This window comes from Diceros bicornis, chromosome 35, assembly GCF_020826845.1.
Source record: "Diceros bicornis minor isolate mBicDic1 chromosome 35, mDicBic1.mat.cur, whole genome shotgun sequence".
Lineage (NCBI taxonomy): Eukaryota > Metazoa > Chordata > Mammalia > Perissodactyla > Rhinocerotidae > Diceros > Diceros bicornis.
In genome coordinates this window covers 14,396,823-14,536,612 of record NC_080774.1, presented here as the reverse complement: position 1 = coordinate 14,536,612, position 139,790 = coordinate 14,396,823, and the positions used below count along the sequence as shown (strand labels likewise).

Genomic DNA, 139,790 nt, shown 5'->3' with positions numbered 1-139,790 from the left:
AGGTAAGGGAATGATCCTGGAAGGGCGAGACCGGAAGTGACTAAGTGTGTCAGCCACGGGGGGGAGGGCCCCGCAGGGGGTCTACGAGAACGATTCTAAAGAGTCGGTGCAAACGGGAGGCCTCAGAAAATTCAGCCAGACCACGAGTCTCAAATCTGCCCACTTCCTGTGATGTCCAGCTCCCCATGCTGATCCGGGTCCCTGTCCTCTCTCCCCTGAGCCCTGAAATGACCACCTAGCTGGTGTCCATTCTTCCTCTCTCGCCATCTCCCCCAATCCATTCATCTCATGAGCCAGAGGAATCTGTCTCAAGAGTCCAGATCCTTCTGTAGCTTCTCAGAGCACGTCAGATAAAATCTCAATGCCTCACCTTGATCTCCAAGTTCTAGTCTAAGTGGTGAGCTAATGTCCACTTGTCCAGCCTCAGCTCAAGCCACGTGGGCCCTTACTCTGTACACCTCAGGATTCTGGCATCCTCAAGCATACCAAGCTTGCTCCAACCTCAGGGCCTTTTTCACGTGCTCTTTCCTCTGCCTGGAATACCCTGTCTTCACATGAGGGGCAGGGGGACTTATTCTTGGCCTTCAGGTTTAAGCTTCAAGTCAGAGTACCTAGCTGAAGTAAGTCCAGAAGTACCTTCAAGTCCAGAACACCTAGCTGAAGTAAGTCTTCCAGATCATTCTCTCTCACTGCACTCTATGGCATTTCTTTACAGCCTTTATCATGGCTTGTAACTATAGCTTTTGTTCATTTGCTTGCCTTTATACTGTCTAGTTCCTCCTCTGGACTATGAAGTCAGGGACCATGGATGTTTTATTTACCAGCATATTACCTAGCACCTAATGCAATGAATTACACATAGTAAAGTGAATGAGAAACCAGCCATCTAACGCAGTGGTTGCAGTTCTGGCTTCAGGCACAGCTGGATCCAGGTGATCAGTGTCATCAGGAATCTTTCTCTGTTCACTTCTCAGATCTGCTTTCCTCTGTGCTGTCTTCATTCTCAGGCAGGCTCTCCTCAAGGCAGACTCGTGTCCCACCAGTTTAGCATCTCCAGTGGAAACAGAGGCTTTCCTTTCTAATCACTTCAGCCAGAGTAAGTCAGCATGTATCCATTGGACAAGTCTTTATGGAGCACTTACTAATTCCAGGCACTGTTCTGAGAATTGAGGAGACATCAGTGAACAAAATGCACAGAGTCCTTGCCCTCTTGGAGCTTACATTCTAGGAGAGGAGACAGACAATAACAAGTGAGGATAACACACTCTCTGAAAGCAAACAGTTACAGCTGGGGGTGGGGGGTGGAGTGTGATGGGCGGGGAGAACTCGGTTGATGTGTGTTGCCTCTGATCGCCCAGACTGGAAGCACTTGCTCCTCAACCAGTCTCACGGCAATGCGAGAAGGAGAGAATTGTTCCCCAGAGGAAAATGGGGTGCTGTTCCCAGGAAAAGGGGAGATGGAGACAGTTGGGCAAACCCAGGAGACATGCTCCGCTGACTGTGGAGGGACAGGCTCAGGGACCGGGGACTCAGGACTGTGCTCCTTCAGCAAGTACTCACGACGCGCACTCCTCTGGGCCAGGCTCGAGGAGGAGACTTTGGGCGCTGGAGGAGAGAGGGGTCATTTCTGGCCTCGTGGCTCAGGTCGGTGGTGCTCGCCTCCAGGGTGGGACCGTGGGGTGTCGGGATGAACCAAGAGACACTAGAGCAGCGAGCGTGTAAATACCCGACTCTAGACAAATCAGAGCGGATTCTAGGAGGTCCCTGTAAAAATGTCGCTTTCAGTCCCTGAGAAACTTTTGCGAGCAGGAGAGAAGGGCCTGGAGCCCCCACAGATGCATGAGGGTCTGCACCCGCCGTCCACACCATGCCTGGCGCCATGGAGCCCTGACTGGCAGGGTTGGCAGTCCTGGGGGTCACCAGCTCTTGCCCTGCTTTACTTCTCTGCAAAGTTTTTCTGGCCTTAAAATCAGGTGCGCCCGTGAGAATGCATGGCCTCGTCTTTTCTGTGGGTCTCAGAAGAGTGAGTGTTGAGAATCGCATTTTATGGTACTCACGTAATGCTTGCTCCAGAAAGGGCAACCTCCAGAAGGTCGTGTTTGGGGAGGAGGCCAAGCTTTGCTTTGGGTTTGATTTCAGCAATCTTAGAAGAGTTTTTGGGTTCCCTCATGTCATTAGAAGATCATCTGAGGCCCTGAGATTAATGACCAAGGGATCAGGAATGTCGCCTTGTCCTCAAGCTGACCATCTGGGACAGGAGTGACACCTGGTTTTCGTCTGAAATGCCATCTCTGAGGGTTTGCTATTGACTGCCTGGACCACCATGTGGAGCACAGATATGGCTCAGCAGAAAAGTGTGCTGTGATCCACTAGTAATGTCTGCCAGGGACACGGGAAGAGTGGGTTGTGCACACATGCCAGACATTTACCACACCTGATCAAATGGATAACCTTGTGCATCCTAGCAAAAAATGCCCAGCTAAAAATAGATGCAGAGCAATAACAGAAGGATCGTCTTGAGGCCACATGTCACAATGAAGAGCAGACTCTGAGGTCAGGCCACTCCTGGCTCCACCACTTGTATGCTGTGTGACCTTGGGCAAGTCACCTACCTCTCTGAGCCTCAGTTTTCTCATCTCATTGTTATAGCAGCAACATCACTCCTAGCACATAGGATTTTTAAAGGATTAAATGACATCATCTATGCAAAATGATTCACATGTGGTGGGCACTCAGTATGCCCTACTTCCCTTCTTTCTACCCTCTCCCCCTATAGCCATCCATCCTGAAGAAATGAGAGGTCAGGAATGGGAGGGAGAAGAGCCATAACTGGATAAGCAATGTGCAGAGGGGCTGACCTGGAAATGAAGTGACATAGGAACAATTGGAAAGCAACGGGAAGTTTAAAAAAACCAACCCCAAAGCTTCCACTAGAGATACAAGCTTGTCTGGCTGACGCACAAGAGAGGCTGTTGGGAGTGGTGGCAACGAGCATGAGTTTTGGAGCCAGACTACGTGGGGTTAAAGCCCAGCTCTACCTCCTACTGGCTGTGTGACGTCACAGCCCCCCCGCACCTCCACCCCCCAACCTCCGTGTCTCAGTTTTCTTATCTGCAGAATGGGGGTACTAAGAGTGCCTTCCCCCGAGCGTTGATGGATTAATTATACAAGATTTATAGAAAGCACTGGTGTAGTCCCTGGCACATGGTGAATACTATTGTAATAGCAGTAATAATAATTATTATCATGGTCTGGCAAGCATTTGCTTCCTTCGGGGCCTGCAAGTTCACCATTAGGCTCCTTTCTTTCTGTCACACCATCACCACAGGAAAATGGGGCACGTTGAGGAAATCGCCCCAGACGTGAATTCTTCCTCTTGCGTCCGGATGCGCCCTTCCTGGAGTTTGCGGTGGGAGGAGGTCCGAGGCCGCTGGGTGACCGTGCCATGCCGAGGCTTCTGAAGCCCATCCGGGCGGATGGCGCCCCCAGGACCGTCATTAATTATCATACAGCAGAACCTCGCCACTCTCCACCCTAATGCCCCGTAATCGGCCAAGAAACCTCGCAATCCGCTATTCGGAAACAATTAGCCCAGTTCACGGCCTCTGCAGCATCAGTTAATGTGGAAGCGCACATAAATTATGGGGAAGCAGGGACACACACAGGGGATGAGGTCACAGCAACCGTAAACCTCTGGCTCAGATGAGATTCCCCAGGAAGGGGGCTGACAGCGGGGGTCTTTCACCTCTGATAGCACAGGTGGGAGCCACTCTCCACCCGGGGCCTCCAGGGACCCACAGCCAGAAGCCTGAGGCCAGGGCCTCGGAGCTCCGGTCCAAGAGGGTGTGGGAGGAACCCGGGTCGTCCAGAGCCCAGACAGGCCACCGCGGCCATCCCCCGGCCTCCATGCAGGCGGCCCCAGCTCTGCCCTTGACCTAAGAGGAAGATGCCACAAACCCCAACTTATCTCTGGGTCTCTCAGGACGAGTCTCAGCTTTGGGCGACCTGTGGGGCAGGACCACACTGATGCCCTTCACTGACCCTGGTGCAGGCCCAGGTTGCTTCCTGGACTGAGTAGAGGGCTCCTCGGGGCCCAGTGCTCAGAAGGCCCAACCTAACCCTGTCGGGAAGCCAATGCTCAGAGGCCAGGCCGACTCGGGTTGAGTCCCAGCTTGGCCACGTACTAGCTGTGTGACTGCGCACAAGTCTCTTAACCTCTCAAGCCTCAGTTTTCACATATGTAAAATGGGTACTTAAAAAAAAAAAGTGACAAATGGGCTTAACACAGTGCCTGGCACATAGCGGGTGTCAGGTCTGTGGGGTTGCTGTTGACAGCGACCAGAGTGACAGTTGACAGAAAATGAGCAGATATCTTAGAGGACGTCAGAGCTTACAGAACTCTCACAGCACAATCCCCGTGGATCCTCCTAAAGGCCAGGAAAGGAAGCAGGCCAGCAGGCATCTGAAGGCTCTACGGGAGAGGACCCACCTCCCAGCTCACTCACGGTGGCTTTCGGCGGCCTCGAGGCCTCACTAGCTGTTGTGCAGAGACTCAGCTCCTCACCACGTGGCCTGTCCACAGGGCAACTCCCAGGTTTCTCCCCAGCATTCCCTGGGGCAAGGGCTCCAAGAGACTGCCAGGCACAGGGTTCAATGCTTGGCAGCCATCATCTTATTTAATACTCACTAAGACAGGGGCAAAGAAGGCAGGAAGACAGAAGCCTCTCTTGGAACCTAATCTTGGAAGTGACAGCCATCACTTTAGCTGTGTTCTCTCCCTTAGAAGCAAGTCACTAGGTCCTAGCCACACTCAAAGGGGAGGGGTCACAGGGATGCAGGTGGGACCACCAGGAGGCAGGGGTCATCAGGGGCACCCTCAGGGCTGCTTCCCCTCAAGGGACAGTTAGCATCCTTACTGAGGGCCGGGAAGCGGGCTGAATGCTTTGGCAGCATCTTCCTATTTAATCCCCTCTACAGCCCTGTGGGCTAACTATTACCCACCTTGGCTAGGGACGGGCAGAACAAACGATTATCCAGCAGAGAAAGTGGCAAACTCCCTCCTTAAAAATGGGGCTGCTGGTAGGAAGGGAAAATGGACACTAAGAGGCAAAAAAAAAAAAAACAAGTCTGTCAAATACTGTTGTTATCCCTATTTCGTAGATGAGGAAGTTGAGGCTCAGAGAAGTTAGGTAACCTGCCCAGAAAACACGAGGAGCTGCCGGAATCCGAGCCATGTTTTCATCATTGGCATCTCGCTCCACAAAGGTCAGGCCACTTTGGGATCCAGCCACAGACCTTCTGGGCTGCCCTGAACTTGGAAAGTTGCATATCTGATTAATGGGGTCAGGAAGCCAGCCTCTTGGCTGGTCAGGGGAACCTTGCAAACGAACCATAATTCAGTAATGCAATTTTCTTGCCTGGGGCAGACTGAGGGTTCTGGGCCAGTGGGAGTGAACTCCTTAGCCTGTCTGGCTTGGTCTCATTGGAGATTGAAAGTTACTGGAGAATTGTAGCCAGCACTGTCTGCTCAGGCTAAAATCAGGAAAGCGGAGCTGATCCCACTCGGGGGAAACTGCCTTGAACCCCTAAAGGTAGCAAAGCACACAGCGGCATAACCCAGGAGGGAAAGGGAATAGGCCTGTCCCTTCCTGACCCTAACAGGGCAGGGCAGCCTTCCAGATGTGGGCAGAACTGATCCCCAGAAGGCATAGGGGCTTACGTCCCAGCCAGGACTGGTTCCTCATCCCACTTCTGCCACCTCTGACTGTAGGACCCTGAGCAAGCCACATTCCCCTCTAAGGCCCATCTCCTGACCTGCAAAGTGGAAGTCATGGGAACCCAACCTCGCAGGACCACCGTGAGGATGAGGAACACAGGGTCTGCAAAGCCCTCACTCAGAGTAGGTGCCGAGCAGATAGTGGCTTGTCTCGCATCTAGCACATGCCAGGCAGAGATGTGCCACCATCATGCTGTCTTCCTGGTGCCGCCGGGCACAGACTGGACCCTTAGTCACATCTGGCTAATCAATCAGAGAATCAAGGAAGAACGCAACTTCTGAGCAGGGTGAAGGCTCAGAAGATGCAAATTCAGGACTTTGAACCATTCTCAGATGTGGAGTTGACATGAAGTGGGTCATGGCCTTATTTTTAAAGAAAGCTTTGGCCAAATGAGTCAATGATGTTAACTCCCTGCCTGGTGATCGAGGTGTGTTGCACCCACCTCAAAAGTTCAGAGCTCCCCCAACCTGAGAGGCAGCTGAGAGCAGTTCTTTTCTCTCATTGAAGAGGGCTCCCAAAGACTCCCACAGGGACATGGATTAATCTGGGGTGCCCACCACATGCCAGCTCTACCTGGACCCTTCTGCATGATCTGTGGCAATTTTTGACTTACTAGACAACCCTGAAATAATGTACTTGCTCTGTGACTTTCGGAGAAAGACTTAACCTCTCTGAGCTTCAGAAAATGCAGTTCATACCAGAGCTGTCATAAGGACTTGAAGGTGACACGTGAATCTCAGCGCCTGGCGCCTAATATAAATCCTCAATTACTGGTAGGTCCCATTGTTATTAAGAAACGTGTTTCTTCAGAATAATTCTGCAACTCGTAAGGGCCCCCTTGGGTCCTAAGGAGGGCAGCTTGTTGTAATTCCTGAGAAGCAGATCAAAGAGGAGCAGAGCATTGGCTGGCAGCACACACGAGGGAGAGGGGATGGGTCTTTCTGAAGGCTTAGGGTGGGCTGGGGACACGTGAGGGAGACCCTCCCCCTTGCCACCACTGAGTGTTCTCCTGGATGCATCGTGCCTCTGCTCGCAGCAAGCTTGGTGTGTTTCCTTCTGCTTGGCATAGGGGACAAAGAGACCCTCCATTGTAGCTCAATATCCACCAGCTTCCTAAGGAAAGGAGCTTCGAGAGGAGCAGACATGCGACAGAGAGATGGATGGTTCCAGTGCCCACCACCTGGCACCCGGGGACAGAGGCCACGTGTAAGTGTGTGTGTGTGTGTGTGTGTGTGTGTGTATACACGTGTGTCTATGGCGTGTGACACCCTATCTTCAGCAGTCAGGACCAGCAGCGAATCAAGCACACAGGTTTCCGGAAGAGACTTCTCATCCGCTGCTGCCGGCTTAGTTTGGGGGCTGCTGGTTACAGATGGTCGTATATTAATTTCTGCTCAGCCTCCCATCTGGTGGCTGCTCTGGCTGGCGGAGAGAATTCCCCATGGGCCAGCTCTGGCCTCTGGACAAGCCGTTCTGCCCAGACCCGACCCGCCGGTGACCCTCAAACAGGGCTGTGCTCAGCTAATCAGGAGGGTCCTCCATCTCCAGCTGAGCATCCTCCATCCCCCATCAAGGCAGCCTCCTCTCCCCTCCCCTCCGAGTCTGCTCCCCCAGAACGGGGCTCAAAGAGTACAGGATTTGGCATCAGATCAACCAGGGGTCACATCCTGGCTCACTGGGCATTTGTCTGAGCCTCTCTGAGCCTCCGTTTCCTCTTCTGTGATCTCTACATCACAGGGCCACTGGGCGGATGAAATAGGAGAGACAGGCAGAGCAGCGTCTCTCAGCCTGGGCACTGTTGATATATTGGTCTGGAGAATTCTTTGTGGTGAGGGGCTGCCCTATAGGGTGTTTAGCATCATCCTTGACCTTGACCCTCTAGATGCCATTAGCACCCTCCGCCATTGTGACAACCAGAAACGTCTCCAGACATTGTCCAATGTTCCCTGGGGGTCAATATCACCCACACGGTGTGGAGTGTTTCATGCTGAGCCTGGCATGTGGTGAACACTTGATAGACAAAGTCTACATCAGCCCAGCCTCCGTTTTCTGCATTTGAAGGGGTAGCGCTACTGTGGGGCCCTGAGAACATTCCCGGGCATGTGGTAATGCTCGACAAATGTGAGCTCTTCTTGTCGTTATCTTGCCAAAGGACCTTTCAAAGGAGGTTTTGAAGTCTGTGGTCCAGCATTCACACATCAAACACGTATGGAGAGCTATAGGCCAGCCTGGGGTGGATACATATGTGGGCCCAGTTCTTAAGCAGGAAAGACAAGGGGACCAGCAGGGAGAGGTGAACAGCAGAAAGATGCACTGATAATCATTATTGTCACCATCGCTTATTATTTTTCTATCGCTGCTTTATCCTCATTCTGATCACTAACATTTATTGACCACTGACTCTGTTCTAGACAATGTTCTAAGAACTTGAAACGTATTACTTCATGTCATCATCCTGATAACCCTAAGAGGTCGCTTCTGATTGTTTCCGATGTGCAGGCAAGGAGACGGAGGTAGCTCAGTAACTTGCCGTGGGCACCAGCCACGTGATGGAGGGCTGTCCGCAGGGTTCCTGGAGCACTGTGCGGGGAACGGTCAGCAGGTCAGGAACGAGAGGCTGACATTTGAGCCGGATCTCGAGCCATTAGCTGGATTTCTTTTTAGGAAAGGAGGGAGGAAGGGAGGTCCAGGCAGAGGGTACAGCCTGTGGCTGGAGGTCTCAGCTTTTGTTTCTCGGGGCAGCTGACATTTTGGGGAAGATGTGCAGAAGGAGAAACAGCAGCAGCCCTCCCTCTGGCTCCCCCTGGGCCTTGCTGAGAGCCCATTCCTCTGCCCCGGGGCCAGCAGTGCCAGGAGGGTGGGGCAGCCCCTCCCGGGCCTCCCACGGCCGCATCTGTTCCCTTCTTAACCCTGTTGTTCCCAGCAGTATTATGACCCTGCTCAGGGGACGGCTGCTGTGCTAGGTTGACCAGTGGGCCCGGGTTGCCCAGGACGTGGAGCTTCCAATGCAAAAACCAGGACAGCCCCAGGCAAACCAGCATGGTTGGTCACCCTACCCGGGGCCCCTCGGTTTGCTGGCCCTTTACCCACGCCATTCAGGGCTTCTGCAGGCGAATCAGCCCCGGGGCTATGCATGCCCACTTCCCACCCGCCCAGCCTTCTAATCCCCGCTGGACAGGGCAAGTGCGGGCCAGGCAGTCCAACAGCTGTTTCCCAGCTACTTGGCAAAGCCCACCTACCCGGGGCGGGAGAGTCTGAGAACAGCTGGGGAGACCCAGCGAGGGGAAGGGACTTGCTCAGGGCCCCCCAGAGTCAGCAGCAGAGCTGGGACTGGAGAACAGGTCTTCTGGATAAGCAGAATAATTTCATTTTCAATTTAAAACAGAATAATGATAAGAACTGAAGCTTCCCCAGCTCTGGCTACCCCCCAGCCCTGCCCTGAACATATCCTGGCATCATATCACCAAATGCCCATCCTGACCCCAAAGGCTAGTACTTTTCTTATCAAGATCATTGTACAGAGGGGGAAACTGAGGCACAGATAAGTTAAATGGCTTGGCCAAAGGCACCCAGCTGGGAAACAGTAGAGGCAGGATTCAAACCCAGGATGTCAGACACCACGGGCAGAGGAGGTAACCACTGAGCAACATGGCCTCGTAAGCAGCTTCTTGCCCTACCCATGGTGGCATTGCTGTTGGCAAGTTTGAGTTTGGGACCCTTGCAAGTACTGCGGTACAGAACACACACACACGCACACTTTTCTGGGTCCTTTGTCCCCTGGGACACTTCCTTGACACCACAAGGCTCACATACTTATTGTGGGGTCTCTATCTGAGGAGGCCCCAGAAGGGGGCAATGCTTACCTTAGATAACGACTTGCTAATGGTGGCATTTCCGGAACTGTGGTAGGTTACAGCTATGACGACAGGTGCCCCTCCCAGAGCCTCTCACTCCCTACCTGGTGGAGACTCATTAACCCTCTTTATAATTCACAGGGCCCCAGGGATCTAGGCAGGGGACCGGAGGCAGAGGTGAAAGGAAAGTTGTAGTTCACTCAAAACTCCTTATTACCACTCTGTTAGGCATTGCAGAGCCAGCCGGTCGTGAACAGGACACAGAGACAGAGACAGAGAAGCAGCCAGGGAGCCAAGGGCGGTGTGATCTATGCAGGGTTGGAGGTGAGGCCAGGGGACTCAGGAAACGTGGAGGGGGAACTTGACCCAGTCTCAGGAGGTAGAAGAGGCCTCCTGGAGGAAATGAGGTCTCAGCTGGGATTTGAAGGATAAGTAGGGGTTAGCCAGGTAAAGAGAGATGGGAAGGTATTCCAGGCATAAAGAAGAGCTTGTGCAAAGGCCCAGGAGTAGAAGACAAGGGCCCATGCTAGCCACTGTGAGTCACTCTATTCTCCATTTGGCTAGAGTCCAGGTCAGGGGTGGAGGGGAGAGGCTGGAGAGCTGGGCAGAAGCCAGATCAGATAGGGGCCTGTGGCTCACTCTATCTTGAGGGCAATGGAAGGCCATTGATGGACTTGAAGTAAGGGAGTGACAAGATTATATTTGTGTTTTAGAATATCATTCAGTGCTATGAGGAGAACGGATTGGATGGGTGGGGTGAAGCGGCTGTGGACATGGGACTGTATTTTCTTGATTTCCCAATTATCAGCAAGACTTATTACAGTAGATGGAAGGGAGCAGGGGAGTGAGGTAGGAGGAAGGGAGGAGGGAAGGAGGGAGGGAGGAAGGAGGGAGGAAAGAGAGAAGAAAGAGAGGAAGGAGGGAAGGAAGGAAGGAAGGAAGATGGGAGGGAAGGAAGGAAATGGATGAATGGATAGAACCCATGGAACCAATGAACACACATTCAAGCAGGAAAATTTCAACTTAGAACGTGAAAGAATTTTATAACAATCAGAATGGCCCAAAGATGGAAAGAATTGCCTTGAGAGGCTGCAAGTGCTCTATTTTGGGGGGTATTGAAGCCCAGACTGAGATAGGATTAAGTATCATAGTGGTAAACAACAGTATTGGTACCTTATTTTTGAATAATACTTCACATTGCTAAAAGTTTCAAATAATTTATCTCCTTAAATTGTCATAACAACCCTGTATCTTGAGTACTATCTCCTTGTCATAGATGAGGAAATTCACATTTACAGAGGTTAAGTGACTTTTCCAGCTAGTGAGAAACGAAACTCACCCTGGAAGCCTTCTGACTCCAACCCCCTGCTCTTTCCAGAGAGCCCCAGCCAATCTCTGAAGGTCCTTCCAACCCTGAAATGATGGAGTTCTCAGTAGAAGACATTTCTGCCCTACAGGACCTTGCACTGACAGCACAAAATATTGTGTAAGCTCTGACCCAGAAAGCTGCTTCCTCAGGATAGGCAGAGTAACTTAATAGATATAGGGCAGGTCTGGAGTCATCAAAAGTGCCTCCTACTGGCTGTGTGGCTTTGGGCAAGTCACTTTACCTCTCTGAGCCTCAATTTCCTCACCTATAAAATGGGGGTTATTAGTATCATCTTCACAGAGTTGTTGAGACAGTAAGTGAGACAAAGTATGCTCTATTGGTCAGGATTCTTTTGGTTGTAAGTGACAGAAACCCAACTCCAGACCGACTGAAAAAGGAATGTATTGCATCCCTAGTTCCCTCTGTTTTCTGCTGTCTCCTTCTTTGGCGTTGGAAACCTGTCTCTCCTCCTACCGATGAGCCTTTTCCAAATGGCATAAACAATACTGCCCACAGCCTCAGTTTAACATCCTCAGCAGAGAGAGAGCTTCCTTCACCCAGTAACAGTATATCAGTTCCAGGGAAGGACCCTGATTGGTCCTGCCTGAGTCACATGCTCACTCTTCAGACCAATCACTTTGGGGAAAAGGTATGAGGTACTATGATTGGCCAGACCTTAATCTTATACTCACCACTATGGCCAAGGACTAGGATGTATTATGAGAGGAAAGATGAGTAAAAAGTTATAAAAACCCATGACAAACACCTAGGACATAGCTGCATTAAATGGGGATGTCATTGGTGTTATTGTCTGGGGCTCAGTGACAACTTTGTAGAGAAGTCTGGAGCTGCGGCTTACAGGCTCGAGAGGATTCTAGTAGGGAGAGAAGAAAAGAGAATTCCAGGTCAGCTATACGGACCTCGTTAATGCTAAGGTCATACTCGTCAGTGGGGACCATCATGCATTGCCCCAGCATCCTACAGGTGTCCTCTTTAGAGAATAATTTAAATGTAGCAAAACTAAAATATGGAGCTTGAGGAACAGCAGGGCCACACCCTGAAACATGCGAACTTGGTTCTATGGTTTCTTCTCTTATTTCCCCATTCCTTTCATTTATTACTTTATTCAACAATATTTTTGTGCACCTATTCAGGCCTGAGGATACAGCAGTGAACAGACACACAGCCCTCGCTCTAAAAGCTAGTTCACACTTAGTCACGATTTATCTTTACCTTTTTTCTCACCTGTAGAAAAACTTAAAATGTTTACCTCACCAAAGGAGGGATAAAAAGAACCATGAATTATGGTTCACGATTTATGTAGCTGAGTCAACGAACTTGTGTTGATTCAATAACAATTCCAAAATGATTATGTATTTCCCCTTGGGCAATTTCTTAGGAAGGAAGCCCCTGTCCATTCCATAACTCACTGACGGTTTCAAGCTGGTTTCAGGCGCAGGCATTATACGCACTGTGCACATGCTCTTTATTTGGCCCACAGAGCACTGTTTAAATGTAATTAGTTGCCAGCATTTAAAACTCAGATGATTTCATATAAAATCTGAATTTGCAGCTTCTTGTGAGAAGCCAGAAGACCTAGTGATACTGGGCTTGCATTCCATATGGCAACAATTGGCTGGAGCCGCTGTTGCATCCACCCCTTTAGACAAGACCTGTGCTCTCCAATTCTCCAAGGTCCCCATGTGACCCATTTCTCTGAGTCATTAACTGGCTGGCTCCTGCAGGCATTCGAGTTTGCTACCCTGGGATCAGAGGCCATTGCGTGAAAATGTCAGCTTTGCCAAGGGTCTCTTCCTAGCCACGCTGCCTCGCCGGCCTGCCCAGAAGCCCTTCCCTCTGCAGCAGCCCCTCCACAACCCCTGTGGAGTAAAAGACCTGTAGCCCAGGGAGAGAGACAGCAGCCTCATCCAGAGGCAGGTGAAGTTCAGCCTGGCCTTTTTCACACTCTGTTTTCAAACCCCGGCCCATTAGGTGAAGGTGCTTGAGGGAATAAAAAACAGAGATTCAAGTGGTTTTCATTGCATCAAAGATGAGTGTTTTACCCAACGCGGCAGGGAGGCGGTTTTAAGCATCGTCAGAATTACCTTTATTCAGCCCTTGAATAGCTTGATTCTTAGGTTTCTCTGAGCTCAGAGAGCCTCTTCAACGGGCATACAAGAGCAGAGCAAGGAATGAATGGTTCTTCCACTTGCTGTCGGGTCTGGGGGTGGGGGGACTCTTTAATCACTTCTGGATGATTTGTGCCCACCGACTTCCAAACACTAGATAGAAGTGAAGAAGAAATGATTCTCATTCTGATTCAGAGAACATTTATTGAGTGCCTACTGTGACACTTCAAGTGCCATCTACAAGACAACAAATCCCGAAACTATGTCACCAGCTTGGACCTCTTTTGAATCCTTACATCTAACTTTCTACTTGACATCTCCATTCAAATGTCTCCCAGACATTGCAAACATCCGTGTTCTAAACTCAACTCTTTACTCTCACAACAAAGAAAAAACAACTCTCTCACATCTTCCCCGGCTCAGTAAACATCAACTTCATCTCCATAGTTGCTCAAGCTAAAACTTAGAAGTTATTCTTGACATCTTTCTTGCTCATCCATGACAGCAAATCCATCATCAAGTCCTGCTGGTTCTTTCTCCTAACAGATCTGCCCATAGGTTAGTTAGGGTAGTGCTAGCTGCTGTAACAGATAGACCCCACAGTCTCTCTGGCTCAATAGAATAGAAGTCTATTCTTAGGTCAAATAAAGCCTAATTAAGGATGCAGATGGGGATTCAGGGACCCAGGGAGCTCCCATCTACGACTTCACCATCCCCTGGGGCCTTTGCTTCCAACCAATGCATAGGAAAAGAGAAGGGAGGGAAGACACCTGTTCTTAACCGCTTCAGCCCAGAAGTGACACCATCACTTCTGCTTCCATTTCATTGGTGAGAACCAGTCACATGACCTCATCCAGATGCAAAGGGCACTGGGAAATGTAGTCTCTGGCTGGGCATCTGCTTTCTGGCCACAACTATACACTATGGAAGTGGAGCTCTGGTGGATAGCCGGCCGTCTCTGCCTCAGTTCATTTCCTCTCCCTTCACTGCCACTTCCCCAGTCTAACCCACCATCATGTCTCACTCAGGTGACTGCAACAGTCCCCTTCTGATCTCCCTGACTGCATTCCTGTCCCTTCTCTGTTCTGTTCCTCACAGCAGCCAGCATGGTCCTTCAAACCATAGATGTCCTTCAAACCATCCATGTCACTCCTAACACTCAGAATAAAATACAAACCCCTCGCTGAGGCATCCAGGGCTTTGATTAGCCCTGCCACCTCTCCCACCTCATCTTCTACTTCCCCCATCACTCGCGGTTCCTTTAACAACCACCTCCCTCCTTGACGTGTTCTACCCTCGGATCACCTTTCCTGCCTGGCTGACCTGCCTCATCTTCCAAGACTCAGCTCAAACGTTAGCCATTTCCTCAGAGCAAAATGGTTTTTCACAGTGAAGAATTGGATATTTGTTTGTGTGGCTGCTTGTTTATGTCCCTTCCCCACATAGGCTGGAAGCTCCCTGACGGTAAGAGTAATATCTGTTCTCTCTACTTGCTGTGTCCCAGCACCTAGCACATTGCCAGACACTAGTAGAGGCTCAATACTTATTTGTTGAGTGAATGAATGAATGACATGGTGTCATTGACTCCCTGGCACAACCTGATGCAGTAGGTTCTCCTATCATTCCCATTTTACAGATGAGAAGATGAGGCTCAGAGACAGGAAGTGTTTTTTCCCAAGGTCACACAGCAAGAAAGTGGTGGATCTACAGCTCAGGGCTCTTTCTAGCTGGGTCTCTTCTTGGTGCTCCCATTTTGGGGGGACTTTAGGAGATTCCTCTTTGTCTTCGCCCAGACCTTCATCCCCATCCCACCTCCCAGGAGCATGGGAGACTCACCACTCTTCCCAGCTCCTCTGGATCCTAAGCAGGCACAGATCATGGCAGACACCTCCTCTGTATCAGTCAGGGCCCTGGCAAGATGGGATGCACACTCAAACTCGAGGAGAGATTAATGAAGGGTCTATTTACAAATGTGTGGCCAAGGTCAAGGAAAACCAACAAGGGATGGTACGGGACCCAGGACCATGGGTAGCCTCAAAGAGCAAGAGGAGAGAGCAGCTGGCAGATCCTGGGGACTGGGCTGTGTAGAAAGGACTGCCTTTAACAGAGGGACATAGTCACTGCTCCCCCAGCCCACAGGGAGGAACCCAGGAGGGAACATAGCCAACCTCACTGTCCTCCCACCCCCTGTTGTCCTGCTGATGCTTTCCATCAGCTGAATCCAGCTGGGAGCCAGAGGCAAGGGACTCTGCTGATTGGGTCAGCCTCTGAGGGCACCAAGCAGGATACAGAAGGGGGCGTGGTTAGAGGATCTGGAGAGGGAAACAGATAATAGCCAGCCCACATCCCTTCAAGCTGAAAGATGAGAGGCGGCCCCATCCATTAAGGTTTCTTTGGTTTCAGCAGCCAAAAGCTGGCTCTGGCAAAACTCCAGCAAGGCGAGGAATGTATTGGAGGGATTCAGGGTAGCTCTAAGATTTCGAGGAAAAGCTGAACAACTGAGCCTCAGAGGCTGGAACCAGAGCCCCGGGACTGCATCTGAAGGGGAAGGGGAGCTCCCCAAAGAATTTGAGGGGCAGTCTCCGGGGAAGTGATGAGAACACTGGGCCCACAAAAACAAGAGATGTCTTCACAAGACTCCTACCAAAAGAATAAATAAAACCAAGTCAGTTGAGAAGCTAATGCTTCATCAGACCTTGGAAGGATCATCTGTTGGCGCTCAATCGACATTTGTGGGTTGGAAGAATAAATGAACCAAGGAGAGCTAAAGAATTTGGACTTTATCCAGAAGGCATTGGAGACTTTGCAGTGCTTCAAGCTCAGGTGGTGACATGGTCAGATTCGCATTTTGGAAAGGTGTCTCTGACTTGGGTGGGGAGATTGGATTGCAGGAGCAGGGAAGACTGCTGGGGCTGGTGAAGTGTCCCAGGTGAGAAAGATGGCAGCTCAGACTGCAGAGTGGTTGCAGAGAGGGAAAGATAGGGTTATGTCAAGCAACTTGGGGGTTGGGACACAGCCAGAACCTTTGAGACTGTACACATATGACAGTTAATCAAGCTGATAAATGCAGCACCGAGGCCCATCGGGGGGCCTGAGTGGGGGGCTGCAGCCCTGGGTGAAGGGATGAGCAGCATAAGCATATGCTGGCAAACTTGTCAGATGCCGTGGCCACCCCCACCCAGCCCAGCTGTTGACTCTCTAAGCCCACTCCATGACCTGCCATGAATACCTCTCTGCCTGCCGGGATGATGGAGCCCGGTCACTGACCCCAGGGAACTTCTGTTCTGTTGGCACGGAGAGATGGCCACAGGGATGACCTCGCCACCTGAAGGAGGAATAGGGAATCACCCAGAACCACCCAGAAGAGGCCCACACCCTCCACACAGCATTTCTGGGGAGTGCAGGGCAGCCCAGAATTGAACCATGGTTCCAGAAATGTGACTTTCATCCAGCTAAGCCCTACATCATATAAAAATAGGCAAGAGGTTAATTCTACCTTCGACAAAATACAATCTCTCAGGGGTGCCTGAATGCACCATCACTACCAGGTCTTTGCATATTTCTGTAAGGAGCTCCTCTCTCCTCCGTGCCCACCTGCCCAGGGCCAACTGCAATCTCTCCAGACCTCAGCTTGGAAGTTACCCCCCGGGGGGTAGAGTTCCTTTCCCCCAGGCTGGGTAGCCATGCCTCCTCTATGCCCCCAGCACCACCTCCCATCATCCCTAACCCACTGCACTGTCATTGCATGACCTTGAGCAAGTTACTTAACCTTCTCGGAGCCTCTGTTTCCTCCTCCGGAAAATGGGGTTATGACAGTAGCCACCTAACAGGGTCTTTATAAGCCTTAGACGGTGTGGCCCTCGTAATGCACCTCCCGTGGTGCCTAGAACACAGTATTAGCTGCTGCTGGCCTCAGCCACTTCTCTGTCATGAGACTTCCTGCAGAATCGCCTACAGACCTTGTGTTTCTAGCTCCATGCGGTTTCCCAAGACCTCAGGTGGCCCCTCATTGATTCTGGCATCTCTCCTACGAGTATTGATCAAATATCAAGGCTGCTTTCCTCTCGGGGGTGTTAAGTGGCCCAAGAACTGTGTGCGTTGGGGACCTAACAGACTTCCGAATGAAGTCATTGGTACCTTTTCTGTGGCACCAACTCGGAGAGGGGCCAGGAGTCCTTGAAGCACTTGGAGAAGTCGTCTTTTTCATACTGAAGGTGCTATTCTCGTCTGTGGTGTTATTCATTGGCTGGAGACCTAAAGATTTTACTTCCTGTATGCAACAACCTTTTGTTGAGCACCAACTGTATGCACATCCTTGCCACAACGTCTAAAATTACCCCCAGCCCAGTCCCCTCTCTGCCCCCTTGTCTTGCTGTTTCCATCATAGTATTTATCACAGTTTGACATTATATTATTTGTTTGTTTACTTGTGGGTTTTTATATGATTTATGTCTTTACTTGTTTGACAGTCGGCTTCCCCAAACAGAATGTCACCTCCACGAGGGCCAGGCCTGGGTCTGTTCTGCTCACTGCTGTGTCTCCACAGCCTAGAACATACAGTGGGTGCTCACTGAATATTTATCAGATGAATGAATGCAGAACGCTGGGCCAGGCATTTTGCAGGAAAAAAAAAATGTGAAGAACAAGATGTGGATACTGGCCTCAAAATGCTTACTTGTTGGGTAGTCAAGGAAAAATAATTATAATTCTGGGAAGAATTGGGTGCGGTCTAAGAGAGGAGCCCTAACCTTCTCTGAGAGGCAGGGGAAGGGAGAGGAGAAGGGGCCTCGTGCTGACCGCAGGTAATTCTTGAAGGGCTTCCTGTCTCCCGCCTGTTTCCTCCGGTGGCCTGACTATAGACGGCAGGCTGACAGCAGGGACGTGTCTGTCCATTTAACTGTTAATCGAGGCACAGGATGGAGGCCCGTGTGTGGCACGTAGTGGGAATTCAGTCAATATCTCAGTTTAGTTTTAGTTTGGGGGTTGAGACAAGAGTGGAATTTCTTTGGCAGGGGTTCCCAGGACATAGGAGGAGAGCGAGGAGGTGAGACAGGGAGGGGAAGGAGCCAGAAAAGGGTGTGTTACCACTATGGGTAATCAGAGCTGAATCCGCGGGGGAGCCCCAGGGGCCAGTGGAGACCACACATCTCAGAGTTACCCCACTCAAGGTTACTTACACCCCTACTCCTGCCGGCCATTGGTTGAAGGCACTCCAAAGAGGGGATGTTAATTCCCCCAAATTTCTTCTGCAAAAGAGTTGCAGGTGCTCCAGCCGGATGTGGGATCAGCACGCACGGCAATGGTAGGTGCCAGTGGGATATGGGTGGGGCACCGCCAGGAGGTGCGACAGTAAATATTTATTGAATGAATCAACAAATGAATGAATGGACATGGGTTGAGTGCCAATTACATACCAGGTAGCTGTTTGATAATGTGATTTTAAAGCTTTTGAAAGGCGGATAGAGACTGGGGCTCAGAGAGGTTAGGTAACTGGCTTATGGTCACACAGCTAGCAAGAAGCAGAGCCTAGATTTGGCCCAGTCTTGTCTGGCTTCAGTGCCCACTCTCTCTCTCTTTTCATAATGTCAGCTGATGGGAGACGACAGTGATGTGGAGACTCTGGGCTGGAAAGTTCAGGAAGGGCCCCTGCTTTTCTCATTCATCCTCTTTATTTCTCTCTCTTCTCTTTGGCTCCAGATCTGGGTCAGCCCTACCTTGTCCCAAAGTCCAGTCCATGGACCCACTTGCCCTGAGGTCACCCTAACCCTCCAGGGCTTCACCTCAGCCAGAATCCCACCTTAAAATTGGTGGGCTTTGGAGTCCAATAGACCTGAGTTCAAATTCTGAAGCTGCCACTGCTTAGCTGTGTGTCCTTGCACAAGTAATTCTACCTCTCTGTGCCTCAGTTTCCCCCAAAAGTGGGCCAAGAATACCCAACTTGAAGGGTGGCTGTGAAGATTAAGGAGGATTAGCATGGCCTGTAGTTAGTGCTCAAGAAGTGGTAACCATGGTGACCTGGAAGAAGTGATGCTTAGCTTATTTGTCACTTGCTACCCCAACTCCGTTGCTGTCAGCAACTGTCATGTAATGTGTAATTGCATAGACCCTGGAGCCAGTCTTCCTGGTTCAAATCCTGGCTCTGCCACTTCCCAAGTGGTCGAGAGCTAATATATATAAGAGGGGGTGTAGAAAGTGCTAGCACGCCACTGAGTGTTATTAGCATCATTCTTCTTGTCATCATTATTAATATTACCTGAAGTCCTCCTGTGGATCAGCAAACCTTTATGAAACACCTACTGTGTGGCAAACACAGTAGAGGGCTGGGGCCCAAGGGATGAAGCAAACAGTGTCCCTGACCGAAGGAACACTGGTCAGATGGAGAAACAGAGCCGGAGGAGAGTGGACACAGAGCAAACCCGTCAGTGGGGACAGCGTTCCTCTGTTCTAGGACCCCCTTGGGCTCTGGGGCAGTGTCTTGGGGGCTGCGGTTGCGCCGGTGCACTGGAAAGGGTGGAGAAGAGTGCTGTGGACCCCTCGTCTCCCTCTCCAGAGCTGGTCTGTGTTCATCTGTCTACGTATCTGGCTTTCTCCAGCTTTCGCTTGCAACACAGACTTGAGAGCTACTGGTGCTAGCAAACTTGAGAGCCTAGAACAGGCTCTGGAATACTGAGCTGGAATTTTCCCTGCTCCTCTCTCTTCCACCTTCCCATATCCTCCCCCAGGGATTGGTCTCGGAATTTTCCTAATTCTTAGAAAGAAGCCCAGGTGTGTCATCTTTTCTGCGCGTGTCGGTGGTATGATGGGGAGCAGGATTGTAAGAGATCTTAAGGTGGACGGAGGAGGGGGATGTCATTGTTGCTGAGAAGCTGTGTCACCCGGGAGGGACAGAAGAATGTTGCTATCACACCCAGAGAGGGGGGCAGAGTGTCCAGTCCCTTCCCGGGGGGCCCCTCACAGACATGGCCTCCTCTGAACACCTGCTGTCCCCCTGTCCAGACTTCTCGCTCTGCTCCCACCTCCTGCATAGCCAGGGTGCTCGGCGGGTCTCTCTCCTTCACCCTGACCACTCAGCTGTGAGTTCTCTGTGGCCTGGAGGCCACACTTTGAGAACCACTGATGTAGAGAAGCTGTCCTGATCCCTCTGTTCAACTGAACTCAGTCATTGAGTGCCTGGGATGAGCTAGCAAACTGCTAGATTCAGACGTGGCTCACACCCCTCAAAGAGCTTCCAATCTCAAAACAGAGACAAGAATCCCATACAAATTAATAATAATAATAGAAGGAGGAGGCGCTCGCATTGACTATGTGCCAAAGACTGCTACAGGCTTCACATGCATTATCTCATTTAATGAGCACAAGCCTCTGAGGTGGGGGCTGTCGTCATTCCCAATTTTGACGGATGAGAAAGCTGAGGCTCAGAAAGGGTAATTAACTTGCCGAGGGTCACACAGCTACAAAGCAGCAAAACCCAGGACTGACTCCAGAGCTTTTAGATCACACCACGTGCCTGCACACTCCCCCCTTTCCCGCAACGAGAGAAGACTATAAGACATTTTGCTCGAGTGTCAGTTTGAATAAATCAGATGCCAAAACATATGAAGCTAATGGAGCTCTGGGCTGTCAGGCTGGGGAGAAGAAGTCGGTTCTCTCATTAAGGCTCTCAAAGTCAGGGCGAGGCCAGCTGGACTGCTTTCCGGGGTTCGGGGCGGTGTAGACTGTGAAGTATCAGCACGCTAGCGAGCTGGGGTGTCGCTGCTTATGAGCTGTGAGCTTGGCTAACTTCTCCACTGGCCCGAGTGCTCCAGGAGCCAGGAATCCTGCTCCTGGGGTCTCAGTGGCCCCAGCCCCTGCCACAGTGTCTGGCAAATGGCCCACCAAGAAAGAGGGGGCGCTGAAGGATTAAATGGACAATAGAAGATGCTCCCAGACCTGCAGCTCTCAAGTTTGTTTTTCAAATGAAAGCTAAGTGAGGAAGGCAGATACCCAGACAGATCAAAAACAGATCAGCTCTGGAGAGGGAGATGACGGGTCCACAGCTCCCTTCTCCAGCCTCCCCCTTCCACCTGCACAACCAGCAGCCCCCAAGACACTGCCACAGAGCCCGAGGGGTCCTAGAACAGAGGAGGAAGCTACGCTCCAGTCCAATCCACTTAATATAGTACACAGGAAACAGAGACACAGAGAGGGCAGGGGCCTTGCCCAAGGTCACATAGCAGGAAGACAGAGTCAGCTGAGAAGTCAAGTACCTCAACTCAGGTTTGGGTAGCTTTCTGGAACACCAAGCTGGAATTTTCCCTGCTCCTCTCTCTACCACCTTGCCATTATCCTCTCCCAGGGCTTGGTCTCAGAATTTTCCTAATTCTTAGAAATAAGCCTGGGCATGTCATCTTTTCTGTGCATGTCTGTGGTATGATGGGGAGCAGAACTGTAAGAGATCTCTACTTTGATGGGGGTAGAGAGATGCCACTGTTGCTGAGAAGCTGTGTCATTGAACTGCAACTGTCTGCAGGCTGAGGATGAGGACCCAGCCCGGCTCACTGGGGTGGCCTCACCAACACAGAGCAGCTAACTTGGGTTCAGAAGACCACCTGCCTCAGTTTCCCCTGAGGAGCTTGCTGAAAATACAGCCTCTTGGGTCCCACCTGACCTCAAAATCTTTGGAAGCAGGGTCCGGGAACGGGTATTCCCCTTCTCAGGCAATTCTTATGCACCCGACAGTTTAAGGACCACTGTTTCATGTTCTGCTTAGGGCTTTCTTTGCCACTCAAACATCTCCACTCACAGGTGCTGAAATCCATTTCCTTGGTCAAAGTTCTGACACTGGTGGCCAAAGTGGTTTAGTTTGGTGGACTATTGCTTTGAAAACATTTGAATGTGAATGCCTTTGGGGGGGGCATGCACTCCAGTTAGCCACAGGCCCCACTATTTCCCGATGTCTCAGACCCAGCCCACTTCATCTGTCCCCTGGAAGCATTGGCTTCTCCCTGCCATTGCTTCAAAATGCAAATACTTTTCACACTCAGTGTGACAGGCCATCAGACATTCCAGGTGTAGAGGATTCTGAGATATGGTAGCTTGAGTTGAGATGGGGGAGCAGAGAGAGGGGATCCTGTATTGGCGGTGCAGGGGAGAAGGAAAGGACTAAACTAGGGGTATGAACAGTGAACTTAGGCCTCCTTCCTATTTTTCACTTGGTTCCCTCCAGTGTTCCAGACCCCCACCCCACCTCTACTCCAGACCCTAACGCCTCCACCCACACATCCTTTTAGATGCTTCCTCTGTGGACAAGACAGGCGGCAACTAGACGATACAGACACTCCCCGGGGCAGCCCAGCACTCTCTCCCACCCGAGTCAGCTCAACATAGCGGGGACTCAGGCCCGGAGGCCCCCGAAGCTGAGAAAACAGAAGCGGGACCTGCCTGACGGGTCTCAGGAAAACAGGGAGGCTACAGTGAAGGTTTAGCGCCATCTGTCGGTCGTTCTGGGACCTGCCTCTCTGCCGACCGTGCTGCGCAGAGCAAAGGGCGCCTGCAAACTTGCCAACCGGGTTTCTCAGACAGGAAGTTGCCTCCTTTTTGCCTGTTAAAGCGCTCGGAGAGGCCAGGCCGTCTGGTTCAGTTGCTCTTAACCTTTTCAAGGTCTCAGACTCCTTTAAAAAGCCACTGAACACTAGGAACCCTCTACCCTGGAAAAACACACTTGCACTTGATTTTGCACATAATTCCAGGGAGTTGGCCATCCTCCAGTTAAGATCAGCTTCTGAGACCCAGAGATGCCAAGGGCTTTGCCCGAGCTCACAGAGCCCATTAGTGGTTGAGCCAGGTCTGGAAGCCAGATGTTCCAGCCTCAAATCTAGTGCTTCTTATGCCCACGCTGCCTCTTTAAGTCTTAAAGGGCTCCTCCCTCTTCCTTCCCTGCCAGAGCCCTGTGAATATCTGTAGGGGGGTGTTTGACCAGTCAGCAGCTGTCCCAGGGACTCTGGCACCCCCACTCTTCCTGGGGGTTCTAGGCTGTCAGACAACGCTGTTCCCTGCTCCCTGGCCCTGCTGGCCTGCCATCCCCCAGGGTCCCCAGAGCCTCTATGGTGACCCACCCCTCTTAGGGGCCCCAGAATCAGCGTCCTGAGCTGGGAGCCAGGACAGGGATCTGATCCGCCACTGACTGTCTGTTGCCGTTGGATGAATTGCAGAACCTCCCTGGACCTTGGCCTCCCATGTGTAAAAGGCCAGGGTTGGGGACAGCCATCAAGGCCCTTCCACGGTGCTGTCCCACCTCTCTAACTGCAAAACTGACCCAGGGGCACAATCCTTCATAGGCACATCTGAGTGACCTCCCCAGCCAAGGACCCAGGGACACAGCTGAAAGCTGAATTTTTTTCCAGCATCAGAAGCCTGGATGGGTGGGGGACTACTTATGGGAGGGGGGATCTATGTGCAATGGGAGTAGGGGGGACACAGAGGAGGCACCCCCTGGGGCTTTCAGCATGCCCTGTGGGCCTTCACCACTGGACAGAGAGGCAGACCAAGGGGCTTCGCTTGGGGATGGAGGAGAGTGGGACGGTGAGTGACGGATGAGGGGGCGGCTGAGACAGACACAGGGTTTGGTATACAGTTGCTGGCTGATAAGAGAGAGTTATTGTCATTACATAGCTGGACCCCAGTAAGCTCTTCATTCATTTATTCAACAAATGTTTATTCGGTTTTTGGATGGAGCAGAGGTTCTCAAACTTGAGTGTGGATCAGGATGACCCGGAGAACTTGCGTCAACCGCAGATTGCTGGCTCCAGCCTGAGTGTCTGGTTCAGCAGGTCTGGGGCAGGGCCCAAGAAATGGCATTTCTACTAAGTTCCCAGGGCATGCTGAGGCCTTTGGTCCAGGGAAGATGCTTTGAGAAGCACTGGCTTCAAGTGACAAATAAGACAGACATGGCCTTCCTTGAGAAGCTTTTCACAGTCCAGCGTTATAGAGTCAACACCCTAAAGTGTGTTGTGTTATGAAAGAGGAGGTGCAGGGTGCCCAGGAGGAAGCTCAGAGTGGGCTTTCCCCAAGAGGGGAGACCTGAAGGCTAAGTAGAACTGGCCCAGCAAATTGGCAGAAGGGGGAAAGTTTTGCTAAACACTTTCTGAGAATGTGCCAGGACCCGTCTTAGATTTCTCATCTATTCCCCCCAGTCAATGGGAGGGAGGCGGGATTAACCCCATCTTACAGATGAGGATGCTGAGCCTCAGAGAGGCCAAACACTGGCCCAAGATCATGTGGTGAGCAAGTAGCCCCCGTCTGTCTGTTCACAGGACACCTGTCAGCTGCCGCACCACCTCTGCTGCCTCTGCCCTGCACCCACATGCCCCCCTCCCCTGGGGGCGCTGCCACCTTGACACAGCTGCAGGGCCCGGCCAGCTGCTCTCTGCCCGCTTCCCCTGCCGAAGCCCTTCAAGTGTTTTCACTGCTGGGTGAATTCAGCAGATGCCTTTCAATCGCAGCCTATTAAATTAGCCCCTCTCTGCAGCCAAAAGAAGATAATTATGTTTTCATTAGCCCTGGATAATGTATTACCCCCTCAGTGGCAGCCACATCGGCAAACCTCCTCCCTTCCCTCTCCTCTCCTTGGCTCCGCCAGAGCACTCTGCTCCCCTGGAACCCACCTCTAAGCTGATGGGTGGGGACTGTTAGGGTCCAGAGTGGCAGGGAGCCGGGAGAGGGGGCAACCTATCTTTGGCTGGGAGAGTCTTTTTACCCACCCACCACCCACTCGGGGATCCAAGAATAATTGTTATCGTGGTGACCATTTACGGAGAACTTGCTCTGTGCTGACCCCTAGATGCATCTCGGCTGCGTGAATCCTGCAGCAGTCCGGGAGGAGGGTGGCGGTGTCAACTTCTCCCCCTGAACACCAAGGGGGTCCTGGTGGAGTCGGGTTAGAGCGAATGCCCAGAGCAGCCTTGAAAGGGAAAGACCTGGGAGGACACCTGACCCGAGGAGCTTTCGGAGGACTGTCACTCTGCAGAGTCCCAGGGGCCCCCGTGGCCGTGAGTCTCTGATCTTTGAGCACCAGCTGTTGAAGCCCCCTGGGGTCACTGCCCAGCAGAGCAAAGTGGGGTCCCCAAAGCCAGAATCCACTCCCCAAAACGCCTGACACTGCCCTGCTGCCCCGAAAGGCAGCTCTGACATCACCGCTCTCCTTCTGTCTCCACGAGCGGCCGAGCGGAGGCAGGAAGAGCCCACTTTGGGGTCAGTAGGACCCGAGTTCTAATAGCTGCTTCCCCACCAATTAACTGGGTGACCTGGAGCAAGCCACTTTGCCTTTCAGAGCCTCTGCTTTCCCCTCTGTAAGACGGGAAGAAGAAAAGGAATCATCTCTTACGATTTTGATGATGATTCAATGAGACATACGGCACCTATAAAATGCTTGGCTAAATGATAAGTGCTCAGTACAAGAGAGCCGTTATTCTTTCTACTGCTACAGCCTACAATCCTATTGTTACTAGTCCCTTAACCCCATGGAAACAACCAGAGGATGGAAAGGAGAGTCTCCCTCTGTCTCTGCCTCTCTTTCTCTCTTCTCCCTCTCTCTCTGCCGATCTCTCTCTCTCTCTGCCCATCTCTCTCTGTCTCTCATCTTTCCTTCTTTCTCTCTCTCTGCCTCTCTCTCCCTCTCTCTTTCTCTGCCTTTTGCTGCTTCTTTCTTTCTTCCCTTCTCTCTCTCTCCCTCCTTCCTTCCCTCTCTCCCTCTCTCTCTCCCCCCCTCCTTCCCTCCCTCTTTCCCTCTCTCTCTCTGTCTCTCTCATACAGACACCCACACACACGCAGGACCCCTCGTAGTGACAGGCTCCTACTCTGCGCTCAGGGGCCCTGTCTTCTCACACCTCTGTCTCCAGAGCATTCCCGTGCTTTGCCTTCAATTGCACCAGGACACCTGGTGGCGAGGACAGAAGTGGAGGAGTGGGGTTTCTCTCCCCCTCTCTGCAAACCCAGGCCAACTCTGCCTTCGGCAGGCACAACCCAGCCTTGGCCCCGACCCCACCATCTCGTGGCCCACTCCCTACCAACCACCTTCTCCCCTGATCAGAACAGCGGGGGCTCCAGGAGAGGAGGGGCCCCACCGTGGGCCTCTTCTGGCCCCGACCTGCACAGGTGCATCTCTGCTTGGAGCAGGTGAACCGCCAGCCCAGTGGAGAGCAGCTTCCCTTCCCCTGGTTTCCTGATTTTTCCCCAGTTGCCATGGTAATTGAGGGGAGCAGTGTTCTGAGTCTGACACCACTGAAGCCCAGCGCTCAACTTTGAAATGGTTCAGGCAGGGAAGCAGGGCCCAGGACAGAAGGACTCAGCTGCAGCCCCAACTCCCTGGGATGCCTCATCCAGCCTTTACGTCACTGTTCTTATCCTCATCATCCTTTTCACTATTTTTGGCTACTGTTTACTGAGCATTTACTATATGCCAGACACTATGCCAAGAGCTTCGCCAGCACCATCTCATTGTATGCATCTTCACATCCGCTTCAGGCCCATTGCACTGCTGGGGAAACTGAGGCTCTGAAACTTACCCCATGTGGCACAGTCAGGAAGCGGCAGAGCCCTGGGGCCGAGAGGGAATTTCTCATGTCTTCCTTCCAGCCTGTTGAAGACAACACAGACCTCCATACACCCCCGCCAGCTTATTCTTTATTCCTTCCTCTCCTCATCCCCCATACCCCTCTTCCTGCCCCCGGAGTCACACCCCCTTCTCCCGTGCTTGATGTGCAAGACGGTCTGAAAAGCATTTATTAGTGACAAAGGGGGTGGTGGTTTCCCTCTTTGCCTCTTCTCTGCACAACTCCGAGCCTGAGTGGCTGGGAGGAGGGAAGATCAAGCCACCCAGAGCCAGGTGCTGAGTGTGTGTGTGTGTGTGTGTGTGTGTGTGTGTCTGAATTCTCTCTTTCCTTGATTTTCCCCGTTTCCCCCAAGAGTATGTGAGCAGCACTAACAGTGAAATGCAAAATCCTTTGCAATCTGCCCAGGAAAAGACAGCTTTGGAGACGGGTTTATATGGTTACCCATATGTTAGGGCCCCTAAGAAAGGAAGGACAGCTTGGTTCTCTGCGTCCTCCCCTCCCCGCCACCCAGCCCTTGGCCTCTCCCCACCTGCAGGTTTACCAGGCCACAGGTGAGCCTGTCCCCTGGGCCCTTCCTTCCTCCTCCCCAGCTGCCAGGCCTAAGCGCTACTCCGGGGAAGACCAGAACAAGGCAACATTTCTAGAACTGGCTGGCTCTCTCCCTGTCTGCCCACTCAAGAGCCAAGGCCAGAATTCAGTCTGCAACCTCCTGAGGGCTCCTGGGGGCTTCCAGCCCTGCTCACGCGTTAGGCTGTATGGCCCTCTGTCCCGTTAAGGAATGTTGTCCCCACACTGATGTAGAGACAGAAATAACCATCCCTGCCTCCCATGGGGCCCTCTCTGCCCTAAGAGAGCTGCTCTGTGGCTACTCCATTCAGCCCCCTCCAGGCTCCCAGAAATTGTCATGGTGTGTGTGTGTGTTTCCTGATAGAAAAAAAAATGGAAATTAGGTTATATAAAAGATGTATGCTTTGGAGCCCAGAGCGGCTCTTTTAATGAGGGTTGCGACGTCTCCCTCCCCACACCCATAAACCAGCCCGGGTTGGACGTCACCGCTAATTCGTTTCAGCGATGATAGGATAAAGGAGGGACATTAAGAAATAAATTCCCCCTCACGACCCTCGCTGAGCTCACGGCTCAGTCCCTACATATTTATGCGGCGTTTCCAGCCGCTGGGCGAGGAGGTACTTAGGGCCGCGGCTCCTCCGAGGGGCGGCCAGGCGGCGAGCGGCGGCCGGGCGGACCAGGTGAGCCAGGGGTGCGCGCGGGGCGCCTGGCACTGCGCGAGGGAAGCCCGCAGCCTCCGTCCAGAACTTGGGTTCGCTGGGGCGGAGGGAGGGGAGGGGACAAGGGAGGGGTGGGGGCTCGGCGAGGGGGGGCGGGGAGGATCAGAGAGGCACAAAGCAGAGGGGAAGGGGGAGGGACGCGCGCGGCTCCTACCGGGAGGTGAGTGGGTGCGACTGGCGCCCTCCAGCCGCACGCGCGGGGCGGCGGACCCGGAGGATTCGGAGCCGGGAGCGCGGCGGCCGCGGGCGCCCGGGAGGAGGAGCAGGAGGAGAAGGAGGAGTAGGAGGCGGGCAGGCGAGCGGACCAGCGGGCGGGCGGGTGCGCAGCGCGAAGAGGCAGCCTCGGCGCTGCCCGGCTCGGCGGCAGGTGAGTTGGCCCAGGCGTCCCGCGGCCCCTCTCTGTCCCCTAGGGCTGCCCGCTCCCGTGCGAGCCCCCAGTGCGCGCAGGAGGCTCAGGGTTTGCCGCGCGTCCCAACTTGGTTCGGGCGGCCCCGTTCTCCTCCCAGCGGGCGGCCCCAGGCCCGGGGCTCCGGTCCCGGGGGTCGACGCGCCCGCCCGGCTCCAACTTTGCAGGGACCCTGTCCCTCTTGAGCCGCGCGCTCGGCTGCGAGCTGCGCGCCTGCGGTAATGGCGGACCCTTTGGCACCGCTCGCAACCCCCAACGGGCAGCCTGAGGCTGGGGGACGCCAGTCGCTGGGGATCGTTGCACCTGTCCAACCTCAACTTTAGGCTCCCCTCCGTGCCCGGCTCTCCCGAGGGATGGCAGCTGCGAGCCCGCGGTAATGGCGGACTCTTTGGCATTGCTAGCCACCCTCGGCGGGGGGCCCGAGGCTGGGAGGGCTCTGCTCCTGGGGAATGTTGCTCCTGCCTGGCTTCCAACTTTGCGAGGATCTTCATTGCGCTCCTGCGGTAGTGGCGGGGCCGCCTGCACCTCTTACTTTTTCAGTCCGGGCGGGATTGGGGTGCAAGAGCGCCGGCTCCCAGAATTTAGGAAAGTTATGCCTTCCGCTCGAAAGATGCTCTAGGGCTCCCGGCGTGTCCCCTGGACGGGCAAGGGGCGCGCTCCACTGGGATTCGGGGCCGGCAGTGCACCGCGCGCAATAGGTTTGTTTCCAGGGCCACGCGAGGACCCTGGGGTCCGAGGATCCGGACGGGGCTCTCCGGACTGCGCCCTAGAGACCACGGGACTCTCGCCCTCACCCCTGGGGCATTGTGGCCGGAGCGCCTGCTGCTCTCCGCGGGCTCGGGACCGTGCTGTCTGGGGCAGGCACCTGGAGAGGCAGGCGCGCCGAGAAGGCAGTAGAGCGAGGGCAGAAAGCTTTCGAGTGACACCCCTGGTTCTAATCCTAGATTTACCCTTTACTTGCTGTGTGGCCTTAGGTAAGTCCCTTCACCTCTCGAAGCTTCAGTTCTCTTGTCTGTAAAATGGGGAAAACAATACCTTTTTCGTGGGGCTGTCGTAAAGCCTGGGGCAAGCGCTCAATACGCGGGAAATATTGCTAGTATTTTATTATCATAACGCCCCGGGAGACTGGACCCGGGAGACTCCAGGGCAGGGGGTTTCCTGCCAATACGAACTGGAGGTCCGCCCCTCAGTGTCCCCAGGCTGCGGTAGGTTGGCGCGCTTCCAGTGGAACCCAAGTAGCGCGGGGGAAGACGCGTAGGGTTCTTTGCAGATGAGATCCCCGCTAATCCCACAGGCCAGCTCACACCCGCGCTCAGGCCTCAGAAGAGCACCAAGCGGCCACGCAGGGAGCGCCCCCAGGGGCGGCTCTGGGCGGAGGCGCAGTGCTCCGGCCTTCGGCCTCCGGTGGCCTGGGACCCTGGAAGAGAGGAGGAAGGAGCTGACCCCTCAGGCCAGTCCCCCAGAGGAATAAGGGGAAAACTTCACCCTTTCTTCCGCTGTTTCTTTAATTGGGGGTGAGGTAAATACTGCGGGTTCACAAAGACACAGGGGAGCGTTGATTTTCGCCATTGTTATTTGGAACTTCAGATAAAACAGGGAAGGAGCCTCTGGTGCCCCAGCCCTCAGGGGTGGAGTCCATTCTCCTCTGCCCTCCGGCGTCTCAGCAGACAGATTTGAGAAGCCTTGGCAGGTCTCTGGAGGGCGGCATTCTGCCCCACTGCTTCCACCACCACCACCCCGGTCTTTTCCACCAGCCCGGTTTCCAGAAGCCCTCAAAAAGGCGCACAGCATTGTGCTGTCTCCAAGGCACTCTCACACACAGGGTATTCCTAGAATATCCTTGGGAATACTCCCCAAACTCCCCAGGTCTCCTGCACAATGATCTGAATCCCATTTTGCAGATCTGGAAACTGAGGCAGGGCAAGCCAAGCGACCTGCCTATAGTTACCTAGCTGGTAAGTGGCACAATCAGAGACTTCATTCCTGATTTTTGGCTTCTTAATTTGGGTCTTTTTGCACATGTCTGGGCACATGAGCAGTCTGACATGTGCTCCTGCCTAGCACCCACAGCCTCATTTCCTGATACATCTGCTCACCCGGAGGCTACCCCAGCAGTCAGGGGCATGACTACGTCTCCAAAAATTGTGACTTCCCCAAAGTCCCAGACCGTGTAGGGAAAGGGCCAACAGCATAGTAGAGAGACATGGCGAGGACCTCTGCTTGAGGCCAAGCTTAGCTCATGCCATGGCTGTGTGACCTCTGGCTGGTCACTTAACCTCTCTGAGTTGCAGTTCCATTATCTGCACAATGAGAACAATAGCTCCCATAAGGGATTGTTTTGAAGATTTTGTGATAGTGCATGTGAAACGTGTTCTGGGAACAATAGTTATGCCAAGATTGGTGATTGTGGAAGAAAGGAAACCCCATAGGGAAGTCTCCTGCAGCACCATTTGGGGCCAATAGTGGGTATGTGGTTTCCAGACCAGCCTGCCCCTTGTTTTGTTTTCCTGCCTCTTCTTTATTTTCCCCAAGTGGCTAAAGGCAACCACCCGGGAGGCTGTCTTTCACAGGGAAAGGTGAAAGGCTGGGAGTGGTATTGTAGAGTAGGCTGCTCCCAGAGGGTCTCTGCAGCTGAGCCATGGGGAGCTGTCCAAGGTACCACTCAGACAGTTGTCCAAAAGCTTCCTCACTGGTGGAGGTGCCAATTTCCCAGGATGCCGGATAACTTGGGGGTCAGTTCACCCGGATACTGTAAGTACACACAGGTTTAGCTGTGCTGCCTTCTTGGGTGTATGTTTTGGGGTGTCTTATGACAAGACTCGGTATGTTGCCTGTCACTCACATTCTGTGGGTCTCTGCACGGCTTGGAAGCCTTGGAAATGTGGTTGAGAGCCACAGGCAGCAGTCTGTGCCCGCCAGAACTGGGGCTTTTTCCTCTTAGATGGCAGAATGCACAGAAGTTGAATTTGGCCTTCCAGGACCAATTTTCATCAGGCCTGTTTGAGCACAGGGGCATGCTTCCCACCATGGGTCAGGGTAGGAACACATGTGTGGTTAACAACACAACAACGGTAGACGTGATCATTCTCATCCTTCTGATGTACGGTAGCATTGAGACGTCATCTAATCCAGCAATGCCAAACGTCAGTCTGGTGGACCATCAGCATCAGAATCCACCAAAAAGCAGAGATGCCAGCTCCCATCCCAGATCTAACAAATTGGTGTCACCAGGGGAGACTTGAAGTTTCCGTATTTTTAACAAGACTTCGGGAGATTCCAGTGCCCTCCGCTCTTGTCTGTCATCTTCATTTGACAGATGGAGAAACCGAGGCCCAGAAAAGGTATGTGCAAGTTGCACAACACAATGCTGGGCTAGAACCTCAGTGTCTTGACTCTTTGCCCACAGCTCATTTATGAGAACTACATGTTTACTTCAGTACTGAGAAGCCTCAGATTCTAAACAGAACGGAAATTTAATTCTCTCTCTCTCGGTTGTTGTCATAGATTGGACCAACCGTTCAGGGGAGACTGAGCATGATTCCTCCCACCTTGACCTTGGTGCACGTCAGCCCTGGCTCCCCATCTAACGTCGGGCATTAGCCTCGTTTGTTGATCCATCTGTCTTTTCAGAAAGGAGATTCATTTTAAAAGGGACCCTATTAGGTTTAACTTTAGGAACCAAGTAATCACAGGAGCTGTAAACCCAGTCTAACTACCACTGATTTCACCAAAGCCATTGGTTTGAGCTCATTTTGCAGCCGTCAGCCCCGCATCCAACCTTTGCAAGTCCCATGTATGTTTATGTCACTCGCATGCCTGTTCCTATGGAAGGAGAGTTATGAGCAGCACCCTGAAATGCTGGAAAATTGAGTTTACTTGAATCTATTAGATGAAAATGATCTATCAACAGAAAATGCCCCAAAGTCCCCAATAAAAGTGTAGCTAACAGGGTGCAGCAGGCGTGGATCTTGGCATCGTCATGTTTAGTGATGATAAGGCGAAGACGAGCAGCGGTTATATGTGGTTCTGCAGCAGGTGGCAGCACATTTGTCAAACATGTAGTGATGAGTGTTCGATGGCAGGCCCAGTGCCAGGCCCCAAGGGCAGGTGCCCAGATTAAGGTGGTGTGAGCCCTGCTCTGGCGAAGCGTGCAGTCTGGTTGGGCAGTGGGCACCAAACAAGTCTTGTACCAGGTATGAAGATTCTGCAAGAGAAATAGAGGCGAAATATTGCTGCAGCACCCAGGATGGGTGACTGGGGGTATCAGGGAAGACTTGCTCAGAAGAGGTGGCATCAAAGGTGGTAGCCTTCTGATTTGTAGTACCCTCTCAGTGACAGGGTCTCCGGCACTGAACCAGGTCAAGTGCAGCCAGGTTGAAAGGCAGAGGGCCACACTGAGAATCAAAAGAAGACATCATCTGGGGAAGCATCTGATGCCAGGCTCGGGCACTTGTGGAGTCTGTGACTCGGGGTGAGTGAATTAACCTCTCTGAACCTCAGGCATGTCATCCGTGAAATGGGGATTATAGCTACTGCATGGGTTGTTAGGAGGATTCAGTGAGATAGCGTATGTGTAACTCTGGAAAGGGGGCAGCAACAGGCCCATCTCATTGGTCAGAACGCAGGAAAGAAATGCAACAAAGAGAGACCTTTTCAGTTAGCCGGCTGATGTGGGCCATGCCCCTTCCCCTCACTCAGCCCCAATTCTCTCTCCTCTGTGAGATGAAGGAGCTGGAATTCAAGGGCAGTTCCAATCAGAAGCCTGCAGTTACGTTCTATTTGGCTGGTCCAGGGTTTGTGTTTTGGTTTGATTTGGTTTGGTTGTTTTTCTTGCCTTTAGGCCACAAACCCCATCATTAAAGATTGTTTATGTCACTTGCCTGGTTCTTCAAGACTTTTCAGTTTACAACCCCTGGACTGACTCTCTCGAAGACCTTTTCCACCATAACATTCCCTGCCTCTCCCAAGACAAACATTTGCCTAGTTCTCGTCCATGGGTCGCAGTGGTGATTTCTGCTGACAATTCCTAAAAGAAAGGCTGTTCTATTAGGATGGAAAACACAGAGGCCCTTTGCAGGGGCGAAATTCCCGTTTCCAGCCTGGGCAATGTTTTCCTTTTCCCTGCCTCTGATTTGCATATTCTGTCCCCTACCATCATAAGATCACCTCTTCTCAATTGATATTCCCCAGAAAACATGGGCCTCCTTTCTGGCCATCCAAGATGCTTCAGGAGTCTTGGACTAAAGGCACCTGAAAGAAATTCCACAGATTTCCAGGGGTCTCCTGAAAAGCGTCTCAGCTTCTGGCAGGAACCTTTGCCCACTAACATTCTATAATACCCAGGAATCTCTTCTTTATTCAAAACCTGACAGCTCTCAAGTGCTACCATGGGGACTAAAAAGGTGGGACTTTCTGGTAGAAATGAAGAAGGGAGCTTGCGAACTCAAAAAGCTTGCCCAACTACGGATGGTATCGATGAGCAGCTAGCGCTTCTCAGCTAAAGGATTTCTTGTCATGAACAAGAGTTAGGACAGACCCTTCTTCATCTAACAAGCAAACCCTGACTCCCAGCTCTGTGCCAGACACCATAAGGGAGGCTGGGCCATAAAGAAGAGGAAGACCCTTTCCTTACCCTCAAGTCGCTCCCAGTATCCAAGAAAGGGATCAACTTGCCAAGGACTAGAATGCAGTAGGGCAAATGATGTGAGCAGTCCATCCTCTCTGATCGTGAAAATAGCCATGTGGATCACATTGTGCTGTATTTCATTCCAGGAATTTTAAACATAAAAATGGAACCTACAGGGATAAATCAGAATAGTACTCGAGAGCAACTGACATATTTTGGGCATGTTTTTCTCTTTGATTTTTGAAGCAATTTCTTAGCTCTGAAATATTCAGTCAGGAAAATGAAAACCAATTATGTTCATGTACCAGAATTCAGGTAATGAAAAGAGTCAATAACATCTATGTGCTAGTTCATTAAGATAAGTCTTAGCTGGAAAGACCTTCACTTGTCCCCTGATAGCATCGTAGTCACTGAAATGAAGTCCCTTTATTTCTTGCAAAACGTGATATAAAATGATGAGACCAGATGGATTTTTTGGCTTGATATTTTTATTGTTTTTGATTATTTTTTAACAAACACGCAAAACTCCTACGTGTAGATAAATGTTGTTTCCTTAACTGCTGCCTTCAATGCCTAGGATTTCTTGGGGGTACCTCCTTCAAGACTTGCCCTCAGGATTTATATTTCTTCTGGAATCTCCCTACTAGTGATATCTTGATGGGCTTTTAAGGGTTTCTGGATGTATTTGCATTTCAGAAACAGCAAGAAGTCATTGGGAGCCACATATTGCAGTAAAAACGGGTGATTACATTGGAGGAAATTGTGTGGCGATTTCGTTTTGAGGAGGGCTCTTTTTCGAAACAATATGGTATAATCAGACTAGGTTTCTTGTCTGGTTCCAAACAGGTGTCTAAGTCAAGCATCATGCCCTGTGCACCTCATCTTGAGACTCTCCTGACAGGAACCAGCCCCCATGAAGCCAAAAATCTTCTCGCTCAAGAACCCCTTGACAGCCTATTTCTGTGCAGCAGACTGACTTCTCTCTCCTAAGCAGTGGGGATTAAACTTACTACTGCAGTTGCCATTGTTTAAAAAACAGCCTCTACTGAATATGTGGTGAAATTTTGCAAGTAGAGTTCATTTTCTTAGGTGTAATAATGGTGCTGTGGGTTTTGTGGGAGTCTTTATTCTCAAGTTATGTGTGCTTAAGAATTTAGGGCTGAAGCATCATGATGTCTGCAACTTATTTTCAAATGGTTCAGTGTAAAGAGACAGAGAGAGAAAGAGTCAGAGAGAGAGATGATAGGTAAGTAGGTAGGTAGATAGAGTCAGAGAGAGGTGACAGATGGATGGATGGATGGATGGATGGATGGATGGATGGATGGATGGATGGATGGTTGGATGGATGGATGGATGGATGGATGGATGGATGGATGGATGGCTAGATAGATAGATAGATAGATAGATAGATAGATAGATAGATAATACATAGAGTTAGAGAGAGAGATGATAGGTAGGTAGGTAAAGTTAGAGAGAGATTGATAGATGGATGGATAGATAGATGAGTCAGAGAGAGAGATGATGGGTGGATGGTTGGATGGATGGATGGATGGATGGATGGATGGATGGATAGATGGATGGAAAGAGAGAGACAGACAGACAGACACGGCAAATATAGCAAATGCTAATAATTGTTAAATCTAATTGGAAGTTTATAGGTATTATTGTACTATTCTTTTAAATTTTCTGTGTTTAAATATTTCATAATAGTAAAAAGTTGGGCGACAGGAATAGCTTTAGACAGACTTTCCTCTGTGTTAAAAATCCCACGTTTTTTAGTAGAATAATAGTCAGCCTCTCCATCTCTATCCTCCTCCCCCAGCACATATACACACATGCTCACACACACACTCATGAGCACCTCTTTCCCTGGAAGAAATAACCCTGCAGTTTAGCAGAGTGTCACTGTTTTCCATGGCAGCCTTTCTTTACATTTTCCCTCAGCATTTTAATTAGGGCTGTGAGTCACTGTGCTTTATGAAGGCTGGTGACAATGTCATTTACGGCTGTTTAGCATCTCAATTGAGCCCTCTTCTGCGGAGCTCATTACATCAGGGGCACTGAGCAGTGAGCAGGTGACAGTTCCCTCCATCAGCAGCAGAACAGGCTCCAGGCCTCTTGAGGAACTGAGAAATGAGCTTGAGGTTCGTCCCTGGAATATCTTCCCAAGTTGCGTTTTCCACCGCTGGGTTTATAGCCTGGGTGTGGCTGGATGTGTTTGAGTTACGAAGGGTGATTCAAAACTGCGGCTTTGACATCTTTCTTGGTGTCAGCAAGCTTTTCTTCCAAGCACAGGGGTCTGATTTGCCATGACATCGGCTCTTGAATGCATTAGACCCCTCTGGATGTGAGGTGACAGGGAGGAGGCAACATTCTGGAGCCCATCCACGCTGGATTTGAATCCAGCCACTGCCACTTAGTCACCTTGGGCAAGTTTAACCTCTCTTTAAACCTCATTTTCCTCTTCTGTAAACGGGGGGATGATTCCACGTTGCTGGGCTATTGGGACCATTGAATGCTTGGCGCGTATTGGGTGCTCCATCAGTTTCTTAGGAAGGATGAGGATATCCATTAGGATAATTCGACTTCGACATGCTATGCCCTTGACCATTAGCATTGCTTCCGATATTCCTCGTCCTTGGACCCAAGGTGCAATGAGAATGAAGATTTGCCAGTCAGGGTCTAACTAGGAAACAGAAGGCACCTGCAGCTAGGATTTCTAAGATAATTTATTGAAAGTATTGTTTAAGGACACAATTTAAGGTACCAACAGGGGGAGGTGAAGTATCCAGGGACTAGCAACAGGGGGAGTGATGACCACCCCAGGCCTGATGAAACAGGATGGGGGAACAGTGTTACTGAAGCCCTTTGGGCCATGGAATAGAGTCGGGGGAGCTCCGAGCAGAAGCGGTGCTCAGAGGGGAGTGCAGAAGTCTCCAGGCACAGCACTAAGACAGGAGGGAGCAGAGGCAAAGAGAGCAGCCTCCCGCCTCCCTCTCTCTCAACTCCTTTGTGCCTCCCATTGGCCTAACCCAATCAGAAGCCAGAAGGCAAGGAGCCTGTTGCTATCCATAGCGGCCAGCCCCCTCCTGGGGCCCAGATAAGTTTGGAGAACGGTGGAGAATGGATCTGGGGGCAGGAGATGGGGAACAACCAGCACAGATGGGGGAAAAGAGGAAGAGCTTGCTGATAATCATCAATAAAACCAACCCCAATCCGTCAGCTCTGAGCAGAAAGATGCTGCCCTGATCTGGGCGGTGCTGGAGTGTGTCCAGTTTTCTGTAGGATGCTCATGAAATCCTCAAGACCAGTCAGGCATTTGCTTTCATCTCAAACACCGAAATGCACCCCAAGGTACTTTGAGGAAATGGGAGTGGGCATTATAAAATCAAATGAATGGTGTCAGGGCATTGCAACCTAAGCAGCTAACTGTAGGGGAGAGTCCTGGGTAAATGAAGCATCTGGTCTATTGCAGAGGTAAGGCTTGTGGGAGAAGCTGCTGAAATAGGTTTGGTGTTCAGTCAACAAGTAACTGGTTTCGTGTCTGTTGAATGTCCATTCTGTGTCATTCTGAGCACATCTAGAGGCGACGGCCAGTGTCGTACCAGCCAGATGTGCACCTTGGGAAATGAGAAAAGTTCTTGGATGCCAAAGCAAGGCATTGTGGAGGTAGTTTGCTGGGGAGCCTGGGATTTTATTGCTGACCTTCGAGGGGAGTCGTAGGTTACAGTTGGAGGAACTTTCTTGGTGAAAGCAGCGTGACATTGTAAAAAGAACTCTGGGGTGGGAGCTAGGAGTCTTGTGTGGCTCCGGCAAGGGTGATAACACCGGCCAACATTCTTCATGCACTTGCTAGGGGCCACCTACCGTGTTAAGTTCCAGGCTCGCATAAACACAGGTTTTCTAAAACGTGGTTGATACTCCACTGGTGGTACCCATTTTTTTTTATTGAGGTAAAATTCACATACATAAAATTAATCATTTTAAAGTGTACAATTTAGGGGCTGGCCCAGTGGCGCAAGTGGTTAAGTGCACGCACTCCACTGCGGCGGCCCAGGGTTCGCTGATTCGGATCCCAGGCGCACACTGACGCAGCACTTGTTAAGCCATGCTGTGGCGGTGTCCCATGTAAAGTAGAGGAAGATGGGCATGGATGTTAGCCCAGGGCCAGTCTTCCAATCTTCCTCAGCAAAAAACAGGAGGATTGGCAGATGTTAGCTCAGGGCCGATCTTCCTCACAAAAGTATAAATAAATAAAGTGTACAATTTAGTGGCACTTAGTACATCCACAGTATTTTACAACCATCACCTCTATCTAGCTCCAAAACATTTTCATCACCCCAACAAGAAACCCCATACCCAGTAAGAATTGAAAACAAGTGTTCAAACAAAAACTTGTACAGGAATGTTCATAGCAGCACTACTCACAAGAGTCAAAGGTGGAAGCAACCCAAATGTCCATCAGCAGGTAAATGGATAAACAAAATGTGCTCCATCCATACAGTGGAATATTATTCAGCCATATAAAGGAAGGAAGTACTGACACATGCTACAACATGGATGAACCTTGAAAACGTTGTGCTAAGTGGAAGAAGCCAGACAAAAAAGGTCACATATTGTAGGATTCCATTTATATGAAATGCCCAGAACAGGCAAATCCATAGAGACAAAAAAGATTAGTGGTTGCCAGGTGCTGAAATGAAGGGGCAAAAGAGAAACTGCTTAATTGGTACCCATTTTTTTAAACTTTTTATTTTGAAGTAATTTTAGATTTACCGAAAAGTTGCAAAATAATGCACTGAGTTTCCTTACACCCCTATCCAGCATCCCCTAATATTAACATCATACATAGCCATAGTACAATTGTCAAGAACAGGAAATTGACAATGGCATAATATTAACTAAACTACAGGCCTTATTTGAATTTAGTCACTTTTTCCACTAGTGACATTTTTCTGTTCCAGGATCTTACCTAGGATCCCACACCACTTTTAGTGCTTATTTCTCCTTAGTCTCTGCTGATCTGTGACAGTCTGTGAGTCTCTTCTTGCCTCTCACGGCAAGACACTTTTGAAGATTACTCGGCCATTACTTGGTAGAATGACCCTCAATTTGAGTTCGTCTAATGTTTTCTCATGATTGAAGTGAGATGGTAGCCATTTTTTAAAAATTTACTCATTAAATATTTGTTTTGATAGATGATAGAAAAATGTGGCTGGTACCTTCATACCTTGATTTCATGGATATTATTATTTGAGATGAGGTTATAGTAAGCACATAAGATAAAAAGTGAGTCAACTTTAAGGAAAAATAGTAAATAAATAATTGCAGAGGTGAGACACAGGTGTGGCACAAAGTTGTGAAGGTGGTAAAACAGTTTGGGAAACGTGACATCATTTCACGTAATCCTCACAAGAGCCCTGCAAAGTAGATACCATTATTATTTGCCACTTTGCAGATGAGGAAACAGAGGCACAGAGATGCTAAATGTCTTGCCCAAAGCCACACAGTCAGTAAATAGCCGAGTCAGGATTTGAACCCAGGACCTAAATCTTAACCATGACATCCCCTGCAAGCCTTCCTTCCCACCTCTGTGACATCAGTTTAGATGCTGCTCACGGTGACATCTTTCTCCTTTTTCTGTGATTTTATTTCAGGGGGAAATTTGCAGAACTCTCTACGGTAAGGCTGAATCGGGTGGGAATGTGTCACTCAGTGCTGAGGAAGGGGTGTCTTCTAGGGGCTTGCCAGGTGCACTGGTACAGCAGGAGATAAAGACCCAGCCAGCTCAGGTAACCCCAGGTGAAGTCACTAAGGAAAACATATGGGACCTGGGACTGTGTGTTTGTCCAAAGGGAGAAAAGAGGCTGGACTCCATTCAGCTCTTGGTGGGATGAGGGCAGGTGAGCATTAGCCACTGGGCACAAGCTGGGACAGATGCAGAGAGCTCTCAGGAAGGTGGGGACCTGGATCAACTGGGGGCACCTATGACAGGACCCAAATCACTGAGCACATCCGTCCCTTCATTGAGCAGCTTCTAAAGGTGACCTTCCTTGTTTCCCTGTACGCAGCAGGGGTCCCACAGTCAGTTAAATACCTACAGGATCCGGCAAGAAACAAATGAGTGAAGGGGGCTACCTGGGGGCCGGGGGGCACTGGAGAGTTCATGTTCTCTCTGAAAGGGGCACCACCACCCACCCCAGCTATTTGCTGACATTTAGGGTGAACGCACCTTCCAATGTTCCAAGAAAGCCAGAAATTTGTATTTCATTTGAAAGTTCCACTGTTTAAATGGTGGTAACTAATTTGAAAAAAAAAATTCTCTTTAACTGTGTTAACCAAATGAAATTCATCTGTGTGCCTATGGGCTGTTGTTTGTGGAATCTGACCAGAGCCTTTTCGAACCAAGCGCTATCCTGGGTGTGAAGCACTTTTGTGCAGAACAGCTTATAGTTTGGGTTGAAAGTGAAATTTCACTTGAAATTGCCATTTTTGTAGGTCACAAAATAGTTGAATGTCTGCAATTTTAGACAGTTCAACGTAACATTATCACACTCCCTAGACTTAAGTGTTCTGCTTGAAGCGTTGTGGTACTGCAAAAAAGTAACACAGGCTTTTAGAAGCAAGCTGGATCAGCGTTTCTCAAGCTATAATGTGCACACCAATCACTTGGGGGTCTTCTTAAAATGCAGAGGTCTGGGGTGGGGCCTGAGACTCTGCATTTCTCATCAGCTCTCAGGTGATGCAGATGCTGCTGGTCCGTGGACCGTATTTTGTGTAGCAAGCTATTAGACCATGTCCATCATTGGTGATTTTACAAACTCCGTTGAGACCCCACCTTTGGTTCTTTTCCTGAATCCAAGTATGTGAAGTCTCATTTATTTGTTCTTTCATTTGTCATGGGCCACGTTATCACTTCCCTGCAGCTGCTTGGCAGGAGGTGAACTGATACCAGCCCTGCCTTCCTGTATGGCAACCACCAGCTGGAACGGCCCTCTGGACATAGCATGGGCTCTCCAGCTCTCTGCAGTCTCCACCGCTCCCTCTCACCTCCCACCTGGGCTACTTCATTCAATAGCTGTAGACTTGGAGATGGAGACCCTGATTTATTGAGTACCTACGATGTGCCAAGCACCTTGCTGTGCACTGAGGGTGCAACAGCACACCAGGGAACCATGATCTCTGTCTCCAAGGAGTGTATGATCTCATAGTTCATTAGGATGATCCATTTTTGGAACACAGTAGTTACTTGATAAAAGCCAAGTAAATGAAGGAGTTGTAGCAGGGGTCTCTGAGACTATGGTTCTTATTTTAATTTTATTTTTTATTTTAAAAACTATATTATCATGTATAGCTCCCTTAACCAACTCTAAATAAGTATAATTAGCCTTTTATCCTAATTATGAAATTGATCTTTTAAATATTTACCTGGACAAGCAACTAGTATGGGGGTCTGTGGACCGCTACAGGGCTCCAGGATACCTGCAAATCCTGGAATTGTGTGCACAACTTTGTGACAGTTTGACCCTTACCCCCACCTGTCATGGTATCCTCAGACCCCCTGTTATCAATCCTGGAGAGGCAAATAATAGTTGGAGGTGGCTCACCAGGAGGGAGGGGGCGGAGGAGATGCTTGGCTGTTTGGGCTGCTTTTGCATAGCCAAGAACAGTGTAACTAGATAGAAAGGGCATCTACCAAGAAGGCTGCAGCTCACATCTGTGATGAGCGTTACTGTTGAATATGGGACTGTGAGTAAATTTCTCAATTTCATGGGGGAGGCAAGGAAAATGAGCATGTAACCTGAGTTTGAGAAGAAATCATGCAAGAAATGTGAATCCTGGTTCTGACTCTGTCTCTAAGAACCTTAGGCAAGTCCTTCCCCATCTATGAGCCTCAAACTCCTCATCTGTAAAATGCAGGTTTAATTCAGAGACTTCCATTCTTATTGCTTATTGGGTGATAGAATGCTTAGAAAGTCATATTAATGCTATGGACCCTCTCCCCATATAAATATACATATGCATGTAGTCACAAAAGTTGTGCACATAATTCCAGGATTTTCGAGGTTCCCTGAGCCCTGTATGGGGCCCATATACTCCATGTTATGAACCATTGGAATAGAAAATCTCTAGAGTCTCTTTCAACTTCCAATTACTAATCATAGGTGGTGATCAGGTCAACTGAAATAAAAATACACAGTAGTTTTTGGAAGGTGATAAAAACAAAGACTTTGAAGTGTCATTATTTGTAGGTGGCATGATTATCTGCTTAGAAAATCTGAAACTGAAAATTATTGGAGCTAATGAAACAGTTTAGTAAGTAAAAATATTAATATATAAAAAGAACAAAGACTTTGAGTTCAGACAAACTTGGTTTGACTCCCCATCATTGACACTAGCTGGATAGACTTCTGTGACTAAATTAACACCTTTGAGCCTCAGTTTCAGCATCTATAAAATGGGAATAATAGTATCATGTCTTTCATATGGTTGTTGCAAGAGTGAAATTAGGTGATTCAATAAAGTGCTTCCATATAAAAATGTTCAAGATATTAGGTTGAACTATATGACACTGGTGAATTTGATCATTTGCAAAACTGCTAATTTCATATATTTCAATCTAATTAATAAAAGTTCAATAAAAGATGTTTCTGTGGATAGCTGATCATCCATTCAGTAAATATTTATTTTGTGCTTACTATGTGCTAACATATTCTAAGAAGAGAGTCAATTATATCTTTCGAATCAAAGCAGACCTATGCTGCCTTAGAGTCAAGTGACCAGCAAATGTACACCAGGCACATACCTGCCCTGGTGAGCTATTTTCCCTCCTGTCCTTGGTCCTTGTCCCCACATCCGTGCTAATATAGGGCAACTGCAAATGCATTTAGCAATCTGAGAGTCTTGATCTTTTACTGGAGTTTAACCCATTTACATTTATTGTTATTGCTGACGTATCTGACATATGTGGAGCTATTCCTGCCATTGTAGTTTGTGTTTTCTATTTAATGTGTTCTCCTTTTGCTGAAATTCATTTGTAACTGATTCAGGCCTAGGTGGATGCTGTGATCTATTTATACGGAACTTTCAAGTTAAGGGAGCAGATATTATCACTGCTCCCTTATAATAATCATTCTTACTTCTTTTTCCTTCCATGAGCTGGGTCCTCTTGACACAGCTTCCCTGTACCAGGGGCACCCAAGGATGCCAGGCATCAAGGGAGAAACCTGATTGAGTCTCAGGTTAACACTGAGCTGCAATTTAGAGGATACTGTTCTTGATGTCCTCCTAAAAATAATGACTCAACATTGCCCTTTACAGTTTACAAAGTGCTCTCTACAGCGTCCGTCTTATGTAGTCTTCACAAAAACCTTGAGAAGTAGTTGTTATTAACTTTTCAGTTTCACAAAAAGACATTCAGATTCAAAATGTTAAATGAATTGTCCAAGATCAAATGACCAGTAAATGGCACAGCTGGGGAATGAGCCAAATCAAGTGTATTTTCTGTAATCCCCCTGAGTTCTCAGATTGTGGAAATAATGACAGCAGGAAATGTTGACTCTTTCAATAGACTAGACCGCAGTTAAATTATTTATTACTACTCAGGAAGGGCAATTCTATCAAATGGGTTTTATTCATTCTTGTCCTTTCTTTCACCCATTTTTTACCCCACCCCCGCAATGTTCCCTCTCCCAAGAAATGGCATCACGTTCCATCTGCTTGTGGAATCCAGAAGCTGGGAAGTCACCATGGACCCCTCCCTGTTACCCCCTCCATCCAATCAGTCATGAAATCTTGTTGTAATCAGTCTCCTGAATGTCTCTTAAATCTCCCCACTTCCCTCCTTCCTCCCTTTCACTACCCTAATCCTAACCACCATCATCTCTCATCTCTGGCCTGCATCTCTCATCTCCTACCTGGGCCACCCATAGCCAGCCTTGCTTCTCCCACCCATTTTCCACCCAGCAACGAGAGTGATCCTTATAAAATCTCAATCTAACCACGGAACTTCTCTTCTCAAAACCCTCCAGTGCTTGCTATTGCTCTAAGAATAAAGTCCAAAATCTTTGACTTGGCTCTCAAGAGACCTGCATGATTCAGCTCCTGAAGGCTTCTCTAGCTTTATAAGATATTGGCTTTCCTCTTCTGCCACAGTGAACTTTGTCCGGTGCACCTCAGTGCCTTCTCATGTGCTTCTAGTGCCTTCTCTCCTCCACCCCTCAGTCCACTCCTTCATATGGCCAACTCTGTATCCTGACTCTTCCTCCAGGAAGCCTTCCCTGACCACCATCACCCAGACTATGTTGGGTGTCCTGTCATGCTCCTGTTAGCACCCTGTATTTCTACTTTGTTCTACTCACTATACTTCCCGCTAGTATCTCTCTCCCCCACAACCCCTCCACCACCGAGTTGTGAGCTCTGAGGACAGGGATGCTGTCTGTCTCCTCCATCCTTGCATTCCCTGTGCTCAGCTCCTTGGTGACCATGGCGGGAGCTATGTAAGAGTTAATGAATGAATGGATGACGTGAATGAATGAAAAGGAAGGAAGAGAGGAAGGGAAGAAGAGAAAAGAAGGAGAAGAGAAAAAGAAAGTAAAGGAGAATATGATTTATTGGCAGTAAAAAGTATGTGCCATCTTTTTTTAATGATTCTTAAGAAACATTGCAGAGACCACGGATAATACGTTTCTTTTTTATAGTAATGAGGCCATCCTCTTGTCCATGATTTTGTTTATATATCTGGTCTGAAATAGTTTATTTTCCTGGAGGTGTAATCTAAGAGAGACTCTAAAAATAATAGTTAACAGTGCCACACACTTTACATGGATTATCCCATTAAATGTTTGCCCACTGAATTATCCCATATAATTAATTTCATGGTAGACACCATCATTGTTCCCATTTTACAGACGAGAAATCTGAGGCTAATAGGTAGTAGAGATGGGTCACAAACCCTTGTCCTTCTGGCTCCAAGGCCCATGCCTTTGACCACTACATGACACTTCCAGGGATGGAGCATGTGTGGCAAGCATGGGGGGAGAGGTACATTTGTGAGGCTTTTTGTGCCACTGAAGGATCCATGGAGGGAAGGAATTTAAGAACCTTAGCCCCAAACTGTGGAATTTTCTGTCTACATGATGGATATAGTACTGTACAACCGGCTGAACTAGCTCATAAAAACAAGGTTTACAAAATGAACATGAAATGAAGGCTCCGTAATTCCCCAGACCTATTCCAACATGGGGACGACAGCCCTGTAGCTCTCTCCTGAGGATGGACTGGACCAATGACACCCCCACCCTGCCCCAGTGATGTTGACTCACCACCAGGTTCCAGAGCCTGAGTTCTGGCTGCCTCTCTTGAGTTCCACGTCCCAATACACCAAATCTTGCTCTTTTGGTGTTCCGAGGAGGAGCCGGTGACAGCGCCCACTCCACTGGAAAGCAGGACCAATCTGTGTGTCCACAGCATTTACCTGGTCCTTCAGCCCAAAGCATTTAAGCGACACTTGTCCATTTGGCACCACAGACCCCCAATAGAGTGATGGATGCTTGCATGATGATTATTAGCAATAGTAGTGGGAAAAGGATCCATTTATGGGGCGTTGACCATAGTATATGGCACAGTGTAAGAACTCAGAAGTTATTAACTATTATCTCATTCCATCCTCACAGACACCCTCAATAGATGCTATTATCATCCCCATTTTATAGATGCAGAAACTGTGACTCAGAGAAGTTAAGTAGCTTGCCCACCATCACAAAGCCAAGTAAAGGAGCTAGGGTTCAAATCCAAGATACTCTGACTTCAAAGAACTTGCTCTTTTTTTAAAGATGATACAAAAACATAGTAAAAATAAATAAATAATACAAAAGAATATACAATAAAAAGTAAGCTTTCCTCCCACCCTACCCCTAGCCTCCCAGTCTTCTTTCCCAGAAGCAACCACTGGTAGCAATATCTTGGGTGTTTTTCCAGAGGTATTCAGTGCATCTCCAAGCTTATATGGAAGTATGGATGAATACATAGGACAGATATATAAATAGATTTATATACAGTGTTCTCCCTCTTGCTTCTTAAGTTTAAGATCGTTCCCCATCAGTCCTTTTAGATCCAATCCCCCTTATTTAATGCCCGTGCAGGATTCTATCGAATGGATGTGCCATAGGTTATGTAGTAATCCCCTACTGATGGATACCAGATTTTCCCAATCTCTTGATATTCTGAACAACTCTGCAAGGAAGAGTGTGTGTGTGTGTGTGTGTGTGTGTGTGTGTGTTTAAGGATGCTCCTTCCAGTTTATCTGCAGGAGAAAGTCCCAAAAATTAAATCGCCAGGCCAAAGATCTGTATATTTTACATTTGGGGGTTGATATTGTCAAACTGCCATTCAAAGAGGTTGTAGGAAGCAAGGATGTAAGAGAGCGTGGGTTTCCCAAGGCCTCAGGCCAGGATATACTATTACACTTCAGACAATCCTTAATCCTTGTGCTCCTGACTCTAAACGATGCTCGTTCCTGCCCTGAGGTGTGGGCATTGGATCTGGGAAGATCCAAGTCCTCACCAGCTAACTGTAGCCATGAAACTGGGGGAATTAGGTGGCTGGGGAGACCCCATGGGACCAAGGTGCCCGTGCCTCTGGGATCCCCAAGACACACCACGCCAACTCACCCTTCTGATTTGCAGAGGTTGGCGGGTTTGTAGCTGTGACTTGCCAGCGTGGGAGAAAGCACGTCAGCTTGATTCCTGGGTGGTGTTCTCTCTGGGGAAAGACTGCAAATTAGCAGTTCAGGAGATGAAGGAAGTTGGTTGTTTTGTTGGTTTTTTTTGAAGAGCACAGTTGGCTTATGGTTTCGGTCTTTTGTTTATGTTGGGGGCGGCGGTATTTTGTTTTGTTTTTAAGACATGGAGGACTTGGAATTTGTTTTTAAATGAGATGGGAGGGAGATGGGAAACAGGGCTGTAACTCCATCAGAGATTTTGTGGGTGTGTGAACTGAAAACACCCAGGAGTTCACAGTCTTCTTTAATATTGTTCATTTAAAAGGTAATACACATGTGATTTAAAAAATTTAAACGACATTCAAATAGAAAAAAAAGGTATTCGAGTGCCAAGTATGTCTCCCTCCTACTTCTGACTTCCAGTATTCCTCATAAGATGCAACCATTGATACCTGTTCCTTCCAGAATATTCTCTGCATTTGTGTGTGCAGAATTTATGCATTTGCACCATTCTTTTTTACACCTAATGGTATATCTTGGAGCTCGTTTCCTACTGTAAATAGAGATCTACCTCGTTCTTTTTAATGAAACATTCTTTGTACAGATGGGTTAGATTTCAAATGACATTGGATGGCAGGATGTTGGATCCTGGACTAGTCCAGGTGACCCCTTTCTAGTACCTCTCTCTTCACGTGGTTCTAGGTGGACTTTCTCTCTCCTCCCTCTTAACCCTCTCATGTCTATTTCCAGTGGCCAACCTCAAAAAGTGGCGAGATGTTTGCTAAACTTCTGTGTCATTTTTCTAGCTTCTTTAGAAAGAAGAAGTGTCTTCTGTCTGGCCGAGTTATCAGTAGATTCTTGAGGGGGCCTGAGGACAGTGGGATACGAGGAGGAGCTCTGGTCCAGAAGGATCAGACTCTAGACCTGCACTGCCCAATGGCTGTATAATGTGAGCCCCATGTATGATTTTTAACTTCATAGCAGTCGCATTAAAAAGAGTAAAAAGCAACAGGTGAAATTAATTTTCATGACAATGGTGCTTAACCCAATGTATCCAAAATATTATCATTTCAACATGTAATCAGTATTGGAAAATTATTGCGATATTTCACGTTCTTTTATTCATGCGAGTCTTTGAGACCCAAGGTGTGTTTTACTCTTATAGCACATCTCAGTGGAACCAGCCCCAGTTCAGCAGTTCAGTGGCCACATGTCCCATGGGACAGCCCATCTCTAGACTCCCCAGCTGTCGCTGATCCATGTTGAATGAACCCCTCGATTCTCCAGACCTCTGTTTTCCTCATTTTTGAGCAGGGGAGCTGGACTAGGTGTTCTCAATGGCTCCTCTTCATCCTAACTTCATCTTAACCCCTCCGACTTTCACTGCTAAAAGTAGAAAGCCATGGGCAAGCCAGGACAAGAGGTCTCTCTATTGCAGCTTAATTTCCCCATCTGCAAAATAGGAACAGTCGAATGTGACCTTGGTCAGGGTGAGGATGAGAAATATGGCAGTAGATGAGGATGTGCTTTGGGGAGGACAAGGAGGGAGGTGTGGTGTTGTGGGATTGTTGTTAGGAGTAAGATTGACCCTGGCGATGCTCAGAGTCCACTCACTGAGACCCAGGGCAACCTCCTCGGTTTACTTCTCTGAACCGCAGTCACCTTGTCTGTCTGTCAGGTGGGGATAAAAACAGCACTGACCCTACACAGTCGCTGTCAGGATTAAATAAGACGTCCATGCAGAGGGCTTGGCGCCACCCTTAGCACACAGCAAACTCTCAATCATTCAAAAATTCTGCTGTTACCATTCCTCTAGTTGCAGAAACGCTGCCCAGGGTGGGGAGTGGCTTGCCCAAGGTCACACAGTGAGATGGTAGTCGGAGACGCTGGCCTATTTTGCCTCCTTCCTTCTCACTGGCAGTCGTCCCCGAAAGTCAGCCACTGATTTCCTCACAGCCAGGTAAATGAAATAAATACACCCAAAACCACTGAACTACTCGAATGAGGCCCGGGTCCAAGTGTCGTTTCCATGGCATGTACTCCGGAGTGCGCACGTGATTTGTTTAAAATCGCAGCTCCAGAGGGCAGAGGCTGGGTTGGCAGGACATGCTACCCAACACCATCTCCCTGTGTTCAATGCCCGATACTGTGACCACTCGAGATTCTTTGATGCGATTTGAAGCAAAGGGCCCCCTTCTAGATGGCGCATGAAGTACCTTTGGCGAGACTGTGACGGAGTAGAAAGTGCACTGAATTAAAAGCCAGGGAGCCCGAATCATTAGATATTATATAACAATAACAGGAAGCTGTTTCTTCTGAACATTCACTCTGTGACATTGCTGAGTACTCTGCATCCGCTGTTTGATTCACTCCTCCCGGTCCCCCAAGGAGGCAGTCATTCCTTAGCGACCCCATTTATAGATAAGGAAACTGAGGTTCAGAGAAAATAAAGAACTCACCCAGAAACACAATGATAGAGCCAGAAAGGGCTTTAAAAGTCTTCCTTGGGGCAGAAGGGTGGCCGGTGGCCTGGCTGGCCCAGGACTGAGGGAGCTCCTGGATGCTGGACATTCACAAGCTGGGACAAGTGCGTCTCCAGCTTATATGGCAGCTTAATTGATTCATCTGTAAAATGGGGATCATTGAACCTGACCCTGGTCAGGATGAGGATAAAAATACAGCAGTAGATGAGGATGTGCTTTGGGAAGGAAAAGGAGGGAGGCTTGGTGTTGTGGGGTTGTTATTAGGTTTATGATTGACCCTGGCGATGCTCAGAGTCCACTTACTTCAACACAGAACTGTTTTTTCTCTCTCTCTCCCCCTCCCTCCCCGCCTCTCTCCCTCCCTCCCTCTCGGCAGACACTGAATATCCCAGCGTCTCCCAAGCCCAGCCTCTTTCCAATTCCTTCCAAAGATCAAGTTGCCTTTCTAAGGCCAAAGTCTGAGAAACAGAACCCCAATTCCCCAAGCACCAGCCAACAGCCATCTCTGATTTAGAAAGCAGCTGAGAAAGAGAGAGGAACAGCTGAGAGTGGCTGAGGAGGTTTCTGGATTGCTTTATTTCTTTTTTCCTTTTTTCTTAAGCCAAGTCTAGCCTCTGTCCTTGGATGAGGCCTGGCCCAAGCCAGCGTTTGGAAGAAGTGAGCTGGCGGGCCTCACCCCCCAAGAGCTCACCCTCAGGTCTCGTCTTTAATTAAAGAATGGAGCCCAGTGCCAGACTTGGACCCTCGAGAGCGAACTGGAGGTCCCAGCTGTCTTTGCCTCCAACTTAACAATGAGCATCCTGGGTTTGGTACCCGGAAGACACAGGGCTCGAGGACAGTTAAGGAGGCAAGATAGGGAGGTGGACCGATCTCCCCAGTGAGGAAGGACACAGTGGTTCTGGATGGTTTTCTCTGCAAACCAGGACCCCAGCAACAAGGTGCTGAATGACACTCAGCCGGTCGACACACGGGCCGCACACACTCACACACGCAGCAGAGAAATGACACGGCACCAGGGTGATGCATGAATACACAGAGAGAAACACACACACACAGCGACGCCAGATGGAGAATGCAGCCTGGGCTGGGCCCGGGTATTCATTATTCCCTCACCCACACAGAGGGGCTGGCGGAGTTACGTAATGCAAGCCGCAAAAGGGGGAGGCTGAACTTGCTAACCACCCCGCCTTGAGGGGATCCAGCAGGTGCCACCTCCTTCTCAGGGGGAATGTCTGCACCCACCTCCTGCGCTCAGAGGCAGCAGGAGCTTGTCAGCTGCCTCAGCCCTGGGGTGACCCCGGGAATTCACTAAAAGGGAAGCGAAAGAGTGAGTGTCACTTTGCTAGTAGTGACAGATGGGGGCTCCCTCCTTGCACTGAGTGTGGTGAGGATGCTGGTAGGAAAGGGTGCTGGGGCAGAGATGGAACTGGAACTTAGCTGGGGGTAGGGAAAGAGAGGGAGGTGTTCTCTGCTGTCCCACACCTGCCCCCACTCCACCCACAACCCACAGATCACCTGCCCCAGCCCAGATACAGAAGGTGCACACACCTCACCTGGGCCTCAGCATCTCCACTTGGGTCTCCTGTGGGCCATTGGTACCCCAGCCATACGCCATTTCCCAGAGCCTGGGGGAGCCAGTGGGAGCTGTGACAATAACTAGAATATAAATTTTTAAAAACTAGAGTGTAAGTTTAAAAGCTCAGGCTCAAGGGGCCGGCCCAGTGGCATAGTGGTTAAGTTCACGTGCTCTGTTTTGGCAGTCCGGGTTCGTGGGTTCGGATCCTGGGCATGGACCTACACATCGCTCATCAAGCCATGCTGAGGCGGCATCCCACATACAAAATAGAGGAAGATGGGCACAGATGTTAGCTCAGGGACAACCTTCCTCAAGCAGAAAGAGGAAGACTGGCAACAGATGTTAGCTCGGGGCCTGTCTTCCTCACACACACACAAAAAAATGCTGAGGCTCAAGAGCGGGGCCAACCTGAGTTCAAATCCTCCATCTACCATCATTCTCTATGTGACCTTGGATAAGTCACTGAACTTTCCCAAGGGTCAGTCTTCTTGTCTATTACTGTGTGGATCAAAGGAGAAAAAAATATACATGAAGAGCGTTACGTGCTCAGTAAGTGTCTGCTATGTTTAGTCTTTGGGGATTTTTCTTCTTCATTCGATAAATACTCATTGAGCTCCTGCTATGCACTTACGCTGGGGGCACATAGTCCACTCTTCCTCATGTTTCTCCATTAGGGTTTCAGACGATCTGTAGAGTACAAATGTTCTCCAACATTTTGTGTGGACCCATGTCTTTAGTAATTATTATAACAAATTTGGTTTATGATGGTTTGTAATGTGGCCAGGTCTGTCCTTTTGAACCTAGAACAAGTCAAATCACAAAAATGGTCATAAAGGCCATTGACATCACCCATCAGTGGTTCCGTGGAGAGTGACATCATTTCCTTTCCAGTGGGTTTGTTGTGAGGGCTTTGGGAGTGGCCAAAATAGAAAGCCAAAGATCTGTCTGTGGCAGCTGAGCTCCTGATCTGTGAATGGAAAATGTTTGTGAAACACAGAGAGCCAAAGGTCACATGACAAGTTGGAGTGGGGACTTCTTGCAGTGGAAAAGAGATGAGACAGGTCTTAGGGTTCTTGCCATCTGATTTCTGGGGCTGTCAGTGGTTTCCCCAGAGAGACCCTTGGTCTTGGAGGGCTTTGATTATGGAGATGAAACCAGGCAATTTGCAGCTAACTGGGAAGGTGTCCCCATTGAGGAAGAAGGATTTTGTTTCTAGGTTGGCTTCAAAACTCCAGAGCATCTTATGGCTACACTTCTCAGTTGGCTGCGTTTTCCATCTTAGTTTTGAAGGTGGTGTTGGGCACTCCACACAATGTCTCTTTTTTAATTCTCTTCATCCCCTCCCTGTTCCTTCTCTTCAGCTCAGGAAGCCTCGCATCGGATCTGAGTCTAACGGGCTGGCAATGCCCAGAGAAGAGTCCACACTAGCATGCGTCACCCCTAGACACATCTAGACACATCCACCAGACACTTCTCCTCCCCAGTCCGCCTGGCCTGTTGCTTAGGGACACGTCCCACTGCTTCTCCTGACATCTGCCTGATCAACCATCGCTTACTTAGAGAACAGGGAGGGAGGCAGACGCATGAAATCATGCCACCAACGACCGAACAGCAATGAGTGGATGACGCCAAGTTGACGTCAAAGACAGAGAAGACCAAAGCCCAAGAGCAGCTCGCTCTCGAGACTTTCTGCAGCCCCTGCAGCACCAGCCCCCCAGCTCCTTCTCTCCGCACAGCCTGAAGCCTGGCTCCTTCTGGTGAAATCATCTTGGCTTGACATATTTTGAGGTCTTCAGACCTTTGGACACTAGGCACCATGGAGAATCATATGTTCAGTGTTCAGCAAATCCAACCCAACGTCATTTCTGTCCGCCTCTTCAAGCGCAAAGTGGGGGGCCTGGGATTCCTGGTGAAGGAGCGGGTGAGCAAGCCCCCCGTGATCATCTCCGACCTGATTCGGGGCGGTGCCGCGGAGCAGAGCGGCCTCATCCAGGCTGGAGACATCATCCTTGCTGTCAATGGCCAGCCCTTGGTGGACCTGAGCTATGACAACGCCCTGGAGGTCCTCAGGGGCATTGCCTCCGAGACCCACGTGGTCCTCATTTTGAGGGGCCCCGAGGGCTTCACCACACACCTGGAGACCACCTTCACTGGGGATGGGACCCCCAAGACCATCCGGGTGACACGGCCCCTGGGTCCCCCCACTGCAGCTGTTGATCTGTCCCACCAGCCGTCAGCCAGCAAAGAGCAGCCACTGGCAGTCGACAGAGCCCAAGGTCCTGGCAATGGGCCGCAGCATGCCCAAGACAATAGGCAGGAAGCTGGCCCGCTCTCCCACACCAACGGCCTGGCTCCCAGGCCCTCGAGCCAGGACCCTGCCAAGAAAAGTGTCGGGGTCGCCCTCCAGGGCAGCGGGAAGAACAACGAACTGCTCAAAGAGATAGAGCCTGTGCTGAGCCTTCTCACCGGTGGGGGAAAAGGGATCAATGGCGGGGGACCTGGCAAGGTGGAGACTAAAGATGCAGAAGTCCAAGTGGACAGGTAAGCTCCACAGGTATGTGTGTGTCTGTGCGTGTGTATGTGTGTGTGTTGTGCATAACCATATACTGCGACTCAGTCTCACAGCCCAGAAGCCACCCTGAGCTGTCCCAGACGCGTGCACAGGCACGGCCGCTCAACCACCTTGCCTCTTTCCCTTAAAATTGCAATTGCAAGAGTGGAGTGGGCATAGCTTCTAGAATGTACCTCTTGCCGTGCATCCCAGAGCTAATCATCATGGCAGCTGACGTCATGTCTTCCGATCTTTTTCCCATCTACTTCTCCAGCAACCCCTCAGGTGGACATTTTTGCAATCCACATTTCACAGATGACAACACTGAGGTTCGGGGAGGAAGGGCCTTTCCTGAGGTCACCCAGTGAGCGAGAGGCATGTGTGCATGGCAGACTCGGGGGTGGGGTGGACGCCAAGGCTCTGGGAAGGGAGAAAGGAAGAGCTGAGCGCTGGGCAACACACAGCCTGAACCAGCTCTCTCCCTGTGACAGCTGGTCGAGGGCAAGGCAGATTCTAAAGGAGGGGAATGGACTCAGAGTAGAGGATTGGCCCCAGCTCCCCAAAAGAGTGGTCTTGATTAGATTATGTGGGAACTGAGATTAGAACTTGAAGAACTGGGTACCAGTCCCTCTGTGTTTGCCGGATTGGCATTTTCTGATTCTATGGGGGAGGAGAACTGGCAGAATAGTGGGTGATTCTAGCTCCTTCTCTTGGGAGGACTCAGCAGCTGGGCCAGGGGGTCGGAGACGTAGTGGATCAGGAGATAGAGAGAGAGAAGATTCTCTCTGTCTCCTGCCACTGTCATCTTAGGTCTAGTACTGACCCTACGGCCCCCTGTGCTGCCAGGGAGGGTCTAGGCAGACCCTTCTTATCCACCTCTGACTACAGAGGGAGGCCCAGGTCTGGGGCCACCCAGAAATCCAGGCCAAGATTTCCCAACCTCTCCCCAAGGACCCCTGAGCATTTAGAGCATGAGTGATGTGTGCTGAGGAGATACCCAGAGCGGGGATCGGGTAGGCAATGTTAGGCAGGGTGGAATTTTAGATAGGGAGGCTGGGCGGGTCTCACTAGGAAGGTGACGTTGGAAGACCCTCGGCAAAGGGAGAGAGGGAGGCTTGCAGCTTTGTGGAAGAGGAGCGTTCCAGGCAGAGGGAATGGCAGGTGCCAAGGTCCTGGGGTGCGAGAGCACCTGGCATGCTTGGGGAACCGCATGGGATCCAGTCCTCCTTCTTGATGGGGCAGCCCCCAAACTGCCCTTTGGTGAGCCCCTCAGTCCGTGGCAGCCCACCTCAGCCACCATTGCATCCTAGGCTTTCCCAATTTCCCACACCCGGGCAAAAACGACACCAATTCCAGCAAGACCCTAGAGCCCCCCAGGTAGGACGATGAGGCTCCATTGGAAGCCCCTGAGCAGAGGGGAAGCAAGGGCCACTTGGACCTTTGGTCCCATCTCCACGAGTCGGCAGACAGAGTCTTGGCCCCAGTGCACAGGACATGGTGGGACCCTCTTGGTGGGGCAGATGGGCAGGGTCCCTGTTGCCCTGATATCCATTTCCAGAGCTGGGGGCCAGGATCAGGCCTCGGGGTTCTTCCAGCTGGCAGAGGTCTGGCACCTAGTTCACCCACAACCAGCACAGGAGGCCCCCCAGGCTAGACCCCAGCCCTTAGGAGAACTGCCACCTCCCAGGGTCCCTACAGCAGCACACCCAGGGGCGTGTTTAGTCTCAGTGTAGCTGCTGGGCAGCCAGCGGCCCCTCGGGTCTCATTCCGTGGATTTACATTCTAGAGCTGCTGTGGAATCCAGCACCCATCATTGGTCTTGTTTTCCAGGGGGCATTGGGAGTGCCCTCCTCAAAGGCTCCTGGACACTCCCAGTCCTATACGTGCCTCCCTCATCCTAACACCGCCTCTCCCAAGAGGAGCAGTGAGGCCCTGAATGGGGCTCTGTCACCTTGTGTGGGCAGTCCCCTCCCCGCGGGCAGCTGAACCCCGACTGTATCCAATGTACCACACACTTGGTTCTGGGCATGGGGTGGGCAAGGGCTGGTTAGCGTCAGAATTCCCAGGGGCTCTACAGTCACACCCCACCTGCCCAGGAGTCTGAATCTCCGTGTGTGATATGGAGAAGTCCCTCCCATCACTGGGAGCTGGGCCCTCCCCTCCGAGGAGCCAATAACACCCTCTCTCCCCGCCGAGAGTCTGGGACACAGAGGCCAGGTTCAGGACACCAGGCTTGGATGGGATCGTCCAGCGTGAAGGGCTTTAATGGGAGCCCTCTTGGCAGCCAGACCCTGAGGGGCCTCTCCAAACACCATCTGAGGTCAGCAGCCTCTGTTTCCCCGAGAATGAAGGAGAGACAGGCCAGTCTGATGTGGGGTCCTGCTCCGGCAGACCTGTTTTCCCAACTTGAGAGGCTGCATCTGAGCTCTCAGCCTGCCTTCATCCATCACGACCCTCCCTCCAGTGACCCCATGTCAGCCTTGCACGCAGGACGGTTGTCTGACCACAAGGAGCAGAAAATACTGCTTCGGAGTGGGTCAGGTTTGGGAGAAAGTGACCCAGGGCGAGTACAGGGCTCCATGAAACCCACTAAGGTGAGTGGTTCTAAGGACGGGTAATATTTAGTAATAGCACATGTTCCCCTAGCTCAGTGGCTCACACCGTGCTGGGCTCAAAACCCCCCATTTCTAACAAATATTTTAAAAATATTTTACCCTTTACTAACTAGAAGCTAATTCATGGATCATATAACCTACCCACACTGTACATTTTTTAATCAATATACTGCCCTAACTGTGAAATAAAGGAGACGGAGCATAAAAGTAATTTATACTAACAGAACCTATAATTTAATGTATCAGTGCTCAGGCCTGACTCCGCTGAAATGGTCGGATGTTTGCACCTAAGCATAGAATTGCTGCAGACACAACAGCATCGAATGCAGATTGACACAGGTGTGTTGTTTTGGCAACTCAGATGCCACCAGCAGCGTCGCCTTGGTGATATGACTTTCTGAAATGGTGAACGACTCTTGATAAAACGATGTGCTGTCTGTCTTTGATTTACCCAATAGTTGCATGCATGGAAAAGTCAGTCTGTTTTAAAGCCATGTCTGTACGTAAGCCAGCGTTGGGACATTGGCTCGGGAATTTGAGTCTGTTTTTTATCTACGTGGATATTCAGAGGCAGTCAGGACCCTTCTTCCTTGTGTGGGTTTGCCGCTGGCGTAGCAGGATCTCCACCACCCCTGAGGCCGCCTCCCTCCCAGCGTCATGCCCGGAGCACTCTCGCCATCATCGTAACAACCAAACGTGCCCCCACAAATTGCCACACTGCCTCCTAGCGGCTTCAATAAGCGCCTCGTTAAGAATCAGTGTCCCAAGTCAGGAAATGGAAACCTGGAGACAGAATGTTCTTCAGCGTCATTCTTGACACTGGCAGGTCTGGGAGGATGCAAGCCCCTTGAAGAGCGCGGCTGCCTGGAAATTACTCATCCTCCCAGGGGCTCTCCATCCAGGCTGCATTTTGGGGTGGGGGTCAGAACTGGGGTCCTGGATGCTGGATGGATGGGTGACCAGGAGACCAGCTGCCCCCCAGGCCGGGAGCCCCACATCCAGGTCACCCCCACCTTCTGGGGCCCAAGCAGAGGCTGGGGCCATCACTGGTCCTGACTCTCCTGTTCTCTTGGCCTCATTTGCTTCCTTCCGTCTCCCTTTGCTCTTGGACGCAGACTTACTCTCCTGCTCCATCTCGCCCCTTTCCCTCGTGAGGCATCCCTAGTCCTGTTGTTCAGGATGCTGGCCCTTATGTGAGGGGAAGTGATGTTTTCTCTAGACATGGCCTCATCCCTTCATCCCAAGCAGAGGTGGCCCTGGCAGCTGGTGGCAGCGTGTGAGGGAGCGTAAGGAAGAGAAATCTGGGAGCTTCCAGGACCTTCTGCATTTGGGAGCGGTCCCTTTAAAAGGCTGCGTCTCAGAGGATATCCAGGTTGCTCAGCTTGCTGCCCTGAAGGAGGGTTTTAAAGAGGCCAAGGTCCCCAGTCCAAGCATCCATCTGGACCAGCCGGTCCGCCTCGCCCTGCGCTCTGATAACTGCTCCTGCATGCGCAGGGCACTCGGTTTCTTAGATTACCTTCACAACAGTCCCCTCCTCAGAGCTTGCATGAATTCGGCTCCCTAAGTAGGATGTGTGGTTTTAGCCTCCTTTTATGGACGAGGGAACCAAAGCTCGGAGAGGTAAAGCAACTTGCCCAGGGTCACACAGCACTGGTCACAGGGTGCTGTCCTGGTTCTACCTAGAAATGTCACTCCGAGTGTGTAAAATTAAAGAGAAACCAGACCAGAGAATGTGGCTGGTGGAGCAGAAGTCAATTTGGACCCTAGAGAGTCAGCTTAGTTGCGGGGAGGAGGCCTCCTTCTGTGACAAGCCAGAGTTTTAAAATCATTATGCTAGTCAACCTCTGCTGAGCACTCCAGGTGGGCCTGGCCCCACGCTGAGGGCTTTACATCAAGGACTTCATTTGCTCCTCATAGCACCCCATTTTCCTGATAAGGAAACTAAGGCTCAGAGAGGTCCAGTCACTTGTTCCAGCTCACACGGCTGGCAAGTGACGAAGCCAGAACTTGACCCCAAGCCCATGCTCTTGACCTCTGCTGACTTTGTAGATTGCACTGTTGGCCACAGTGCCCTTGACCACTAGCCATCAGGTTTCTGAAGACATTGGAATGTCTTCTCGGTCTGAAAGGGAAACTGAGGCCCTGAGGTGCCGTCTACGAAAGACAGCATCCATGGAGAACTGACCTCAGAGCGACCAGTGACAGCGTTGCTTCCGGGACTGTCTGCGTTGGACCGTCTCCTCCCCATCTGCACTTGACGTGCCTCATAGCTCTGAGTCACTCTGGTGGCACTTCTCCACTAAGGCATTGAGTCCATGAACGTTCCTCACGCTGAATCTCAGCGTAGCTCTTCATTCTCACCTCGACCGTTTGGACGTGAGTGGCTCCCCGATCCATCCTTCCCTGGGGAGGGCAGAGAGGTCCTGTTTGTAGTTGTGACTCTTATGTTGCACTTCTTTCCATCTGTGTCCCTGCCCATCTTTTCAGGTGGGCACCCAGCCCCCATTCTAGGAAGAGCTATGGACTAAACCCACCCACCCCAAATTGTGTGTAACCAGGGGTCTTCTCACCATCTTTCCTTCAACAAATCTTTATTGAGCGTCTCTTCTGCCCCAGATACTCTCCTCAGAACTGGGGATCCATTGATGAACTTTTGCCATTTGAAATCAGATCATAGATTAGAAATGAACAACAAACAAATAGACACATGCAATCATTTTGGATAGTGTTGCACTCTGGGAAGGAAATAAAACAGTGATTTGAAGGAACATGGCTTGCAGTTGGGTAGAACATTAGATTAGAACATTAGATTAGATCAGAGAAGGCCTCCCTGAAGAGGCAACTTTTACACGGAGGCCAGAAGGTACAAACCATGTGCAATCTAGGGAAGGCATTCCTGATGGAGGAAACAGCAGGAGCAAAGGCCCTGAGGCAGGAATGAGGTTAGGATGTTCAAAGAACTGGAAGGAGGCCTGTGGGGCTTGAGTGTAGTGAGTAGGGGAGACTGGTAGCGGGTGAGGTCAGACACGTGGGCAAGAGTCATCAACCCTCCCACCACCATGCCATCACTGTCTCCTGCCACCATCCACTCACCGTATCAGTTTCCCATGGCTGCTGTAACAAATGACCACAAACTTCGTGGCTTAAAACGACACACATCTATTCCCTTACGGTTCTGGAGGATGGAATCAGAAATTGCCTTCTCAAAGGAAGGTGTGATTCCTTCTGAAGGCCCAAAATGGGAATCTGTGCCAAAACTTGTTTAGGTATTATGTGATCCTTACTAGCTGGAAGGAAGGGAGATGGGGCATGAAGTTATTTTCAGGAATGGGTGCTATACATGGTTTGGGTCAGCTCCACTCCGGATTGCCAGTCCTGTACAAACCTGTTGCCAGACCTGCCCTGAGAAGCTGGGATCAGAACACTGCCTTCTGAAAGGCATGTGAGATTCCTTCTCAATGGCCATAAATATCATCATGTTCTAAACCTGGTTTAGGTGTGTGATCCTTACGAGATGGAAGGGAGAGAGATCATGCAGAAAGTTATTTCCAGGGATGGGTGTCATACCCAGTTTAGCTCGGCTCTAGGTATGATTGCCAGTCCTATAGAAACTTCTTTCTCGACACCGACTTGGAACTTGGAATCAGAAAGTGCATTATCAAAGGAACATGAGATTCCTTGTGAACGTCCAAAACGGGAATCTGTGCCAAATATTGTTTAGGTATTATGAGATCATAACTAGCTGGAAGAAAGGGAGGTGGGGCATAAAGTTATTTCCAGGAATGGGTGCTATACATGGTTTGGCTCAGCTCCACTCTAGATTGCCAGTCCTATACAAACCTAGTCCCAGACATGCACTGACAAGCCAGCATCAGAACACTGCCTTCTGAAAGGCATGAGATCTTAAATCTGGAGTGGGTCTCACTGGGCTAAAATCCAATCAAGGTGTCAGCAGGGCTGCGTTCCTTCTGGAGACTCTAGAGGGGAATCCGTTTCCTTGCCTTTTCCGCCTTCTAGAGCTGAGTTCCTTGCCTTTCTTGGCTTGTGTTCCCTCCTCCATCTTAAAGCCAGCTGTGCATATCTTGCATCAATCATCAGTGGCCTTCCTCTTCTGTAGTCACATCTCCCTCTGCTTTCTTCTTATGAGGACACTTGTGATTGTACTTAGGGCCCATCCAGAGAATCCAGAATAATCTCCCCATTTTCAAGATCCTTAACTTAATCATCCTGCAAAGACCCTTTTTTCATGGGACCATATATGGGTTCCAGAGATTAGGACCTGATATCATTGGGGCCATCATTCAGCCTACGACACTCATCCAGCAAGCCCCACTGAGCAATACCGTGGCCAGGCCCCGCACTGACCAATAGCTGTTCCCGTCACCGTCACCATCACCATGAGGTCTCACTGGCCTGGAGTCAGTGACCTGGCTCCCAGTCTTCCCCTTTGCCGCTCACTTTCCTACATATTTTAGAAAAGCCCCTTGACCTCTCTGGGCCTTAGTCTCCCCATCTGTAAAAATGGCATGTGGACCAAATGAGCCCCAAGATTCCTTCCAGAACAACCATTCAGGTTCCTCCTGAAGGTCAGTGGTGAGCGTGCTCATTGCGGGCAGGCAACTGACCAGTTCACCTCTTGTCGAGCCACACCCAGGTTTACCACTCCCTTGGAGCTCTCCAGAACATCACACCAGGAGGAGAAGCTCCAACATCCCTTAAGGTTAGAGGTCACACACTGGGGCTTGAAGGTCACATCCAGTTCTCCCATGAGTTTTATGTATTTATTCAGAGTTTTCTGAAAAAGTGAACGTGTGGCAATCAAGCGATTTCCATGTTAAAACTGGAGGGGAAATCTAGGAGAAAAGCTCTGTAGAGACCCCAGACCAGGTTTCCACAGCCCCCAAGTCTTCCTGCTTGAACTCAGCTCCCAGCATCCACGACCAGGTGGAGGCAGACACCAAAGGCTGTTGGTGCGCGGAGGGCGAGAAGGGGAGTCAGAGTGTGGTGTCTGCTGAGAGAGCGGCCAGGGCTTCCTGCCAGGAGCAGCTGCTCCTCAGCGGCCTCCCCGCCTGGTTGAGCAGGCGGCCCCCACCCACAGGCTGTGCCCTGCACACGGGCCTGGCCCACCTGCTCCCCATCCTGGGTCCTCGGGGCTGGCTAGTGGTCAGCGCGGGGCCCACCCTCACTGTGCAAACTTCCTGTGGAGTCAGGCCCAGGACCCCCGTCCCCGCTTTGTGAGAGATCAGGGGTCCCTGGCTCCCACGAAGCCTCAGTTGGAAGGATCCAGCAAAGGTTCTCAGAAGATTTGAGATGCTAGACAGACTCTTGGCTTGAGTAGGATCGTCCAGCTAGCGAAGTGGAAGAAAACGGGCTTTCGCTGAGTCCTTGCTGGAAAGCATAGAAAATGCTCGCCACGTGGGAGGTGGAGCTCCAGACCTGGTCTGAGGGGGAAAGCAGAGGGGCAGCAGGAGAGCTGGGGGGACGGTGACATTCCTAACCAGGAGAGAGCCTTGCTGTTCACTGCTAGAGTCGGGCCCAGAGCTCTCCCAGGGAGATGGGTCTTCAAGGGTATCCATGCCCCGTGTGGGGTGCCTTTGACAATGCAGATTGCAGGGTTCCCACCTGCACCCACTACTTCAGACTCCCCAGAGGGTGGGCTCAGGCATTTTTAACAAGCCCCTCGGTTGACTCTGATGCACCCTAAAGCTTGAGAACCACCAAACGTGACCACATAATGGCTCCAGGGACACTGGTCCCCCTAGAATGCCAAGGCCACGGGAAGGTAGCCTTTCCAGAGGGGTAAGGATACCAGAGTGGAGGTGGGAACCACTTAGTGAAGGCAGGTTCCTTAATCCCATCTGGGAGCAAGGGACTAGTAAATAAACCCTGGTAGAGTCTTGGGTGGGCATAGAGCAAGGATGGGAGGTGCTGGGAGCATGAGATTGGGGTCCTCAGCCACGTCTAAGCCAGTACTTCCCAACAGGGAGGAGTCCATGTTGTTTTCTCCCCAAAGGGACATTGGGCAGTGTCTGGAGACATTTTTGGTTGTCACAGCTGGGGCACTGGGGCAGGGTGGAGGGGTGTTACTGGCATCTAATGGGTAGAGAGCAGGGATGCTGCTAAACATCCTATAGCCCCCAACCCCCACAACAAAGAATAATCTGGCCTAAAATATCAATAGTTCCAGATTGAGAAACCCTGGTCTAAACTGAGACCACTCCAGGCAGCTGGGCGGGACCAAGACCTAGGAGTGCTGGGAAAGGAGAGTCACCATCCACCTTCTCAGAAGTCAAAACAGACCCATCCGTCTCCATCTGTGGGCTCCGGGATATTTATTTAAATGAAGAAATATACATCAGAGTTAACAAAATTGCATTTAACAGATAAATACATTCAACATCTCTACCTCGCTTGGAGGGACTCTCCAATATCTAAATGTGAGGTTCTTTGTAAGTATGAGGTCCCACCAAATAGCTCCCCCGCCCCCAAAAGCCCTATTCTCAGTGATTCTCAGCTAGTAGAACAGCGAGAAGGAGACACCTGACTTCAAGCTTTCCTCATTGCTCGCTGGCGGTGTGACCTTTGACAAGTTACCTAACCTCTCTGAGCTTCAGTTTCCTTCGCCGTCAGTGAAGATAAACATAGCTCTTGTTTAGTTAGTGCCGACTGTGTATTAGGCTTTTTACTTGCATGGCCTTATTTAACCCCCGGGAGAGGTGGGCTGTGAAGTGGGCCTTGAAGGATGAGTGGGAGTTGGCTCCCAGCAGAGGGAAGATGAAAGGGCCTCCTGGGAGGGCAAGTATAAATGTCGGAGTGGACACAGTGTGCTCTTCAGGAAGACGGGAGAGTGGAGGTCAAGGCTGAGAATGATGGGAGGTAGGAATCTAGAACGGAAGCAGAGAATTCCCAAATTCCTGGGTTCTGTGAATAAGACATGACAGCTCAGAAAGGGTCTGAGTACAGACATCCATGCCTGTGCCCCCCTAACCCCCAGGGAAGACGCCCCTTTCTCAGCTAGAAGCCATGTATCCCTCCATTTCCCAGTCTTGAGAGACATTAAGGCTTCGTTCGAACAGCACTGCCCAATACTGTAGCCACCAGCCACATATGGCTATTTAAATTTAATTACAGTCAAATACAATTAAACATTCAGTTCCTCAGTGACAATAGCCAATTTCAAGTACTCAATTGCCACGTGTGCCTAGCGGCTATAATACTGGACAGCGCAGATGTAGAATGTTTCCATCGTTGCAGAAAGTTCTGCTAGACCATGCTGGCTTAGAGGAATCTTGACTGTTTTCTAGCATTTTCCATTCTGTTTCTGTCTGATGAGCCCATAAGCAAATGAGTAGTAAGGGCGATAGCTACACAGGAGCCACACAGCTAAGGGCTGTGAGCTCTGCCTCGTTAACCACTGCAGCAACTCCGTGAACTGGGTATTATTTTTAACCCTATTTTAGAGATGAATAAACTGAGAATTAGAAAACTTAAGTATTCAAAATTTCCAAAGTTGCACAGCTTGTAACCAGCAAAGCAGAGAATTGAACCCGGTTCCACCGAATCCACAGCCCGATGCAACCCCACCCGTGTGAACCTGTCCAGCAGCTGGATTCCAGGGTGGTCAAATTCGTGGCAATAAGGCAGACATTTCCCTCAGCCCTGGTTATCGCTGCCGGACTGGGGGCTGGGAATCTGCCTAAATCTCCCCATATGGCTCCTGGATAAAGAGAAGCAAAATAGCTCAACCTGGATGTTCCACGTGGCCCCATATTAAAAATATCCTTCCCCTGCTCATCACACAGGACTCTTAAATAAGTTCGTGTTGACAAAACACTTCAAACGCGTTATTTAACCGAAGGTGTTAAAGGCTTTTAAAAAAAAAAAAAAAAAAGGGATGACAGTAAAAGGAACTCTCTCTGCTTGCAGATTCACAGGAGATGAGCCACGAGCCCTGTCAGAGTTGCCTAGGTAATTGTACCCTGGAAATTTTGTAAACTGGCCTCATTCAGCAAAAGATGTTGGATAAAGTGCTCTTTAGCCTCTGGCTTGGCGTGACTAGGTTTTCCTTTCTCTATTTAAATAAGCGAAGGATCTGGGCCGAGCATCCATCAGACCTAGTTTCAAATCCCAGCTCTGCTGTGTGCTTACTGCAGAGTTTTGGGAAACTTACATAACCTCTCGGGGCTCAGTTTTTGCATCTGTAAAATAGGGCTTTTCCTGTCTGTTGAGATTAAATGAAATAACTTCTGTGCGAGTGCCTGGTACATTACAGATGCTCAAACAATACTCACCTCCTCCCTTCTCTGCTGAATCCCCGTTTGTGGTCATGCGATATCATAGAATCAGGAGTTTCAGAGCCAAGAAGGAACTGAGTGACATTTAGAGCAGCTCTCTCAACTGACAGTTCATCTGTTTATCACCAGGTAGGTAAACCATTGACTTGGAAAATATTTGTAATCAAGAACTACTCCCGGTGTGTTTTGGTGACATTTTAAAGAGGGTAAAACAGAATGTTCTCTATGACAATTGCAGACCTCTCCAAGCAGAAAAGCGGAAGTGGCTTTGACATGAGCCACCAGGACTTGGTGAAACACAGCAAGGGGAGGGGTCTGGCTGGTCCCAAGTGAGCAGCTGGGGGGGCCACTCAGGGCCATGCACTCACTTGGGCTCCGGCTTCTGATTTATCCCAAACGACCGTCAGCACCAGATTGGGGGTTGGTGCAGACTATGGATCCAGGACCAGGAGTCCCCAAAGCTGAGAACATAGAAAAGAGGGCAAGACCAGGGCCAGCCTTGATGCCTGGGACCGAAACCGAGATGGGCCACAGAGCAAGCCACATTGCCCAAAGTTGGGGAACGGACAGATGCCATAGAGTAAAACTGGATGGGAGGGTTAAAAAGAGGCAGGTTGTCGGGAAGCAGGAGGGTAGCTCTCAGAAGGTGGGGGAACAGAGGTGAGGCGGGGCTGGTCGGGAGATCTGGATTTTGACGCGATCAGTCCCATCTCAGCCACGACTTCTCTCCATCGCAGAGGATGGCCCATGTGTGAGACCTGGCTGAGAGAGCCTCCTCCTGAACCTGTTAGAGTTCAAGAGCAGGGAGCCAGATAGGCTTCGTGGTTAAGAAGTCAGCCTCTAGAATCAGGAGCAAGCCTGGGTTTGAATCCCAACTCCACCATCACTAGCTGTGTGACTTAGGCCAGTGATTTCACCTCTCTGAACCTCAGTTTCCTCATCTGATGATGATTGTGAGGATGACGATGGTGGTAATGGAGGAGGATGGTGATGATAATAAAGACTGATGTGATGAAGGTGATGATGATGAGGAGGGTGATTATGGCAATGGTGATGGTGAGGGTGAGGATGAGGATGACACTGGTGATGATGGTTATAGTGATGATGGTTATGCTGATGAGGAGGAGACCTTGGACGATGATGATTATGATGGTGATGGTGATGATCATAAGAATGGTGGTGATGTGGTGGTGGTGGTGGTGATGATGATGAATGGTGATAACAGTGAGAGCCTGCAGTTCGGAATGGGTATGAAGAGTACGCTGGAATACTGTGACCTTGAGCAACTTAGCTTCTGTCTCATGCCATCTGTAAAATGGTGATTAATGTTCATACCCACCTCACAGGGTTGTCACAGGATTAAATTAACTAAAACATAGGTAAAGTGTTTGACATATAGTAAGTGCTTAATAAACACTAGCTATCATTATTAATAGTGTTATTTTTGTTGCTCTGTTTCCCTTATTTTGTGTGTGTGTGAGGAGGATCAGCCCTGAGCTAACATCCGATGCCAATCCTTCTCTTTTTGCTGAGGAAGACTGGCCCTGGGCTAACATCCGTGCCCATCTTCCTCTACTTTATATGGGACGCTGCCACAGCATGGCTTGACAAGCGGTGCATCGGTGCGTGCCCGGGATCCGAACCTGTGAACCGCCGGCCGTCGGAGCAAAATGTGCACACTTAACCGCTACGCCACCAGGCTGGCCCCTCTGTTCCCCTTATTTTCAGAATCATTCCTGTTTATCCTGGGCTGGTATCATTAGTCTTATTATCAATGCCTCAGTCAGCAATGAAATGACTTACCACCCTGGCCCACAGGACTGGTTTCCTTCCCTACCCCTCCTGCGTCCCGCATTTTCCACCATTAAGTCTCGTGGGCGTCAAGTTGTCCAGGGTTCAGCATGGGGTTCTGCTAGGAGATGGGCCCCCTGTGTTTCTAGATCTGTGAAATGGGGGAGGAGGGAGCAAAGTCCACATCACGGCCATTCTAAATGATGTCCACAAAGATGGGTGTGTGTCAGCCATCGGTGCCAACTTGGATGAGCTCACGTTCATGCCTAACAGCAGGGCTGCCTTCCCACCTGTCGCTGGTGATGCTACGAAGCAGCAGGCTGGGCACCCAAAGCACGCTGGCTCCCTGTAGGGTGATGTGGGTGAATGGTGGAGGTTCTGTGCTGACTCAAGACTTCCAGACGGGGGGCAACTGGCCAGTCGCTCTTGACATCACACCTTCCTCACCTCCCCCACCTTGCCTTGCAGAGACCTGGACGGCAAGTCACACAAACCACTGCCCCTCGGCGTGGAGAATGACCGAGTCTTCAATGACCTGTGGGGGAAGGGCAACGTGCCCGTTGTCCTCAACAACCCGTATTCAGAGAAGGAGCAGGTAAGCGGGCAGTGCCAGCCTGGCACCCACAGTCCACAGCTCCCCGAAGCCTCTCAGGTGTGAAGATGAGGGTTGAACCGTGTCGGGGTAGAAATCAGCCACCAGGGCTGGAGATCTCGGGGCTGAGGCCAGGAGTGCTTCTCCTGGGCTGTGGATTTGGGCTTTGGTTTTGTTTGTTTTCTTTGTGAGCTTGCCATTTTGCAAATTTCAATCGTTTCTACCAGGAAAGGCATTCGCATGGTTCTGTATTTAAAAGATAAAAAAGATGCATGGTGAAAAGTTTTTCTCTCCTCTAATCCCAGATACACAGTTTCCCTTCACAGAGGCAAGCAATATTCATCATTTTTGTGGTCCTTTTACCAATATTTTATGCACAGACAGATACACAAACATTATTTTCATATATTTCTTACAGAAATGAGAGCACATTATACATATAGTTTTGTACCTTGCTTTTATACTTATCAACATATCTTGGTGATTAGTCCCAATTAGTAGATTAAAAGAGTCCTGGGTCTTTTTCACGGCTGCATAACATTCCATTGAATGGCTCTGCCATAATTTATTGAGCCAGACATAAAGGACACTTAGGTCTTTGCCAATATTTTGCTATGACATTGCTGTAATGAGTGGCATTGTATAAATACCTCGTTTGGCACATGGGCAGGCTTCTCAATAGAATAAATTCCTACAAGTGGAATTATTGGGTCAGAGATCATGTACCTTTGTGATTGGGGCAGAAATTGCCAAATTGCTCACCATAGAGGTTGTACCAATCCTACTGGCTAAGTAGGAGAGTGACTGTTTCCCCATAGCCTCCCCAGCTCGGTGTTATCACACTTTTCAGTCTTGGCCAATTTGCTGAGATGATTTTGACAGCTGAGTCAATATTGTTTCCCGAGAGTGGCGATTTGGCTAGAGATCAGCTATCAGACCAAGCCAGAGCATCCTTAGGGAAGCATGTGGACTTCCCACCCCTCCTCTGCATTGCAGCCAGTCTGGGTAGACTGACCAGCAGGAGGTCAGGATGGCGGGATGGCTCAGGTCACTCAGCAGGTCATCTTATTCCTTCCTGCCCCCAGCCCTGGAGGCACAGGCCAGGTTGCCAAGCTCTCTCTTCTGATGCGTGATCTACGGCACCTTTCATCACCACCCCATCTAAGCAATGACTCAGAGCCTCTCACATAGCTTCACATAGGAGGATGGGACATTCCAGAGCCTCAGTGGGGATTGCTTTCTTAGCTGCTGGTGGCTGGCCAGGAAGATAAGGAGGTGAGAGATTCTGCAGTGGTCAGATTCATGCTCTGCTGGCCAATTACTCTCCCCCTCGCAGTGACCTCTGGGAGTGTTTGGAAGATGAGCACAATTGTAGGTTCCTATTATGCTGTCCTCAAAAATCATGGCCAGCTGTGAGCATGAGAGGACTATTATCCATTAATGATTAAATGAACAAATAATGTTAAAATTTTTCTTTATATTTTCTTTCTTAACTGAAAATAAAAGGATGTTGCCGTAATTCCAACCCTCCCAAGACAAAGGACAGAAAGAGGCAGCCTCAGGCCAGATCCAGGCTGTAGACATGATTTGTTAGGGCTGCACTGTATCGTCCTAAGAGACAATTTATATTTAGACTTTGAATTCATTGCGAATGTTTCAAAATTTTATATAAATATCATATTTACAGCTTCTCTTAAAAATGTGATGATCTGACCGCATTGAGCTTATCTTCTTGTGGGGCAATAATCTGCCTGGACTGAGTAGAGCTGCTCCTCTAGACAGAAGATGAGCTCTCCAGTTTGCCACAATCCCCACCACTCCCTATTGTCTCCCCCTCATTAGGGCCAGTGTCTATTACCATTTGTTATAACATTAGTGCTGTTGATTTTCTTATAGTAGTTAGGATGAACGTTCAATCTTTTTGTATTCATATCTTTATTATAAGTGGCAAGTAGAGACAGACCAAGAGGTTCATATGTTTTGGGAAAGATGAGACAGATTTCATGTTTTATGAAAATGAACAATATTCTTATGGGTTTAATATGCAACCAAGTGTTCTGTCTTGAAATGACCTCCCTCTCACACGCACACTTTACTGATTTACCTTACCTGCCTGTCCCCTCTAGGTATCAGAGATTGTCATTGCCTGTCTCCAGTAACCCCTGAGATCTGGGTTATAGAGGAGAAGCAGAGGAGGCCCTGACCCCACTAGAAAGACCCTTAAAGTCATTGCTGAAGTCTGAGCAATGGCAGGACTACGGCCATTTCCTCTCATGCTGTCCGCCCCGGTTAGACAGTGATGGCCTGAAAAACATAACCTTGAACTTCAAGCCTGAGGAGTGGGGCTCAGTGTTGGGAACAGGGCAGGCATGATTAATAGGACCCCTGGCCTTCTTTGCGGGGCATCATGATGCAATGATCAGGCCTCAGTCACGCAGGCTGCTGTAATAGAACATCACAGACAGGGTGGCTTATAAACAGCAGAAATTTACTTCTTACAGTTCTGGAGGCCAGAAGTCCAAGATCAAGGCGCCGGCAGGTTTGGTGTCTGATGAGAGGCCGCTTCCTGGTTCATAGAAGGCATCTTTTCTCTTTGTCCTCACATGGCAAAAGGAGCAAGGGATCTCTCTGGGGCCTCTTTTATGAGGGCACTAATCCTATTCATGGGGGCTCCACCCTCGTGACCTAATCACCTCCCCAAGGCCCCACCTCCTAACACCATCACACTGGGGGTTAGGTTTCAACATATGAATTTTGGGGGACACACATTCAGTCTCTAGCAATCAGGGAGAGGTATTGAGAACTTGCCTTAGGGCCCCCTAAAATGGCAGTTCCATTTCCTTGGAATTCCATGTCCTTGGGAAGACTGAGTCTTCCTGAGGTTAACTGCCAAATGTCTCTATACTGGGAGCTCCCAGAAGCACGACATAGAGACCGGCAGTGCAGGATTACATCACTCCTTTATCATCATCAAATCCTCCATCACCCAAAGAAAGGTTCAAAACCACCGGCCCGCGAGATCATCCTGGCTCTGCTGTCTGAGACTCAGTTTTCCAAATGCCTCTCAGAAATAGACCTGAAAGGAGGCAGAGACCCAGCCCTCGGTTATCTTTGAGTCCCAGGGCTGAGGAAACAGCCCTGTTACCTCCTGCGAGACATCTCCGGAGCCACAGGGCTCAGATATGTTTCCCAGGCTGTGCAAATGAGTAGAAAACGCAATGTTCTTTCCGACCTGAAAAACCGGCCCTTGTGCTTGGCTTCTTCTCTTCCTGCTCAAAGCCGCTTCACCTGGAGCTCCTGGAATCACCTGCCTTCCTCCCAGTTGTCACCCACATTGGCTGCTGCTTTAGGAATCTATGGGGGGTTAGCGTTGTTAATAACACAAAGAGAGACCCAGCCACTGCCTGCTTCCTTGACTCAGGAAGACAGCTGGTCTGCATTCTTCCTCTGTCAGAAAAGGCAACAGAGCCCAAGTGAATCAGGGCAGATGCAGGCTAGACATGAGAAAGAACTTCCTGACTCAGAAAACTATTAGCTCCCTGAAGGAATAGTGAGGTCTGGCCCATATTCCTTGATGCTTTCGTTTGTCCAAACTCCAGGAAAATCAGCCATAGAGGCACCTTCTCCTAAATCAGTCTCAGAGGCTGAGACATTAATCTTTATCTAGCGGTCATCTCTCTTGCCAATAGTCTGGGTCAGCCGTGGGTGGGGCCAGTGAGACTCAAGTCCCTGGTCGTTAGAACACAGCGTGTGATGCTCGTCTTTAACATCCCCTTGCAAATTGTTTCTGGCCTGGGCTGGTAGACAGAAGGAATCAGTTTGCCCATTACCCAGCATTCACCCAATATATGCCATGTGCATAGCTCTGGGGTGGAAGCAAAGATATGCAAACATCATCCTCCCTGCCCTTTGAGACCCCCACGCGTGAATGTGGGGAGACAGACGCGTATACAGCACAGTGAATCCTAAAATAGAGAGGGACACAAAATGCTGTGGGAACATAAATACCTTAGCAGGTATCAGGAAGGGTTTACCAGAAGAGGTGACATTTGACTTGGGTTTTGAAGATCATGTAGGAGTTTGCCTAGAAGAAAGTGGGAAAAGGTTTTACACTAAAAGGAACAGCTGTGGCTGATAGATTGCCTTTTTTTTCTTGCTGAGGATCATTGTCTTTAGTGCTAATACGGCCTGAGACAGGTATTGAGTTTTGACACCATTCCAAAGGCCCTTTTCATAATAATCCCTTTAGGTGAAAATGCTACCCTAGGTAAACGACGTGAGAAACTGCCAGTTGTCCATTTTCCCTGCGAAACCTTAGGATTTGAATCAAGCGCTTCTCGCCTTCCCTCCTTATTAAGCATCTATTTCCCTTACCTGCCTAATTTGCTTTCCTAGGGAGTAATAGGTGGAACCATGCTCGGCTTGAGGGCAGAATGTCTATTTCCAGATATTAACTAAGCATCAGTCCCATCCTTAGCAGGTGCAAGAGGCGGGTCTTGGGCCCGCGGAAGTGGGATTTCCATTTGAGGTTCTCGCCTCTTAGCCCACTGCCCCTCCCTCCAGCCTCCTGCTGACAAAGGGGATCAGGTAATCAGACGACTGTTATATTGAAATCCCCCTCCCCACCCAAACCTCCCCATCAGGAGCCTGGCCGTTCCTCACCCCTGGGGACTCAGGGCTTGCTGGCTGCTTGCAAAATGTCAAAATCTGTTGAGAAGCCTTTTTCTGCTTCCGGGTGAGTGTCAGCATCAGCCCAGCCTCTCTGGAGAGCTCCAAATTATGAGGCGAGAGGGGAGTGCTTGTGGGTCCCCAGTCTTCAGAGGATCAAAGGTCTCCGGGGCCCCTCTCCGCTTGAGCACACACCCCAACTGGCCAGCTGCTGTTGGCTTTGCTGGAAAGGAAGCCACTCAGCTGGGCTGCGTCTGAATGAAGGGAACCCAGCAAAACGCTCTCTGCCTCGCAGCGACAAGCGTGTGCCTCGGGGAACCCTTCTCAGCCAGCCCCGACTCACTTCCCACGAATGATGTGAGGAGAAAAATAACAATAACCCTGATAACAATACCTCCTGGTGGGGGTGTGGCCATTCTCACCCTTGGCCTCACTCCCTCTGGGGTCAGCCCACGTTCAGCCTCCTCCTACCGGTGACCTTGGTCAGACAACTAATTAGCATCTGCCCTCAGCCTCCATTGCTCAGCAGGGGCTAATGGGCTCTGGAGTTGTGGGGAGATGAAATGAGATAGTGTGTGAAATGACAGCATCAGCTGTAACAAGAACAGTGAATCTTTGTTGAGCAGTGTCGGGCACTGTGCTGAGCATTTTAGGTCCACAGTCTCATTTAATCCCCAGTCCAACCCAATGAGTACTATTATTGTCCCCATTTTACAGATGAGTAAACTGAGGCGCAGAGGGTTTAGTAGCTTGATGAAGGTCACATGACTAGTAAGTGGGGGAGATGGGACTTGAACCCAGGCCACAGAGCTCCAGAACCCACTCAACTCTCTAGAGCCAGGCACAGAATAAAGGCTCCAAAAATGTGTATTATTATTATTATTATTATTATTATTTGGCTAATTATTTTATTGCTAATTTAGGTATACATATGTTGCTAATTTTTTTTTTTTTTTTACTGAGGAAGATTTGCCCTGAGCTAACATCTGTTGCCAATCGTCCTCTTTTTGCTTGAGGAAGATTAGCCCTGAGCAAACATCTGTGCCAGTCTTCCTCTATTTTCTATGTGGGCCGCCACCACAGCATGGCCTCCAACAAGTGGTGTAGGTCCATGCCCAGGAAATGAACCCAGGCCACCGAAGTGGAGCACGCCAAACTTAACCACTAGGCCACATGGCTGGCCCCACGTTGCTAATTATTATATTGCTAATATGAGGCAGACAGGGCAAGAAGCACTATCCCCATTTTACAGATGACACCCACTGAGCCTTGGCGACCAAGCTGTGCCTCTTTTCCTGTGTGGCTACATCATCATCCTTGTCGATCATTCACATCAATGGAGCGTATGTGGTTTATGCCTCCTGGGGGCCAGGCTCTAGGAATACACAGAGGGGAGAGCAGGCAGGAACTGAGAGAGCCTGGGTTCCAAGCTCAGCCCTGCTGCCTACTATTTGTTCATTGGGGGATGGTCACCTTGCTTCTCAGAGCCTCTGTTTCCTCATCTGAAAAACGAGTTCCCACAAGGATTCAGTAAACTAGCAGATGTGCAATGGCCTAGCCCAGGTCAGGTACAAAATAGGCATTTCCTAAATGTTACTGAAAATGAAAGGAGATCAAACGTGATCACTGCTCTGGAAGAGTTCACAGCCAAGGCATCATCTTTTCATCATCCGATATCTGCCTCGACCTCTAGAAACTTCCACTTCCCAGACCAGCTACATAGACATGCACCCAGCACTTACCACACCGTGATATTCAGGGTTTCGTAGAATCGTGCACCCATGTTCCCGCAGAGCCCACCTGGCTGGCTTTAGCACATTCCACTGGCTCCATTCAGGTTGACATCTTGGGGCGCCTGTTGAATTACTCCCTTCCCCGAGCCTCTCTCTAAGCATTTGAGAAACTTCCTGTGTTTTGAGATTAATTTCTCTCTGTGGGAGGGTGTCCCCAGTCCCTAGTATAAGCTGCTATTAGACTCATTTTTGCCCCCAACTCCATCAAGCCATCTATCGTCTGCCTTGGTCTGGCTCACGACCCGAGTTAGACACCACATTGGATTTTCCCAAAAGCATCTTCAGTGCCCCCACTTCTGGGTTACCCAGCGTTCCCTAGGTGCCCTCAAACAGCGGACAAAGGCCCCTCAACAATGATGCTTCCCAGGAATACATACTGAACAGAGTCTCCCTCAGTCTCCACTGGCAGCAGAATCCGAATCTTGTTGACATTTCACACCCCTCTGCCCCACCATCACCTGCTCAGTGACCGCCAGGGTATCTATAGGTCACTTAGCCGAGAGACCAGCCTTCCATGTGCGGCTCCCCCAGGTGGTCAGAGCCAGCATGGAGCCAGGAAGCAGGGCCCAGATTGACGCTGTTGGGTTTAACCCTGCTGGAATTTCCACATATTTTGCTGGCTGTTTGTTTTAACAGTGGATATATTCAATGCAAGCTGTCCCAACTGTGGTCTGAGCGGGACAACGACATTCTGGTTCTGAAATCAGTGACACCACTCTTCATGCCCATTCATTGCATCAAACCGTATCCAAATTCCTTTCCCAATTAGGCCAAGTTGGGTCAAAGTCACTTTTTCCTCCTCTCTTTGCAAATTGATATCAGTTGCCAAAACCCCTCCAAATAGAGAGTCTCAGAGGTTGATAGAGCCCCACCCGCTTCCGTTTTCTGAGAGTCCCAGGATATTTTAAAAGGTAGAAAGGCCAAAACATAGTCATAAAGTTTCTTGTGCGTTTTAAATATTCACATCTAGCAAGTTAATGCTTTCAATAAACACACACACACAGTACAATGTAATGTAATGGGGGTAGGCCACAAGATAATTACAGGATTTCTTTTAAAATTAATTCATAGTGCACATAGACATTCTGGTCTGGTAATGGAACCAAGTTTAAGGTTGTCTAATCACATCTAGTTATCTTGTGAGGTCATTGCAACTATAAGCATAAACTCATTTGGAGAAAGCATCAATGATGTATCTTAAAGACCCCTCATCTCCAGAGGCCCTCGTCTGTGGACCCAGGAGATGGGTCTGACTCCAAGCACCCCCTTCCTTCATCATCCTCCACAGACTAGAGAACATGGACCTTTGTATCAGAGGGAGAAAGAGAGAGGAAGAATAAGTGATTTCAAGCTTCTGTGGAGTTATTATAAAGAATGAATCACTCTAGAAATAATGCTTTGAATACATTATGAGGAAATTGTACTCTGAGGTACTAAACACAGTTGGTTACGTTTTATAAGTAGCAATTTTTTAATTGCATAGATGAGTGTGTACCTGCTGGTTTGTGGTCCTGGACCCTGAGCTGCCACAGCTCATAACCGGGTTACGCTCGCTGCCCTGAAAAGGTGGTACCCACGGGTTGGAGCGATGCTGCCTGGGGCTGCAGAAGGGCATGGTGTGTGGCATATGGCCCCTGGTGTGGGTGGCCTGCTCCCCAGTGTGCTACATTCATTTTAGGACAAGCCAAGCGGGGCAGGTTGCTGCAGGCCTATGATGGAGGAGGTGTCGCTGGCACCAACTGCGAATGAAGAAGAAGCCGCTCACTTTGTACAGGTTTGGGCCTTGGCTCCTGGATGAGTTTCCTAGGGCTGTCGTAACAAAGCCCCACAAACTGGGCAGCTGAAACAGCAGAAATTGACTCTCTCACGGTGCTGGAGGCCAGAAGCCTGAAATCAAGGTGTCAGCGAGGGTGGTTCCTGCTGAGGGCTGTGAGGGAGAATCTGCCCCAGGCCTCTCTCCTGGGCCTGTAGAAGGCTGCCTTCATGTTCACATGGCCTTCTCCCTGTGTGCGTGTCTGTCTCCAAATTTCCCCTGTTTATAAGGACACCAGTCAGATCGGATTAGGGCCACCCTAATGACCTCATTTTAACTTAATTACCACGTTAAAGACTCCAAATTAGGTCATGTTGTGAGCTACTGGGGGTTAGGACACCAAGATATGAATCTGGGAGGGACACAATGCAGCCCATAACAGTTCCTGAGATGATCTGTGTCTCACAGGTACCTCCCTCCGTGCTGCCAGGCTCTCGTCCCCGTTTCACTGTGAGGGTCCTCATGGTCATAGCCCAGGATGGGGAGGGGCAGGGTGCGTGGCCTCTGTGTCTAGATCTCCCAGATTCTGATGTCTAGTGTCCATCTTCCTGCCTTAAAATCCGCCCTCCCTCCCCCCGCCTTCCTGTCGCTCCTGCTGCTCACTTCCCAACTTCTGCTCACAGGCTCACCATCCTCCACTTACTCAGACCGGAAGCCTCTGAGTCAGTGTTGACTCTGCCCTTTTCCCTCTCATCCTCACACACCCTGAGGCTCTCATCCTGCTTCCAGCACCCCAATCTCCATCTCCTCCTGCAGCTCCTACAGCTGCATTTTCCACCCTCACGGCCTCTTGCCTCCGTTGGTGCAGCAGCCCCCTCAGGGGTCTCTCAGCCTTCGCCCTCTCCCCCCTGCATCCCTTGAAGCCACATTTCCTAAAACTCAGCTTTGATAAGGTCACCCCTTCAGTCGGGCAGTTTCAGGGGTTTTCCATTCTCTACTAAATCAAGACCAAAGTCTTTGGCTTAGCATTTAAGAGACTCCACAGTTTTTAAATGCATTTAGACCTTTTATTCGTCAGCTCGGGCTGCCATGATAAAATCCCAGACTGGGCGGCTTAAACAACAGAAAGTTATTTATCCCAGTTCTGGAGACTGGAAGTCCGAGATCAAGGTGCCAGCCTGGTCGGGTTCTGATGAGGCCTCTCTTCCTGGCTTGCACACAGCCACCTTCTTGCTGTGTCCTTAAATGTCCTTTCTTTTGTGCCTGTGCAGGGAGATAGAGAGAAAGAGATGTCTCTTCCTCTTCTTATAAGGGCACCAATCCTATCAGATTAGGGGCCCACCCCTATGCGCTCATTTAACCTTAATTATCTCTTAAAGGCCGTATCTCCAAACACAGTCGCATTGTGGGTTAGGGCTTCAACATATGAATTCAGGACGGACACGATTCAGTTCACAGCCGACCTCAAATGTTTGTTGAGCACATGCTAAGCGCTGGTCTAGCGGCTGGAGATAGAGCAAAATGAACAGTGGGTAGGCAGACAACTATATGTCTAAATAGCCATAGTGATATATAAATCTATATCTACAAGATACAGAGATATAGATATATGCATTCACATGCAAATGCGTATACACTCCCAACAATTGTAGGTGGTGATAAGTGAGATGATGAGAAATAAAGCATAGTAGGGGTGGTAAGGGAGCAGAGAGTAACGAGTGGGGCGCTGTTTTAAAGAATAATCAGGAAAGATCTCTAACGCAGCGATGTTTAAGCAGAGGGAGACGTAAGTAAAATAACTTAGAGTTCAGTCACTAGAATTCAATCCTTTAGGTCAGGAGCCCACATACTTTTCTGTAAAGGGCAAGATCGGAAATATTTTTGGCTTCGCGGGCCATATCATCTCAGTCTCCAGCACAACCACCCACTCAGCCATTGTATCACAAAAGCAGCCATAGACGATATAGAAACAAATGGGTGTGGTTGTGTGCCAATAAAACTTTATTTATGGACACTGAAATTTGAACTTCATATAACTTGCGTGTGTCATGAAACAGTATTCTTCTTTTGATTTTTTTATTCAACAAGCTAAAAATGGAAAGACCGTTCTCAGTTTGTGGGCTGTACCAAAATGGGCAGTGGACCAGATTGGCCCGCGGGCCACAGTTTGCAGACCCTTGCTTTAGAGCATGCAGCTGCAAGATGCTTCTCCCAGTAGTGGGATGAGAGTGGGGACCACTGTAGGGCCTGGAACACAAGTCCCTGGCACACAGTAGGTACTCAATATGTATTTGTTGAAGGAGAGAAAGAAGGGAAAGAAGGAGAGGCGGGAAGGAATCAGGGAGTCAGGGATCCTACAAAACTGAATTCCTGACTCGGAGCCCCAGGCTGACAGGACCTCACCTCGCCATCTCCTCTTGGGCTGCAAGACCATTTCCTTCCATTTCCTCAGGGCCTCTGCAGGCTTCCGAAGCAAGAGGTGTTGACACAGCCTTTGAAATGCCCACCACCTCCTTTCCAAATTTAGGAGCAGGCATCCCAGACAGCCCTCCCAGGGAACCCACTGAGATGGAGTCAGTGTCCCTGCCACCTGAGAAGCTTCCATTGTCCACCCCGGACACAAATCCAGAAAAGGACACGTGTAGCCACAGCCCTGTCCCCAGCATAATAACCACAAGTACCACTAATCTGCATTTCTAGCGGGAGCACTTCAGTCCTCTCTCGGAAAAGTCATTTGCACCCCCCATGCCGGGCCCCTGACTGCTATATTAATCTCCCCGTTTGTCCCCTCCTGAGTCACCTAATATTACTGCTGGCTAATTAAAACATCAAAGGCCCAAGTACAACAGCCCTGCCAGAGGCCGCCTAATGCCTGGTTTCAAGTGTGCAGTTCAACGCAGCCCAGGGTGGAGAGTGGCACAGCCCGTGCTCAGGCCCCCAATTACTTGGCTCGTAATGACCATCCCTCGCACATCTGGAACCTCAACAGATGGCCTCTTTTATTAGGCCTGTTGTCTCGCTCCCTCTGCTGCCTGCCAACAAGGCTGCCGGCTGCCCGCCCACCGGCCACACCCCACACCTCTTCCTCCCGCCCCGCCGCGCTCCCCACCCGGCTGCCCTCCCACCCCGTCCACAGCTCCTGGGTCCAACCCCAACGCCAACACCGTGTCTGTTACCATCCCCTGGGATTCCAGCTGCCCCTCAGCCTCCAGGGCGTTAATGTGCACGGTCCAGAGAGTTGCTAAACTGGCTGAGTGACGCCCAGTATTTGGGGAGGCTGGCTGGGGTGCCTCCCACGTGGGCAAGGTAGGATTTTTTTTTCTCAAGGGTGCGCATTGTCAGCACGATCAGAGGAACTGGTTATGACAAAGGCCTGCCCAGATGTGACTTCCATCGCCTGCACGTCTGCTGGAAGAGACAGGAGTGGAGACAGAATCCTCAGGAAGCGTTTAGGATGTCTGGCCAGACCTTGGAAGGAAGTGAGGCTGTCTGTATGTGGCTTCGCATGGGGACATAAGCAAAATGACTTAGAGCTTAGCGGGGTGGAAAGTGCAAATGAATGAAGGGAATGAAGGGAAGAATTCATCCTGATCCTCCTCCGGCTCCCAGGATGGTACTGTAGGAATAATACTTGCAGCCCTACTAGTAGTAACAATAGGACTAGATGTTCTACTGTGGTAGCAGAATAATAACACTGGTAGTCATTAACTACTGGCTAACATTCAGGAGGCGATTGCAGTCATCCAAGTGAGAGACGGTGGTGGCTTGGACAGAGGGGTGGATGGATTCTAGAGCTATTTAGAAGGCTAACGTGGTGGGGGTCAGGGATGCATTAGGTGTGGGGGATAAAGAGGATGACGTCCGGGACAGCTCCCACCTGTGGCTTGTACAGCTGGATGGATGGTGCCCAGCACTGACACAGGAACCACTGGGTACGACTGGGTCTGGCCAGGGCGGGGAGATGTGGAGGATCATGAGTCACAGCACCTTCCATTTGCTCCTGGCTATCGCTCCCTGCACTGTTCTGGAGCAACCTTTAACAGTGGCGTGCTGTTCACCTGCCTCCTGTTCCGCAAACTCCAACATGGCAGCATGGACGCTTTAGCACAGAGCTCCTATCCACTGGCCAGAAGGGTGGCTGTGATATGCCTCTCACCTCAGGACCTTTGCATAAGCTGTTCTCTCTGCCTGCAAGACCCTGCTCCCCCTTCTTTGCCTGGTTAACACTCACTTGTCCTTCTGGTCTCGACTTAGAATTCAAATGCTCTGGGTTAGACATCTTTTCTATGTGCTTCCAGAGTCCCCCACACACTGCCAGTGGCCGATGTTATGGCACCCACTGCACACGATTATAACGGCTCATTCAATTATCAGCACCCCCATTGGACTGTGACCTCCATGAGGGCAGAGATCACATCTGTCTAGTTTGTCACTGTAGCTCTGGCTCTTGCTGCCTTGCCTGGCACTTGGGGGATACTCAATAAACATGTGTTGAATGAATGAATGAATGAATGAAATTTGCATAATGGCTAAGAGGCAGGATAGTCAAGCAGTTAAGGGCATGGTTTGAGAGCCACAGTGCCTGGATTTCACTCCTGGCTCCAGCTTACGAGCTCTGTGGTCTTGGACAACTTAGTTAACCTCTCTGTGCCTCAGTTTTCTCATCTGTAAAAGGGGGATGGTAAAGTTGTTGCTCTGCACGTAGTAAGTGTTCCCTGAATGCTGGTTTTCAGTATTAGTCCTTCAGCATTCTCTGTCATTTCTGTCCTAGACTTAACCCATTTCTTCATAATTCACAGCTCCCTCACCGACCCGAGCTCCTCCAAGCTGATAAGATGTGGCCCCTGCCTCCTTCCTGACCTCATCTACTTGCACTTGTCTGCACTCAGACACTCCAGCCACACTTGCCTCTTTGCTGGTCCTTTGAACTTAGCCAGCCCCTCCCTACCTCAGGGCCTTTGCATTGCCTTTCTCCCCTCCACTTAGTCACCATCACCTCCCTCTCTTTTATATTCTCATCACCACCTGAAACTATATCGTTCCTGTTTTAGTTTGCTTATTATTTATCTCCACTTCTCCCACAACGATATTCCAGAAGGTCAAGGACCGTGTCTGTCTTGTCCACCGCAGTGTCCTCAGTGCCTAACGGTGGCTAGTGCAGAGTAGGGGCTCAATAAATACAAGTTGAGTGTGTGAATGCCCTGCCTCAAGGTCACGGCCCACTGCTCTGCTTTTTGGCGTGAGCATCACTCAACATTGGCTCGTCTTCTCCCCTCCCCTGCTCAGCTAGCACATCGGAGTGTGCCTGCTGCCTCTCCCTCACAGTTGCTGACTGCCCGACGCTTGTCTGATGCACAAGTTCATCTCTGCCCAGGCAAGTAGACAATGACTCAGAAACACCCAAGACAGAATATGATCTTTATGAGTGAGGTCTAAAACGGATGGCCCAGCATTGGTCAGCCCAGGACTTATCCCCCACCACCTACTGCCAATTTGTTTACAGAGGTGAAGACAAAGAGGGAAGGAAGGTGTTCAAGACAGAGGGAACAGTAAGTGCAAAGGCCCTGAGGCAGGGACACGCTTGGCATTTTTGAGAGGCAGAGACCTGAAATTTGGGAAAATGTTCCATCTTCAAACTTTTTTAATTTAAACCTACTGTTTTCCCAGTACTTGCCAGAAATGGTGAGTTTGGGCTGTAGCAGGAAGCCCCAGAAATCCAAGTAATTTGACCCAGCCTCAGGTTTGATTCCTCAGCCCCGAGGGCTGTTATCATTCAGAGAGCTCTGTAGTGTCCTTTCAGTCGCTTATTCATTCAGCAAACTTCATTGAGTCTCTGTTATGTGCAGGACCCTGTGCTAGCACCAGAGGGACCACCTTTGGGTTCCTGACCCCTCTCTCCAGAACAGAAACCAAAAGGCTTCCACGGGGCTTCCTTCTGCATAGGTGGAGGGACCGGGTCCCTAGCCACCTTGCTCGAGTCAACCAGGAAGAGTCGGATCCTTCTCTCTGTGCAAAACAGTTGGTACTCAGAGCAGACTCCAGGAAGAATAACGCCTCTCCCTGTCTCAGTGAAGACGGCTTTCCGGTGCCCCTAAGACCTCCCTAACGTCCCATCTTCACTCTCTCCTCCAGCCCCCTGCCTCGGGAGAACAGTCCCCCACAAAGAACGGCAGCCCCTCCAAGTGCCCCCGCTTCCTCAAGGTCAAGAACTGGGAGACGGACGTGGTTCTCACCGACACCCTCCACCTCAAGAGCACGTTGGTGAGTGTCCCAGAGGGTGTGGACCAGGGCTTCTCACCCCCAGCACTGTCCACGTTTAGGGATGGATAAGCCTTTGTTGTGGGGACCGTCCTGTGCATCGTAGGATATTTAGCATCACCCCTGTCCTATACCCAGATGTCAGTCACCCCCTGACTTTGTGACAACCAAGAATGTCTCCAGATATTGCCAGATGTCCCCTGGGTGGGAGATTCACCCCCATTAGAGAACCACAGTTGGACACTCACTCATGTAAATACTTTTTATGTGTGTGCCTTGTACCCAAAATAATCTAAGAGGAGTGGCTGGTTCCTAATGCATTCTCTCTCTCTCTCACAGTCTGCCCACTGATGGAATATTGACCAAATCCTTCTTTGCTTTCACTATGTGCCCTCTGAATTTTTATATCATATTTTTAACAGCCAACAAATCAACACATTGCTTTCAATGTTTGTTGAAAATGGGCCTCTTGGAGGAAGGTTGTATCAGTTAGCTATTGCAGAATAACAAGCTTCCCCAAAACTTAGTGGCTTAAAACAATAACCACTTATTATTTTTCAAAAGTCTATGGATTGGCTGGGTGGTTCTGCTGATCTCAGCTGATCTCTTGCATCTGTGGTCATCTGAGCGGTCAGCTAGGGGCAGGCTGGTCTAGGACGGCCGTGGCTGGGATGACCCAACTCTGTTCCATGTGGTCTCTTGTCTTCCAACAGGCTAGCTTGGCCTCGTTCACAGGGTGGTTGCGGGGTTCTGAGAAAATGAGCAGAAGCACACAAGAGCTCTTGAGGCCTTCTTGATAAACTTGGGATCAAAAATATTTTGGGCTTCAGTACCAATGGTTCTGATTACTGGAAATGCCACTCACAAAGCTCCTCTTCCCCCGGTTGACGAGAGAACTTTCAGAACCTTAAAATGCTGCTTCTCATTCCTCACCTTGGCTGGTGACCACATCCAATGAGGATTTGAAGCTGGTACTTGAGAAATCCCCTTTGGGAATTAAAGGCCAGGTAACCTCCACCAGGAATGTCAGAGGCAGGTCCGCCACGTGCCACACTTGGGAGAAACCAAGCCGTAACCCAGATCTCTCTTCCAGGAAACGGGATGCACCGAGCACATCTGTATGGGCTCCATCATGATCCCTGCTCATGAAATACGAAGGCCTGAAGACGTCCGCACAAAAGAACAGCTCTTCCCTCTTGCCAAAGAGTTTATTGATCAGTACTACTCATCAATTAAAAGGCAAGTTGATGTCGACTCTGGGCAACCCAGGATAAGTTAGCACATCCTGCGGACAAAGACTTCAGCTCCAACTTTGCAGACAGTTGAACCAAAGCCTGAGCACAGGGCCTCTGCTCACCATACACCGAGGTCAAAAACTCTTGAGCCAAGGGCCAAATCTGGCCCCAGACGTGTTTCTATTTGACCTGCAAAGCGTTGCTTAAATTTGAAACATTTCAAACAATTCCACGCCTACATGTATACCCTAAAGAAACTCTCACGCTAGTTCACAAAAAGGCATGCAGAAAAATGTTCACTGAAACATTGTTATAATAGGAGAGTAATTAAAATTAAAGAACCAACTGGAAACCATCTCAACTCCATCAACAGGAAAAAGTGTAAATAAGTTGTGGTATTTTCCAAGTGATGAAATACTATACAGCTGTAAAAAATGAATGGGTTAGAGCTCTGTGTGTTCATGGGAATGAAGCTCACAAATCACTTTGGGCAAAAGAAAGAAGAATATATTCAGGACAGCACCATTCATATAAACTTTTAAATATGCAGAATAATATTGTATGTGATTTAGGGGATGTATACACATGTGGCAAAAATGTAAACAAAAGCGTAAGAATGGTAAATGCCACATTCAAAATAGCGGTCACTGCTGGGAAGAAAGTGGGCTATGATGGGGAAGTAGTCCCCAAGGAACTGTAATATTCTTTCTTATTTATTTCTTATTTCCTGGGCTCAGATGTTCATAATATTATTCTCTATACCTTTTTGTAAGCCTGAAATTTTTCATAAGAATTTTTGTAACTTTCTAAAATTGAATTCATTGCCAGCATTTAAAAATTAGAAGAGTTCTCTTTAAAAATAAGATTTCTAGTTTCTCTTGAAAAATCTGCCAGGCCTGGGCCCCCATTCCTATCAGGCAACAACTGGCCTGAGCAGAGTTGTGGCTCCCTCCTTTGGACCAGGCACGGGCTGGCCTGTTTGCCTCAGTCCCCTCCTGTGTCCCTTCCCTCCTCACTCAGATCTGGCTCGAAAGCCCACATGGAGCGGCTGGAAGAGGTGAACAAAGAGATTGAAACCAGCAGCACCTACCAGCTCAAAGACACAGAGCTCATCTACGGGGCAAAGCACGCCTGGAGGAACGCCTCCCGCTGCGTCGGCAGGATCCAGTGGTCCAAGCTGCAGGTAGGTGGTGAGGCTCCGATTCCTTGAAGACCCCTTTGGTGGATGGGGAGGGATGAGCCTAAAAAGGGTCAGCTCCTACCGAGGGCCCCTGGAGGCCATGGTGCACTATCAGATGACGGTCGTGGGGTCCCAGATTCTCAGATTACGACCAAATGTGGCTTATGGTTATGTCTTATTTAGCCAACACTGTGTTTTTTTTTAAATGATTTTGCATGTCTCTTGGTAGGGCTTGTACTCTCCAGTTTACTGCAGACCCCACCTTTTGTCTTCCACCTACTCTCTTTGCTTATTTATATTATCTGCCTACTCTCTGAAAGCATTAGATTCTGCATCCCCTGATATGATTTTTTTTTCTGGGGAATAGTTTGGAGTGGGAATTAGGTTATTTAGTCCAGGGGTTTTTTGTTTGATTTTTGTTTTGTTTTTAAATCCATGATCCCTAGGAATCTAATAGGAAATATAACCAGCCCATTAAAAGTCTCTCCTTTACTCACCATTCCTTTCCCACACTCACTTACACTCCATGCCTACTTTTAGGGAATTTTTCTTGGTTTGATTGACCATGGTTATTAGCATAGAAAAAGGAAAATACAAAATGCAGCCCGGGACTCGCTAGCGAGACACGCACTGTGCCAATGGGGCAGCAGCTGGGGGGGGGCTCTGGGCTCTCCTCCAAAGGGAAGGCGGCCTGGGGGAGCTGAGGAGGGAAGGACGAGGCACTCAGTCCCACAATGCACCCCTTCCAGGTGTTCGATGCCCGCGACTGCACCACGGCTCACGGAATGTTCAACTACATCTGTAACCATATCAAGTATGCCACCAACAAAGGGAACCTCAGGTGAGCTGACCAGCTTAGGGGCGGGAAGGCCAATGTCCCCACAGTGCCGACCCTTGGGTCCAAAGTTGGCTCTCCAGCCGGGAAAATGCTCTCCCTCTCTTCTCGGGGAAAGGGGCCAAGCTGGGAGAGGGGGCCTGGCATCCTTGTTCCACCCGCCATGCCCCTTCTCTTCTGGGCGAAACAAACACCCATGTGGCTTGCAAAGCTGCAGCAACCAAAATCACCTTCGACCCCCAGTTCACTATCACGCATGGAGTGGGCAGGAAGGAACGTTTCCTATGCCCGGGAATCAGAAAATCGCGTTCCCAGGGGTGACCTGCTCTAACCGGCTCCTGCGCTGTTGCCTGGAGCTCCCTCGGTTTCAAAGGCAGCTCCTCTTCCCGCTGCGGTGGGGACCACTCCTTTCCGATTCCCACCAAGCCAAGGCATGCCTTGGACTCCTCTTGCCCCATACAAAGAACAAAGCCCCAGGGAGCAGGCCAAGGCGGGGAGGCGCCGGTGTGGGCTGGTGGAGTCCACATTGTCAAGTCGCAGCTGGGAGAGGAGCAGCTGGAAGAGAACAGCTGGGCCCCGAAGACACGCATTTACGCTTGTTAATCCTGCTGACTCAGTCCTGCCCCAGCATCTGTTCCCAGCTGCCGAGGACCAGCCCCATCTTGGGGCCGTGTGGGGCTATTCCCACAAGGCCCTGGGCTACACTGAGTTCATCCCTAAAGTGGCTTGTTGGAATTAAGCATGGGTTTTCTTGGATGTGTCTCTTCCTTGAGAAGGAAACAGTGTTTGCCAGCTGAGCCCACCACTAGGAAAAGGGCCTGTATTGTAAGCCCAGGGCCTGCTTGGGGCATTGGTATCTAGATCTTTTTCCCAAAGACCTCATCCCTCTGAGAACATCCAAGAACCCTCCTGCAGATCCTGAGCATTAAAGGAGGGCCCAGTCAAGGCCTTAGCCCTCAAGGAGTTTATGGACCATTCTGGTAGCTTCCAAACGGTGCTGTGACAAGGCAATTTGGGGGAGTCGCCACAGGCCAGGCACTGCACCTCCATTTTTTTCAGTTATCTATTGGAGGTCTTCATGAGATCTTCCGTTGAAGAAAATATTCAGCTGATTCTTTCTTCACAAGTTTTAAACCTCACTTGTGGACACGATGAGAAGGCCGTAAGAGAATGTATACCACGTTTAGAAATAATCTAAACATAAGAGAGGAAGGCAGGCAAGAGAGAAGAAGGGGTGGAGAGAGGTGTCATTTAAACAGTGCGGAGCATTCAGCCTGCCATTCGGTGAGATGATGCTTGGGAGACATGGGAGATGGGAGGCGTGTGTTATGTTTCTTCTGTTGGTCTTGGTTCCTGCACATAGAATAAGCATTCCACGCTGCTGTGTGCGATTCTGGTGTTACTGCACGTGCTTTTTAAATATATACACTACACAGACACCCCTTAGCTGGTGCTCAACGAGAGGAACAGCCGTGTGTTTTACTGCTGGAGGGGAAACTGATGGTTTGACTTATTCTGTGGTCATCTCCAATATGGCGCCTTTGCTAAGAGATTTTTGAGAGCACCTCTGTTCTCTGTGACTTTCACCTTCAGCTCCCATTCCAGACTCACCTCCCAGTGTGACATACCACTCTGCAGTATTAAATGTGATGTTGTCTTGTGCAGACAGTAAGACCTAAACGTGCTCCGAAAGAAGGCCTTGGGGACTAGACAAGACAAGGGATGCTATGTGGAGAAAGTGACTTTGAGTCGGGCCTTGAATTTGGATGCATGACAGCAGAGAGGGATTCCAACCAAGGCGGGCACCAGGGCAAAGTTCCAGGGGCAGGATGTGTATGGGAGAAGATCTGGGAGCAACGGGTTGGACCTACAGTGTCATCTCCATGTTGACACAAGCCAGGATGGTGTTTCCATAGCCTGGGATTTGGTCACTAATGGGACTGATAAGTCCAAGTGACAGGAGCTCCTGGCATGAGGTGACAGTGAACCACATCCTGAAAAATTATTCTCCTTTCAGTTTTTTTGAATTCTTCTGATGACGCCAAGGAGAGTCTCCATTTGGTGCTAAGACGTCATTAACACCTCTCTAACACTGCTGATCTCCCTCTTAACAAGAAAGGAGCAGGGCTCCAGCTAGGCGCCTTCAGCAGGCAACAACGTCTTTCCACAATTTAATAAAACAATACACGGTCTCATAGTTGCCTGGTTAGTAGGCGAGGCCACTGGTGATCTATAGTTTTCTTTTAAAGTAAATAAATGTGAAAACAAATGGAAGTTGATTTCTCTTTGGTGGTAAGTCTATAGACTTTGGTATGGCATGGGGGGTGGGCAAATTGGGTGAGAATTAATGATGGTGGTAGGAGAAAGATTGGAACTGGGAATTGATGGTGCGTTCCTAAAGGGAAAGAGGGTCCAATATCTTTCCCTAGAGATGAACTCTCTGGAAAAGTGGCCCCAGTCAAGATTGTGTGCAAGTCTCCAGTTAGAGAAGCATTCTCCCTCCTTGAGTGAGCTGGCGTGGGGCCTCCCATCCTCCACCCTTCCTCAGACCAGGGGTCCAGTGGAGGGACAGAGCAAGCTCCCTCCCTTCCAACAGCTGCTCCATGGGCCCTGGGGACCTTGGCATAAACGTAATCTATAATGAGCCTCAGGCAGTTGTTGACCTGGGTGACCTCTTTTCCAATATGTCCCCAAAACGCAAGCCCCGCCCTGACACCAGATGTCCCCCTCTCTCCCTGACAGGTCTGCCATCACCATATTTCCCCAGAGGACCGATGGCAAGCACGACTTCCGAGTCTGGAACTCCCAGCTCATCCGCTACGCCGGCTACAAGCAGCCCGACGGCTCCATCCTGGGGGATCCAGCCAATGTGGAGTTCACAGAGGTGCGTGGCCCCCACCCGAGCTCTCATCCCCCCAAACTGTCTTTATCCACAGACACTTCTTAGTTTCGTGTTAACACCACAGGGAGAGCAGCCAGTGGGGTGCAGTGTACTCTTCTCCAGACCTCCTGCTCCATTTGGCTGCCCCAGTCCAGCTGGTTCTTTTACAGCTGGTCATTGGGTCATTTTCACGCGCTTATCTCGCCCGACCCTCTTGGTGGGAACTATTGTCCCATTTCACAGATGAGTAGACTGAGTCTCACCATGGCCAAATGAGTTATCCAAGGCTACTGAATGAGCAGAGGGAAAGCTGGAACTATAGTCCAAATCTCCTGCCTCCCACTGAGAGGAGAGGAGAGGAGCTTACATATGGCAGCTGTGTCTAGCATCCAGCTTTTCTGAGTTGGGTAATATGCCAGACTCATATCATTCATTCATCTCATTTGTTTATGCGACAGTTCTATCTACCCAACCCCTCTTTGGGTGGGCTTGACTCTCCGTGTTACCAGTGCTGCCACAATTGCTGGCAGCCCAAGTCAATCCATAAGAGCCGCCAGGAAGACGAACACCACTGTCCCCCCATCCAGGGGTGGTTCAGGTGGTCACGCAGACAGGTAGCACAGGTCGGGCACAGTGGCTCACAGGAGCGCCACAGGCAGACAGAGCCTGGAATGGTCTGGGGCACACAGGCCTGGCGCCCCTTTGATTGATGACCCTCTCATCCCTAGCTGAACTTCATCATTGTTCTTTCCTCAGACGGCCCCCCACACGCCACCCCAGCACCTCCCCCAGATGGAGCCGGCACGGCCCCCTACTCCTCATTGCTGCCACTCCATTTGCATGTGGCTTTTCTTGTTAAAATGTTATTGCTGTGAGGAGGGGGCCGTAACCAGGGCGACCAGGAGCCGCACCTGTGCCGGTTTAGGCTCAGCCAGACTCTCCGCTGCACTTGGCTGAGCGCTAACTGTATACTTGGCTGACCTTGTCCTCGTGGCCATCAGGACATAAGCGCCACGGCCTCTTCCTGTCCCTCTGTCTCCCGAAACCTCGCAGACAGGGCGCGTTCTCCTATGCCCGTGATCTCGTGCCTCCTCTTTCTACCAACACAGCAGAAAGGGTCACCCCAAACGTGACCGCGTAATTGTATCTCCTGAAACCCTCTGTCCCTGCACTGTCCCGTATGCCAGCCATTGGCCACTGTGGCTACTGAGCACTTGACATGTGGTGGGTCCACACTGAAATGTGCCATAGGCGTAAAGTACACACCAGATCTTGAAGACAGAGAACAAAAGAGATTGGAAAATATCTCATTAAGAATTTTCATCTTGATTACATATTGAACTAATAATATTGTGAATAATATTGGGCTAATCTATTCATTATATTTATTAATAAATTAATACATTTATTGGGTTAATAAACGTATTTAATTATGTTAAATATCTTTAAGTGTATTAATATTAATAATTTATTTAATAATTTATCATTAGTAACTTAAATGATGATATTTAATACATTTAATTATGTTATATAGTATTTGATATATTTATTGGATTAATAAATATATTACATATTTAATGTTAATGTCAATTATATTATTAAAATATATTGATATTAATACTGTAATGTAGTATTAATAACTTAATATAAATATAATTGATGTATTATAGTGAGTAATTATTTAATAATTAAAAAGTATTGAAATTAAAATATATTATTTAAAATTAATATATTATTTTGTTATATTAACTAATGTAATTAATTAATCTGAATATCTTTTGCCTAGTTTTGTTTGGATTTACTTTGTTGTTTTTTACTTTTTTAAATGTGGCTACTAGAAAATTTTAAATTACTTCTGTGGCTTGTTTTATATGTCGATTGGACAGCTGCGCTAATGGATGCATTGTATGCACTGGTTCTAATAGATCTGCCCTCATCAAATTTGGTAGATTTTCTTCGTATCTCAGGGCACCCAGTGCAAACACTTCTGGAGCGAGCGCCTGTGATGCTCCAGGCCCTGTGCTCGAGGGTGCTGTAGGTGCAACAACCAGTTTCAGCCCTAGCCCCCCGGAGTCCCCAGTGGGCAGGGAAGACCTGGTAAACATAACAGAGTGTGGTGCAGGAGGACAGGTCTGCCCTCTGTCTGTGGGACCATGAGAAGTTATACCAGACACGTGTGATGGCAGGGAGGACTTCCTGGAGGAGGTGGCCTGGCCCAGAGCCTCCAGAGGAAGGGCTGCTGGCAGCTCATGCTGGGATCCCTGCCCTGCCCCCTACTGTGGTCGTATCTGGAGGGTCTAGGGCACCTTGGCATGACTTGGTGGGTCTGGTTGCAGATCTGCACACAACAGGGCTGGAAACCCCCGAGAGGCCGCTTCGATGTCCTACCACTCCTGCTCCAGGCCAATGGCAATGACCCTGAGCTCTTCCAGATCCCTCCAGAGCTGGTGCTGGAAGTGCCCATCAGGCACCCCAAGTAAGAGGGACTGGCGTGGGGTGGGGGAAGGTGGGTGGACTGCCCAGTGCCCCTCTGCCCGTTCCTGTATCCCCTGGCTCTCTCTCCAGCCCAGACAGAGGCTGAAAGGGGGTCTTGATTCCTATCCTCACCAGGGGCCTGGGCAGACCGGGCTCCCTCGAGAATCAGTAATTCCTCCTTGACCAGTCCGGGGCCCGCCATGTTCTCTGAATCGTAATCTCCCTCCTCACCCCACTCCTAAGCAATCAACGCGGACCTGCCCTTTTTCCAGCCTGGGCTGGGAGAGCAGAAGCACCCACTGTCCTGTTGTGTGCACAAATTTTAAAGGGGGGGAGCCCTTTAAAACTCTGCGTGACCTGGCGTGGGCCGAGTCCAAGAGGAATTTGGAGCCAGGATGGCTGGCAGCACAGCAGAATTTGCACTTTGAGAGTGAAGGAAATCCACAGAGAGACACTGGCCCTGGGGGCAAAATTGACGGGGCACCAGAAAACTCAATAATCAAAATAAATAATATTTTAATGCAATTTTTTTAAACCAAAATTATTATTTTTTTTAATTCATGATGCACGGTATTTCAAAATTTAAAATAAAGACAGGATCCAGCTCAGGGTTGAGATGAAGGTGAATCATGCAAGTCCAAGGTGGGATCCTGTCTTTATTTACAGTTTTGATAATTTGTTCAGCATGGATTTTTTTTTTGCATCAATTTTGATGTTTTTTAAACGTTGAATTAATTTAGAATATTGGTAAGTAAATAAATAATAGTATTGATCTTGATGACTGGGTTCATTGATGCCCCCTTAAATTTTGCATCCAAGGCTAGTTAGTGCCTTAGTCCTAGTCCTGGACACGGAGCCAGTGTCCCGAGGCTCCTTCTGCCTGATATCTGGGAACTCACCCAGTCTCCGTGATGACACTTGGCCTACATTCATTCATTCATTCATTTGCTCATTCAACACAGTTGATTATTCCCACTCTGGACCGGGCATTGTGCTAGCTTTAGGGGCTGATTTGGTCCCTGCCTGTATGGTGCTTTCCATCTCACAGAGGAGAAGATCTTACACGTACAATTACCCAAATAACCACTTAATTCCAGTGAAGTCCTGCGAAAGAAATGTTATCGTGCTGCAGGCATGAGGTCACCTGACCCCACCCAGACTGGGCATCAGGGAAGGCTTCCCAGAGTAAGCAGCATTTTAGCTGAGAACTAAAGTGTGGCTAAGAGCTGGACAGGCACAGAAGGAAGGGAAAAGATCCCAAAAGAAAGGAACTGCCGTGCAAAGGCCCTGAGGCAGGAAGGAACTCAGTGAAACTCACTTTCTCCTGGACTACCTTTCAGACTGGATTTGGGAGATAAACAGCAGCCAAGGCAGTGATTCCCGGGCCTGGGTGTCCATCCAGATCACCTGGGAAATGTGTTAAAAATGCATATTCTCAGGCCCCAGCTGTGGAACCTGCCATTCCACAGGTTATAAGCGGAGCCCAGGAATCAGGTTCTGACACGGTAAGTCGCAGTCAGTCGCTGGCGTTTCAGCGTCCCCAGACTAAGGAGATCCCGCCCACGGGCCTGCCTAGGAGGCTCCTGCCCCCTGGCGAGCTGGGCTGTGTTGCTCTCCACAGGTTTGAGTGGTTCAAGGACCTGGGACTGAAGTGGTACGGCCTGCCCGCTGTGTCCAACATGCTCCTGGAGATTGGCGGCCTGGAGTTCACTGCCTGTCCCTTCAGTGGCTGGTACATGGGCACGGAGATTGGCGTCCGTGACTACTGTGACAACTCGAGATACAACATTCTGGAGGTGAGGTCCCTCCCTGGTCACATGATGGGAAAGCACAGGCAGAGGGGGTGGGCTCAGCGGTCCTTCCCCACAGCCGAGCTCTGGAGCTTGGAAACTGGAAGGGGTTAAAACGGAACCTGCCATCCTGGCGAAGCCCCTGGCGGTTCCAGAGGCATCTGTGGCGTTAATAGCGCATGTGCTGTGCTAGGCACTGTGCAAAGTACTTTGCATGTGTTATGTGCTCGTTTCATCCTCACCACAACATTTGGGTGTGATAACCCCCCTTCACAGATGAGGAAACAGGCCTTTTGGAAGGATAAAGTGATGAGTCCAGGGTCGCACAGCTAGGCAGTAGCAGAACTGGGATGCGAACCCAGTCTGGCTTTATGGTCCAAGTTCATAACCACTCTGCTACACTGCCTCTCAGCATCAAACCTTGTTAGAGGAGTTTGAGAATGACCCATGAACTTGGGACATTTTTGTCTCTTTTCTGGAAAACAAGGGAGGAGGGTTGGCAGTGGTTCCCCACCATATACATTTCTTGGTGGAGGATCTGATTCCCTCCCTGGCTGAGTCATCCTCATGTCCTGAAGAGGGCTGGGGCAGAGTGCTCCCTGGAGCTCAGCTTTGGTGAAAGCATCAGGATTGCTGTGGTTTTGTCAGCAAATGTTGTTCCTACAACAGTAGGCTGTGATTCGCCTTATTTCAAAGAGGGTACCGAGGAACAGAGAAGTTAAGTGCTGTCACCCAGTAATAAGGCACAGAGCCAAGATTAGAACGAGAACCCAGCATTAGGTGTCAGTTGTTAAAATCCATGGATGTTCACATGGATGGACCTTGAGGGCATTGTGCTAAATGAGATAAGTCAGACAGAGAAAGACAAATACTGTATGATCTCGTTCATATGTGTAATCTAAAAAAAGCCAATCTCATAAAAACAGAGAGTGGAATGCTGGCTACCAGTGGCAGGAGTGGAGGAATTAGGGACGAGATGTTTAAGGGTACAAACTTGCAACCAAAAGATAAATAAGTTCTGGAGATGTAATGCATGGCGTAGAGATTATAATCAACAATACTGTGTTATAAACTTCCAAGTTGCTAAGAGACTGGATCTTAATTGTTCTCACCACAAAAAAGAAATGATAAGTATGCGACATGATAGAGACGTTAACTAATATTATGGTGGTAATCGTATTGCAATACATAAACGTATCAAACCAACCCCTTAAACTTGTATGCCTTAAATTTACACAATGTTATATGTCAGTTACATCTCAATTAAAAAAACATCCATGGGTGTTAGCCTGGAAAACAGAAGCCAGGGGTCCTCAGCCTTGCCACACATTAGATAGAATTATCTAGGGGGCTTTATTATGCCTGGATTCCACTCCCCAGGATTCAGATATACTTGGTCTAGGGCAGGGCCTGGGCATCAGCATTTTTCAAAGCTCCCCAGAAGATTCTACAGGGCAGCCACTGATCTGTACAAACTTCTGGCAGGAAAGGAAAAGACATTTCAGGCAATTTCCATCGATCTGGCTCAAGTCACATTTGGGGATATTTTTAAGTCATGTAGTCTTTTTTCTCCTGCAACTAGTTTCTATTCTTTTAACCAAAATAATGCTGTAGAAGTAACAATAGCAGCATGTCTGACTATACACACTTTTCTCTCTCATAAAGTAACTCAGGTTTTATATATATTTATGTAAAACAGCAAATTTCTTATTTTCTGCATTATGTGTCTCTGCTAACAGACCCCCAAGCAGAACCTAATGTTTCAGGCTCAAAGAGTGAATTAATAGGTCTGCTTTCATGATCTCTGCTTACATTTCGATTGCAAAGACTAGTCACTGGGTAACTTAAATGAGCCTCCCTCCCACCCCAGTCCTCCAATGCCAGCTGCCATCATGTGCAAATGTTGACAGCTGGGGCTGGGAAGCGATCTCCCCAAATCTGAGACATTGTCGCATTCTCGCCCTGTAATGAGACCTGGGTTTCCACAGTGACTAGAATTGACAGAGGAAGGGAAAAGCGAGGCTCTAATTAATGAATTTTCTACTGGGTCTTCCCCACTCCTGACAGCAGCTCCTGCTTCTGCTTGAGCTGTAACGTAAACATCAGGGGTTGTTTTTTCCAGGCAGTTTTGCGAAAGGAGTCGGCTGGCTGGGGAGCCGCTCCTGGGTCTTGGACATTATGCCTCTGCCTAGGCTCCAGCTCCAAGGGCAGCTGGCTCTGCGGACACTGAGCAAGTCCCTGCACCTCTCTGAGCCTCAGTTTCCTCTCCGCCAGATGGAGTCAAGCAGGTGTCCCCATGAGCTCAAACCACCCAGGATCTAGATTCCAAAGAGTGGCCACTCCAGGTGGAGCAGGATGAGTGGGGAGCTTTTCCTGCTAGAAAGCAGATGATGTCACTCCCAGACCCACACCTCTGCTTAAAACCCTCCAAAGACACCCCATCACATATGGAATAAAATCCTGACTCCTGGCACATCCTTCAAGATCCTGCATGATCCAGTCCTGCCCCTCTCTCTCCTGTCACTTCCCCCTGGCTTGCTATCCTCCAGATACACTGGCCTTCCTTCTGTATCTCAGACGGCGCAAGCCTGATCCCACCTCAGGGTCTTTGCACGTGCTGTTCTTTCTGCCTAGAACCTTCCCTCCCATGATCTGCAGGTGTCTTACTTCTCATCATTTTGGCCTCACCTGGTATCTACCTCCGCAAGGGGCCTTCTTTGACTATCCTGGCCCAATTAGTCCTGCCCCCATATCCCTCTTCATCCCATTTCCTTGACTTATTTTCTTCCTAGGAATTACACTCATCACAATATTAACCATCTCTCTCCCCCACTAGAAGGTAAACTCAATAATAAAAGGGCCAACCACGTCTCTCTAGTTTCCTGCTACCAGTAGAATCTCAATAAAAAATCTTTTGAGTGAGTGAGTGAATCAGTCTGCCAATGGGTTAATTGCTTAATAAATTCATTAGTGACACGAGCTGGCGCCATCCCTCTTTAGTCTGAAATCCAGAGGCGCCCCAGCCTGTGAGTCTGTGTGTCCTTCCCCTTTCAGGAAGTGGCCAAGAAGATGAACTTGGACCTGAGGAAGACGTCCTCCCTGTGGAAGGACCAGGCGCTGGTGGAGATCAACATCGCTGTTCTCTACAGCTTTCAGGTAGCGCCAGGCCATGCATCCCAGTTGTCAGCCCTCAAAGGGCAACTAAAACCTTTCAGAGCCTTGGAGCAGAAGGTCAGGAGACCTAGCTACCAGGAGGGATCTGTCGCCCAGCCAGGTCTCCTTCCCATCATGCGTGCCTTCCTCTCCACTGTGGATCTTGGGTGGGGACCATTTGAGGAAGAGATGAATAGATAGGGGAGTTTGTGACCTGCTGCTTATGATTTTTTAGAATTGAGATGGCGGGCATCCTCTGTGTCTTGCCACCTCTTGGGGATTCAGACAATCGCATAACAGAGACAAATACTCATCATTGTTCTCAGAAGCATATAGGCTCCTCAGTGCATGTGGCTCCGTGGTAAATGGTATTATAGTAGGATGACTGGAAAATGTATCATCTAAACCATGACACCTTTGAGAGCAAAAAAGGGACACCACTAATTGTGCCAGGACAACGGTCATAAGCTGGGATTCTTCTGGGCAAACCAGGTGACTTATGGAATAGAGGTCCCTTTCTATAATAGAGACCAGCTCTGTGCTCTGGGGGCTGACAGTCTGGGGAGCTAGACCCTCGTAGACATACATGGAAGGCACATACAGACAGTAGAGTGACCATAGCAAGTCATGGGTAGAAGTGAATATAGACTATAGTTCCCACGTCAGGAGTAGGGAGAACAGGTACACTGAGGAATATCCCAGAGAAGAGACAAGTTGAGATGGGGCGAGGGGGAAGGAAGCGCCCTCCCTTCTCTCTCAACCATGAAGGAGAGAGGTTTCAGGAGTTGTTGAAATGTTGGAGCGTGGTTTGGTGGACTGGTAGACTGGTATGAAGACCGGCGAGCCAGGGACAGCAGAGATGAGAGGGAGATGAGTGACTGAAGAAGAAAAGGGCAGGAAGGAGGCAAGGCTTTGTGGGCAGAGAGGGACAGCACTGCTTGAATAAGGTATGAATCCAAACCAGCCAATCACAGGGGGCCCCAGGGTCGGGTATGCAGACATTCAGTCCACCCGTCTCTGCTGGGTTTTACTCGTTTTCATTTTAATAAACTCATCCTATGACTTAAAAATTTCTATTTTAAGAGGATGTTGTATCACTACCATAAGTAGAGAGCCAATATCAGCTGCCACAATAGGAAGAGAATTGTAAATGTAAATAAATATATAACACAAGAAAAACAAAACAAGGTCGTTAAATTCAAGCTAGATAAGAGAGAGCTTCCTCTCTCTTACTAAAAAAAAGGGGGTAAGGAGGAGGAAAGAGGAAGATTGGCAAAAGAGGCGTTAAAGATGCATTAGCACCAAACAGACTTTCTCCTGGGTATAATCAGGATTGAAAAAGCAATGTGGAGGATCACTTTGTACTGCCTAAAATCAGCGCCAGGACCACCCTGTGGGAAATGCTGCTCTATGGGGGAGGGATTCCCGAAATACCCCAGCTTCTCTTACCTCCTCACTCCTTGTCCCCTCTCCTCCTACAGAGTGACAAAGTGACCATCGTTGACCACCACTCTGCCACTGAGTCCTTCATTAAGCACATGGAGAATGAGTACCGCTGCCGGGGGGGCTGCCCCGCCGACTGGGTGTGGATTGTGCCCCCCATGTCTGGCAGCATCACCCCTGTCTTCCACCAGGAGATGCTCAACTACCGGCTCACCCCCTCCTTCGAATACCAGGTGCTGCCCCCTCCCTGCTCCCTTTTGGGCTAACTCTTCAAGATCCCACGTGTGTGTCATGCTTAGAGCATGAACTGGTCTCAGTTCAGACCAGTGCTTTGGACCAAGTGCTCAAAAGCCAACGTGGCTAGTGGCTGCCATATTGGACAGCGCAGCTCTAGCTGAAAGACTAGTGGAGATGAAATGAGTAGTCTGGGGTCACAGGAGAGTGTTTGAGAGGGACTGAGGGTGAGTGGGAAGGTCTAGCAGGACAATGCAGGGAGGCTGGACCAGCCACTCTGTGCAAGGACCCTTGTGGTCACCACCAGCAGAATCACTCCCTTCAGGGGCTGAGGACTGGGCATGGCTGGGCAGCCACAAGCCCCCAGGAAGTCCTGAGCCTCTCCCAAGAGGAGCCACATTCGCCCACTGCTGACCATAGTCCTCTCTTCCCAGCCTGACCCTTGGAACACCCACGTCTGGAAAGGCACCAACGGGACCCCCACAAAGCGGCGGGCCATCGGCTTCAAGAAGCTAGCAGAGTAAGTCTCCCGGAATAGGTCAGGGGAGGGGAATGGACGTGCCCCAAAACTCCGAGAGCCCCCAGAAAGGAGGCTGCGCACATGCTTGTGCCTCTGACCTCTTGTGTGATATGATTTCTGCATTTTCTCCGACCCCCTTGTGCCTTCTTTGCCTCAGAGTCTGGGATGTGAATGTTGCCACAACTCTTCTCCTTCCCAACCTCACTTTCCTTGCCCCATTTTCCTAAATTCTTGTCCTGGAGGCAGTGGTGTGTTAGTAAACCAGCTCTCCTGGTAATAATAATGGTCATAGTAGTAATAATAATAATAATAGATTTGTAATGTTTGCCAATTTCCGTGGTGTAGATACTCCCACTCTGGCCAATTTCAAGATACCAACAAGAAGTCACTGAACCCAGAGTAGGGAGGAGCTGGGATGAGCCGGCTCCCGCACACCACTGCCTAGAGAGGGCTCCCGTCCAGGGCTGACCTCTGATTTCACTCACTCACTCATTCATTGATTCATTCAGCCAACAAATGAATACTGAGTGCGTACTCTGTGCCAGGCACTGTGCTAGGCTCCAGGGATGCCACGATGAGCCAGATAAATGTGGTCCCTGCCCTCATGAAGCTGACAGCCATTCATTTGTCGAAGAATCACACAAATGCAGTAAATGTTGCGAGTGCCATTGGGGAATGATTCATGGTGCCATAAAATAGGCTTAACCAAGTTTGAGAGGGCAGAGAGGGCTTCCTTCGGGAGATGACAACTGAGCTGAAGAATGAGATGAATAAGGCTTAACTGAGCAAAGAAAGGAGGGAAGGGGGTCATGGACCAAGGCCACTGAAGAGTAATTGACCTGAAGAACACATGGACAGCCAAGGGACCAGCTGACAAGTGGGATGAGACCAACTGAGATGATCCAATGGGGATGCCAACCTCCTCCTAAAGAAAGAGAACTCCGCTGATCCATTCAGCACAGACCCCCTGTTTGGAGCTTTCTGGCAGAGGAGCTAGGTACGCACCAAACTCCTTATTCTCTTTCCTCAGCCCTCTTGCATCCAGAACTCTCTACGTGTGGTACCTAGTTGTGCAAAAGGTGCCCTCCATGCCATGGATCCCTGAAACAAGACACTGGTGGGTCTTGCAGGGACTCAAACCTAGGTCCTGGCTCCGTTAATATGGCCCATGCACCTCTCTCCCTCTCTCCCCGTCCTCTCTCTCCTGCCACCTAACCTCATCTTCCAGCCAAGTAAGAACACATCAGCAGCCATTCTTTCCCTAACGAGAGAATCACAAATATTCTCAGGGAGGGCAGCCTTTGGCTTCAGTTCAGTTCAACTGTCTCCGAGGGAAGAAGGGAGGGAGAAATCTAAAACGTTAATTGCACTATTAAGTTTGGGGTAGAAACAATGGGAGTTAATTATAGATGCCTTTTTCTGCTCTGATCATTCAAAGGGAACCCTCCAGGCACCTTTTATTCTTTTATGTTTCTCCTCTTAGCTAGAGTGCTCCTGCAGCGTGGGTGGTTTCCCTAATTCTAAAAAATGATGAATTTACCACCAATAATCCCCAGGTGGAGGTAATTAGCAATTCTTCTACACCGAGGTTCCTGGTTAGAACAGGCATGCTTGCACGGAAGGTGAGCCCAGGCATTCCTGAGCCTCTGGCCTGTCTGCCGCCCCCACGCCCTTACAGACGGGGAGGACAGAACACTGGTTCTGAATTCTCCAGTCAACTAGAAAGAGCCTAGACTTGACATTTAAACTACCCAAGGCTTCGGTGCAGCACATCTTTAAAATTCATTCTTTCCTTTGATAGATAAGTATTTAGTGCCTATTGGGTGTCAAGTTCTGTGCAAGATCCTGGATATGTGTGGCTGCCTAAACCAGCCCTAGTCCTTCCTTTGTGGATCCGTAAACCTCTAAAATTCCTTTTAACTCAATGCCTGGTGATTTATTAGTGGTTCGCTCTCTCTCCCTCTCTCTCTCCCTCTCTCTCTCTCTCTCTCTGTCTCACACACACACACACACACACATGAATGTAAGCCCCATGGCAGCTGCTTATCCATAGCTATGTTATCTGTGTTCTTCAGCTCCTATAACAATGCCTGGCACAGAGTTAAACACTCAACAAACATTTGATGAATGAGTGAATGAGTGAATGAATGAATGATCATCTTGGGGGCAATGCTTGGCAAACCAAGGTCTCAACACTGGACTCAATCAATCAAGTAACAAACTAACAAAACTAAGCAGCCCTTTTAGCTCATGACTAATTGCTCCGGAGGGATTTAATAATGGGGTCAACATGGTGCCTAAACTCAGGCTTCGAGTGTCTCTGCAGCCGTCAAAGATCCGGAGGGTAAGTTCTCTCCTATTATATGCCATGGATCGTGGCTCTTCCCCAAAGTCCCAGCCTGGCATTTCCCACTTTCCTCTCCATCCTCTCCCCCCAGAGCCGTCAAGTTCTCGGCCAAGCTGATGGGGCAGGCAATGGCCAAGAGGGTCAAGGCGACCATCCTTTATGCCACAGAGACGGGCAAATCACAAGCCTACGCCAAAACCTTGTGTGAGATCTTCAAACACGCCTTTGATGCCAAGGTGGGTGGGGGCAGCGCCAGGTCTCTGGCCCCTCCTGGTAAATAAAGTCAGGAAGGGGAGAGAGGGAAGTCAACAGAGAGGAACCCTTTGAGAATGGATGAAAGCACATTCAGAGATGCCGGTCAGCATGCACCCACACATTTGCATAAATTTGAGGGGACTGTGTTGCCCCTCTCCCTATGAGCCCTCCAGGAGTCCAGGAGTCACAAAATGAAACCCCCATCTCTAGAGCAAAATGTTAGAAAGTTTATGAAAAACAATTCTGGAGTCAGTTTGGGAAGCTCTGCATTAAATACAATTTAATGGGTTTTTTTGCTGCAGGTCTTCTCAGAGCCTTTCATCTGCAAGTATGTGTTATAATCTCCAAAAGATGAGGGGAGAGAATGTAAATGTTTCACAAACATGTTTCACGGCTCACTTATTTTCAAGGAGCATCTCAGGAGACTGGGCTTCCTAAGAATCTACTTTGAGAAATGTTGCTCAAATGATGCTAAGGTATAGGGCAACAATTCTTCCCTAAAGCAGGTGTCTCAGACTTGTTTGGCCCAGGTCCTCCACACTGCTGGAGGGAGGATTAGAAAGGAGGCTGAGCAGATAGGTCATTCCCAGCCTAAATGTAGTCAAGAAGATTCCAGGATCAGTTGATTATAAGAAGCTCAAGGGTCTCCATCAAGATCTGTCTCTACTGGCAGCCGACCCCTTGCACCATTGCCCCAGATTCTCTATGGTCCTTCAAGCCACAGTGACTCTAGAAAGGTCCCACACTAACAAAAAGCTTTTAGTTCTACCCAGTTGAACCCACTGAAGTAGTGACGCCCAGAAATTTGGTTCGCCTTCTGAAGGGCATGGCTCAAGATGACTCATCTTTTTCCTCTCTCTCTCCTTCTCCTTCCCCCATCCCTTTTTGTTCTTTCTCGTCACCTCCCTCCTTTCTCTCCTTCCACCATTCCTTCGCCCTCTCCCACCTAGGTGATGTCCATGGAAGAATATGACATTGTGCACCTGGAACACGAAGCTCTGGTCCTGGTGGTTACCAGCACCTTTGGCAATGGAGACCCCCCTGAGAACGGAGAGGTGAGATGAGCTTCACCTGTTCTGGCGTGTGTTTCCATCAGCGGGAAGGAGGCGCAGCAGTTATACCTGCTATTCAGTAGCAAATCCTCCCAGAGCCTCAAAGCCAGTGACTTCAATTTGGATCCAGGTTCTACAAAGACTGGATAATTCCAAGTCCTCAGTCCTTTGGTGTCCACCAACTAGCCAGTCCCTAGTGAAAATATTGTCACCCATGTGAGCTACTTCTTTGGAATGGATGCTCCAATCAAGAGCTTGATGTCCCTTGCTCCAGATGAGAGAAGTGGGGACAATATTTTTGTAGAGAGAAAGCCACAAGGGGATTTGTGTGCTGAGGGTGGGGGAGTCCACACCTGTAGTCCTTTAAACAGCTGGCCCTTCCACATGTGTCTGCAGCTCAAGCATTGCTGCCCAGCCGAGCCCCTGGCCATCTCTGGCATCCTGGCCCACAGGCATCAGGCTCCTCTTTTGCCAGCTAGGACCCCAGGTCCTCAGTGCCCGACCCTAATCCAGATTTAATAATACTTGCTTCACATTCCACTCATCTCTTTTGCCTCCAGAAATTCGGCTGTGCTTTGATGGAAATGAGGCACCCCAACTCGGTGCATGAGGAAAGGAAGTAAGTGAATGACCCTCCAGTGTCACAGGGCATCCCAGAGGAGTAACTGAAAATTGTCTCTTAGCACCTGGTGTTCACATTTGAGTTCTGGGTGGTGGTTGTGATCTAAGGTCCATCTGTGACTGATTTTAGCTGGTGGGTGTCTGTGGCCCACTGGAGCTGATATTTGATGACTAGGAGGTCTTGGTTTGGTCACCTCACAGCCATGTGCCTCAGTTTCTTTTTCCATCAAATAGGGCTTATTCGTGGGCCGGCCCGGTGGCGCAAGCGGTTAAGTGCGCGCGCTCCGCTGTGGCGGCCCGGGGTTCGCTGGTTCGGATCCCGGGCGCGCACCGAAGTACTGCTTGGTAAGCCATGCTGTGGCGGCGTCCCATATAAAGTGGAGGAAGATAGGCACCGATGTTAGCCCAGGGCCGTCTTCCTCAGCAAAAAAAGAGGAGGATTGGCGGATGTTAGCTCAGGGCTGATCTCCTCACAAAAAAAAAAAAAAAAAAAAAAAAAATAGGGCTTATTCGACCTGCCTGAACTTTCTAGTTTCTAAGAATCAAATTAGAAAATAGATGTAAGCGTCCTGTGAAAAGCGAAGAGCGCTGTGTCATATCAGTTCATATTATCTTCCCCCCTTTGGAAACCTACATTCAAAATCAGTGAAATGAGCTTCTTTGCCTAGAACTTTTCCATCTGATGCTTACAGTGGAGTTGCAGCTAATGTGGAATTGAGTCCAAAAGACCTCATAAGGCCAAAAACGCCTGTAGTCCAAAGATGGTCGTGGTGAAATTACATCTAACATGGGGTTGGGTTCTAAAGATATTTTGCAAGATGACAAACACCTGTAATCAAAATTACCCTTGAAAAGCCCTTAAATCTCCCGTAAAGGAGGGAACATATGGCGTGTGCACACTGAGCTGCCTTTCATTGAGGCCAGCGCAGCGTCTCCTCCAGCATGGAGCAGATCCCCGTGTTGTAAGTTGAGCATCCAGTGCCAGAGCTGGCTGGTGTTTAGAGCTGTGTTGTGCAGACAGTCTCTCTTGGTTTTCTTTTAGCCAAGCACGTGTTGCCAAACTCACTTGCATTCCATATCCAGGGGATGGGCCATAGCCGAGTCCCTTGTGGGCAGCCCTCGTTCTGTGGCCAGCGCCAGCATCTTAGACCTCACTCTCCCTGCCCCTCTCCTTCCCACCTCGTCCTGGTGGCCTCCAGCTCGTTCCCCTCACCCCTCCTTCAGGGAGAGATAGGGCACCATCCATTCTCCCCTCTAGGTACCCAGGACCCTTGCGTTTCTTTCCCCGTAAAGGGCTTCCCCTCCCCCAAGGTGACACAGAACTCCATGGTCTGGCTGCAGCCCGTGACAGCCAGCACAGGTAGAGCGTGTGTGTGCATGCGTGTGTATGCGCTGTGTTTGCGTGTGCGTGCATATGTGTGCATGCATGCCCAATGCCCGAGCATCCAAAGCCACATCCGGGTCTCACAGAGACCTGAGTTCTAATCCAGGCGTGCTGCTAACTCACGAAGCAACCTTGAGCAAGTCAATTGACCTCTCTGGGCCTCAGTGTTTCTCATCTGCCAAAGGGGGAGAAACTATCTCTGCCCTGACCACCTCTGGGAGCTGCTATGAGGATCAAAGGATAACAACGAAGCATTTGGGAAAACCTCAAACCTCATACAAATACATGTGCTGGTATTTTTATCCCACAGCCAGCAACCATCCCTCCCACACTAACAACACAGCCACCCCCTGATATGTTGCATGACTTGTTTGGAGAAGTGACTCAATGTGAGACTATTTCAGGGCAGAAAATACACTTACGTATATTTAGAACTTTCCTGATGCTGGAGCGAAAACTTTGAAGAACATCCAGCTTAGGAACCCTGCTGCCAGAATGCGCAATTTCTTTTTTTTGTCTTTTACACTCAGATTTGTGTGTTGAGTTTTTGTGTTTTGTTTGGGAGTGAGGGGTGGGTGTCTTTTTGGTTTGGGGTTTTTGGGGGTTTTTTTGGTCTTGTGGATTTTGTTTTCGTTTTGTTTTCCCTTGTCTGAGAACAAACCTTACCACTTTTAGAGGAAAACTGGTAAACTGGGTTTTTTTTTTAATCTCAAGGCTCCTGAGCCTCTAATGCTGAGGTCTGAGCCCCAATGACATCTTCCTTCCCCTTCAAAACAATTTAATAAGAAATTCAATCTCTTTTCATGCCACGTGTCAGCGCTGAACGTTTTTTATGTTTACTTGAAATGTGAAATGTCGCAGACCCTTGAAACATCTAAGGACCATAACTTTATGGAAAGAGAGAGGTGAATGGGGTTGTCTGACACCATCCAATAAGACCTTCTATGGTCATGTAAACATTCTGTATCTGTGCCATCCGATACGACAGCCACTAGCCACACATGACTATTGAGCACTTGACATATGGGCAGTGCAAGTGAGGAAGAGAATTTTTAATTGTATTTAATTTGAATTAATTTAGCTTTAAATTTAAATAGCCACATGTAGCCAATGGCTACCATACTAGACAGCACAAGTCTAGTTCCTGGCTACTCAAAGTGGGGTCTGGGGACCAGCAACATTGGCATCTCTGGGAGTTTGTTAGAAATGCAGAATCTCACGCCCTGCCCCAGACCTGCTAAACGAGAATCTGCATTTTAATGAGATCAGGGGCTGATTCTTGTGCACATTAACATTTGAGAAGCAAGGAAGCATGGTCTGGTAGTTAGGGGTGCTCTGTTCTATTCCTGACTTCTTGCTGATTAAATCATTTTGACTGGTTCTCAAGTTTCCTGAGTCGAGTGTGGTCAGAACCCTTTTAAATACAGGCAGGGCCAAGTGCAGGTGGCTAGCTATCATTGTGGTGGGTAAGGTAAGTTGATACATGCTAGAAGAGGCCATAGGATTTCACTCAACACACAAGAGAAGGTGCTAGACTGGAAATTTGAAGATCTGTCAGGGTGTTGACCTCAGGAGGGGGCTCCAAGCCAGAGCTCACAGACTCTCTTTCGTTTTGGCAGGAGCTACAAGGTCCGATTCAATAGTGTCTCCTCATATTCCGACTCCCGCAAATCATCGGGTGATGGGCCGGACCTCAGAGACAACTTTGAGAGTGCGGGGCCCCTGGCAAATGTGAGGTAAGCAAGGCACCCAGGGCATCAGGGAAGATGAAGGATCTTGGGGAACTGGACGTAGCTGCAAAGTGGGCTCTTTGTTGGGGGTCTCCCATCCATTCCCATTCATCCCTCGAACAACCAGCTGCACCCTGGCTGTACCTGGCTCCTCTTCCTACACACACTTTCTCAGAGCCCCCAGCACCCAAGTTTCACCCCATCATCGGCACATCATTTGTGCTGAAGAATGTTAATCCCTAGAAATTACTCAATGAGCTTCCCTTCCCAAGTGATATGTTTTACACTTAATAGAAGCTTCTGGAAACACCTTGCCATGACCCAGTGGTTCTCAACCCTGGATGCTCATCAAAATCGCCTGGAAATATTTGCAATATACTAATAACCAAGCCCCATCTCCAGAGATTCTGCTGCAATTGCCCAAGCATTGGTTTTTTTCTTAATCTCCCCAATTGATTCCAATGTGCAGTCAAATTTGAGAAACACTGGCCTAACCCCATGTTTCCCAAAGTGTAGTCACATACCAAGAGATTTTAGGTAGTACATGGACAGATATTTTGTATTTCAACAGTTGTGTATTCAGTTTAATGGGTATTTGGAGAGAAATAAGACTAGACGTCAAACGCTTGGTTTCACAGACATTGGTCAAGACGAATCTGATGTAGGCAGAGTGTCCAGGCCTGGGCACAAATCTCTCAGACTTTCACCAACTGAACCTTCTCCACACCTGCTCAGGGCAATGCTTAATAGATGATACAGATCACGGGGTTCCTATATATTGAAGTATTATGTCCATCAGTATACTTTCTAATAAACATTTTTTTAAAGCAGTTTTAGGTTCACAGCAAAATTGAGGAGAAAGTACAGAGATTTCCCATATACCCCCCACCCTCCCCACACACACACAGACAGCCCCCTCCACTATCAACATCCCCCACCAGAGGGGTACATTTGTGCAGTTGATGAACCTACACTGACATGTCATTGTCACCCAGAGTCCATAGTTTACGTTAGGATTTATCCTTCGTGTCCTTGGTCCATTCTATGGGTTTTAACATTAGTTCTTTTGGCTCAACATTGAAACATCAGTTCTGTGGTTTGACAGTGTTGGGGAAGAGAGAGAATCCCCCTCCACCCTTTCCCTTAAGGTTCTTCTGGTTGGCCAAATAATTAAAAGACAGGTTAGCAGGAGAAAATAATACCAAGTTTAATAACATGTATACATGGGAGAAACCAGGGAAACTGAGTTTCTCAACAAAATGGCAGAGATTTTCACTTTAAATACTATCTTCAGCTAAAGACAAAGGAGGATGTTGGGGGTGGGGGAAGTCAGTTATGGGGGATTACCAGAAAGCACAGCAATCAAGGGTATGTAGATTTAAGTCCTCTCCTTGCGTCCTGATAACAGTTTGCAGAGATAAGGTCATCCTCCCCTCTTCCCAGTACGTGGAGGGAGATACCTTTACAAATGTAAATGTTTGGTAAACAGAGCTTTGATAAGAATGGGCTTAGTGAGGACCCTGCCAGTCTGTCCATACCCAGAGTTAAATTCCTTCAGCCAGTTAGTGGGGAGGGGTCAAATGTCCTCAGAGGAAATAATCACAGTAAAGAGACGTATTTCAGGGTGGCCAATTTTGATCTCCCACAACAGTCAGACCCATTTTTCCCTTACTAAATCTATCATGGCTTAGAACAGGGGCTGGCAAACCACAGCCATGGGCCAAATCCAGCCTGACCACTGTATACTTTTGTACAACCCGTGAGCTAAGAATGGTTTTTACAGATGAACATTTGCAATTCATTTGATGATAGAAAACATAACCTTTGAACCCCAATTAAGCAAAATGTTATCCTCCCCAAAAAAGAATTCCATTCTTCTCATTAGTAGACATATATTACTAAAAAATTGTACTCAATAATTATGATATTTTAATTTTGTCAATAAAAAAAGTGCAGAAATATGTTTTCTTTCTTGTTATGTAGATATCTATGTAGCAGCTTTGATTTTGCTTCTTGGCCTGCAAGCCAAAAAATATTTAAGCCCAGTAAATAATAAGTTTGCCAACTCCTGGTTTGGAGGGTTAAATTAGGAATTTTGAAATTGTGAGGTGAAGATTGTGATGGAAACATGCGTCTAGGAGGCGACTGTGATGCGGGCCTTCCGGTGCATTGGGAAGCATATTAATGAGTTAACCACCTGAACCATCTGTTAGTGAACACAAATGGGTTCTATGCACCAGTGAGTACAAATTAAAAGCAAGTTAAACAGCACTAATAAGTAATTAACAGTATTGGTGGGATTCAAGTATGGCGGACATCGTGAACATAAATATTGGAGGTTTGGGGAACGAGGCCTTAACCACAAGGCCTGACTAGTGCTGGGAGCTGCCAAATCGGTGTTCGGCTAAGGCTGAGGGGGATGGCTTGGGGCAGAAGTGCTCCTTCCTACCACCAGCTCTCTCTACCTGTCAGGCCACCACCTGCGAGGAAAGGTGAGGTATCCAGCTCCAGGAAGATCATGGGTGAAGGAGTGATGGGAAAATGCTGCCGAATCCCACATCCTTTCCTTGGAAAGGCTCTGGAACCCCAGGGAAAGGAGGGCAGGAAAGGAGGAGAGTGAGCTGAGAAAGCATGAATGTGGATTTGAAAGGAGTGCACATTGACCCATGTTAACCTTCATTTGATCTGTGAGACACCTGGACCCGTCTCAAATTCATTCTCCAGTGATGGAGAGTCCCTTTCCAACTTCCCCCACCTCCTCCCCTCATCCGCCATCTCAATCTTTCACCATCTTGGCCCCATCATCCTAAAAAAGAGATTCAGGGGCAGAGCCAGACCCTGTGTGGAACAGATTAAGCAGCTCCACGCCTTGGCTTGTCTGAGATGACAGTCCACAGAAGAACATTCCAACCTGGCAAAGAAGTGGGGTGGGGTGTTCTTGTCGCCCTTATGAACCCATCATTCCAGTTCCAGTGAAGTCAAAGCCAACAGCCGGGACCAAGCCTTAGAAGTGTGACATCATAAAACATCTGTAGTACCGTGAACTAGCAAGAGGTCCATCTGGGACACAGCCCTCCATTTCCCATACTTCAGTCAAAGCAGCCCCACCTCAACACAGAGAAAAATCTTATAAACTTGACCCCCCACCACCCGCCAACATTTTCTTGGTGGTATCTATGCAAAGAGGGTTTGTGAAGCAAATTAATTTCACAGACTTTGTAAGGGGTGGAGCCAGTGTCTTTATAAATCTTGCATTCCCTTTTAGAAGAGCCTGTTTACATACCAACATTTGATGTGTTAATGACAAGTCCTCCCCATCTCCTCATTAATACAGGTCCCCGAGGACCTCTATGTTACCATTTTCATTATCTTTGTACTTAAAACTAATCTAGTTTTGTAGAATTACAAAACTTGTAGAATACAAGGCTTTTGATAATGTAGACTAATTTCCCCAATGAGTTCAGCTTAGGAAGGGACACACAAGGAACAGCCAATGGTTCTAGGTCATCGCCCTCCCTAACTTGTCCTCCTTAGGACCAATGGGGAGTTGTCTCCTGAGGACAGTAAAACCTAGCAGAGACCAGAAGGAAAGGAGAGGAGGCCTCGGGGGCTCCCAGGTTTAAAGACGGCTTCCCCTGATGGCTTGGAGTTGACTGACTGACCATCGTGGGCTAACCTCAGACCCTCTGGAGCTACCAGATGTATTAGTCTGCTCAGGCGGCCATAACAAAATACCACAGACTGAGTGGCTTCAACAACAGAAATTTATTTCTCACAGTTCTAGAGGCTGGAAGTCCAAGATCAAGGTGCCAGAAGGATTGGTTTCTGGTGAGACCTCTCTTCCTGGCTTGCAGACGACTGCCTTCTCATGTGTCCTCACCTGGCCTTTCCTCTGTGCGCTTGCAGAGAGGGAAAGAGAGAGAGTCCCTGGTGTCTGTCACTCTTCTTATAAGGACATCAGTCCTACGGTATCAGGGCCCCACCCTTATGACCTCCTTCAACTTCAATTGCCACCTTAAAGGCTCCATCTCTAAATACAGCCACACTGGGGATTGGGGCTTCAACATATGAATTTTGGGGGGACATAGTTCCATGCATAACACCAGACACCCCCACACCCTCACAGGCCCCTAGCATGAACTTCTGTTGTCTCCTTGGCAGGTTCTCAGTGTTTGGCCTTGGCTCGAGGGCATACCCTCACTTCTGCGCCTTTGGACACGCCGTGGACACCCTCCTGGAAGAGCTGGGAGGAGAGAGGATCCTGAAGATGAGGGAGGGGGACGAGCTCTGTGGGCAGGAAGAGGCTTTCAGGACCTGGGCCAAGAAGGTCTTCAAGGTAACCGTCTGCCCAGATCTCAGAGACTCAGGAGGAGAAGTCATGCCCCCCATGACCCCCAAAGACAGAGTACCTAAACCATCAGACATAGAAGAAACTTGAGAGAATTCCTGGTACTTCCCCCATGCATCCAGCCAGGATACAGCTTTAAACAACTCAGATGAGTTTGGGTGGTCTTAAAACATGCATTTTTCACCCAGAATCCAACCTCCTGCATTATGGGTAAGGAGTTGATCTATAAAGAATTATAAGGTCTTGGAATTTCAGGGCTGGAAGGAACCCATCCTTCACTCACATTTGGCAGACAAGCAGACAAAAAACATAGAGTTGGTTAACCAAACCAGGGGGCCATGCCTCAACCTGGAACCTAGATCTCACCAATTTGTCTACTTCAACAAGCTTATTCCTCTTGTGCTAGATCTTCGCTGACCGATACAGTAGCCACTAACCCCATGTGGCTATTTAAATTTAAATTTAAACTAATTAACATTAAATATCATTAATGGGTCAATAAATGTAGTGTGTCTGTACAATGTAATATTATTCAGCCGTTAAAAAGGAATGAAGTACCGATACATACTACAACATGGATGAACCTTGAAGACATGATGCTAAGTGAAAGAAGCCAGACTCAAAAGACCACATAGTGTATGATTCCATTTATATGAAATGTCCAGAATAGGCAAATACATAGAGACAGACAGCAGATTAGTGGTTGCCAGGGACTCAGGGGAGTGGAAAATGGGAGTGACTGCTAGTGGGTACAGAGTTTCTTTGGGGCGATGAAAATGTTCTGAAACTGGATAGTGATGATGGTTGCACGACCTTGTCAATATACTAAAAACCACTGAATTGTACGTTTTTAAATGGTGTATTTTATGTTATATAAATTCTCTCTCTCTCTCTCTCTCTCTATATATATATAAGACAATATATATAAAACAATATATAAGGAGAAAGGTAATATAAATATGTTAATTTATATATTATGTATTAATTTAATATATTATTTATTAAGTTTTATATAAAAATTAACTAGAATGAAAAATTCCATTCCTTGGCTGCACTAGCCACATTTCATATGCTCAGTAGCCACAACTAGCTAGTAGTTACTATAAATTAGACAGCACAGAACATTTCTGTCGTGATAGAATATCCTCTCCAACAGCACTATTCTAAATATGAGGTCACAGGAGAATAAATGAATAATGGCCTTCTGTATGCACGTGGGGCATGATTTAATTGGCCATCCTGGGAAAAACAAAAAAAGCAATGAATGTGGACCTACCACCTTTACCTGTTCCTTCCTCGGCCCCGGAATGTATTCTCATCAGCAGCCCCAGGAGAAAGGAGACTATGCAACCTCCTGTCACTCAATTGACACTTTTCACCCTGCCAGAAAATGCAGGTAGAGAGCAAAAGGGGAAACTGAGGCCCCTGACTATGAGGATATCTGTGCGGGGAGGCTGTGTCAATAAGCCTGTTCCTACAATTCTTCTAGACAAGGAGAGTCAAGGTAACTTGGCTTTTTTCACACCTCAAGATAATTGTATGGTTCTTCACTTCAGTAAGCCAACTTTGAGCACCCCAGAAACAGAGCCTGTTACAAGCCACTGTACCCTTTAGCTATCACCCCCCATCCTCTCACCCCACCCTCAGTCCTGGCAAACACTAATCTACTTTCTGTCTCTACAGATTTGCCTATTCTGGACATTTCGTATGAATGGGATCATATAATATGTGGTCTTCTGAACTGGCTTTTTTCACTTTAGCATAATGTTTTCAAGGTTCACCCACATTGTAGTATATATCAGTACTTCGTTACTTTTTATGGCCAAATAATATTCAATTGTATGTATATACTATGTTTTGTTTATCCATTCATCAGTTGATGGACATTTGGATTGTCTGAAAATCAACACGAGGCCAAAAAATGGTAAAAGCTACCCTTGAAAACCTTTTGAATTATCTATCCATGGCTTTTATCTCAAAAAACCTGAATTCCAAACAGTAATTCTTAGGGTCAATAAAGTTGGAGAACTTATGAACTTGTCAAAAAAAGAAAAGAAAAGAAAATTTATATATGCAGCTATCCAAACATTCAATATATTCTGCTTTTAGTATAATTTTTTAAATCTTTAGAGGAAGATGGATAGGAAATGCTAAGATGTTTACTTTCTTGTTTAATGTTTGGCCTCCACACACATTGGCTTTAGGAATAAATGATAAAAGTTACATATTAAATAGAGGTTAGGTCCTAAAGTCAATAGTAAATGTGCTATGTCCAGCACATCAAAGACACTCAAAAAATATAGCATGGATTTGTGGATGGATTGATGGATGAACAGGTGGTAGGGAGGTAGGTGGATGGGTGGATGGGTGGATGGATGGATGGATGGAAGGATGGAAGGAAGGATGGAAGGAAGGGTGGATGGATGAGTAGGTAGGGGGAGGGATGGAAGGAAGGAAGGAAGGAAGGAAGGGTAGGTAGAGAGATGGAGGGATGGATGGAAGGATGGTTGCATGGGTGGATGGATGGATGGGTGGGTGGATAGATGGATGGATGGATGGATGGGTGGATGGGTGGATGGATGGATGGATGGGTGGATGGGTGGATGGATGGATGGATGGGTGGATGGATGGATGGATGGATGGGTGGATGGATGGAGAGATACATGCCATGACTTGGAGTAGTTTAGGAAGAGTCCCTCTTGGCTGAAGGAGGTCACTGAAAGCCGTGTGTGTGCCACAGGCAGCCTGTGATGTGTTCTGCGTGGGAGATGACGTCAACATCGAGAAGGCAAACAACTCCCTCATCAGCAATGACCGCAGCTGGAAGAGGAACAAGTTCCGCCTCACCTATGTGGCCGAAGCTCCGGAACTTACTCAAGGTACCTCTCACCACCCTCCTGGGGGTGCATTCGTGACCATGGGGGAAAAGGCAGGCGCTCTCACCTCTGACGGGCACTCTGAGAAGGTGGGTTTCATTGCTTTGGTCCCCCTTTAGTGCCGCCCTCCCCAAATGAATACGCTGCGACTGCCCCCCACTCAGTAAAACATGTGCTTAAAGTCTCTCTCTCCACCAGTGTGGCGTGTTACCCTGAACCGTCCTCTTCTCAACGCAGTTCAGATTTGCTTTCTGTGCTGCGTTATCCACAATCACCCCACCCTCCCCATCCAATGCCTGCCCGACCTCTTTTCTTTCATTGCTTCACTTCACTTCAGAGGACAGTGGGAGTGTGCGTAGAGGGTCAGTGGAAGCTGGAGACGTCTTATTAACAACTGTTTAGCCCATCTCAGGAAGACTGTCATTTTCTCCCCGTAGGTCTATCCAATGTCCACAAAAAGCGGGTCTCAGCTGCTCGACTCCTCAGCCGCCAAAACCTTCAGAGCCCTAAATCCAGGTAGGAACACCTTGGTTCACTTGGGGTTGCCCACCTCTGCTCGAGCTGCCCCCCACAATGAGGGAGGAGCCCTTGTTGACTCTGAGGACTGGCTTCCTAATTCCTACCCATTCCAAGAGCCATCTAGACCCCCTTGCTGCTTTGTAGCATCTGGGTTGCCTGCTTTCTCTTTGCCGAGCTTCGACCCGGAGAGACGGGCAAAGGAGATGGTGATGGTCATTGTGGAAAGAGGAAGGAGAAAGGTTTTGCGAAGAATTTTTAATGTAGACCACACCCTTGTTGAGCTGCTGATGTTCATTGTACCGTAGCATCTTAGTCAGAAATCACTTAGTCCAGGCGTTTCCTCGTTGTGGATAGTTCTTCTATGGGGTGCTGCAAAATGGCTAGCCAGACTCTGCTTAAGTTCCTTTGTTTGACAAGAGGCTCATTACCTCACAAACAGCCCACTCTGTGTTTTGAAGTCTTAATTGTTAGAAATTATCTTACTGTTGCTTATGAGCAAAGCATCTCTTCCTAGCACCGCATTTTGATCCCAGTTAGGCTCTCGAGTGACACCCAAAAGAAATTCAGTTCCTCCAAATGGGAGACCTGCAAATAGCCAAGGACCTTGACTTTCTTCCTGAGACCAGGTTTCCCAAGCCTTTTGCTTTAGTAAAAGGACATGCTCTGTCCTGTTGGAGCCGTCCTTCTCAGACCTGGTCACAGCGCAGTGGAGGTCCTGTGATCACTGCCGAGTGCTCTGAGGCTATTATTACCATCCATGATCTGAACAGCACATGCTGATGCTGCCCGATTGCAGGCATTGTTCTAACAGGCAGGCTGCTCTCCCATTAAGCTTTGCTGCTCTTATACATCGAGTCTTTTCAGAATGATCGAGCCAGGTCTGTCCATCCCTCTACTTGGATAGTAAATTTTTTAGCATTAATGAAGCTTTTTGCATTGATCCCTGTTGAAAGGAATCTTTTCACTCTGCAGTTACACGTCATGAAGATCTTTTGAAATCTTGATTCTTTACATGGCTTGGTACAAAGAGTGGGCTCACGAGCTGGACAACCCTGGGTTCTGATGCCAGCTCTGCCACACACCAGCTGTGTGACCTTGGGCAAGCCACTCAGGTCCTCTGAGCCCCTGTCTCCTTATCTAAAATGAGAATAGTGGCTATAAAGGTTGTTGACATTTATCTAGTACTTTCTGTATTCCAAGCACTGTTTTGAGTCCTCTCTGTGCAGGATCTCCCATAATTCTGACCAGTCCCGGAAGTAGGTACCATTATCATCCACTTTTTAAATGTGAGAAATGGTCATTACCATTAGAAAATGCAAGTGACTTTTTCAAGGTCACACTGACCTGACTCTGACTCCAAAGTTAGTATGCTGAATGGCTATACAGGTGGCTTCAATAGCATTGCAAGGCTGCTGTAAGTATCAAGGATGACGTACGCAAAGCAACTAGCATGTCATACGTCCCCATCATTATTCCTTATCCATCCCAGCTTCATACACCTGCAGAATTGGTATGCATGCTTTCCACGTGGACTTCAAACCTTTGATAAACTGATCAACAGCATGGAGCCCCAGAGCTCTCGTGTTCTCTCCTAAATCCTCAAACATTAAAGAAATGGACTGGGAAATTAATCCCTTTGAATAATTACATGCAATATTCAGAGCATAACAATCTCTGATACAGAGAGGGACAGTGTGTTTGAAATACGCATCTTACTTCCCATTTCTGTCCTGTGAAAAGATACAACTTAAGTAGCATTGGAAGAGGAAGGACTAAGAATCCACTGGAAATTTCTTTCAGCAACAAACTGTGAAAGACCAGATCACAAAAATTACTCCTTAAACCGTAGTGCATAAGAAGCAAGGTAATTTGCAAATGTTTTAATGCTAGGTGGAACCAAAGTCCCAGAATAACCCCCCACTCACTTCTGGAAAGGAAAGCTGGCTTTATGCTGAGTGACTTACGAGAGAACATTTCAGCAAGGTTAGGATCTGGAAGATAGTATTAAAATCAGTTATGATTAATGCAAAAGGGTCAAATTGTGTCTGAGTGTTGATCTCTTTAAGAGCATGCCCCATAGCACTACCTATTTTCAGGCTTACTACCATTTCCAGCTTTATAAGGTTTATTTAAAAACAAACAAGAATTGAGTGAAAAACACTTGACTCCCTCTCCCGTTTTCCCCTGCCCAAGGCCAAAATCAGGCAAAAAGGCCATAAGCGAGGTATCACAAATCAACGCTCCCAAGCACCCCAGAGACCCTTAATTGCACGCAAAGTGCTCAGGAGGAAGTAAACAGCCTTTTGAGGGTGATCCTGGCAAATCTAAAGAGAAAAGTGACCTCAGTTACTGCCTGGCCAGGAAATATATTTTCTCTGTACACCAATTAGCCAACAACACAGAGGAGAGTATAATGGAGCCTCATGGGTGGAGCGTGGATGGTGAGTCCTAGAAGTCCGAAGGAGGAGGGAAATGCAGGGTAGGCTTTAGGTAGGCAGTGAGACAGAGCAGGACTTCCAGGAAGAGAGACTGGCAGGAGCGAAGATGCAGAAGGCGGCTGCAGCACTAGGGTGTCTTGGAGAGTGGCAGGACCTTACAAGGGAGTGAGGTCTCCCCTCGGATAAAATTGCTTCTCTCCAGCCTTCGCCATCTCAACAGAGGACATCGACATTCGGCTTAACCCAGAAACTCAAGCGTCCTCCTCGCCTCCTCTGTCTCCCTCTCACTGGTCATCCAGCTCTCAGCTGGCTCAGTCTTTGTCTTTCAGCCACATCTCAGATCTACAACTGCCGCCTTGAGCAAAACCAGGAGCATCTCGGGTCTGCATGGCTGCAGTAGATGCCTAGCTTCTCTCCCTGTTTCTTGGCTTTTCTCTCAAAGATCCATTTTCCAAACAGCAGCCAGTGTAATCTTTTACAAATGTAAATTGAAGCCTATCACTCTGCAGCTTGACACCATCCAATGGCTTCCCCGGACTTAGGGAAATCTCCAAATCCTTGCCATGGCGGGTCATGACAAGCAAGGCCCTCATGATCTGGTCCCTGTGCAGCTCTCTGACCTCCTCTTCCCACCACCCACCCCTGCGCTGACCACTCTCCAGACATTCCAGGCTTCTTTCCCTTCCTCGAACCTACCATGCTTTTTCTCACCTCAGGGCCTTTGCACATGCTGCCCCCCTTTTGGGAACACTCTTCCCCCAGATCTTTGCATGTCCACTCCTTCTCATTGTTCAGGTCTGCTCAAATGTCAAATCAGCAGAGAGGCCTCCCTGACCATCCTATCTAATGGTCACTTAGCCCACTGTCCCCAGCCCATCACCACCCACCCATCTACTTCACCAACCCCATCTGAGATCTTTTAAGTTACTTCTCAATGAGAATAGAGCACTCGTTGTCTTTATCCATCACTCTCTCCCAGTGCCTAGAGCAGTGCCTGACACGCAATAGAAATTTGTTGAATGCGTGAACCTTATTGACTCAAAGCACTCACAGGGGACACTGTTTACTCTTTTCATTGACAAATGAACATTAGCTATTTTTTTTTTCCGTTTAATGCTGGACACCAGCAGACTCTTCTTTAGTCTGTGAACCTGTCGTTGAACCACTGCCAAGTGCGTGTGCACACACGTCTGTGTGTGAAACATACTCCTGTATGTGGATATAAACACATCACATGCAGGGGATACTCTGGGGGGGTGTGGGCAGAGGGCCCAGTTGGCTGCTCCTTCCTGATTCTGCCCTTTCTCCCTCCCTGATTCTTCTCAATGGCCTATATGTGTCCCAAGTTTAAAAAAAAAGTAGAAAATCCTATAATTAGAAACCCCCAGCAGAACTGAAATTTAAGATGATTGGTCTCCAGCTGGCACTGCTCACCAGGGATCAGCCTCCTGCGAAGCTTCAACGAGCAGCCCATCAAGGTGTTGTGGGTCCACGTGGCCATTCAGTGCCAGGTTCTCAGCAGGCCATGCCTGGTCAGTGGCTTGCAAAGTCTCCTTGGTTAAATTCCCAGCACAGGCAGAGCCTGGGCCCACCTTCCAGCTACCTGCCAGCTCCATCCCCGTGCCTGCCCCTTATCTGCCTGAGCACCTTCCTCCAGGTTCAAGAGAACCTGGAGGAAGTGGCTGCGAGCGTGAGCCGGCTCAGCAAGTTTGGGTCCTCCGCGTTTCTATTTTGTACCCGCCAAAAGGAGGGAGGCAAATATACTTCCGAAAGAAATCGTGATGATCCAGGAGAAAGTGGGAATTGATTGGCGGGGCCTATCAAGCCTTCCTGTGGTTGGCTCCGCAGGCCCAAATTGGCAACCCCACAGCGCCCCCTGCTGGCTCTCGGCCTCTGCTGTCCCTGACTCTCCAGGAACCAAAAGATGGGTGTGAGCTCAGAGCAGAATCAGTCGTGCAAGTCCATATGGTTGACAAGATCGGTGCCCCAGAGAGGGCAAAATCTGCCCAGAGAAGGAGAGTGGGACCCCAGACCCTAACACCACCGTTCACAATTTCAGTCACCGAGTTCCCCACCATACTCAGGACAGGGGTGGCTTGCCTCAAGAAAATACTTGACACCCAAAAAAGTAAATGTGCCAGCACAACTCCTGTTAATAATGGTGGCTATTTGCAGCACAAAAGGGCTCTTAGTCGTGCCAAAAACTCCTTTAAATAGCGAGTCCCATTGGTCTATTCAAGTGTTGCTTTACATACCACGGAGAATGTGGAAACTTCATGTTGAATAGCAAGTGTCTAAATGAACGGAAAACCACTTGGCAATGAAGGAAAGGCAGATCTGAAGTGCAAACATAACTCAAAAAGTACAAAGGATTTGATTTACCAAAGTGTAATCCATCCCCGAGTTTGCGGGTATTGTGTAAAATGCAGTGTATCTATACAAAAACTTTTAAAAGCACCAGAATAATCAGAGTCTGGGAAGTCATTCTTTTTTCTTTCTTTTTTTTTTTTTTTTTGGTGAGGAAGATCAGCCCTGAGCTAACATCCATGCTAATCCTCCTCTTTTTGCTGAGGAAGACCTGCTCTGAGCTAACATCTATTGCCAATCCTCCTCCTTTTTTTTTTTCCCCCAAAGCCCCAGTAGATAGTTGTATGTCATAGTTGCACATCCTTCTGGTTGCTGTATGTGGGACACGGCCTCAGCATGGCCAGAGAAGTGGTGCGTCGGGATCCGAACCCAGGCCGCCAGTAGCGGAGCGCGTGCACTTAACCACTAAGCCGTGGGGCCGGCCCTGGGAAGTCATTCTTGAGGCCATTCCTTAGTATAGGTCTCCTGCACCTGAAATACAAAAATCAGTGCGGAAGGGCATGGCCCGGCAGGCATAAACCACTTTCTCTCTGGGTTTTCTCCCTAGATCTCTCAATTTTATAGTATCAGTGGATTTGTGTTTAACGAGAGCCTGCGCTTAAGCCCCAGTCCGTTGCCCTTTTCCGTGAGAATATGAGGACCTCCGGTTGCAAAGGGGGTGTAGCTTGGGATTCCTAGAAGAGATGGAATTTCACAGACTGGGGACACCACTGCCTGTGGCTCCAATGGGGTCGTGGTTCCTGAGAGCCCCCCAGTTGGTACTGGGAACAGAGCCTGTTCTGGCAGCTGGTTAATCCCGGGAGTCTGAGATTCTTTCAGTCAACAAATATTTCTTGAGCACCTTCTAGGTGCCATGCACCGTCCTGGGTCCAGGAAGAGACAGTGGACAAAACAGATAAATTCCCTGCCCTCTAGAGTTTATGTTGTCCTGGGGGCTAAGGGGCGGGTGGGGGGGACAGACCCCAAACCAGACAATGAAGTAAACTCTACAGGAGGTCAGATGATGGTAAGTGCTATGGAGAAAGGAAAAGCAGGAGCAGGAAGATGGAAAAGCAAAGAGTTCTGAGGACTAGAACCCTGGGGTGCTCCAGTGTCCAGAGTTAAGGGAGCTGAGAAGGAACTAGCAAAGGAGACTGAGCAGGAACAGCCAGAGAGAGGACCAGGGGAGCCTGGGAGGCTAGAATCCAAGAGAAGGGAGTTGAGAAGGAGGCAGTGAGCAGCCATGTCCAGTGCTGCTTCGATGACCAAGAAGAGCTCTGGGAACTGGCCATTGGATCAGCCATGAGGCGCTCATGGGTGACCTTGCTGAAAGCCGTGGGGTGGAATGATGGGGGCAGAAGTCTGGTTGGCATGGGCCCCAACGAGAATGGAAGGAGGGAAATTGCAGCCACAGGGACAGACAAAGGAGTGACGGAAGGCGGGAAGGGGAAGGTGGCTGGTGGCCCTTATCTGATTGTTGCCCCGCCCTTCCCTCCAGCCGATCGACCATCTTCGTGCGTCTCCACACCAATGGGAATCAGGAGCTGCAGTACCAGCCTGGGGACCACCTGGGCGTCTTCCCCGGCAACCACGAGGACCTCGTGAACGCCCTGATTGAGCGGCTGGAGGACGCGCCACCCGTCAACCAGCTGGTGACAGTGGAGCTCCTGGAGGAGCGGAACACGGCTCTGGGTAACTATGGCTGGGCCGGGCACCCCCCATGGCCGCTCCCAAGGGCCCTTCCCGTCTCCAGGGAGTCCAGGGGCAGTGGGAGTCTGGGGAAGAGGAGACCTGTTCTTCCTCCCTGTCACCAACCCAGGTAGGAGAGCCGGTCTCTGTCGCCTCCAGCTTGTGAGACTGAAGACTCCCCCTTTTTCATGACTGAACAGCGTTGGTCCAACTGGCTGAGCAAATGTCCATGATGCCAGGACATTGACGGTTCATCACTGGTGGGAAGGGCTCTTCTACATACCCTCGTCAGCTAGAAACTGATTTCAGTAGTGTCCACTCTTCTTCCTTCCTTCATCACCACCGCCCGCTGCCCACTGAGTCTATAGCAGCTGAAATCTGGCCCTGCCACCTCTTAGAATCAAATGACACTTATGAAGCTCGATGGCCCACTAGGGATCGAACCACATCTCTGACCACATTAGATCAAGTTCCAACCTGTTTCAGTGACCATCCTTGACACTCCATTGAAGAACTTTCAAAGGCAAATGGGTCTCGGTGCTTCGTCTCAGTAGGCGCAGGTGGGCTCAGGGCTCAGGTACGAGGAACTGCATCGACCTTCCATGGCAGCCCGGGATACGGTGACATGTCACCTTTACAAAGGAGCTAGGGCAGAATGTAAAAATAGTAAGTAGTCAAAGCCCTATTGAAAATCCCTTCGGAAGACACCACTTTGGAGAGACACACCTTCTCTTAATAAATCCAGCCCAGCCAGTTTTTCCTCCATGTTGGAACAATGCTTTTATCCTGGGTTGAGCCCATGATGAAGTGGAGGCTTGTGTTTAGGGGTTATATTGGCTGAAAAGTACACAGAGGCAGTACTGTATTGTAGTTAGAACAAGGTCTGCAGCAATACTTCATGCTCATGAGCTGTGTGACCTTGGGCAAATTCCTTAACCTCTCTGTGCTTCCATTTTTCTCAACTGCAAAGGGAGATAGTGATAGCACCCACCATCTAGGATTGTTGTGAGTGTTAAATGAGTTAATTAAAGTGCCGAGAATAATGCTTGGCATATAGAAAGTTCTGGGTAAGTGTGAGGCGTGTTTGTGATTTTAAACACCAGAATCCCACTCAGAAGATTGAGAGCCTGACACCATGAGAGGACAGATGGAGCCAAAATAGACTCATAGCTTGCACTCCGTTGGCGGCGCACTGTGTAGAATGCCAGGGAAATGTCTCAATTTTAATGTTTGTTTATTTTTTAATTTTGGACTAGTTTGCTCACTTGATTTTGGATATGCTCCGTGTACCCGGGGTGTGTCACATGGTCCCCAGGACCCTGGGTGTAGATGTGGGACATGGAAGGGGGACAGCCGAAGGGTTACTTGGCTCATCCGGCCCCATCCTCTGCCCCAGAAGCAGGGCTGGCCTCCCCGACTTGGACCCAAGCCTCAGAGCTCAGACTCTCCTTCCCCCACCACCTCTCACCCCCGTTGTGCCTCCACAGGAGTGATCAGTAACTGGACGGATGAGCATCGCCTCCCGCCCTGCACCATCTTCCAGGCCTTCAAGTACTACCTGGACATCACCACGCCGCCGACGCCACTGCAGCTGCAGCAGTTTGCCTCCCTGGCCACCAGTGAGAAAGAGAAGCAGCGTCTGCTGGTCCTCAGCAAGGTGGGTCCCTGGTCTCATACAACCCAGGGGACGCGTTTCATGTCCTGGTGGTTGGAGAGAGTTGCATATTTATTACCACAGATTTCCAGCAGAGGGCAGTCTTGAGCAAGGGCGGCCATATTCTGGTTTGCAGAAGGTCGCCATATTGGCTAGTCCATTTTGGCTGGTCCTGACCATCTCCCCTCATTCCAGCTAAGGTCTAACAGAACGAGAGTGACCCCACTGGATCTCAAAGTTCTCTGGCGCAATAGAAATTGCTGTTCTAACTCTTTTTCATCCTGCCTTTGGAACCCTTGAGCTTCCATTAGTTCCATCCAAGCCCATGGTTAGAAGAAAAAGAAACTGGGAGAATCCCACAGTGCCCTGTTTTCAAAATAAGCCTTTTTCAATGCTGAGGAGCTGTAGGTAGGACTTCAAGATATAGGAGGCCTCTGATCTTAAGGTGAACCAAAAAAAACAGCTTCCACCACCCTTGCTTAGAGACCGAGGACTCACCTGCCCCAAGCTGCTGCAACGCCTTGCTCAGTCAGAACCCTACCTGGGAAGACCACCCAGCTTTCTCCCAGGGGGCCCCTCCCCAGTAAGCAAGCCACTAGCGAAAGATAGATTCACTTTCTTCTGCTGTGCAAGAGAGGGGATTGAATGATGGGCAGTGAAGAAGAGGCTTATTCAGGGAGTGCATATTCTTTAGAAATATGAAAATAAACACCAGAAGAAACACTCAAAGAACTGTAAGTGGTTACCTCTGGGGAGTTGGAAACAGATTGGAGAGATGGAACAAGAGAGCATTATTTTTCATCATAAGCTTTGCAGAATTATTTAACTTTTAAACTATGTACATGTATAACTTTGATTCAAAATTTTAAATTAATGATGAGGAGGCTAATATGAAGAGGGACCAGAGATCGCACTGCTTGCATGGGATTATTTAAAGGAGAATTTGATATAACTGTATGTATTAGTCTTCCGAAAAGTGCAAACTCCAAGATGGGATCAAATGAGGGAGGATTTTTACTAGGGGAGAAAATGAGAAAGAGTCAGATAAGGCTGGCAGAACCATCAGACCTCAAACAAGTCTGACCCCCAAGTGAAGGAGAGGGAAGGGGGTTTGAATGGAAGCAGCCGGGACTGCAGATGCGTCTGAGAAGGACCAACACAGGTGATCAGTGTCAGTTTCAGGTGGCTGTCAGCTTCAGAGAGCAGCTGCTGGGGCTCTTTTCAATTGTGCCCCTGTAGGTGGAGGTCAATGAGGCTGGAGGTCTGGGAGGCGCGTTCTCAAGGATGCCACAACCTATCAATAAAGCAAGGATGGTCTTCAGGAACATGGGAAAAAGCTTTGTTATACAATGCACTTAAAATAGGCTTTACCCCTCCTCAGAATCTGAGCCTCCTATAAGCAATAAGGGACTGCCCAGGGCAGCTTCTGAGATGTAGGGAAATAACTCCAGAGCCCCAGAGGGTTCCTCTGTTCCCCAGTAACAGCTGGGCTTTGCTGTAAATGCGCTCCTGAATGTGGTCCTCAGGGCTGTCATTTACCATCTTGAACATGAACCTTGCTCCCCTAGGATGCATCTCCAGCCGTGCAAACCACAAACCACAAGTCTGCATTCTATACCTGCAATTCATGATTCCCTCCACAGTGCGTCTCTCTTGACCCTCACATACGGCGGGAAGTGTAACAGTCAGGAGCATAGATTCTGGAGCCAGACTGCCTAGGGCAGGGGTCGGCACTTTCTCCACAAAGGGCCAGTAGTAAATATTTTAGGCTCGTGGTCCACTTGGTCTCTGTCTCAACCATTGAACCCTGCCATTGTAGCACAACAGCATATTCAAATGAGTGGGCGTGACTTGGTTCCAATCAAACGTTATTTACAGACACTGACGTGTGAATTTCACATCATATTCTTGTGTCATGAAATAGTATTCTTCTTTTGATTTCCCCCCCAGACCATTTAAACATGTAAAAACAACTCTTAGCTTACAAGCCATGCAAAGCAGGTGGTGAGTCAGATTTGCGGGCTCAAGTTGGCCACCCCTTGACCTAGATTCAAAACCCAGTATCACCACCTCGTAGCCGTGGGACCCCTAGATCCCTCAGTGTCCTCATCTATAAAATGGGGATAACAATCATACTTATTTCATAAGGTCCTTGTGAGAATTAAACCCTGGCACAGAATAATTACTGTGTATTAACTGTTCTTATTTTTATTTGCCTTCTTCCCCGGACCTCCTGAAGCGCTCGCTGGAAGTGTGTACCAGGAGCTGGTGCAAGCTCTGCTCTCTCCCTCTCCTTGGCACAGGGTTTGCAGGAATACGAGGAATGGAAATGGGGCAAGAACCCCACCATCGTGGAGGTGCTGGAGGAGTTCCCGTCCATCCAGATGCCCGCCACCCTGCTTCTGACACAGCTGTCCCTCCTGCAGCCTCGTTACTACTCCATCAGCTCCTCCCCGGACATGTACCCCGATGAGGTGCACCTCACCGTGGCCATCGTCTCCTACCGCACCGGAGGTGGGCAGAGGCTCCGGGAGCCTCCACGTCTGCGTTTTTCCCCCAGGGGCCTCCGCAGGTCTGCCAAACTACTGCCAGATCCCAAATCCCTGGAAGAGACCCGCCCCCCAAGACCAAGAGACTGAGGGACGAAGCAGAGCGGGCAAAATGCCCCCTTAGGCAAAGCCAACCCCGTGCAGAACCAGGAAGAAAGGGAGATGTGTATGTGGTAGCATCCTCTACTCCCAAAGCCTGAACCCCCTTTTACTCCCTTCATCCCTTCGTCCCCGCAAGGCAGCAGCTAGGACAAGCCCCCACCACCCATTCCCTCCGAGGGGGAGCTCTCTGCTGCATGATGTCCAGCTGGTTGTAGGTCAGTCAGATAACCAGACCTCTGCTCCCATATTTTCCCTCTTTGATGAAGCAATTAAATTGCACGGTGCCTGAGAGAGCGCTGAGACCAGGATCCCAGCAGGCCCCTGAGAGCACATTGACCACGCCCTCTCAGCGGGCAGGATTTGAATCCGACCCCGCCCCATCCAACAGAATCCTGGGCAGTGTCACAGCCACGAGCTCACCCCAGCTATGCCATTTCCTCTTCCTCTTCAGAGTAAGGGATCCAGACAAGGAACTCTGAGGCAGAACCTTGGCAATGGGGCTGTGAGCCTTCTGCGCTGGAGGGAGCCGGGAGGCCAGTGATGGGGAGCTTGGGGCGGTAGGTGAGTGACACCACATTGGTTATTCCGCTAGATGGAGAAGGACCAATTCACCACGGCGTGTGCTCCTCCTGGCTCAACCGGATACAGGCTGACGAAGTGGTCCCCTGTTTCGTGAGAGGGTGAGTGGCAAATGGAGAGAAATGAGCGGCCGTCCCAAACCTCCATACTGATGTCCTGAGTTGGGGTGGGTGGGCCAGCCTGAAGGGTTCTGGAGAGATGGCTGAGTCAGACCGAGTCGAGATCAACATTACTACATCACTCCAACTGTGAAGGAAACAGGATCATGGAACAGAGCAATACGGCAGAAGCTAAGCAAGTCCTCTGGTCAAAGTCAGGTCAATGTGAGAAATATTTATCAAGGGCATGTGTTGGGCTAAGCTGGGGCTACCATAGAGAACTGGGAAAATGCAGTCTCAGCCTGCGTGGAATTGGCAGACTGTGGAAATTCTGTCCAAATTCTACTGGACACACTATTTCTCCCCAGTTTCTTAGAGATGGGGCAGATCCAACACCCCCCCACCATCAATCAAAGCTTTTCCTCCCAAACTTACTGTTAAAGGATATTCCTGCCTATGGTTAATGACACTGTATTGTGCACTTAAAAATTTATTAAAAGGGTAGATTTCATGTTGTGTTCTTATCGCAATCAATCAAATATAAAGTATAACTTTAAAAAAATAAAAATAAAGAAACAAAGGCTATACCTGAGCTTAGGCCCACTGGAGGTACCTGCTTTGTCAACCGATAACTTCTCTGCCTGAACAGTGGCCACCATCCTTCTCAACCACTGAGGGTAGAATGTTCGTGGTATGGTCCACAGACCATCAGCATCAGAATCCCCTGGGTCCTTCAAAAATACAGAGTCCTGAGCCCAGACGTACTGCATTGCCCAGGAATCTGCACCCCTTTTGACACCCCTGGGTGATTCTTTTGCACACTGAGGTCTGCGACTCCCTGATTTTAGGAGATCTCATGAGTGTTTACCTCAGTGGTTCTCAACCAGGGCTGATGTTGCCCCCAGGGGCATTTGGCAATGTCTGGAGACAGTTTTGGTTTTCACAGCTGGAGGGTGCTGTAGGTAGAGGCCAGGGGTGCTGCTCGGTGTCCTACTATGCACAAGGCACCCCCACAACAGAGAAGTTTGCACCCCCAAATGTCAATAGTGCCAAGGCAGGGAAACCCTGAGTTAAGTGACTTCACTGCCCTTTGTGGCTTAGCTCAGCAATGGGGAGAATTGGGACGTGGAGTGATAGCCAGACCCTGAGTACCTCCTGTTTTTGGAATTCCCCAAATCTGTGGGCCCTTCCACCCTGATAAGGGGCACCTGCAAGTTCTTCTGTATTTCCACCCAAGATGGCCACCCGGTCTACCTAAGACCCAACTGTTCTTGATCGGATTTGCCTCAGCGAGCCTTCTAACTCTCCCTTCCTCATCCAGAGCGCCTAGCTTCCACCTGCCCCGAAATCCCCTAGTGCCCTGCATCCTGGTGGGCCCGGGCACCGGCATTGCCCCCTTCCGAAGCTTCTGGCAGCAGCGGCAATTTGACATCCAGCACAAAGGTGGGTCATGGTCCAGCAGCCACGTGATTTCCACCCCCTGGGCCTGGGGAGGCCCCCTGTGTCTCAGCAGCCTGGAGGGGGCGTGATGGAGCTCTCTCTCCATCGCACCCCTGCCTGCACAGGGGCGGGGGAACATGTCCTGACATGGCCCATAGGCGAAGTTCATGGTGTAATTCGAAGGACCTGTCCAAACGCATCTTCCACACAGCTTATCCTGGGGCCTGAAATTCCATCCCCGGAAGACATTTCTTTGACTGTTAAGATAGAGCCCCATCTTAAAATCCAAGCAGCCCCAGAAGGGGCAAGTGTTACACCTTATCAAATGGCTGCGGTGATGCAATTGTCCCAAAGGCTGTTATTCAAGAGCAGGCTTTGCTGTGTGAGAGACACGAAGGATCAGCTTTGGGAGGAGAGAGAAAGAAACCCACAGCTGCACCGTGCATCACACAGGGATTTATTGAGCATCAGATAAGTGCCACACACAATTGCAGGCATGGAGGCAGAGCAATGAACGAGACAGAGAAACGACTTTAAAAACCTGCTCCTACGGACCTATCCTTCTGGGAGACTAGCTACGTTTATAGAGTATTCGCTGTGTACCAGGCACGGTTGTAATGTTTTGCATTTATTTCTCACAATAACCCTCTGAGGTAGATGCTCTCATTATTTCCATTTTGTACATGGGGAAACAGAGTCACAGAAAGTTAAGTAAGTGGCTCGTCCTCACACAGAGCTGGGATTCAAACCCAGGACATCAGGCTCCAGAGCCTGGGGTGTTAGCGTCACCCAGTAGTGGGGGCTGCTAAGTAGTGGGGGGCAGAAGGGAAAGGTTGAGACCCAGAGAAGAGGGGTCTGCCGGAGTCTGAACATACTTTACCTGCTTCCCTCAGTGTGTGCATGCGTGTGTACATGTGTGTACATGTGTGTGAGTGGGTACACCTGGGTCCATGTGCCTGTATCTGCACGGTACACGCTAAGGTGCCAGCACCCCACCCCTGGCACCACCAGCCATCCCCGCAATCAGGCAGCAGAGCTGTCGGTGACACGAGATCTTCCTGGTCCCCAGGAATGAGTCCCTGCCCCATGGTCCTGGTCTTCGGGTGCCGGCAGTCCAAGATAGACCACATCTACAGGGAGGAGGCCCTCCAGGCCAAGAAGACGGGGGTCTTCAGAGAACTGTACACGGCCTACTCCCGGGAGCCAGACAAACCAAAGGTAACCCCCAGCCCGTTCACGGTCTCCCACCAGCCCAACACACATGTGCTCATAGACACATGCACATCCCGCTCCCAGAAAGCCCCTCACCCTTTCTGAATTCTCCTCCATGAAATTGCTCTGTACTTTGGGAAGTATGGAGGGTGAAAATATCTATTTAAAATATTTAACAGTCCATATTATATGCTGCCACTTAAATGATATATCCAGAACAGCCCAACCCATAGAGACAGAAGACAGATTAGTGGGTGCCAGCGGCTTGGGGGAGTGGGGAATGGGGAGTGACTCCCGATGGGCACAGGTTTCTGTTTGGGGTGATGAAAAAGTTCTGGAACCAGGGGGCCGGCCCTGTGGCCCAGTGGTTAACTTCGGCATGCTCTGCTTTAGCAGCCCGGCTTTGGTTCCCGGGTGTGGACCGACACCACTCGGCAGCGGCCACGCTGTGGTGGCGTCCCACATACAAAATAGAGGAAGATTGGCACAGATGTTAGCTCAGGGCGAATCTTCCTCAACAAAACAAAAGTTCCAAAACTAGATAGTGGTGATGGCTGCAAAACATTGTAAGTGTACCTAATGCCACTGAATTATACATTTTAAAATGGTTAGATGGTACATTTTATGTGGTGTATATTTTATCACAATAAAAATGTTTAAAAATATGAATTAAAAAATATATTTAACAGCCCATAAGAGGCACTACCAATCAGAACAGACACAGGACTAGAGCACACTCCTACTGGATCTTGGAGGGGGTTCAGGGGGTCCCAGGAAAGGGGCCAGGACAGCTGGAGGTGAGGGACATTCAGGGCGTCTGGGCAGTGGCTACGTGACAGCTGGTGCGGAAGAACCTCAATGTTTTAACAACGGGACAGCCAGGCCAGGACGTACCGGCTGAACGTCAGCCTCGCCTGGGGGCAGCTTCCTGGCCAAGGTAGAGACATCCTGAGCAAACAGGACAATTCCCTGGAGGCTGTGTTGGACACCCCTGTGCCGCCCCATTCTCTTAGCCCACCTTTTACCGTAGCTGTTGCTGTGGCAGCTGGCTTTGCCCAGTGCGGCCTGACAGCCCCTCCCCTCGCCGGCCCTCGCTGTCCGCCCTGGGCTTCTCTGGCGCCCCAGCATAGGAGGCCCACAGTAACCAGCCCCGCACCTAGACGTGCACAGCTGTTAACAACCCATGGGTGACCGACCACTGGCCATTGGAGAGAGGAGCAAGTAGATAACGGCCCTCTCTTGTGCCCCTCCAGGGGGTGGTTCTGGGTGTGTTCTACATGGCTCCCTGGAGGGTCCTCAGCACAGCTGAGCTCCAGAGTGGGGAGCAGCTCATTCACACACCCTTGGTTGGCAGTCCCTGCTCCCCCTCCCCTATTTCACTCTTCCCAGCCCCCTGGGATTCCCTCACAGAATACACCATCTGCCCACAAGCCCCTGTGCCAGAGTCTCCTCCCTGGGGGGAAGTGAGCTACGCGAGAGCATCTCGCGGCCCGGCTCCTTCTCACGGGTCCCCCTGCTCCCCGCAGAAGTACGTGCAGGACATCCTGCAGGAGCAGCTGGCGGAGGCCGTGTACCGAGCCCTGAAGGAGCAAGGAGGCCACATTTACGTCTGTGGAGACGTCACCATGGCCGCCGACGTCCTCAAAGCCATCCAGCGCATCATGACCCAGCAAGGGAAGCTGTCGGTGGAGGACGCCGGGGTGTTCATCAGCAGGCTGAGGGTGAGTGACGGGCTGGCTTCTTGGGTCCCTTTGCCAGCATCCGGTTCCCTGTCTCCTCTTTGTCACCCCACCACCTCTTTCTCATCCCACCTTTAGGGGAGCCATGATGGTATCTCTGCTCCCATTTTTCCATTTATGACTGAGGGTAGAGGATACAGGTAGTCCAAACCATAGTTGAGAGAGAAGGAAGGATGGCTAGCTAGCCGTGCAGGTGCATGTATTAAATATGGTTGGGGGCTGTGGTGTGTGCAGATAATAAGTGGGTGGACCACTGGGTAGCTAGACAGAAGACATGCTACCCTAACTTTTCCTGCCCCCAGAACCAAGCAGTAGCACTGCCCTGTGCAGTTGTGCAGGTTGAGCACTGCACAAAAAGTTCTGTCCAAGGGGGGCCAGTTAGGACTGAAAGCCACCCCATGCTTGGCTCTCCAAGCTGTGCACCTGGGTGTGGGGCTGTGCCCACCCCAGAAGGAGGGATGCCGTTTCCTGATTTGCACAAAGGCTAGCAGCAGCTCAGCAAGCAAAGAGAAAAAAACTGAGTCCAGGCCTCCACAAAGCTCCAGGGGTGATCCCATCTTTCCCCCTGCTTCCCTAAAAGAGCAGGAATCACACATTTTTGCAGAAGTCTTGCTCTAAACCTGGTGCTAAACTCCAGTGGGTTAAAAAAAAAAAAAGAAACAAACTTCCTGGTAGAAATGTCAGAGATCCAAGGAGAGCCGCAGAGCCCCCCCCATCACTCAGTCTCTTTGGTATGAGCCTCAGGAGACACTCACAGATTCCGTGGAACTCTGCAGAATAAGGTTAAAAATCCACCTCAACTAAAAATGAACCTATTCTACCAATGGGCAACTTTCTTCAAAACCTTCAGGACCAAAGGATGCCGGAACTTAACTCCGTGCATCGATATGCTTTGCCATGCTTGCCAATCGCGTGTGCGGCAACCAGTGCCCCTCCTCAGCAGAGAGGTGCATTCCCCCGCCTCATCCTCGAAGACCCACCCTCTGAGGGTGCTCTTGATCCCTGCCCCTCAGTTCTGCCGGAGGAGCCGCCACAGCTCCCGGAAGTCTTAGACACCGCAAGTTCATCATCACTTGTGCTGTTTCTTGCGTCCCCAGAGGAGCTTCTTCTTTTTGGTTGGTTGTTTCTCAGCCAAGATGCTCATCTTGTGATAAACTCGTGTGTGGCCCAAAAGTCTCCACTGGGGGCAGCTTTGGGGGTGTTCCCTGAGTGCAAAGCAGGCACTGTTTCTTTTCTCCCGTCTCTGCTGGTCTCCATGGGCTATGATGCTTCATGCAAAACCCAGCTGTGCCCAGATGGGAACTTGTAGGAACAAGGAGGATGGAGGGAAGGGGAGAATGGCGAGGTCTACGTTTGACCTCCTCACCTCTTCTGTCCTCGGAATTGACAAAGTAGCAGCACCGTTTCTGGAGGGGAGCATAAGTGTTCTTTGCCAACTGGGCTAGAGCGGCCCCAGGCCCTGGAGGGCAGAGGGTCTCGCTGAAACAGAGTCTTGGAGACAGAAGCTACTCCAGGATGCACGGGGTTACGCCTCGTGTCTTGAGGAACCATCTTTTCTACAGATATTCCATTCCAGGGTTTCAGTGTGTCTGCCTCTCTCCGTGCCTTTGGCTGGCATTTGAAGGCTGTTTCCTGGCATTTTCTGTCCCCTAGGATGACAACCGGTACCATGAGGATATTTTCGGGGTCACCCTGCGAACGTACGAAGTGACCAACCGCCTTAGATCTGAATCCATTGCCTTCATTGAGGAGAGCAAAAAAGACACGGATGAGTAAGCTGGCTCTATCCCAGGGGTGCAGGGTGGGCAGAGCCCTCTCCTCCGGGGCCTGATGGGCAGGGACGTCTGACTTCATTTGCCATGGCTTCCCACAGCGGGCTCCCCAGAGCAGCAGCAGCAGCACCACCTGTTAGAAATGCAGATTCCCAGGCTGGCCCAGACCCGCTGAATCTGAAACTCTGGGGTTAGGGTGCAGCAGTGGGTGTGTGTTAACGAGCCCTCCAGGGGATTCTGAGGCCCCATCAAGTGTGCGAACCCCAGCTTTGGATGCCAGCTTCCACCTGGGGTCACCCCTAGAGGAATGATGACTCTCGCCTCTGAGAAGTTGTATTCCCAGCATTTATATCACCTCCCTAACCCCCCAAATTGCTGGGAGCTTTCTCACTGATGCAGATTCCAAGTGGTATTATTTGGACAATTTCACTTGTCGTCTAGAAATTGCTAGAGACAGTCTGAGGCACCGCGGGAGTATTTAAACCTTACTGTAACGCCATGACACATCAACCTTGCTTGTCATCTCACTGCCACGTTTCCTGCCACGGAACCACCACCATGTGCCCTTTACATTAAATTAGTAGGAATTCAGCTGTCCCATTCTCAGCAGCACAAGGCACACTCGCCATTTCTTAAGCATCCTCATTTTTTTGCCCTTATGACAACACCACAGTCTCAAAACTATACTTTTGTGTCCAGTAGGCTCATGTTTTTGGCCTTTACGGTCACAATTCCATTGGTGTCACAAAGTCTCTTTAAATGTCCCTCTTCCTGGCCAGTTGTGTTGGTGAGCAAGCATTCATTCATTCAAGCATTCATTCATTCAAGCATTCATTCCTTTGTTCAAGCATTCATTCCTTTGTTCATTCATTCAAGCATTCATTCATCATTTGTTCAAGCATTCATTCATTTATTCATTCAAGCAGTCATTCATTTGTGCAAGCATTCATTCTCTCGTTCAAGCGTTCATTCTTTGTGTATTCATTCATTCATTCATTCAAGATGAGCCCCAACTAGGTGCCGGGTCCTGTCCCAGACACTGGGGCTACAGAGGAAATGAAAGAGACAAAGCCCTGCGCCCAGAGCCTAGTGGTTTTCTCTGGGTCTCTAAGGACGCCCCATCTCTCTTGCCCCTGGGGCACTGACTCCTCCCCCTTCTCCCCCCACAGGGTTTTCAGCTCCTAACTGGATCCTCTTGCCCAGAGGATGGCAGGGGCCGGCCCATGCACTGGGCGGGGCGGCTGCGGGTTTTGCCTGCGTGGACGCCGCTGAACCTTTCCTGCGGGCCGTGTGGCCCTGCTCTGCCTCTCGTCCTGTCCCGTGTCCTTTCTCCTCTTCTGGGCCTGCGGCCTTTCTCCTTGCGTTTCCCCGCTGCAGTGCAAGGCCTTTATAATCCGCAGTGGCTCTTACACGCCCTTTCCCCCTCTCTCTTCCTGACACGGGCAACTCACCGGTGCATGAAACCACTGTCACACGGCTATCGCTTGTGTCAGGGCTTGTTTCCTGGGGCCCCCTGGACAGGCTGCAGGGACCGGACAGAAGAGTTTTGTGAGCCAGTCCCTCGGCCGCTGAAGTCCCCCCGTATCCTTTTTTATGGTGACATTTTGGTCATGTGTGTGTGCGTGTGACGGGCCCAGGTCTCCGTGTGTCCTCCTGCCTGTGTGAGGGTGTGGCCCGCAGACCCTCGGTGCCAAGAAACGTGCCCCAGCCATCACATGTGCATAATTAAGGGTCCGTGCTAGTGTCCCTGACACACTGGGAAGCACCCTCATTGTCCCACTTATTAAGGGCTGGGGCATGGAGAGGGGGGTGTGATGATTAACGGAGAAATCTCCAACCAAAGGGGGAATCACAGAATGAGGTGCATTTGGATTCTGGCACCTGTTCGCGGAGCCCTTGGTGGGAAGTCAACCCATGTAATGGACCGGACAAACCCCCTCCCCAGCCCCACCCACCCGGGCCAGGACCACCTGACTACACCCTCCCCCGGCTATCCCACTCATGAGACCGGAAGTGATGTCCAAGCGAGTGTGCTGGAAATAAGAATCTCCCCATCTTCACCACCGGGTGACTCTGGACCGGTCACTTGTCCCCAGTTTCTGCCAGTCTCGATGCTATGAAGCTAAAAAGTGTGAATGGAGCAAACTTGAAAGTTGTGGAGCCTGGAAACAATACCAAGGCAGAATCATTGCTATTTTTTCATTCCTCCAAATGGGGCTTGCTGTTTCACCCTTGAGGATGGAATAATGGAAGGCAGTTAAAGCAGACCAGGCAGGGCGGGGAAGCCGTAATGAGGCACTGCACGCTGCTTCTGCAGGACACACCCCAGGACGGGGAGAACCTGGCCCTCACGCTTTTGGCCTTCTGAAAGTGATCCTCCCAATGTTTAACGTGATAAGGTAATTTTGACAAATAAATTATCCTTGACTCAGATCACAAATGGGCAGCAAAGTCTTTAGCAGGAATCGGGGCCTGGCAGGCAACCTGCTGAGTTTACCCTCTTGGAGTAAATGAGGTGGGAGGGTGCCTTTCTGCACTTAGTGGCAGACTGTGCCCAGAAAGAGCCGAGAAATTCCATGACCCCCAGGGACTGCCTCGAGGGGTCTGCCCTGGGCCCCGGGGTTGGAAGGGAAGCATTCAGGCAGTTCTATTCTCTGTTTTGTTGTGTTATGTAGAAAGACAGCATTTCCTTTATATACTGCACTATGGGCGTTTCTTTCTTGATGCTCAGTTTTTGGGGGTCTGCCAAAGAGAAAGTGCCCTGGCCCTCTTTGGAAGGACCTTAGAATGGGGATGCCAAAGAGGTGTCCCCATGAGGGGACAACCTCTTCAAGTCAAAGGGCAAACCGTATCTCGCCGTTCCCCACCCTCCCTGGCGGCCCCCACTGCTGTCTCATCCCTGGCACGCGGACTTCGACTTCACGCCAGTTATGACCTCCCTGCCTTCCTCTAATCCTGTTTCCTCCTGCTCGGGCTCCCATGGCTTAGAGACCAAACCCTGGGCATGCTCCGCCACCCCACTCTAACCTGGAGGGAAGCCCCTTGTAAACCCTCTCTTTCCTGCAAACACAATTCCGGCTCCTAGTAACCTTCCTCCAGGGGCTTTCTCTCCAACTCTTTGAGCCTTTTGGAGATACCTCCTAAGATGTCACTAACTCCCCAGGGACTGAACTGCTGTGTCCAACCTCCATCAAAGAGGAATTGATCAGTGCTTCCCCCTCCAAATCAAGCTGTACACATGAATGCTTTTCCATCGCCAAATAAATACCTGTGAGCCCTTACTGTGTGCCAGGCCCCTTCTTCGTATATCCCTGCCCTTCTAGTAGCAGGCAGACAGATGGAAACATCGTCTCGTTTTATCAGGGAGGCCAAAGAAATGATCATATAACCAGGATTCATCTTTCTTTCCAGGAAGGATTTTTATCTAAGTAAACACCTTTCAACCTCCAACACAAGCTGCTTCATAACTCCCGTCTAGAAGACAGCAGACTGGTCGCATGTGTTTCTCTCATTTGCCAGAATTCCTGATACCAAAAGCCGGCTCCACTGAGCCTATCAAGAGGCAGAGAGCAGAGTCCTGATTCAGAGTTTAGCTCTGATGCAGAGTGGGTAAATGCTGCCCTCTCGTGGTGGTTTTTAGTTCAGTCCCAATGGCCAAAAAACAGGCGCAAAATTTGGTTTAACAGTAGATGAGCAAAAATAGGGTTGACTGGGCATTTGGAGATTACCCAGGTTACAGGCATTTTATTTCCCTCTCCCCCTTGAATTGGCCTGCAGAGTTCCAACCCCATTTAGCAAAAGTGTGTTTCGCCAGGAGGAATGAGACAACAGGAGAGCTGGAATCTAGTGCTTTCCTGTCGCCACTATGAATCCAATTCTCGAACCTTGTGTTGCGAAAGAAGCAGAACTAGTTAATTAGACTCCCTGAGAGGAGAAAGGTTTTCCCTTAATTTCTACAATGTGAGACAGCCGGGTATCTTTCTTTGGGGGGAATGCTTCAGACCCACCAAAATGGAGTTTGGGAAGCAGACCTGGGTCCATGTGCTAATTATGCCCCTGTTTCCGCAGACAATCAAGTCACCATTCTGAGTCTACGTATCCACAAAGGAGATAATGCCCCTACGATGCCCAGTGACATTTTATTTTTTCACTTAATTTATAACATTTCCTGCTTCTCTAGTACGCAGAAGGCACCGTGGAACAGTCAGAGGAAAATACGGTTCCTCTCTTATAGAAGGTTAGAATCTGGTATGTAGAGACACAATTCTTAGAATTGACATAAATGTCTGGGTTTTGAGAAATGAGTGGGCTTCCACCAGTGGGTTTGGGGAGAGAAGATTGCCAGGAAGTGGGAAGAGTGAGAGGAAAGGCATGGACGGGGAGCACGTAGGGTAAATCAGGGCTGGCTTCAGATGTAGCCCAGCTTTGGAAAGCTGTGGATGGTGGGGGTGGGGAGAGAGACACTGGGAAGACAGGCAGGCACCAGATGGTGGGGAGAGGTGGAGGACACATCAGGGAATTTTGACTTTATTTGGTAGGCAACAGGGAGTCCTTAAGAGTGTTCTTTAAAGGGGGAAAATAAGGTGATTGGAGTTATGCTTGGAAAAGAATGTTCTGGCTGCAGCACAGAGCGAGGATGGATGGCCTACTGAACTATGGGTAGGTTATTGCAGTAACCAAGGCTTGAACGAGGGAAGAGGCAGAGGTAGTGATAAAGAGATTCTAGGGGTTGAGTCAACAAGACCTGGAGACCCATCTGTTGTGGAGGATGAGAACCAACGAGAAAATCAAGAGTCTTGCCTCTAAGCTGAGAAATGGGTCTTGTGAGAAAAAACAGGCTCAAGGGAAAGATGAGTTTGCGGTGCTGACATGATAGTCAGCTTCTCCCCGAGTCAACAGGGTGAGTCCTTCCAAGGTCCAGCCATGCCTAGATGCACAGAAAGAGAACTGACTCCAGGCCAATTGACATTGGCCTGAGAACACAGGATTTTCTTGCCAAACACGCTCTCAGCAGCCACCTGCGTTGGGCTCCCAAAAGAAGGTCAGATTTTGCCCTAAGTCCAAAACAAGTGAGATTCTCTGACCTAGATCACAGGGTAGATGGTTCCTGCCGGGATGGGCAAGCTGGATGCCTGGGCCCCTTCACCCCTGCAGCATCGGCCCCCAGTACCGCCTTTTAATTCATGCCCTTAGGGAAACCGTGGATTTAAGACTTTAAGCCAGCCATGTTTACTTGTATATTTCCATCTCCACTGCCCCCGATCTCCAGCATGTCACTCTGCCCACCTTATCCTCAAAGCCTTCTGTCTGAATCGGCAAGTTAATTTGAGACTGCCTGCAGGTGACAAAGAGCAAGAACTATTCATCTGGGCTGCCTACGTGACCTGTCCATATTCCCTGTCTTCTCCCAACCCTCATAAAGTCTCCTGCATCCAAATGTGCTGTTTGACTCAAGAATTAGAGGCTAGGAGCCGGGATGGAGGAAACAGATTTGAGAGGCTGAGGGAGGGGCCCTGCCCCCAGGGACTCAGCACAAATGGTCCCCACCAACCTGACTTGGCCTGTGGGAGCTGACACCAGCATCCCCTCTTTCTCTCACGCCTACCCTGTCCTCGGTCCACTGCCAGCCCCTGCCTCTGCCCAACAATGACATGTGTCAGATGTGAGGACCTGGGCAAACGTTCACCCTGGAAAGCAGGTCTGTTTGGGGTCTGTTCTCTATTGGGTCTGTCCTGGAATATCTGAACAGTTCTAAATGAGCAGGGCATGTCTGCCTGGTCCAGGACAGAGCCCATTCTTTATGGGGTGGTCCTGGCAGACAGGAACTAATATGCCTTAAGATGCTGCTTTCCATAGTCTTCTAGAAAATGACTCCAGGACATCCAAGTGCCCAGCCTTGGCTCCTAAGCTCTAGGAGACTCTGGTCCAGGGATCTCTCAGTCTCAGCACTATTGGCATTTGGGACTGGATCATTCTTTGTGGTGGGGGCTGTCTTGTGCATTGTAGGATATTGAGCAACATCCCTGGCCTCCACACACTAGATGCCAGTAGCAGCCTCCCACCACTTGTGACAACGAAATATATCTTTGGACATTGCCAGATGTCCCCTGAGGGCAACAGAGTCTCTACTGGCTGCCCCAGGCCTTCTCATCACGGACCTTCTGGAGTAAGCAGAGCATTCCTCAGCCCCACGGTTTTGTTTCCATTATCTGTTGCCCAACTGAGACCTGAAGGCTTTTGAGGGAGAATAAAAAAGCGTGGTTTCACAAACTCCCCCTCAAGACAGAAGGATGACAGTTCCATGTCTATAAGATGCTGTGCCCTTGGTTCTGATGAACACCCGTGGGGGCCCACTGCTCTCCGTGCCCCTCGCCCTGCCTCCACCCTGTTTCCTTGTTGTGTGTTGTCACTGTGATTGTAAGACCCTCTCCGGGCTCAGCAGTGGTTTTCCGGAAGGCGCGGTCGGTCGCTCCTCGTTGCTGTCCCCGTGGGTTTCCGTGCCGGGGTTGGGGAATTGGTGGACAGAGCGGGTGTCGCCTCTCACCACACACACACGCTGTCAGAAACGCGGACTTCCCCTACCTCTGAGCTCTCGATGCTGCTAACCTCCGCCAAGTGTCCCGTGTGCTCCGGCACCACCCTCTGAGGACTGACGCCCGCCCCACGCTCGCTGCGAGGTTGTCCAGGCTGTGTTCACCGCATGCTCTTCTTCTGTATAGTTCTCATCTTCCAATTTGATGGAATTCAACAAAAGTCTACTTATGCCTGTTTGCATTATGGTTAAAACATTAAAAAGTGGACTCGACTGACTGCTGTCTTTTTTTGATTTGCTTGGAATTTCTCATGCCTTGTCCGCTGTCACAGGCCGGGTGACCCCAGGAAGCCCACTCTGAGACAGAGGTGGCAGAGGCGGATGGGGGAGTGCTTTGGAGAAAGGGAGGGGAGGGGAAGTGAGGAAAGCAGTCCGACTGGTCAGAGGGGAAGCCTGAGCTGCAAATTGTCCCAACAGAAACTTCAGGCAACCCTGCAGGGAATTCTGAAGATGATCTTTCAGAGCTGTCCCGATTTGGGACAGGAAAGCAGGTTTCATACCCCTCCATCAGTCAGTCTCGGACCAGGCAGATCTCTGCAGTGGAATTCACCCCCCCAGGGGCTGACCCGCAGAGGGCACTCCCAGCAGGTGGAGGGAGATTTCTTGACTCCTGACACGGACCTGGGTGGCGCATCTCAGCATCCTCCCCATCCTCCTCCCCATCACAGCTGCATCCATAGAAAGGGCCCCAAAGAAACTGTACCACCTTCCCCCTCAGCCCTTGCCCCCTGTATATACAACCCTGAGGACCCTAAAACCTGAGTCCTAGCTGGCTTCAGACCCAGTGCCAAAAGGAAGAGACCTCGAAGCCCGAGAAGGACAGATAAAGAGGAGCTGACCCCAAATGCCCTGACAAGGCGGTTACTATAAGAGGAGAAACGGAGGGTGGGGGCCCTAAGGCTTCGTCATGCCCTTCCGGACAGGGCCATTTGGATGCTGAGGCTGTTTTGACCTTCATACCTATTTCCTGGTCATAAAGCACAAGACACTAGATATTCAGCCTTTTAAATGACAAAGTAATTTGCCCAACATCAAATATTCCCCACACACCATTCCTGACTCCTCCGTCCCACCCCTGATCCTCAGGCCCAAGTTCAAGTGTGAGATGCAGGTCAGAGAAGGAACAAGAGTCAGGGAACTCCTCAGCACCCAGCTCCACACTACCCTACAGAAATTTGTTACTTAATGAAAATAATGGCTAACAGTTATTAAATGCCAGTCTTCACAAAAATACTTTGACATGTTATCATTGCTCTCTCCAGTTTAATACTTGGGAAATGGAGGCACAAGGAGATCAGACAGCTTGTGCAAGGTCAATATAGCTAGCAAATAAATGTTAGAGGTGGAGTTTGAACCCAGACCATCAGGTTCTAGAATCCGCGTTCTTAACCACCACCTAGGGCTGCTGCTAAGAGACTCAGACTGTCGCTCACAGTTCAAATCCCGGCTCCTTCACTTCCTAGCTGTGCAACTTAGGATAAGTTACCTGACCTCTCTGTACCATTTGTTCACTGTAAAATAGGCGGTGGTTGTTTCAACTGCATTGCATTCTCAGCCCTCCGCAGACCACCTGCCATCCTAGGCAACGCTCATTTTAAAAGCCAACTCCTGGCCTCTCCCCCCACCTGCCCATTAGCACTCATGGGGGATAAGGTCTGATGCAGAATTTTTAAGCAGCTCCCCCCAGGTGATTCATACACGCACAGGATTCTGTCGGGCCCAGTCTCAGAGATGGCTGGGGACAACTTAACATTTCTATGCATCCCGACTGCGGCGGCTTCTGTTGCCTGGCAACCAGGTGACAACTCCAAGTTTACCCCAAAACAGGACCTTCCCACTCACAAATGGAAAGGAGCAGGGGGAAGGAAAAAAGTGGAGGGGGCAGGGGGAAGGATTTTTGAGTCACTGCAGATCAATATAGAATATGGCCTTCACAGTCAGTTAAATAGTAAAAATGTACTTATTTTTTCATCATACCCTTGGCTGAATCACCAAGAGAGCAAAAACAGGGAAAGTATTTACAATCGGGGGGACCAATCTAGAGCTTAACCCACATCATTGAAAGGAAATCGCATTAGCCGTGGGCTCTGGAGGAAAATAAGATTAAGTTAATCAAATAGCAGAAGATTAAAACCCAAGTAATTAGTAAAGTGATTTTTTAAAAAACTCAAAGCTTTTGTATTATTAGACTTGGGGGTGGAGGGGACAGTGGTGGGGGGTCTCCTGGCTTCTCTGCGTCTGTTTTCTCCGCTGGAGCTCAGAGCTGAGGTTGGAAGTTGATATGGGAAAACTTAATCTCTCCGTTCTTCCCTAATTTACTGTTTCCAAGAATTTTAGATCTTCAAGGGTGATGAGGTCCACTTTCCTCTCTGCTCCCATTTCTGGTCTCGTAGGTAAAGAAACCGAGTGCAAGAAAGCTTCTGAGACATACTGTACACTCAAGGTGTAGTATCCACGGCATTAATTCAACCCTGTGCAGTGAGTAATTGAATCAGTTTGTTTTGAAGCCTTTGAAAAGAGTCACTAATGGAAGTGCAGTTATTAGCAGAAAAGCTGCCGGCAAAATCTATGGGGAGACAGACATCTGGTCCTTTTTCTTCCAAGCTGGTGGCATCGTCTTCCTTGAAAAGCACACACTGCCCCCAGATTGCCCTTCCAGAAACGTCTCCTTCATCCCGTCATGCCTGTGCTCAAAGGCATTTGGTGCCACCAGGGACCAGAGGAGGACCAACCCCTCCGGCCAACATTCAGCGCTTGCGCTGGCCACAAGCAGCCTTCTCAGCGTCCGCTTCCTCCACTGCTCCACACCAAGCTGCTCGTCTGTGGATTTGCTGCAGTGGTTCTAAACACAGCTCTTCTTTTCCCTCCTCCCGACCTTTGTTTCTGCTGCTCCCTCCATCCTCCAACCATACTTCCTGTCTGTACCAATCACTTGGCACATTGGAGGTATTGCTTTGCAATTGTTGTGTATGTGTTTTATCTGCCTCTGTGTATTCGTTACCTATTGCCACAAGGATGCTGAGTAACAACCACGAAAACTCCCTGGCATACTGCCTTATTGCTGCAGAGGTTGGAGTCACGCAGCTATGAGCCAAGGAATGCGGGTGGCCTCTGCAAGCTGGAAAAGGCCCAGAACTGTTCACTTAGAGCCTCCAGAAGGAACACCGCTCTGCTGACACCTTTATTTTAGCTTCCTAAGACCCATTGGAGACTTCTGACATCCAGAGCAGTAAGATAATAAATATGTGTTGTTTTAAGCCACTAAGTTGTGGTAATTTGTTATGGCAACAGTAGAAAACTAAAATCTATATTAAATCTGTATTCGTTTCTTATTGCTAATGCTCAGGGAAGAATCCATTTTCACGTGTTTTCCAGCTTCTAGAAGCTGCCCACATTTCTTGGCTTGTGGCCCAGCATCACTCCAACCTCTGCTTCCATCGTCACATCTCCTGTCTCTGACTCTGTCCCTCCTGTCCTCTGCTTATAAAGACCCTGGTGATTACATTGGGCCTACCCAGATTATCCAGGATATCTCTCCATCTCAAGATTCCTAACTAAATTACATCTGCAA

At 49.5% G+C, this 139,790-nt stretch overlaps 1 protein-coding gene across 1 annotated transcript; it reads left to right on the top strand.

Annotated features, from left to right (window-relative positions):
* Window positions 1–28,259: 28,259 nt before the first annotated feature.
* On the top strand, window positions 28,260–134,059 carry NOS1 (nitric oxide synthase 1). Its single transcript, XM_058531515.1, has 29 exons — window positions 28,260–28,371; window positions 52,178–53,357; window positions 66,536–66,662; window positions 81,006–81,134; window positions 82,225–82,370; window positions 83,387–83,549; window positions 84,296–84,387; window positions 87,124–87,265; window positions 89,599–89,738; window positions 91,359–91,533; window positions 94,582–94,683; window positions 96,162–96,356; window positions 96,792–96,877; window positions 99,316–99,460; window positions 100,430–100,534; window positions 101,092–101,150; window positions 104,156–104,272; window positions 108,428–108,602; window positions 111,355–111,493; window positions 111,928–112,006; window positions 118,292–118,485; window positions 119,970–120,139; window positions 122,440–122,650; window positions 123,380–123,467; window positions 124,786–124,907; window positions 125,974–126,122; window positions 127,643–127,837; window positions 129,509–129,627; window positions 130,797–134,059. The coding sequence occupies exons 2-29, from the start codon at window positions 52,633–52,635 to the stop codon at window positions 130,810–130,812; spliced, it is 4,305 nt and encodes a 1,434-aa protein (XP_058387498.1). The 5' UTR covers window positions 28,260–28,371; window positions 52,178–52,632; the 3' UTR covers window positions 130,813–134,059.
* Window positions 134,060–139,790: the final 5,731 nt, after the last annotated feature.

What these genes read in the sequence shown, in the direction of transcription:
- NOS1 (XM_058531515.1), top strand. Translation starts at nt 52,633, where the DNA reads ATGGAGAATCATATGTTCAGTGTTCAGCAAATCCAACCCAACGTCATT. An exon ending in GTGCCCATCAGGCACCCCAA is followed by an intron (nt 89,739 to 91,358) that starts GTAAGAGGGACT and finishes TGCTCTCCACAG; the next exon opens with GTTTGAGTGGTTCAAGGACC. An exon ending in CTGTTCTCTACAGCTTTCAG is followed by an intron (nt 94,684 to 96,161) that starts GTAGCGCCAGGC and finishes CTCCTCCTACAG; the next exon opens with AGTGACAAAGTGACCATCGT.